The sequence below is a fragment of the Mya arenaria genome, chromosome 12 (assembly GCF_026914265.1).
Source record: "Mya arenaria isolate MELC-2E11 chromosome 12, ASM2691426v1".
NCBI classification, from domain to species: Eukaryota; Metazoa; Mollusca; class Bivalvia; order Myida; family Myidae; genus Mya; species Mya arenaria.
Genome location: NC_069133.1, coordinates 44,954,969 through 45,057,967, shown reverse-complemented (window position 1 = coordinate 45,057,967; position 102,999 = coordinate 44,954,969). Strand labels below are relative to the sequence as shown.

Below are 102,999 nucleotides of genomic sequence, written 5' to 3'. Positions count from 1 at the left end.
GAGTTAATTTATTATGAGAACACAACGAAAAACAGTTGCTTTGATAAAGCAATAATTGTTTTTAACATTTCAACGGTTAAGAAAAACATAATGCAAAACTAACTGTATTAAAGGGGCTATACACCGTATGATGAAATAGCGAAAAAAAAAGAGAAAATTGTTGAAAACTGACATAAACTTGGTAACTATGTGTACAATGCATTGAAACTAACTAACTGAAGTACCACATGGTTTACAAATAATTTATTTTTCGCAGTTTTTTTTCGATTTTTTCCTTTAAAAAAGATTACTGGGTATGTCTACCTAGTAAAATTCATTCTTATGCGTAATTGGCTAGTCGGTGTTATCACGTGATATTACCAAGTTAGGTATATAGCTGAAATATTCCAATGTTTGCGGTAAGCCTTCGTAGCACAGTGGATACAACACTGGACTGCGATTTTGGCGACACCGGTTCGAACCCGGTCTCCGATTCGATTTTGGTAATTTTTTTTTACAATTATGATATCAAAGAGTGAAACATTTTATTAAATAATTGTCCTGAGATTCGTTACAGAAAAAAACTTTTTTGGTGCCAATCTGGTGTATAGTCCCTTTAAAGCAGAAACACAGCATAGCATGTGATAAAAGAATGTCCTAAATAGCACCTGAATAAGATGTTAAGGCGTAACAAAAATAGTTTTATTTTCGGTTTCCCGGACGACTCTAACTTTTTTCACTCATTTGTCTCTATTTGTTATGTATTCGTTTTTAGCTCGACTATTCGAAGAATAAGGAAAGCAATACTACTAACCCTTGCGTTGGCGTCAGCGTCGGACCTTGGTTTAGGTTTTGCATGTAAGCACCTTTAAGTCATTATCTCAGTAAATACATCATTTGTTGCATTGAAACTTTGGATATGTATTCCCAACTATCTTACATACTAAAGTAATGAAGTTAGATAACACTTTTTTGAATTTAATGCAAATAATAGGCCTTTATTATTCGACTTAGAAATTCTAAACTGTGTATATCTCAAATGACTGAAAATGTCAGTAACCATTTACATCATTGTATTATAAATCATTTTTCTTTGTGGAATTTATTGCATTTTAAAGATTCTTTCCGCTAGCGAGTTGTTAAGTTTCCTCCAAAAATCGCATTTTTACCAATACCGTAAACAAATTTTCTGTAAATGAATAGAAAGTCAAACGAAATCTTTACATGAGCAACTCCAATACAATATAGAGTTTTGCATTGGAAAGTTCGTTCTTTTGGGTAGGAACCAGTACTAAGATGCATTATTCATGGGAGGTAAAAAACACGTGCTCCTGGTGGGGATCGATCCCACGACCCCTAGTGCGAGAGGTAGTCATCAATACCAAATGTGTGAAGTGTTTAGAAATTGATTTTACTATACAAAGTGTGATTATATGAGTAAAATATGACAAGCATTATATATAGACTCATAATGCAGAGACCAAAATTATTATCTTAAGTGCGTGGTAGATTCATTCTTTGTATCTGTATTGTTACGTTATCTTGGGCTGATAAGTTGAACAGCCCAGCATTTTCCATAAACGGCATCATCAATGTAAAACAAGTATTTACAGAAGATATTTTAATCTTAAATTCGGAGTGGTGATTAAATGTTTTAAGCACTTGAATTTCAGATTATCTTCGGTCGGAAAAAAACTGATTCATCATTTGTTGCTTTGTTTATTTCGTAGCCTCTTTAGTTCGTTTTAAGTCAGAAAATGAAATAATATTATAATTAACACCTGAAAATGCCGACCATTTTATATGTACTTATAATGCATATTTTCCATTAGTTATTAAGAATTTTCAATTCTTGCATTGACGTGTTATACCGTCCGACTGACAGTATTTCGTTTCTTCTTTCAATTCAATGACTTAGATCCCATTGCGTCAATATAATCCTTCTGAACATGACAAATGGTTGTTTGGTAATATACCACTAGACGTTTTCCTCATTATATAATCTTTATAAATGCTCATTTATTTGCTATTTTATTATTTCCAAATTATATTTTCGGTTTTCAAGGCCAAATACATACCAGCCAGATAACGTATTGCATTTTCGAAAATCTTGTGAAAACAGCGGCCTTTACGGTTACGAGCAACAAATGTTACAATGAGCATAGTTTGATTATATAATGATTATTGCAAATAAGATATTTCTATATTTCAAATATGTCTTAAATACCCAGTTTTCTAATGTCACCATCAACATCGAATAACTTTTATTTTATCATAATGTCAAAACTTTCGTCTTTTGAGCTTTAACCTTGACAGGTTTTATTATTCAAATCTAAAAGTATTCAAAAAAAGTTAATAATAAGTAGTAACATATGAAACGAAATACTTGAAGACATTAATTTTATCAAAATTATTTCCTTCTGTACAACTTTAGGGTCCGAATTCGGTAATCATCTTTTGTCTAACTTAAGTTAAAGAGAAGAATCTGAGTGTTTTCATTTGTCTTTAAAAATAAAAGGCTAACGGACTAAGCTTTAACTTAAGCAATTACTCAGAAACCTATCAAGATATATATATTAAAATGAAATTTGATACGGATGTACAAGGGCCATAACTTTGACTTTACAAATTGAAGAGTTCGACCGAGGAGAACAACAACAGACGACCGATGGCGCTTTTTCTTTTAACAATAGCATTCGTTAAGGTAAGAGAATATTGAGGAGTAAACATTTTAAATAATAATAAGAAATTGAACTGACAGGCAAAGCATGCATACTTATTCAATTTGGTACATTGAAGGAATACATAGCATTTATTATCTACAAAAAATGCATTCGAAACTGCATGTTTGGACGTCTTTTACTAAGGCCATTTTTCTATGAAATAAAACTGAAAATATTGTACCTGCTTTCATTTTCAGAAGTCTTCCAGGGCGATAGCTGTATGTTGCTTTTCTATTGCATTTTTTATTAAAACTAACAATAGATTCAGAAAAAAAAACACAATAGAAACAGTGAAATTAAGGTAAGCATCCATACTTTATTTTAATATAAATGTATGCCTATTTCTAAATAAATGTACAGTGGTATTAATTTATTAAAGTATTTTCATCAACAAACTGACTTAAAGTGACACTCCTATTTAGCATCAGTATATACACATTTATAACAAACATAAATTTTAAGGGGTTAAACCTTTACCTACTTACTAAATTATGCATTTATGGAAAATATTAATTACTGATAACAACATTGGAAACGTGTATTTTATAGCTGAATACACATATATATTAAATGACTGGTGATCGAATGCTTTACAATGATCAACTAGCGTCTCATGAGGTAGAAATAACGTGTTTTCTGCACTTTTCTTTTAAATAATACATAGTATCCTTCATAAGAACCATTGTTTTGGATATGTATTCATCTTTTCCGGTAAATTATAATACTTGTATTTATTGTGGTATAACTTATTTGTGAGTAAGAGGCATCTTCAAATAACGTTAAATGAACCATTACTATTGAATATATTCAAATATATTGTAAATAATAACAACGTAAATTTATCACTCTTCTTGCGAATAACTAACTTTGTTTAGAGTTGAATTGTTTTAGAGAAAAGCTGACTAAAAGATGCGCACGAACTCAGAATTGACGAAAATAACAAAATGTATTTTTTGTTGTTGAACATTTTCTATATTGTTTGATAGGAGTTATATTGTTATACGATTGCATGCGAGTAAAACCAATGAGTCCCTTCTTAATGTCGTTTTGAGTCAGTATAAAATGTCAGTAGTATTAAGTTGTATTGTGAAGAGATAGCAATGAGTTCTAGTGGGATATAGAAAATCTTGATTCTTTTAGAGGTCATGAAACATGCAAAGAATTATTTTTAGCAAAATCACATTTAAATGTTTAAAACAGAATGTAAAACTTTGTGTAATAGGGTTAGAAAAACTACATTGATCAACAGTTCTAGCTAGGCCTTACCAGGAGGCGTTGTATTACTCTCGAGAAAAAGAACAGACAGAGAAATTGATCAACGTTAAGATATATCAAAGAAAAGGAATAACCAAAGTGAATAAAAATGAAATTATAAAATTAAAAAAAGTGCATAAAAAGGTTAAAAATTATATCCGGAATTAGTTGAAGGGTGTTATTATCGCTGTCCATTAATAAGTGGCCGGAGGCGTTGTGGTCGTCGGCGTGCATGTCAACATTTGGCCAGGGTGAGTGTAAGTGTTATCTCGTTGTTTTATATGTGATATACATATATCACATATGTGATATAGTGTCCGCTTTTCATCCAGAAAGTTTGGATTCGGTTCCCACCAGATGTACTTTGACGAAATGGACATCAGAACTGATGCAAAGATTAGAATCTTGACTTAAATCAACTTTGGAGTAATTCACACCGTGGCAACGTAAGAAAAACGGACGAACAATTATTTGCTTTTAACGTTAGTTGTATTTATTATTTTATTGTTATTCGAACCTAGCTATATTGACATATTGTCATCAAACCAAATTGATGTATTCAAATTAGTCCATTAACGGACACAACGTTAACTGCTTTCTAAAATTAAATGTGTCCCTCAATGCTTAGAAGTGATAGTGGCGCATAATTCAAATTGCTTTTGTAATTGGGAGTTCATTAAATTGGAGTTTAATTTATAAAGAAATAAAAAACAGATAATGAAAAATGATGCCATAACACTAATTATGTTACAAATATATGAAATGCACACCACAAAGAACGTTTTTACATACCGAGTATTTGTTTCCAAAGATCTTACACAGGCCTACAATTGATTGCATTTCTTATACTTAATGGCAATTTGCAGGAGAATTGCACACGTAGCGAAACAACCAACGAACACAGCTTAGAGATGGACTCTGATTGGGTATGTGTATTTTCTGTTTTGAACCATTTGCCTGTTTATTACAAAAGATATATATATAATAAAAAGGTTTATTTCTAGTCAACGAACATTGACAAAATAGTGGTAATACTATCCGTAACGTCGTTAGGGCAATACAAACAAAGAGCAACAAGGAGAGAGATTCACCCGGTTTTAAATCAGGTGAAGTATCCAATTATTTATAAAAAGACAACATTTATATATGCATATATATGTATATATATATAATAAGTATATTATTATAAAATTATATTAACGATTTCGACGTGTCATAAAGCTTATGCAAGTCGGCAAGATCCACATTTTCTAGTATGCATGTACACCAAACAACTTGTGCTTGCTATTTATAGCATTTTGAATCAAGAAACAAAGTATAGAAGTACCATTATAGATACTACTACTATTGCTTAAATCATGCTAACTATTATTTAGAACATTTTATATTCACTTCACTTAGATTTTATAGTTCTTAAACATGGTGGAACTAGATTAGCTACAAGTTGGACAATACTTTGTAATGTGCTGGTTTTAGATGGTGAACTTCTTCTGAATAGGTGCAATCCCTTTTTCGTCGATTCACCATTAAAATTCCATTATCACAGTTAAGGAATTTGACGAAAGGGAAATAAACTGTTTTAACTATTTGCAATACCAAAAATACCACCGCAAATAATATAATAAATAGGAACAACTATGTTTGTTTTTAACAGATATTATCGACAGTTACATCTCGACTGCAGTCAGTTATAAGGTGCCTCAACACTGAACCTGACATACAGCGTCAGCTGATGGAAATTGAATCGAAATGCGGGGCATTTATACTTGATTTTCAAGCAGTATTGAGAAACGAAGGGGAAACCCTTTTCAGCGAAAAAGAGACACTCATGGCAACAACATCTATTAAAACACTTTCAACTGAGAAACCGCTTAAATCTCTACATAAAATCGGTATAGCAACTGAAAAATTGAAAAGTCAGATACGTGCGGTAAGAACAAAGGTTGGAAGCACTTTAGAAGAGTGTCACTCAAGAATAAAAGCAAAGGAGAAAGAGCTTTTATTGAACAGAAACGAGATCGATAAAAATAAGAGTGTGATCAGTAAGTTCGAAGAGGAAAAAATGGTAGGTGTGATTATTATTCGACTAAGCATAGATGGTCTTCCGTTGTCGGGTCTCGTTTTTGACGTTTATTTTTCTTTTTCTTTCAACAATATATATTTTACAACTTCATGGAAAGATACTTTAGGCTTTTTAGTGGACAGATATTTTTTTTAAAGTAGAGACAGAATTTAGATGCGTCAAAACTACTGTTTCGTGGTAGACTTTCGTTTTTAATACTTGGTTCTAGTTTCCATTGTTTCGATTTTTAAGAAATTAGAAAAAGACGCAGATTTAGACGCTAGACAAAAGGAACAAAAGGCTGCAAGACCGCGAAATGAAGCTGAAGACAGGAAACAAGCAGGAGCTTGTGATCCCATAATTGGGGAATTGACTGCCGCTGCGCTTATGCCTTTCACAGGTAAGTTGAATAAGTGGGAGGGTAGGAAGAAGGTGTATTTATAGTGTACATTCTCCTAAGGCTGGTATAATATAAACCAAATGTGAAACAACAGAAATAAATTGAGTTGGGACATATTTGAAATTATAATAGTTCCAGCTGTATGTTCATATATGTGTGATTGTAACGTTTACTCTTTCAAAACTATATTACATAATTAAAAGACAAGTTGTCACTTCTGCGAAAAATAGTGAAAAAAATCCATCAGTAATCATACACCAATAATATTTTGTCTTTAACAACGATTGTCATTACATCATATCAATCACTCTTTTATGCATGATGTATGGTCTTATCTTGTGAAGGAAACACTTGTCTTGCATGTTTGCATGGCGACTACTTAACCTGACTGACCTGCGTAATTTTCATCTTACAGCTGTTGGCAGTTTGTTAGCTCTTGTCGCTGGAAGCGTGACCATGGCTGTTTTACTTACGAGCGCGGCTGAATTGGAAAGGGACGCCGGAAATAAAAAGGAGCTTGCTAGACAAAAGAAAAACGAGTCACAGACTATCTCGCAAACAATTCGAGTTCGTGAAATAGAGTGCAAAACTAAAGAACAAGAAGTGAGGGCCATTGAAAGCGACATAAGTATGATGTTTATTAATAAACGGAATGTGGAAAGTTTTCTGTTTTACGTCTCCTTTATATTATGTGTTCGAACTATTGCACGGACATTTTGCGAAGTTAACTTAAAAACTAAAAATAGTGTATAGTTAAATTCTAAAAATGACAAAAAAAGTAAAAAAGAATGGATCAAAGACGTAATATTAAAAATACACAAACATGACAAAGGACTTGCTCAGTGGCCATGCTTGAAGTAATTCCAATCGAAGAATCATATCAAATCTGATACCGCATGGCTCTGTCGTTTCTTTTTGGCACATACAATGTTGTGTTTCAGGTCGTCTGATAAATGAACAAAACAGTCTGTCTGATGTATCGAACCTTCTCTTCAAAGTTGTGGACTCTATTATGCGACTTCAGTTTGTGTTCAAGGTATATGTAACTGGTATAACAGCGGTTGCAAAATAATACTTGGACATGTACGTGAACATATGTGCAACTTTTGGTGTCATTCAGGTATAAGTTCAACTGTTCAAGTTTAAAAGGACGAGCAGAGTGATTTTTGCGTGTATCGGTGATAGTATGTATATACAAGGTTGAAGAAATATTTGCGAACGGCTTTAAAACAAAACTTCAATTTTTACATGTACGTGAACCTTCACTTAAATCTACACATACACGTGTGTTTCGCGATCTCGATGTTGTTGTTTTTTCTTGACATGTTTCGTTTGTTGAACTGTAAAAAAATGTTTAATAAAACTAAATCAGTCTGATTAGATATTGAAAACCAAGAATATTATTTTTTTCTGATGGCAAAGTATCGGGCATACTTAATTTCAAAATCTTAAATATGAATGATACATACGCATTTTTTACAATCTCAAATATATTAAATACCATACAATCCTGTTTTTCGTTTGAATTGTATGCATCAGTTAAAAGTACTAGAAAATAGATTTTACTAAGCATGTTAAAATGAGTATCTTAACATGATAAAGCCATTATCGGTGTTATTTTCACCTCTCGGGTGCGCCCTTATGGTGTTAGAACTAATTTATCTCTTAATTGGCTATTTCTGAAGTTTTGAAAAAAAAACGAGTTTGTTTTGCATCCCTTATAATTTGTATTTATAGGACATTTGGTATTTACCATTTATTCGCTCTTTTTATAATGTTTTCGAAGAATATGGAGGCGACATTTCGGGATACATATCAAAAGACAAAAGTGTTAAAGGCTTTTGAGAAAAAATACACTTTGGGGCCAGAGATGTTGGAGATGGCAAATTCTCTTCTGGACAAGACAAAGGTTGGTTGGTACATAACTAAATTCTCTGTCTGGTTGGTACGTTCGTTTGTGTGTTGGTTTAACGATTCGACATAACCAGATTACCTAATATATGCATGTTGTTGGACTGGCTTTCTGGAAATATAGCGATAACAGGAAGTGCAGTGCACAAGAACCATACTCCTGTTTTCATATAAGTCCCAATCATCTTCCCTTAACCTGATATTTTCCGATAACGGGTTTTTGTCCGGACCATATCTTGGTGATTAAATGGTGTTATTATGTAAGAATATATATATTTGTTTTATATAACAGTCCATTGCTAAGGACAATGATGAAATAGAAACTGAGGTCACAACTGGCCCAAGATTCTTAAAATAGCAAGCGCTGCAAGCATTTTATTTTAGTGTGATTAGTTTAAGTTCGTTTGCTAAAAAAATCTCAGAACTCATCAAAACACTTTGATTTGATTATTTAATGACAAATTGCAAGAAAACGTCCTAAGTATAAGAAACGCATGTACGCTATCCAAATATCAACACATTGTATACCAATATCGTTGTAATTGTATTCGTTTACAACATTTTAGAAACGATGGAATGAGATGGAAAACGAGCTTGTGCAACAAGAATTGGTCGTGAAAGCCGGCTCCAGTCTTACTTTTGTTACAAAAAACAAGGGCAGAACCTGCTTAAATTTCTAGTTCCTGTACTTATCAGTGCGTTTACTTTGGGCTATTTACCTCGTGTAGAAGTCCTCCGTTATACTATATGCAGTTAATGGTGTTTTTTTCCAGAAAACTGTTCAGTGTCCGAAAATAAACACTGTCTGTAAGTAGGACTATCTTTTAGGGTGGATTTCGCAGAACGCCTTGCTATTTTACCATTTCTATTCCATTGTTCAGCCTATAATCATCAATGTTAACATACAAATTGTTATTATCTATTATTATTATTATTATTATTGTTATTGTTACGAGTGTTTCTTTTGCCGTTTCTCTAGGCATTGACAGCTATGTTAATAGTTTAGAAAAATCATAAAGTGTTGCCAGTGCTGCTTTCAAACAATAAGATTTATAAAAGCTCAAATATTACTTAAACTGGTTTAGATTAGATCAATTCATTTTTTTTAACATTTTTCGAGTTTGTTTTCTTAGTATATTTATAAAATTTAGACAAAATCTTCTTTAACTTTTGCTTTTATCTGTAAGATTAGTTATATGATATATTTCTGGCATATTTACATTCGTTATTAAACAACGCCAGCTTATTTGTATTTGTAACATAGTTTTAGCACATGCACAATTGTAAATAATAACAATTAAGACTATTAATGTTGTTTATGCCAAAGTATGTATTTTATATATTAAAACATAGCTCCGTTGTTTTGGTGTAATAAGGAGTTGAGCAATTCTATAATAGAAGGGTTTTATCAGATTTTGGCTCGAAAAGCATTTGTTTCTTTTTGGAGTAAATTGACGACAATATCAATGTAAATTGTTTTGTGTCAAATCCTCAAGACTACCTATCTAACAGTATATTTTTGTTCACTGCTGGTGTGTTGTGTTTTTTATTTAATTAAAGTTGTCAAAATGTGTGCTTCAAATTTATTTCCTGGTTACAAAAATAAAAATACATTACTTAAAACTCAAATAGTCAAAATACATTGTTGATTGGGTAGCCAAGATTTTTTTTACAGACGACATATACATTTGTATTAAGAGCTTTATAAAATGTGATAAAATCTACTTTCGTAAAATTGCACAATCTTCAGATCTATACTAATGAGAAAAATATGAGGGTTCAAGAACCATAACTTTGGATGCTTTGTTGTTATTGTACTTTGTTCGTTTTAATGATTTAAATTTGCATGGAGAATAATTCAAATGACTTTGAAGTACTGATCCCAAACTACGTACTCATATTGAAGTATTCTACACAGGAACCATATCGCTTGCTGAAGTAGTTTTTAAAACACGTAATCACACGTCCAATGTAAAGATAAATGCGTCGCTTGTTAATTCATGTTTTAACATTGATTATGATTTTTATATAAACTGCTCGACTTTTCAACTCTTTAAAAGATAAATGAAATATAAAGTAGTACGAAGAAATAAATTTATAAAATATCAAGCTTATAACACAAGGGGAACAAAAGACATATTTTTCATATGAGCACATGCAAACGGATAAAAATCATGCTTTCTAATGACAGTGTTTTCTAGACAACTAAGACATTTTATAGCACTCTCAGTGAGTTTTTTTCTCTTTTGAACTTGATGAACTCATTAACAAAGAGGTTTTCAATTGTGTGAAGCTCGGCTACGTGAATCTGGTTTATCATCTGGAACGCAAAAAGGAAATATATTGATGCGACCCACATCTGGACATAAGAAATATAAAATAATGTAATTTTACTTACCTCGCAAATGTTTATGATAACGGTATCTTGTTCATGCTTATGGTGCCTTTGTACAACTTCATACATTCGGCTACATTAAGTTAGCAGCCTTATGCATAATGGTGCGCACAATTTATGTAGAGAATGATAGATTCATTCATTTGTAATGTCACAAGATATTAATCTGTATATGATATGCCGCGAATTTGCATTGCATAATCAAAGGTTATGTCATTTATTCCATGTACTCATGGTAAATTAATTCAGATAATAATGGACATTACTTTAATGTAAGGCTGTACACGTGTAAACGGTCGCGAACGTTTACAAAATGGCAGACCTTTTAACCGAAAAGGGTCACGTGATTAAAACCATGCGAAAATAATCCCAGTATTTTCCGGGTCAAGTGTAGTTAGCGATGTCAGATTCTTCAGGCAAACGGTCTGAAGTGTGGCATCATTTCTCTAAATTTGAGAAAAGATGGTCGAACAATGGTTATGTGCAACTTCTGCGGAAGGGAATTGTCTTCGGGGGGGGGGGGGGGGGGGGTATAGGGACAGTGACGAATCATTTGAAGCACGTCCACTAATCTCTTAATCAATAAACCGTGTTTTTTTTTAAATACAAACAATCACTTATACAGTGGTTGGAACGTACGTCACGCGCACTTGCTGAAATGATTCAACGCGGTTTATGAAAACGTAAACAAACCCGATATTTTTCATTTTTTACACTATTTCCCGACACATTTCCATAACAGGCAATAGCGCAACGAACAACTTTATATTCATTGTATGCATTGGGACTTTCTGGCAGTATGGACACTTTAGTTTATTTGAGACACATTTCCAAAATAAATAAAGAAGTTGTAGTTTTATTTCACTTGATAAACTATTTTTCGAGCCGTATCCTTTTCTATAACCTAACGACTACCCCAGTGGCGTAACAATATTTTAAACTGTTTCTGTGTAACTGAAACAAATACATAGCTCTTTCGGTGTATCAGCGGTAGGACGCTGAGTTAGCTGGGCCACAAATCGAATACCAGACAGCCACTTGTTTCATTATATGTTTGCACTACAGGCTTTATTCGTGAATTTTCCCCAATCGAAAAGGCTCCGGCCCCATTCTCAAAATGGTGATAAAAAATGCTGCGTTACCTAATATTGTCCCAGATTGATTACTTTAATTTATTATAACAATCCTTGTAAAAAGATTTAACTAAGAAATAAATTTAAAAATTGTTAGATAAAATGTGAAACAACATGTATCGGATGATTGCATTGAGGCTTTTGAAGTTAAGAAAAATAATGAAGCATTCTCGAGGTTTAAATACATAGCGCGATGGTAAAATCTGATCTTGTGGAGAAAGCAACGACATATCTTGAAGAAATATATTAAGTGGATATACATGTAAATCATAGGATCAATGCGAGAAAGCTTACGGGTGTCAAAAAGGCGTTCAAGATGGCCGCCAATTTTTACCAAATCCACTGTTTATTCTAAATTGTGCGTATTTGGGTACTCCGCCAAGAAAATATCAACATTTTCTAATCCGAAATGGTGCATTTTGGGCGTATTATGTTACATTTCAAAGTAGTTCCTGTTAATATAGTTTAGTATGCTTGTACATAGCACAGCACTCTAAGATAAAGCTCCTACTTCATGCTCTGCAATTTGTATATATATATATATATATATATATATATATATATATATATATATATATATATATATATATATATATATATATATATAAAGCGTCATGGTTTATTGAATATTGGTGTAAGAATCAGGTCGGAATAACTGCATTTCTATATTATTGCAAACAAAAAAATGTAAATGAAAACATTCCTCGACGGAGGTTGTTTCGAAATAACTTGAAGTAACAAGTCACCTAATCTTAACAAAATAGCGGAAGTTGTCATTTGTCAGCGCGTAAATGGTAATGTGTATTGTATAGGGGATGTGGAATCTTTATGCGCAAATATACTTTAGAATGTCAACGATCAGTTTCAGGTAGATGGGAAGAGGCGTTTGTGGGGCCTACAATTCGATCTTACTTTTGTCGTAATATGAACACATATCGAGTGATACTATAAATGTATTAAAATATATATAAATGGACATATGTATATGCAAAATTCGTAACAAAGTTGTTATTTATATCATAAAGCTTTAGTTGAATTGTTGAACAGTATTTGGTACTCTAGTTCTGTAACGTTTGAACTTTGTATAATACTTATGCACCAGTCAATTGTGGTCCGGGGGTATACCAGGGAAAGCCGGGGAAATGGGCCGTGTTTTTACCTTCCAGGTGGCCCCGCAGTGCCGGGTGAATGCGGTGGTTTTGTCTTCGCGCCAAACATAGCGGGGAAAGGGCCTTACCTAGAGTCCCTTGGGTGCAGGGGCATTTGGCGGGGGTTTCACGAGCAGTTCGTCCCCGCAGTGCGGGAATTTTGCCCGGGCTTGGCTGGACCAAAAATCAAAGTCCCCGCTATTCTCCGGACCTGGGTGGGCCGTGGTTACAATTGATTGCATTACCGAGACAATGGCGGAATTTGAAATTGCTTTATACAATATGTAAATGATAGAGTTCTATTTTGCGGCAGAAGTAAGACCACTTTATTATCAGTAGATATTCAAAATTAGACTCTAACTTATTTAGTTTTTGTTTGTTTGTGCATTCGTCAAAATCGAAGCTTGAATTCCTTAATTATAGCAAAAAATATATGTTACCTTTTACTATTGGCAGTAGTTTTACAAAACAGACAGACAGACATGTACATTGTCAACAACATATGTTTATAATTATCAATGTCAACGTGTACGCATAGTAACAAATATTGTAGTACAAACGAGTATATATATACAACAACAAAAAACAACACAAAAGATAATACGTTACAATAAATTGGTTAATTGATTGTTATAATATATCTAAATCAGAGGATGAACAATTGTTACCATACTAAGTTCTAACATTTATTAAAGAGGATTACAAGTAGGCCTTGTTTGAATAATAGATTGACTGAAAAAACTATTTTTTGGTGCATACGTCAGAATTGATATAGTGTACGTATAAATATTGACCATTAAAATTGAAAAAAATCCTCGATTATCAAAAAATTGAAAACACCAATGGCAATGTTGTGTAATGTTTAAATATTTACCGAGACAACGGCGGGATTTGAAATTTCCTTAAACACTATGTTATGTAAACAAAAAAGCTTAATATGCCTTTCTGAAAATGCTCTTATTTCTAGCAGTAGGTAACATTTGACTACATAACATCTTGTATAAAGTGACATTTGTTGTACTAATTATAAAAGACGTATGACTGACATTAAAATACCTAGAAGTGAAGTTTCCCTGTATTGTTTTGTTGTTATCGTTAGGCCTCATAATACATTTTGTTTGTTACCACTTTCCCGACCCTATCATACCCAACTTTTGAGACCATTTAGTCAAACATTGATATCTTGCACTGACTTACGATATGTTGATTTTGCACTAACTTACCGTCCTTCATCTGCTGCGGTACGTTGTGGCACTGTGTATTGCGGATTAGGGGTCATAAAACACGATCACGAAGTCTGCAGTCAGTTATATGTTTCGCATTTTTTGCTGATTAAAGGATCTCCTGTGGAAAAATAATCGTGATACTATATTGTTTTCTACAAGTCATTAACATTCAACACGATATTGATCATTCGATATTTTATTTACACGCTTTATATATAAAAGTAACGATTTATTTTTCAAAAACATTTTTGGCCTAGTGCACATCGACTTGGTCGACATCACTGTTATAAACCCTGCAGTCTCGACGTCTCATCCTAGTGGGGCGCGCCAAGTACAAGACAACCAATTACAACACACATCATCACAAGCAATAAAACCAGCACCAGTGTAACAAGTATCTTGGCGAGGTTAGCGTGTATCCACCGTTTTACTGTTTTCCTCTTTTTAGAAGAGGGTGTGACCAAGGCATTGTCCACCGAATCACGATAGAAACCTTGGGTGACCACTATATCCACGTGGTTGCTGTCTTTCGGTTTGAACTGAGCCGTTGAATATTTCCGTCCATCAATCCGTGTCATAGTCAATTCATTGTTTTCGGAGAGGAAACTGTTAACTGCGCGTTGATTGGTCAGTTTCTCCGTCACTTCTTCTTCCTCGATGGTAAGGAAGCTCATGGCTGAATATTACAGCAGCTGACACTGATGGAGAAAATTGCTTTAATATACACTTCACAAGTAATAAAAGTCGTGTCTGTTTAGGATTCTGTTCCAGCAATCTTCCGTGATAAGTGGTACATTTTGCCATGAAGTATATTACAAACCTGCAAAATATTCATAAAATAAAGACACATGTACAATGTTAGATGGTGCGCCCGTGTCAATAACATTGATGTAACCTTTATGAATACGAATTTTGAAATGAAAGAAGCTGGTTACGAACATTCCGAGTTAACAGTTATTGTATTTACATTCTTTTCAGTTTGTGCATATACTTAAATCTACAGAAAGATAACACGAATGATACACCTTCGTGAGAAATACCATGTTGTTGCTCTATTATCTTTAACGTGTGCAAATAAATGATATATAACAGTATATTTTAACACTCCATCATAATAAGTACTCATGTGCGTATGTGCGGGACCTACAGACACAATACTACCAATAACAAGATCAATAGCTTTCATGTATATTGTTATGCAATGAATTACGATCCGAACATATCCGAAGATGTTGCGTTCATCGATTGGTGAAGGCAATTGCCGAAAGGCAGTTCATTTAAGGAATGGAAGTTGAGGTGTAAATATTACGCTTTAATCATTAACGTTTGCAAATAAATGATATATAGCAGTGTATCTAACAATTCAATCACAATAAAACGATATATTCAATATTCATGTATGAATATTGAGTCAAAATCTCGATTACATCTGTGATCAATATGAAATTTATCAGTAATTATCCAAGATAAGATATAAAACACTTGTTAACAAGATATATTTTATATATTTCACCGAAATCCACATCAATTAATCCATGTATCGCCTCATTGTAAAAAAACGGGCTTCGACGCTCATTAACATTGCACACGGCAGATGAATTTATTTATGTGTCCCGGTAAAATACATTTTATGTTCACCCTTTTGGTTCAATATAAAAAAACTCCGCTCATACCGCCCAATTTACATAACGGTTAATATGTATTTATCACTGAGTAACCCCCTACCAACTTACGTACCAAATTCTACACCATATATACTAGTCGAATCCTTCGTAAGTTGAAAAAAGTGTCTGCGTTCGTCGTACCGCTATCTAAGTGGGACGGTTATTTACCGATGCCACTCGCACGGTGTATCACCGTACACCAGATATAGTAGCCTGATTGAGACGTAAACAATGTTATTTTTACGGGGATGGTAAGGGTTTGACCTGGGTTTTTTTTGTTATCAATAACCTAGGTTTGATACAATGAAGTATCAAATTAACAAGTAACAGAGGACATGACAATGCTGTCTGCTGTTGACAGCTAATCACGGGACATAACCAGTTGAATCACTAAATGACATTGCTGCCATTCTGTTACTAACCAACCATGGAGCATCAATCCAGCACCAAAAAAGGACAAGGCAATGCTCGTCTACTGTTACAAGCCAACCAAGGGGCATAAATATTGCTATGCTAGAGGACATTGCATCACTGGTCTACTGCTACCAGCCAACCAAGGCGCATCAATCCAGCACCACAAAAGGATATGGAATTGCTCGTCTATTACTATCCAACCATGGCGCTGCAATCCAGCACCACAAAAAGACATTACATTGCTGGTCTACTGTTACCAGCCAGCCAAGGCGCATCAATCAAGCACCACAATAGGACATGATATTGCTCGTCATCTATTACCAGCCAACCAAGGCGCATCAATCCGGCACCACGATAGGACATGGCATTGCTGGTATACTGTTACCAGCCAATCAAGGGGCATTACTCTAGCACCGAAAGAGAATATGCCAATGCTCGTCTGCTAACAGCCAACGAAAGGGAATTAACCAAGCACAATATGATCTGAACAAGCTTTTAGCCTCCGATCAAATTATTTTGTTTGTATTGATGTTGTCAACTGTACTTCTTCCTGTCATGAAATACTTACGTTGAACAAGACAGCATTGCTTGTCTACAATAATTGGCTAATCAAGGGGCATAAATCTATCATCACAATAGGACATGATATTGCTCATCTACTTTGCGGGGGGGCATAACTGAAGAATACAAGAAGATATGCCAACGCTCGCCTTCTGTTACCAGCCTATCAAGGGACAAAAAACTTGTTTGTTCAGTTACAATTTAATCAAGGGATATAACTCCTAGTATTGCTTAAGGAAATGGCATTTTTGGTTTACTGTTACCTTTCAATCAAGGGGTATAACTCCAGCACTGCTTAAGGACATGGGATTGCTAGTTTACTGTTACCATTTAATCAAGGGGTATAACTCTAGAACTTCTTACGGACATGACATTGCTGGTCTACTGTTACCATTCAATCAAGGGGTATAACTCTAGTACTGCTTACGGACATGACATTGCTGGTTTACTGTTAGCATTCAATCAAGGGTATAACTCTAGTACTGCTTACGGACATGACATTGCTGGTTTACTGTAATCAAGGGTATAACTCTAGTACTGCTTACGGACATGACATTGCTGGTTTACTGTTAGCATTCAATCAAGGGGTATAACTCTAGAACTGCTTACGGACATGACATTGCTGGTTTACTGTTGCCATTCAATCAAGGGGTATAACTCTAGTACTGCTTACGGACATGACATTGCTGGTTTACTGTTAGCATTCAATCAAGGGTATAACTCTAGTACTGCTTACGGACATGACATTGCTGGTTTACTGTAACCATTCTATCAAGGGGTATAACTCTAGTACTGCTTACGGACATGGCATTGCTGGTTTACTGTTACCATTCAATCAAGGGGTATAACTCTAGAACTGCTTACTGAAATGGCATTCTTGTTCACTGTTACCATTCAATCAATGGGTATAACTCTAGTACTGCTTACGGACATGGCATTGCTGGTTTACTGTTACCATTCAATGAAGGGGTATAACTCTAGAACTGCTTACTGACATGGCATTCTTGTTCACTGTTACCATTCAATCAATGGGTATAACTCTAGTACTGCTTACGGACATGGGATTGCTTGTTGACAGTTTCCAGCCGGTCAAGGGGCAAAACTTAAAACCACAAGAGGACATGCCAATGCTTGTCTACAGTTACACATAAAGGAGTAATGCCGTGTCCTTTCACCAGCCAATCAAGGGTCATAACTCTAGTACTGCTAAAGGAAATGACATTATTGATATACTTTATCAGCAAATCAAGGGGAACAAGCTCATTCCTTGAATTGATATCCCCCGCCTGATTAGGCAAAGTTCATGGATGGGAAATGAAAAGTAGGTGGAATATTCTAGATTAACATGTAATATGGCTGCAGAGAAATGGACCATTATATACGTTGGATATAAGTTTGAGTTTGTTTGCAATTATTTGAAAAAAAAGTTTTGTATATATGGTAACATTTGTAGTAGTTTCTATGAATTTGAATAATTGCAAAGTGAAAGTTCAGACATGATCTAAAGTGATTACAAATAGTGGAAAATGACATTTTAAGGTACTAGTATGCAAATTGGCACTTGGTAACATGAATAATAAGTTTGATGCAGATATATTAAAGATTTTTAGTTAAGGCAAAGGTTTGTTTTTTCATGACTTTTTATTTACCAACTGTAGAGCATAACAAACAGTTATAAAAGCAAGTGTTATGGACGCTGTTATACATAAAAGACAAAATCTTTACTATAAAGAGAATGGTGAGTTAATAAAATTGTTTCATTTTATGTGTACATGTGTTGTGTTTTTTCTCTAACAACAGATAAGCTATTAAAACAATGGTTTTGTTGGGTTTTTATGATAACTGTTGTTTCAGATATCGAGTGTGTAATTATGTGAATTTTGAGTTCCTGGTAACCCCAAATTATTTCATTATAGTTTCAAAGTGTTTAACATGTAGAGAATATCGTGTAAATATATATCATTCCTTGTCTGATTTTGGTTTAAATAAAGAACAAAAAATACAAACTCATTATACCATTGATAGTTGGGGAAATGGGTGGTGTTTTTACCTTCCAGGTGACCCAACAGTGCCAGGTGAATGTGGTGGTATTTGTCTTTATGTAAAAAAAAAGTGGGGAATGGACCTTACCTTTGGTCCCTGGGGTGCAAGGGCTTTTGGCGGGGATTTCACCCGCATTTCGTCTCGAGGGGATTTTACCCAGGCTTGGCTGGACCAAAAGTCAAAGTCCTCGCCATTCCCCAGACCTGGAGGGGGGGGGGGGGGGGGGGGGGGTTTACAACTGACTGGTGCATTATCAGTTACCTTTCAAATGATACCAAAATTATATCGGGTTACCAAGCATCAAAATTTAGCATTATCTCAAAGGGCTCAATACTTGACAAGCTTATTTGAACAGACACCAGAACTTAGTTTTTTTCAATCTTTCATTTTCTAATTCAAACTCCTTATGTAATTCTTCCAACAAGCTTGGGGATAAAATATCCCGAGGAGTTTCGCCAGTTTTTCTCATGCCTGAGTTAGTTTGCTTTGAAGTACGATTCAACCATTCTATTTGATTAAGTTTTGCTCTTTTAAATGCTTTCACAAAGTCAGTGTCGTTTTCTTTAATACAAGCTCTTTTTGACTTAGACTGCTCCATTTTCATGAGCAGCTCACTTACTTTTCCACGTTTGCTTTTGAAATTTTCATCATATGCTGAACTGTATTTAATAGCAATAGAGTTCTGGGTTACTGAGTCCCCTGATATAACACCAGCAGTGTTTTTAACTACTATGTTGTCAGGAACATTAGCATTAGGCTGTAACTCGGAATCTGACCAAAAATTGATGACTTTACGTGTGGATGATGATGTTTTTGATTTTGCAAACTGCGAAGTAAATTCATTGACATAAGCAATTGGATTAATGGGCGCAGCATGGGACTCCATCTCTTCAGCAGTTGGATTCAAACTCTCAGAATATGAGCTAGTCTGAACTGCTTCTAAATTCTTTGAATTGCTAACTGCAGGGGGCTTTGATGCAGAGGATATAATAATAATTTCTTCATCTTCAGTAGATGGTTGCCTCCAAGTTAAATCTTTGAAATCACTTAGAATCTGAGGTGTGCTATTGGCATTAGTCTCTGATTTGTTGATTTCAGGTTGTTCAGCAGTCTGTGTCACAGTTATTTGGTCCACCTGGCCCCCAGACCTCACATCCTTATGTGCCACAGTCCTGATGTCCACCTCGCCCCCAGACCTCACAGCCATCTGTGCCACAGTACTTTGGTCTACCCTCTCATCAGATTCAAACAGTTTATCCATAACATCTTCAGGTGGCCACATCGTTGGGGCATCATTGTTCTTTATGAAAGGGTTTTCAGTCAGGCTGTCTTCCGGAATAATGTTGTCTTCAGGTGGCCGCTTCTTTGGGGCAGCCTGGTACTTTCTGAGAGGATTTTCAGCCAGGATGTTTTCTGGCAAGATATTGCCCAAAAGCTGTTTGTCTTTGTTACTGTTCAAGACGTGAAGATAGGATTGGATCATGGTGTCAACCTCCACACGCAGATCCTGCACCAGCTCAATGTCATCAAACATGGCAAACCGGTAACTAAAAGTTGTAAAACAAATATAACCTTATAGGTATAAAATTGTAGAACAAAAGGCATTTAGGTATGAGAACTTTTTTGCATTTTAGAATCAGCAATAAAATCTATACTCTCTTCTAAATCAAAGCAAGATTTTAAAATGATATCAACTGAAGTATTTCACTGGGCACTGTAATTAAAGTGTCTTAAACTGGTCAATTTGAGAGATATCGGAGAATATCAAAGAATGGAAGCATTCCAATCAAAAGAAACATTTTTATATCAGCCTGTGACAGTTTTTACATATAATGAACAACATTAACAGTACGCCCATAACTACATCAGCAATTCATTTACATTGAAGAATGCAATATGTACAATGACAGATATGCTAGTTTGAAAGTGTAACTTGAAAATTTGATATTAACTGTATGCCTGCTAGTCCAAACCTGAGCCATATAGGTGTATGTATATGATGTTAAAGATGCTGTCATGCAAGACACAGCTTCAAATCCAGATTGACATTTTCTTTAATTTCTATTTAAAAAGGTCACCATTGTCCTACTGACCACAGGCTAGAAAGTTTATGGTTCCTAAACCCAAGGGTTTTCAGTTTTTATTTATCAGCAGCCGTCTGAATTGACAGACGGTCTGATTACTTTAAGCCGCCCTTTTGAGGCATACAAATTCTTAATATATTTGCCTTTAATTATATTGCCAGTCAAACTTTTTGTTTCAAATTCATTTCATTACAATCAAGAATAAGACACTTAAAATTTTTATTCTATGATAAGTTTGGTGATAAGCCCCAACATATACATGTTATAACTTGATATACCCATTTTACTACATGTTCATTAATATCTGCTGCGAGGTCCATACCTGAGCCATAGGTAGATGTCTATGACGTTGAAGATGGCCTGTAGATGCTGAAGCTCGGCTATGGTGCGAGGTGGCTTTAAGGGAATCCCCAGGTTCTTGGACAGCCAGGAAAAGTTCAGACTATGGCCCTCACTTAACAGCTTTGCCATCTGGGATCAAACATATCATTTTTTCAATATGAAATATTATGGTTACAGTTCATCTTGTCAACCTGAGGGACAAATGAGTTGTCTGGTTAGAGAATTGGTTAGTGCACTTGCCCTTCACAAAACATACGCCTGGTTTGATTTACAGCCTGCGTGCATGTCAGTTTATTAAATGGTCAACAAGCTGGACAATCAGTTTTTCTCCAGGTACCTGGTTTTCCAAATAAGACAAGACCACACTCTCGAGCAACTTCGTACCAACGAGAGTGACTTAGTATAAGATATTATAACTTGCTTCACAACATGTTATTTGAGCTGTAATGCACAAAAATGGTTCATGGTCTTTAAGTCATACTTTATAATCTGCATACAAGATTTTGCTTAATATTGCTCCCTTTGCATGAATTTGTTAAATTTGTAATACATGAAAATATAACCATTAACATTAATAACATAAGCAGCATTAACATTAATACTTGAAGCCCATCCTTATTGGTTTTTTCTTTTTAGGCCTCGAAGACCCCTTTTTATTTTCTCACCTTTTGAAACATTATCCTGGGAAAACCCAATTTGACCTTGAGGGGAGCAACACAGAAGGTGAACTTTGACCTCATAGACATCGGAATATCCTGTATTACCTCAGCAAGAGCCTTCATTTCCATTTGGTGACACATGAAGTAACTCTCATTCATTGTTGCCACATGCACAAAGATGTCCTGAAAAATCCAGCAATTAATTTTTCTTCAAGATAAGGCCTAAAAAAATAAATTGTGTGGTTCGGGTCACCCGACCCTACCTGGAAAATATCGCCAACCCTACTGTTGTTTTTTTGGTGCGATCTGGTGGAAATAAATTTTAGTTGAGTTGCTGTATAACCTAGTGCGAACAAACAGGCTTTGTGATAGCAAAGTTAAGTACCCTTTATAGCATTGCTCGCAACTTCAATCAGGGTTAAATATAAATATATAAAGATTTGATATCAACCCTTTAAATGTGATAAAACCCCAAGTCTCTTTATGAATTAAATTAAAGTGACACTCTTATTCAAAATCAATCATAAACATGTATAACAAACATCAATTTTGACTGATAAACCTTTAACTACTCACTTAATAATACATTTATGGAAAATATTAATGACTGATAATAAGAATGTAACCGTGTTTATAATAGCAGAAAGAGCAAAAAATATTAAATGACTGGTGAATGCTAAAAGATTTACTGTGGTCGACTATAGTCTCATAAGGTTAATGTAACCGTGTTTTATGCTCATTTCTTTCAAATTGAACTCAGTATCCTTCATACGAACCATTGTTTTAGACATTTTTTTATCCTTTTTGGAATATTAAAACAATATAATTACATGTGGTAAATCTTATTTGGGAAAAAGAATGCATCTTTAAGGATGATCTCATTTTTCTTGCATTTATGCTGTATGAACGCAGTTAGGACACGCGAGCTCATTCCACGAAGCGCACAACCTTGACTTAATTTTAATTTTCAAAGTATATATATATATAGCATACAAAAAAGAAATATATTACTAAATATAGGAGGCAATTATATCTCACCAGTAGTTTGGATAGACTTGCATGTGGCAGGAGGAAGGAGAATGATTCTATCATATCCACTGTCGGGGTGAGACCTGCTTTCTATAGAGAAAATAGTGATCTTACAATAACATTGATCAGTTAAAAGATTTTCAGCATATATATTTATTGCAGGGCAATTTCAAATAATAATTTATATAGTATTGCATATTCAAATTAACTAATGTTATAAATGTATCCACTCTGGCTCTAACTCATCCGTTTAAGGGGAAATTTGACAGGGAAATTTTTAACAATTATAAAGTATTGCTTAAAGCTGCACTCACACAGATTGAATGTTTTGACAATTTTTTTGTATTTTTTCTTGGAACAAGCCAGATTTTTCAAAACTTCATTGAAACCAGTGACATTAGACTGCTGACAAAAAATCAGATCTTAGGTTTTCATATTTATGTTCAAAAATTGATGTTTTATGCATTTTTCTTAAAGCGTTAGTAACATTTTTAGCCATAACACATTTATATTCGAACAAAAATATGAAAATCTGCGATCTGATCTCTTGTCAGCAGTCTTATATCACTTGTTGTTATATATTGGCTCATTCCAAGGCAAAAAATAAAAAAAAAGTTGTGAAAATGGTAAATCTGTGAGAGTGCAGCTTTAAGAAATTGAATTCAGTACAAAAATTACTTAAGATGCTTTATTATTACTGACAACAAAGATGCTGATACAAAATATATAAAATATGAAAAAGATGCAACGTAACTATGTCACAAAACAAAATTTCAAGAGTCTTACCGTTACTTTTGGCTTTTCCTGACCCACAATCTTTTTTAGTATACCGAGATCTTTCTGGAAGTATGTTGTAACCTCGCCGTCCTCAAATCTTGTCCGAAAGCGTCCTGCCCTGCCTGCAATCTGAAGGGCCTGTGATGTCGTCAATGGCATAGTCGTCTTTAGACCGTCATGTCGCACGCCAATCTTCGTCACAGAGTAGAATATCATCCGCTTTATAGAGCTGTGGACAAAACAAGAGAGCAATGTTGGCCCTTATTGCACACCTAAGTATCATAGTTCTTTAAAACAAACATTTTATTATGTTCAATAAATATTGGGTAAAAACCTTGGTTTCTAGAATGTTAAAAAGGATTATAATTAATATATTTGACCTCATAACCTAGTTTTTGAAAGCACATGAACAATTATCAAACTTCCAAAACTGTCTAAGAAGAAAAAATACTCTGTCATAGTTTGAATTTGGGCGCCAGTCCTGCCCTCTATTTTATCAAGGTTTTTTCTTTGATTTGAACTAGTGACCTAAACCGTTTGACCACACAATGACCCAGTTTAAAAAGAGTGAACAAGATTTCATTAAGACAAGAATTCTGACCAAGTTTCAACAATCTTAGGCCAAAATTGTGACTTCTAGAGTGATAACAGGGTTCTTTCAGTTAAAACATTATATATTTTACAATGATTGTAAAGAAAGTTATGCTAACTTATACTAGTCACTCTCATTGGCACGATGTTGTGCGAGAGTGTGGTCTAAAGTTGGGGGAAACCGGAGTACCCGGAGAAATTCCACATGTCCATCTTGGTGACCACTAACCAAACTCACATGCACCAAGGCCGGGATTGGCCGAGTCACCTTGGTGAGAAGCCAGTGCGCTTATTGCTGCGCTAACCGGACAACCAAGGGTTCTTCTTTGATTTGCCTTAGTGACCTACCGTATTTTTTGACTGCACATGACCCAATTTCAAAATTGACTTAGATTAAATGCAGACCAACATCCTGCCCATAAACTAGACTTGATGTATTAAAACAGCTAGGAAGTGTTTTCAAGTGAAATATTAACGTTACTTACAGATTAAGGCCCATTCCAACTGCATCTGTGGCAAGTAGAATGTTATAGTCATTGTCTGTGTCGTTAAACAGGGCAGCTTGCTTGATCTTGGTACCTGTGGGAAAGGGAGGGGTCAACATGAGTGTTGTGAATCAGACAACATTTTACTATCAATCATTGGAGATCAACAAGAGCGCTGCCAATGCACATCTACCCTTGTTTAGTCATTCAAAGGAAAAAAGTTTGTAAAACATGATGTATATTAAAATGACTTAAATTGTTATGTTAATTAATCATCATTGTATAGAATAATTATATTCAAAACATCAATTATTTAGTTCAGAATGTGATGCAGATGTTTTATGATTTACTAATTGCATTTTGTTTTGTTTCTTTCTTCATAGAAGGCCACATTGTAAATATGATGTTGTTATGGTTAAACCTGTAATTATGTCATGATGTGTACATACCTTGTCTAAATAAAAATATTATTATTACCGGGTATACAGCCTGTGTTATGGGCATTGCTATACATATGTGTATATTGTCTCTGGCAAAATGTGTACCATTGAAGGTTTATTTAAATAAAGTTTTTTTTATTTATGACCAAGGTTTTAGTTTTGCACAAAGCTGCCTACCCCAACGCTACCAAATGAATAACCATTACACAAATGCTACAATGTGATTTCATATATTCATCTTTCTAATGCATATTCTGAGTTGCCTGTTATGTAATTTTCATTCATCTAGCCTACAAATATCAAGCACTGCACGTGAAACTACAATATGTTTCGTTCCATGAACGGGCGTATAAAAAAGGCAATAAACACTGAGTAGTTACTACTGAATTGTTTTAATTTGCCCCAGATCAAATTGAGAAATTATAACATTTCATCAAGAACTTGAGTACAGGAGTACTCAATGTCATCCCTGGTTCTGGTCACTAAATGAATGAATAGCTTTTGTTTATATTTAAAAATATATGTCTATAACAAATATCAGTTAAAGGTTTGCAAAATAAATATAGATTTGACTTAGCCAACCACTTACCTGGAGGGAGATTGCCGTAGATGACTGCAGCCTTGATTTTACGCTCTCGTAGTTTATTCAGCAGGTTAAAAATGTCCAATGTGCGGAAACACACAATACAGTCACCATCTCGGAGATTGTCCAGGCTCACTGCATACAAGGAAGCAAATTAAGGCTCACTATGTGACCTTTTTAAATTTACATATAAATATATTATATGTAAATGAAGCAGATAATAGCTGTTGTTGTAAATGCTATAATATGAGAAAAAATAAACGTCACTTTTTTACATTCAAATATTTGTTCAAGCAATATGAAATGCATTATTTACCAACTACAGTTTTCAAAATTAGACATTTTGATGAAAAAGCCTCAATAAATAAATATTAAAGATTGGCAACAAAATCTTTTTAACAAACCCTTACATATAAAATATGCACAAGCCCTGTCGGCAATTTACCAGTGCTGGGCTTGTGCTAATTTTGACCAATGATATTAAAGCATCAGCTGCAATGCTTAACGGTACATACTTCATGCTGACTTTACAACTTGATGATTGCTATATAGACTGTTCTGTTCAGCATTGTTTAGATTTCCTTCAAATGGTATAACAGATTATGAATATTATCAATCCTACAAATATGATGGACTTTACCTAAAGCTTCATCCAGATACTCCAACTTTGTCAATCGCTCATATCTTCTAACCTGTAATATGATAATTTTACAGGACTTTTTTCAAGACATTCTATGGCTCAGATTCATGTACTCAGACCGTTCCCTCCAGGTATTTTTTAATCATGCCAATTCCCCAATTATTACATTTAATTCCTGGAATTTTCATTCCTGATTCAAGGGTAAAAGTGATAGTTTTTACAGGTCCCACTAAAAAAAGGATTTTTCTTTCGTTTTGGGGGAGGAGGAGCCTTGACCCCTAAACATTAAGCAAATGCAGCAAAGAAGTGCCATTTATGAAAATGTCAATAGGTTTGTTGAATAGAATGTTTCAAAACAAGAACGTTATGTGAATCAGGTTATAGACTGCATTTTTCCCCATTTTGCCCAAACGATACTATTTTCCCCTATGACAAGGGCCCCACAACCATTCCATTGAAAGAACAACCCCAAGAGTTGGTTGTCCAGACAGGCAACCATGGTTGCAAAGTTAGTTTCCATCCCTGTACATGACATAACACATGTTCATGTAATTCGTACCTCAAAAGAGTCTCTGCCAGTCATGTATGTGAGTTTCTCTACCAGGTCAATGGCGGTCTCTTCCCCACACACATGGATTTCCCGTGCAGCGATCCCAAGCAGGGCCCGAGTCCATGAGCTCCCTCGTTGTTGGTCACCGATCAGCTGTATCTCATCTATCACAGCAACATCATCTGAAGGAAAATTTAACACAGGGGTTGATTTAGATATTTAGTGCATGTACATGTACATGTATTAAGTACAGGTCATTTTGATTTCTCTTCCAGTACCATTATCTAGTGATGTTCTGATAATCGATTATAATCGAAAATTGATTGGTTGGGCCCAAAGTCAGTGACAGTCAATTGTATTTGGTCATAATTGACAATTCAACAGGTGAAATGCTTTTCTTCTTTCCTCTTGTTATTTGCATTCGGTTAGTTTCCACTATATTTCTCCTTTGAGTTCATTCATTAATTTGAAAGTGTTTACCGTAGTTGTTATTGTTAACAGTATGGTTGAAAGCAACAACAACAGTAAATAAATTCAAACATACACATAACATAAGCATAGTTAAGGATAACCAGTTATTGAACAAGAATAAAACTACATTTAAGGTATTGTCAAATACCAATTATACTATCAATAATTTGTTACTTGATTGGAAATGATTATCGATAGTCAAAGTGGAATGGCTTCCCAACACAACCATTGTCTTTCCAGAAGCAAAATAAGTGTGTCCAGGGGTGAACACCATTGCTCGTCTGTTGTTTTATTCCATCAAACAAGGTGCTTAACTGGACAATGATTATATGAGTTATGGGCCTTGATTTAGATGTGTGTCTCTGGCTAGATGTATATCAAGTTTTATTTGAATATCTTGAATGTTTTTAATCATGGCTAAGGATCAAGTTTCTGAACGCTGCTACCACCAATGACACCAACGCTATAAAAAAAACTTGATATTCTTCTTTGACCAATAGACACAGGTGAATAAAGACTGAACCTCTCTTTTTGAACTGGAGACAAAAATTGTCAGTGCTATAAAGATAATTCAGAGAACGTTGCAATTAAATAAAAAAATCAGGGCTTTTTCTGTCCATTTTGGGAAAGAGAACCAAATTGGGAAAGTATGTTTGGTTAAATTTGGTAAAAGAGTTTTTGAGACATTAATAATTAAATGGTGATATTGGATAAAAAAATCATCAACAAAATCATTAGTGTATTTCACCATGAATGTTACCAAAAAGTGCTGATAAATGCAGTTAAATTTGTAAATGAACATTGTTCTTAATGAATTATTTCACACTCCTTGCCTGCAATAAGGGGCACAGGTTTAGGTGAGAAGCCAGGCTTTTTTTACAGCAATTTAATCTCATTTGGGCTTTTTTTCTTGAAATTTAGAAAAATTATACATTTTTGGCATTGGAAGAGGGTCAGACATACAGAAAAAGGGCTGAATGAAAAGAATTATGATGGTTTAAATTAATTATTATGTATTCTATTATGTCTTGTTTTTGAGTAGAAATGTATTATGTTTTGTATTATAGTTTCTAGATATATTATTATTATTCTGCTTAATGCCTTACACTCTATGTCAGTTTTCAACATCTCCACCGTACAGGAGATGTGGTTGGCAGGCGTCTCATCCTCTTGGGCAAACTTCCTTGTCTCCCCGGTAACCAGGTCACATGGTACTCCCTGGCAATAAAAGAATGTGCTTAATTTAACACAATTTTTTTTACCTGATTTTTATCTTAATTTATACGTCCAATCATTTTCAACACGTGACCATACAAGATATATATATCTGTATCAGGACGCACATGCCTACAAAAAGGCTTCTTTTTTCCATATGATATGATAGACAGGTCCCATGTTGAATTAGAGTGACATAAATTTTCTTTAATAACCATGATCAATTCTTATTTTTCACAACGGATAAGTCACTTATGGATTCAAAAGAACATATACAGACCTGATTGTTAGCCTTGTCGTACACCTCCATGGCAAGAAGCCTGAGCGGCCCACAGTACACGCCCGTCTCTGCCTCCATGAATGCCTTCAGGGCATGGTACGTCTTCCCACTGTTGGTCGGGCCAGCATGGTATATGATCTTCCTCTCCATACTGCGGGCCATCGGAAACCTAATGGTACAAATAGTAGAAAGTAAAATTTTCAATAGTGAGATTCTAGTTTGATTTTACCTGAGTAAATGAAGTAATAATAAAATGTCAATATCTTCATTATTTTTCGAGTAGAGATAAAGAAATGTGTTAATACAACCATTCTAATTTGAGTAGAGATACATTACGAATAGTTTACCAGTTGGTAGGGTCAGTAAGGTCGCTGATCAAGGCCAGTTCGTCTATACACTCGATGTGCGGGAACATTTGGCGTGCGTGATCCAGGAAGAAAGGCAGCAAGTCTGTCACATGACCTGCCACGATATTCATGCTTGTACAACATTGAAAAGTATCCTTTTTTTTTCTTTCTTTTTTTTTGGGGGGGGGGGGGGGGGGGTCTATGCATTACCTGTCATATAAATCTGAACAGTTAAAACAAGTAAACAAATAATAGCCTAATATACTACCATGCAATAAATAGGGTTCGGATTATAAGTATCTTCCATGGCCGAGAGTGTAAGATAGGTTCATTCTGACTTGAGCGTAGAGTGTTTTGCGGAAACGAGGTTTACCGAGTTTCCACAAAACACCCTGCGCAAGAGTCAGGATGAACCTATCTTACACGAGCGGCTATGTTAGATGCTTTTTCTCCCACCTCAGTTAAACAAAATTAAGTAAAAATGTATTTATTTGCTGGAACTCTTTTGTGCTTAGTGAAAATAATTGCGTATGGATATGCGATAATTCGTGGTTGTCATGGATATTTGCGCAGTGATTCAGAGTATGAATATTGTCTGATCGGTATTTAAATAGTTCTAAGAAGAGTGAAGCATTATTTCTTGAAAGGTGCGTGAAAACTGTTTTCTGGTGACATTTGAAGGGAGAAATAATTGACTAGCATTTTAAATATTGCCACAAGGCAAGGTTTCCATCGACAAGGCTTCAAACAGACGCTACAGACGACAGTCTTTAACAAGGGAGGTAATTACAATGTGGTGACCATTAAAAGAAGTTCCATACAGGCATTTTATCTCCGCCCGTGGGCAAAATAAGAATTTCTTAATGGATCTATTTATCTGAGGTGGGAGAAAAATATTTCAATATACATGTTACTTATTGCATGGCTACCTTGACAATATGGAATAAAACACTCGTTACATCCAACTGTCATTACTGAAATTCCTTACTCAAGCTTAAAGCTTGCTCAAAAGATTGAAATAAATTCAATTATTCGGATAGTTGGTACTGTAACAAGTCAGGGTAGTTGAATGCTTGTCAAACCACAAATTGAAAATGAGTTAAAGGCTAAATTTTAATTGTTTTATAATGGCAGCATGTAGTCGAGGTAAGATTTATTTTATGTCAAGGTCCTCTTTAAACTCCTGTGTTAGAAGCAAAAGCCTAGGACTGCATTTACACGTAACTGTCTTAGTTGATAAGAAGCATTTCTATAGGCCTAGGCAACAAAGAAACAACTGAAATCTGCGAATCCACAGAAAAGTCTAACCTTAACTTATTACACACATTTCAGACCTGAGTTGTTTTCAATGTCTTTAAGCACAACATGAAGAGCGGGAGGCAGAGGGTTGGACTTGAGGCAGTATTGCACAAATCCCTGCATACTCTGCTCCAGAACATGGCCTGCAAACATATTTAAAGATTTTCTAGAAAGAGTCTTTGTGACAGAAATAATCATGATAAGGAATCAAAAATTAGACCTTTTAATGAACAAGCTCAAATACTTACCCTAGTAAATGGCATCAAAAATGTCAACAAGCCCTGTCATGTAAAATTCAGAACTTAAGGCTTCAGTGCAGGCTTGTAATAATTATGACGACAGAATAATAACTCAAGCCTTTCATAATGAAGTTCTTTCATCTTTATGAACACAGACACATCTGTTAGATTTCATTTATCTGCAACATGTTCCGGTAATTAATACCAGATCTTTACAATTCTAGTTGATTTAAAACCATACTTAAGCCATTACAGGGAATAATATCGAATACCATACTTATTAAGGGTCTTTATGGTTTGAACGATACATTGTACAGGTAGAAATAATAAGTTACCACTGATCTTATGACTCTCTGCTTGGCTCACAACAGCTTTGTTGTTTCTGAACTCGACCAGGATTTTGACAATATTTCCTGGAAAGAAATTGAGATAACAGCACTATACTCCATATACTGATTGGTATATACTAATCAGTAATTGTGTTTCAACATGTATACTACTGTTATAGTCGGTTCAAAAGCGCTTGTCACTTATGTTATATTGTTAATTCTGACTTACCGACTTAAAATAAAATTTATCTTATCTTATCTTAATTTATTTAAGCTTGATTGTGACGTAAACTGATAGCTTTTAGAATCATTCTTAAATTCTTAAGTTTTGTTTCCCGCACGGAAATCAGTACTGTGTCCTTTATGAGAGCCATGAGAATATACACCTGGTGGGGATTGAACACATGACCTCTTGGATGAGATACGGACACCTATACCACTAGACCAATCTTACCAATATTTACTAATTAGATCACTTATTGATGATATGGCCTAAAGACCTTTTTCAAAATTCTACCAAAGATGTTGTTTTACATTTTTAGACTTTATATGGCAAATGTAATATATAAAATGATGTTACAAGGATGTTATACAGGAAATATGTCATATTAGTAAAAGACCAAAAGATTTATGTATGTGAAGATTAAAGTCAATACCTCAAAGATTTTTGGAGTTATGCTCAAGACAAAAACTAGAAATAAAAATAATTCTAAAAATACCATGACTACTGTACACTTCACTTGACAAAAACTTAGTATAAAAAAGTAGTAAATGGGATGTAATTCAGTAAATGGCAGTAGGTATTGGAGCTCTAAGGCACTGTACTTTCTCTCATAGCTATCACTCTATTGTTCTATATTCAAAGATTTATTTCAATCCCTTTAACACTTTTTGAGTTATGGGTCCTTATCAAGCACCTTTATAAATGCATTTTTTAACTGTTAAAGAGAAAGGGAGGGATAATTCAGCAATGACTTAAGGTAGCATTATGGTTCTACAACACTTTTTATTGTGAATATTACCCTGTTTCAAGTTTCATGGAAATCCCATCGGTAGTTTTTCGTTATTCTATGGATAAGTTTGTAAAGGACGAACAATGTGGCCACTTTATGCTCTGCCTTAGGGGAGCATAACAGTGAAAATGGAAATAGTTCTTTTCATGACTTGTATTAACATACAGTTAAACCTGGTTAGACGGTCACCTACTTTAACGGGTCACCTGCCTTATCGGGCCACTCCAAATTCCCCCCATACGTTTTTTACTACATAAAGTACATGCATTAAGCCGCCAACTGTCTAAGTTGACGGAAAAGAACGACAGCCTCGGATATTTCCGTCATCCAATGAAAATGCCTATAATATCACACACGATTACCATGCGTGTTTACAAACAATAAACTAAATAGTGAAACACACTGTGACTATCACTTTAACTGCAATGCAGATATTACCTATTTTTTGTTTTAGACCATCAAATCTGACTGCCATATGATTCATTCAAAGCTCAGAGAATCTCATTAATACACCAATTACCCTTTGACAAGTTGCCAGCAAGTTCTTTTCCCAGATCATTTTCCTTGGTGTCTATGTTTGGTACCACTTCTGCCGGCTGAAACAGCTCCACGACTGTCGGTGGAGTCACGATGGCCGGAGTGCTCTTCTGGCCTTTAACCTGGCGGGAATGCTTGCTCACTTGTTTGGTCTTTGCTCGGCTTGCAATATGTCGACTGTGACAGAACAAGCACAAGCTGGAGTCCACAGCTCCTGTGAGAGCCGGCCTATAGTTGTGTGGTCTTTGTAAAGTTAGAAATTTTCTCAAAAACATCTTTCTTTGATATCATACTGGTATCATGTCAAGGTAAATGTTCTTGAAGGTAACACTGATGAATAAAGACAATTCTGCTAAAGAGTTATAAATGGAAGGGTGCTTCACCCTGCCCATTTTGGTAGCGCCCATATTCTCTCATTACCGTAATATATCATGCATAGGACGCACTTTTTCCCCCCAGATTATCGTCTAAAAATTGCCTGCGTCTTTTCTATGCTATTAGAATCAGTTTTTCACAAGTCCATTTCAGACCGAAAATGTCAGACCCGGGACGAACGCGATAATGGTAAGTACCGATAATGTGTCCACCGAAGAAAACAACTGACGTAGGTAAAATCACGTAAGTTAACACACGCAGAAATATATTGAATGTTACCTTTAAAATGATTTATTGAGAAATAAATTGAAAACAAAAATGAGTGTTTACTTTTTTTATAAAAGGGACACTACTCACAAAAGCTCTATGTTAGTCAGCGCTTTAACTGGATTGAGTTATAACGGCAACGGAAAATCGGGATATGAGGTAAATATCAATTAAACGTTGTTCATGAATTTAACTTTTCGATATTTTACAAAACGTTTTGTTGTATGTTACTGTTTTAAAATAATAATAAAGGAATGTGCATACCGCAAAGTAGCATTATTGTCACTATCAAATCTTTTCAAATGTGCGAAGGTGTGAAAAACACCTCTGTCTGTCATTAAAAAACATCAATAGAACGAACTATTGCGATGGCAATACCGTATGGTTGTTTGTCTGCACTTTACCACGTGTTTTAATACTTATCTGAGGGTGTTGACATTTTGAGAACATTCACGCATACTATAAGACTTATATCATTGTTGTTTACGATACACCGTCAGAAGACGACAAAGGTGGATTGAAGAAAAGGGTCAACAGGTTGACAGACTAAAACTGCATTATAACCTGTGCTACTGTTACTTTTCTTGCGTATCTAATGTATAAATTTACTTGAAATAAACAACGAAGTACATATCAGTTTGCTATGAAATTTAATATCACATGGTTTGTATTGACCTTTGCCATTTTCACAATCCCAAAAAATAAATCGTCAAAACAAATATAGCGGATACTGGACTTACTGAAATACGCTAAATTACCGAAATATGATGACAATTATTGAAATACACAACACAGTTATCGAAATATGCCTTATAAACAACTTTTTTTTTATTGTTATTACTTTAATATATATGTTATAAATACTTAACAAACCTAAAATTTTCGGCTCTGATTTTGACATTTTTTCCACTGCGTCCTATCTTATGTATTAAAGGTTTTTACCTGTTTTTCACCCAATTTTTAGCCTGTCTCCTATCTATTCTAGCGTCCTAGTATAATACGGTAGTATCAATTTGTGTACCCTTCTGCCTTTATAGAAATATAACAAAAACATATGTGGCTGTTGAAACTTAATAAAACTTCAAATCAACACAATTCCTATCATTTCCTGGAAAATTCACAATATTCAATTTCTTATCACTGGTTTCCATGCATTTTTCGCAAAAATTGGCTTGTTCCAAGATTAAAAATTGAAAAGGTGTGAAAACGTTCAATCTGTGAGAGAGCAGCTTTAATGTGGTGAACAATAAGACATGCTTTTTGTGTTTAAGGTCATGGTGCATTATATATAAGCAAACTTGAAAAATTCATTTTTTTCCATTGAATTTTCAAAAAGCAAACTATTCTGATGGACTCTTAATACATGTACAACATTGTAGGTTGAATTGTCATTGTGCATTTCATTACAAAGTTACAACACTTAAGAAAACTATAGGTCAATGCTATCTGGGAGTTGGATTGTAATTGTCCCGGATGCTATTGAATGATTCATCTGTTCATAACCTATTGATGTTCTTCCATTAATGCATATGCCCTTGTCATTTTAGAATGACTACCCTTACAACCCCTTAAGAGTGAACACGCTGAATTGTTATAATGAAAAATATCACACAGTATTTATTAGTAGAAGTTGAAACCTGAAACATATTGCTGACAAACAAAATGGACCGAAATCACTGTCAACAACTAATTAAGGATACATTCAGCTATGATGGAATATATATATTCATTTTCTCACGTTTTTCTTCTTAAAACGCTTGGTAATGATAGACGCTTGATTCGAAACCAAAAGTATAAAAGGTTATAGTTAACTAATTATAGGCACATTCGCAGTTACTCCCCTTGACGAGAAAAAAGAAATCCTGCGTCGAGTTTACCCTCAAATTATTCGGCCTTAGGACGTACGGGTCAAATGTATTTGCATATATTTTGTGTCTGTTATACATGTATGATATATTTTTATGTCCGATTTTTACCTGTTTTCTGCACACGATATCATCGCTCTTTTGTCGCAAATCGGAGTACTGAAATGCATATAATATCATAGGCATTGCAATTTTTCTAGAGGAGTTCATCATATGCGGAGTTCCCGAAAGGGTGTAGATATTCTTATTAATTAAAACGAAAGATACTTTGGACAACAGTAAATGGGAATGTCATGAACTCTTACGTTTGTGGGAGGAAAATCCAATTCTCAATTACCATGTAAAGTTGATAAAATGTCTTAATTACCTATGGTCAGATTTTTTTTACCAGAACATGCCGTTATTCCAAACTTATCCAGCGTGGATTACACCAAACCCCCTTGTAACAATTAAAAACGATGGAGGTAGTATTTATGCCCCCACAAAGTGGCGGCATATATGGTTGCCCTTGTCCGTACGTACGTCTGTCTGTACGTACGTACGTCCCGAAGATTGTTTCCGATCTAATTCTTGAAAACCGTTTGTCCAATCCTCACCAAACTTTAAACACATGTTTGTGACCATAATATCTTGATCAAGTTCCTTAGCCATGGAAATCGCTTTTGTCATTTAGGAGTTACGGCCCTTTATTTGCAAAAAAAGACTTGAAAAATACGTCCCGAAGATTGTTTCCGATCTAATTCTTGAAAACTGTTTGTCCAATCCTCACCAAACTTTAAACACATGTTTGTGACCATAATATCTTGATCAAGTTCGATAGTCATGGAAATCGCTTTAGTCATTTAGGAGTTACGGCCCTTTTTTGCCAAAAATACTTCAAAAATCATTATGGCTTATTTTCTGTGACAAAAAACCGAAGTGGGGGCATCCGTGTCCTATGGACACATTTCTAGTTTAATAAGCAACAAAAAGAATTAAAGAATTATCATTTAAAATGGTGACATTTTTGGCGACATACTACATTCAAAACTCGTAAAGTTTAGTCGAGCTTAGCCTACTCGGAATGCGATGCAAATATATACCATTTGTAATGTATATTAAATTTGATGATAAAAAAACTACTATCAACCTGTTATTTTTTTCTTTCCCACATGGCTGTCCGATTAGTGTAGTGGTTAGCGCACTCGATTCTCACCATTGCGTTCCGGACGGGATTTATTACCGGCCTGGTCGCATATGAGTTTAAGTGGTTAATGGTCAACAAGCCGGATCCGTGAGTTTTCCTCCGGGCACTCCGGTTTTTCCCCACGTCACACGACCACACTCGCATCTTCATGCCAACGAGACGGTGACCGTCAAAGCATGTATGTAGATAATTAACTTTATTCATAATCGTTGTTAAATAAAGTCTCAACTAATTTGTCATCATCATCATCATCATCATCATCATCATCATCATCATCATCATCATCATCATTATCATCACAACCACCACCACCACCACCACCACCACCACCATCACCATCACCATCATCATCATCATCATCATCATCACAACCACCACCACCACCACCACCACCATCAACATCATCATCATCATCATCATCATCATCATCATCATCATCATCATCATCATCATCATCATCATCTCATCACCATCATCATCGCATCATCATCATCATCATCATCATCATCATCATCATCATCATCATCATCATCATCATCATCATCATCATCATCATCATCGCCGTCGTCGTCGTAGTCGTCGCCGTCATCGTCAACCGCCTCCTATCGTCATCGTCATCATCTTCATCTTCTTCATCAGCAGCATCAGCATCGTCGTCGTCGTCCAGTCCGTGATATCGTAAAAATAATTAAGTGTTGCTTAAAAAAGCTTCAGGCTTATTTTGCAATCGTTTGATCCTAACAACGTATTGTCTCATTATAAGTCTTTCATAAATGTTCTCACATTTTGAATCGCCTGATTAAGGTTTCTTCTACATTTCAATAACGCAAATATTGACTTGGATATGTGATATTGAAACTATCACAATATTCCAAAGAAGTTAATCTTAAGTTTAATAAAGTTAATCACAATCAATACAATCCTACCATAATGTGTATCAATATCTAATTACCATACCCAACGACAACAAATATAAAGGGGAAATCCTTGTATAACGATACGTACGAACCGATTAAAGCTTAACAGTGCAAAATATCAAAATCGTTACACATTAAAGGTTATGAATAAAATTATACACAAAAAAATACTGTTTAATAAATATGTCGATGTTTTTTTTTCCAAAACGTATAAATCTAAAAAAAAAAAGCATTAGCATTCGTAAATAAATCCATAAGAACAACAACTTAAATCACATATCATACTACTTAAAGCCAATCTGACTATAGTGCAGGCTTTATGCTTTGCTTGGCGAAAGCATTAAGTTGCTAGCGTATATTGAAGATTTGTTTTTAATCAGATTGTAGAAATACAAAAAGCTAACTATAGTGGGCCTTTAACTTGAATGTTTAAACTCAATACAGTATTGTTAAGAAGGAGCTGTAGGCTTACTGTTCTGTTATTTAATATTATCAAGGATTTAAGCTGTAAGTATGTATTTTGTTTTTGATTCAATGACCATGATAAATTAGAATTATACTTCATTAAATAAAAGAAATTAATATAATTTATGAATGTGTTTTGAGTGACGGTTAAAATAAAGATTGTTTTGGTCAGCTTTTAACATGCATTATACATAAACAGTTCGTTTAACGTGCCGTTTTTGTTCGTATTAGCATAGACAATCGGATTGTTTTACTTTCGTCGGTGTAGGATTTTTTCTACCAATATATATTAGGAAGACACATTCAAATAAATAGTAATAAATAGGTTCACTTAAATATCATTTAACGACGTCTGATATTAAGTCATTGTCGTAAAGTTCAGCGTACATGACGTCATTGAACGTTGTCACTAAGGATTTACGTCACTCTTTGGCAGGCTTGGCGCAGACGATGCTGTAAAGGATGAGTCGAAAGGTATTACCTACAATTTAAATACGTGTTTTTGTTTTAATTTAAATATACAAGTGTTGTTTTTTTTCTGTTAAACTATGATTATGATTATGATTCTCTCCATAATGTGTACGAGTATATATGATATATTAGAACATAATGATGTTATGCATTTATAAGACTCGAGGAATGGTACTTTTAGTGCTTAAAGATGCACTCTTACTCCCAAATAAGATTTACCACAATTAAAATATTGTTTAAATATTCCAAAAAGGATGAATAAATGTCGAAAACAATGGTTCTTATGAAGGATACCGAGTTTAATTTGAAAGAAATGAGCATAAAACATGGTATTTCTACCTTATAACACTATATAGTAAACCACAGTAATTTTTTAGCATTCATCATTTAATATTTTTGCGCTTTCTGCTATTACATACACGGTTACAATCTTCTTAACAGTAATGAATATTTTTCATAAATGCATTATTTAGTAAGTAGTTAAAGGTTTATCATTCAAAATTGATGATTGTTATACATGTATATATATATATGTATTGATTTTGAATAAAAGTTGTAACGTGTTTCTAATGATTTTTCAGGGACGAAAGGGAAAACCAAGCAAGGTAGGTGATCATTTCTCTATAGAGATCAACACTAAGCATCGATATGAGTTATGTATCATCATTATTGGAGGCGATGGCCGGGTGCTAGACGGACTATGAATCAGAGGGTCCCGTGTTCGAATCCAGATTGAGAGTCCAGTGTTTGAACCCTGCTCTAGGGTCACGTGTTTGAAACCCATTCGAGGGTTCCATGTTCGAACCCTGCACATGGATCTGGTGTTCGACTTGTGCCCAAATCATTATTTTTGAGTTTTACTCAAGTACATTTTGTGTTGTATAAATATTTCTTTTTTAGAGTATTGAGCAATGATGTTAATTATTAGAATGCATAAGATAATTATTAAAAATTACAGTGTAGCATTATTAAACTAATTTTAATAATGTTACACTGTAATATGTAAAATGAGTTACGAATGAGATTGAGATTTGATCTGAGTATTTTCCTGATATTGGGGCCAAAGAATGAAACTGTGCTAAAACATGACGGGACACTGATTGACATTCATTTCCTGGCAAGCTAAAAATAAGGAAGTTACATGGATCAAAGGGATCATGAATTAATTAATGGTCATATTGGTTTCAGTATATGCCATGTGGACTAGGGCCTAATGCATGGTACCCTTGCAAATGGTAAACAATCATAGTTTTACATACAATATGGCTTATAAATGACAACTAAAAATGCATTAAACCATTGAGATAACATGCCGGTTGATCGAGTCCAAAATCACCCGAAAAGTATAATAAATTGTGTGTGTACAAACATAATTACAGTCAAGGATGATTTGGGTCTTAATCAGATAGCATGTTTTGTGATCGGGAATGCATTATCGTGAAGATGGATGTGGCAGGGTATATAATGTGATTTAAGGCTTCTTCCAAGAGTACCATTTAGACCCATAATCGCTTATCTTTGGGGCTAATAAAACCCCAGACTATCCTCAAACCACTGAATGCACGGTTATTTAAATACAAATACATATATACGTTTGTATTAAATAAACCGTCAAAAATGTTTATACATATAAATGTAATACAAACGTATTCGACCTTAAGTTCAATAAAAACATGTACAATTATTAATTAGATTTAGAATTAACTTTCCAACCAAAGGGGTTAATGTACTATCAAGTTCACTTTCCGTTACTTTTATTTATTACCGTTTCCTTTTGAGTTACGTCCCTTGGACAGGTGCTCTCTAGAAATGGAAAGTAAATAAAACATAGCAACACGTAAATAAATGGCTGCAAAAAGTCAAAATCGAGTGTCTGCTAAAGGCAGCAAAAGTGGCGGTTCTGGTTCATCACTGTCCGCAAAGTCCGATTCTAAAGGCAACAGAAAGAAAGTAACATTAGAGGTACATGTTTATCATCAAAGAAATCTTCGCACTATTTATAAATGTTCAAACACAAACTCGTTGACATTTGTCGACACAATTAACAACATTTTACTGTCTGTACATTGACAAAATTATAACATCTTTTACTGAAGTATTACCCAGTCCGTTATGAAGGTTTTAAGAACTTTAGCACTTTGAAAAGGCTAAATCTTACAATTTTGAATCAAGTTTTTAGTTCCTTAATTTAGCCTAATGCTACAATGTATCGATAGTGCATTAATGTGTTAGCCTATTAAGTTGGCAGATTTAAATGCCCTATGTCACATATATGGTCATCGGGAAAATAGGGTATAGTGATCCAATCCAGCATGATAGATATCAATATTTCAAGATTTTAAAATCACTATCATTCATCTTCAAAACCTAAAGATTGGAAGAAGTCAATGGTCTGAGATTATATAACCATCAGACCCATAGCAGACTGTATGCAAGTACACAGTTGCTAATGAAATTTTGGCAGGTCAAAGTTATTGTCATACCAAAAACCCAGAATTTGAAATTAAAACCGAAGGGGGTTAATATACCACAAGGCCTCGATATGCGCAGTGGTTGAAATTAGCATAAGCCCGCAAGCCCTGCACTGGTAAAATGTCTATCAGGCTTGCTCAAATTCTGAATTTTATAAAGCAGGGCTTGTTAAAAAAATTGATGCCAAGCAATAGTATAAGTAATCGGACTGGTTCATCCAAAAGTCTTATTTTGATGACTGTATACGTAATTGGACCTAGCTACGCGACTGACCATGCATTAATGCATTTTCATGTGATAATTCTTTTATTTGATGTCAATCATAATCTGCGTCAAAGTGCCACCTCTCAGAAAGTATTATCTGGCCATGTCTATTTTCCTTGGGCGGCATCCTCATATGTTATTGAACCAGTACATATGATTCATTAATGTAGATTGCTATACAGGTTGATATTCTTCTGGAAGAAGGCTATCCTCAGCCTCTTTACTAGTGAACCTTAATTAAAACTCATCCATCTTGTCCTGAGACAGCCAGTTTTATTTGCTCCAATTGCTATTCACTTAAGATCTTGGTATTGACTTGAATATTTTTTGCTGGCAACTTCTAGAGCCAGAGTATTCAATTATTTCAATTAATCAACTTCAACCAGTTTCTCTGTAGCTTAGCTGATAATTTAACCTTAACAGTAAGTCTGAATCAAATGGAAAGTTCACATGCTTGTTATAAGTATGCTGTGTTTTTTTCAGGATGAGGAAGAGGAGAAAGAATCCCTTGCCTTTAAAGTTCTCACTGCTGAACAGACCAATGAGTTGTTAGGGTTCAATGTCCTTCAAATTCAAGAGTAAGTAATGCAAATGTACAGATAAAAAATATAAATATGCTTCATTAAGAGTTTATACTAGTCTTCAAAAGTTAATACAAACTTGGTCAGTTATTTATGCGATAAATTACTTAGAATCTATTCATCAATGCCACCATGAAGTATAATAGTAAGTATGTCTTTTTTCCTTTTTTCCTTTAGTCTTTTTACAAAATGGTTGATATAAAACTTAATAAGTAAGTCATAAAAATATATATTTTAGGTATAATCAAAATTATGATGATTGTAAGGTACACAATTATAATTTCAGTAAATTAAAAGAAATATTTAATCTGGGTAACTACACTATAAACCTGACGGATGCTGCAGTGCTGGACTATTACACAGCGGCGGTATATTGGGGGATCCAGCAGAAATTCACAGCCCAACAACTCTCTGGGTTTTTTACAGTCATGCACAAACTGTTGGATAATGTTAGAGGTATGACTGGTGAAGACTACTTGTTGAGAAAAGTAGAAAAAAATGATAATGTAATATTGACTGCAGCCTGCAGTTAAGAGTTTTGTTTTTGCATACAAATCATTGAAATTCTTGTAACATTGAATTTTCATTCATTACCATTTCTTCTAGCATAAGAATGCACAGAAAAGTCAGTCTTTAACATCTACTTTTGAAATATGGCAAATCCAGTTGTAATGTATAACTGTAAAGAAAGGTAATATGTTACCTAGCTTAACTTAATTACAGATTACATATTACACTTGTTGTTTCAAAGATTGAAATAGTATGAATATATGCTATTGCCTACAGTAGTTTGACCTTCTCATAAATTGCATAATTTAATGATCAAGCATAATTTGCATTTCTATTACATTATTTCTATGTAAAAATATGCCTATTTCAGAGAAGCATTTAAGTTTAGTGGATAACACTATGGAGTTTAACAAGTTGTTTGCTGGGATTGGAGTGGAGGAGGTGAAATCTGCCGGCCTGGATTTCTTCAACTTGGAACATGTGCGAGCCATATCAGAGTATGTCTACTCCAGGTATGTACATCTGTACCTTATTCCAGGTGAAGACAGTTTGGTTTTTATGTACGAAGTACTTTCATTTCAACTTAAATTAATGAATGGGGAAAAAATATTTAAAATGCTGGGTTCGGGTAACATAACAAGAGGTTCCTTTTCTCCTAGTAAGTTGAATAAAGAACGATAGCATTTCTCTGCCTTTGTCTTTGACCATATTGAGTGAAGTCCTTCATTGTAAACAGTGGTCGAAATTAGCACAAGCCCGCAAGCCCTGCACTGGTAAAATGTCTCCCAGGCTTGCTCAAATTCTGAATATTATATAGCAGGGCTTGTTTGAAAATATTTAATAATAAGAATTTGGGCATGTTCATTCAAAAGTCTAATTTCGATGCCTGTTATAAAGACAGATTAGACCTGGAGCATAACTCTTACAATGTGGTATCACAAATTCACTTGATATTTCTTCCATTGTTTCTTGCAGCCTGTTCCAGCAGTACCGGTTGTACTTGTACATGTTCACACACTCACAGGCAGAGGAAATCATTGGTACAGATGTAAGTACATACAGCAGTCATCAAAATTAAGACGCTCTAGACCAAGGCCAAATACAATATGTTCATATCAATGTATAAGATGTTATATCCAATTTTTTTTTTTGCTACTAAAGATAATTCATATTTTATACAACCTGGAGGTCGTATTCAATAAGCAACTTAGATTGAACTTAAATTTAAGATTAGAAACATAGTATTTTGATTGGCATGTATATTTAGCTGACCAATAGGCTGAGAGGACTAACTGAGCCATGTTTAAGGATAAGGATAAGATCAATATTGAATACTGACCCTGGACCCCTTTTCAATAAGATATTTTAGATGTAAACCTTACACTGCTTAAAGCTGAGTGCTTTGGTTCAACTTTATAGGTAGAATCTATGCTACAAATGTTCTAACTATGTTTTTCTTGAAAGGCAGCTTAAGCCAAAATCGGAGTTACGCTTAGAAAGTTACAATCTTAAGGCTTACTATCTTTATTGGAACGGGACCTCAGGCTTTAGTTGGGCTTGCAGACTTATTTGTGCCCATTTGTAGTACTGACACAAAGAATAGTATAAATATTATGTTCTTTATGATACATCCATCTAGGTGCACTTAACATTATACCCTTGTTTCCACTGTGACAAAACATAATTATCTGATTATTTATAAAAGGCAATATAATCATGCAGTTATATGTTTCTTATCATGACATCATATTATAGATCATACAGAGTTTTAATGTGAGTCATAATGTTTGTGGATTCCATGGACACATATTTCACCAAGTTGCTTCTGCGTTCATTATTGTAATGAGTATTACTGTTGTTTGCTAATTAGATGAAAAAACCCCACAATATTAGTTTTAAGTCAAATGATCAAATTTCACAAAATTACGTCAATAATCACTGACTCGTATAATCCATGTGATATATATGATAATTTATTTGATATTATAAATGAATTCGCAATCATGAAATAATTTTGTATATTAAATATTTTTGATATATACCGGTAACTCGTGTAATAACTATCCCAAAAGTAAATAAATAACGTTAAATATGGCTGCGCTATATAGCGACGTTTTATGTATTTAGCGCTGTAAATTTGCACATGAGTATTCATGATATAAATGGAATCTGACGTTCGTGGTCCTTTGATACAAAACTTGCATTTTGTCTAGTCAGGGATGTGATTGACCTGGCAGCTGAAGGGCTGAAACCATTTCGGCCATGGGTTCTTGTGGCACTTTTGGAGTCAAAAGCACACTGCCATAGAAGAAAAACTGGCTTTTTAGAAGCTCTTTTGAGGGTTCTTTTGACTTGAAATTTAAAGCACACAGCAATATCAACTCTTACAACCAAAAGCACTCTAGTAACTTTTTTAATCAGCTAAAAAAAAAAAAAAAAAAAAAAAATATATATATATATTTTTATTTATTTTTTTTGGTGGGGGGGGAGGGGCCCTGGGGCATTAGATCCGCGGATTTCCGCGAATCCGCGGACAAATCACATGCAATGTTCCCTTATTTGCTTATTAGATCGTCTACATGTTCATGTACTACATTCCCCTTTTCTTTCACCTTGAAAGTTGGAGGTGGAGGTAGCTAAGGCTGCTGACTTGCCGTTCCCCCCTCCTCTGGACGAGGGTGTTGAGGAAATGATATACACCGAGTTCATCGCCACACCGCCACCCACACCAACGCCTGAGGTAGTATACATGAGCTTTGAATTTAAACTTTAAGGATTGCAAAACAATACAACAACGTTATATTAATCACTCTTGATTGCACAACGATATATTCTACACCAGACAGCACTTTTAAGCCCTCACGTTTTTGCAGATACATACTAAAAATATATTTTACATCATATCTCATTCAAATATCTTGTGTGCACAATAAATTTATGATTCAATTTTTATAGGCAAAATTGCTCTTTTCTATATTTACCAAAATAGGAAGCACAATGAACAGGCATTTCATCCATGGTAATTTTCATTATATAAATGTTTTGAATAATATCACAAATTTGTCATTTTATTTTTTTTAAGCAAAGATATTGCCAATTATATCAGACATTTACATTTTTTATCCTGTATTTGATATCATCCGAGCTAAAATGAAATACAGCATGATAATTGCACTGTTGAATTTAGAAAAATATCAGCCAAGATGAAAATTAATGTCTTTGCTCATTTTTTTATTCAGGCTCTGTTTAAATGAAGTATCATAATGCCTATAATGAATACTAAGACATGGCATCTTGTGTAGCGTGTTGTTTTCTTATGTGGGTGAAACCTGGCCCCAATTATTCAGTCCCTTACAACAAGATTATGCTTAGCACATTATTTTGGTTAAGTATATTATGTGGTATATTATCATTCAGAGTTATTTTTAAAAGCATCACTATTAACTATTTTTTATGTTGACAAATTTACTTTAAGCAGCTCATTTTGGTAAATAAATTATGATGCTTAAGCCTGTTAGCCTTAAGACTTTTTGAGAATATGGGACCACATAATGTCAAGGAAATGCACTTGTCTGGCTTAATGGATCGCAATCAAACTTACATGTGCCAAGGCCAGGAATTAAACCTGGGACGCTTGACCTTGGGAATCACTGAGCTTGAACACAGCTGGGCCGATGGGACTGGCGGTCTCAAGGATGCAATACAACATGTGTTCTAAATCTAATATCCTAAATTTGTTAGAGGATTGGCCTGTGGAACTATAGTTTTAATTCTTTTTTTTCAAAATATGAAAGCCATTGTACCGTACATTGTATTAAATGTAAATTTCATGAGAAAATTCACTATAACACCATTTTGAACTTTGTATTAAATGTAAATTTCATGAGAAAATTCACTATTTCACCATTTTGAACTTTGTATTAAATGTAAATTTCATGAGAAAATTCACTATTTCACCATTTTGAACTTTGTATTAAATGTAAATTTCATGAGAAAATTCACTATTTCACCATTTTCAGCTTGTTTCATTGTTTGTATATGAAAATTATAGACAATTGTTTACCTTCACATCTAAAATTGGATACGTCATGAGATGGCTTCTTCCAAAAGTATGTTCAACCATGCTAGCATGAGCCTAATAAGTCCTTAAATGATTGTTAGAGATGGTATTTTATCCCCTGCATGTTTGTCATCTGGATTCATTTCCATTCCTATGACTACAGAAGCCCAGCAATGAAATTAAAACAAAGGAAAAGGATCAGCCTAGAGCCCTATCCTCTAAACAGAGACCTAGATCCAGGGCCGGTACCTCTAAATCCCCTCCATCAAGGGGTGGCTCGGCTAGATTTAGGGCCAGTACCCTTAAATCCCCACAATCAAGGGGTGGCTCACCTAGGGTAAGGGGCAGCTCCCCCAAATCCCCAAAAAGGAGGAGCACATCCCGGGGCTCTGGATCTAGGTCCCCTATTTCCCCAGCAAAGGGCTCTGTAAAGGTATCTACATGTATAGAAAGCTAAGTGTCAATTCTATATGTTTCATTTTCGACTTTCCTCAGGTAAATTGGGACTTTATTTCATTTACTTGCTTCCTTCTAAATGATTAAACTTAGCCTGATGTTTCACTTGTTACTTTTGGTGTCAGAATGCTTTAAACTACCAGTTTAGTTTAGTTCTTTTCCCATCTCAGTCTTCATTAATGTCACCTCGTGCTGGAGCAGTAAAATTACTTTTTTCCTTACCTTCAATAGCTATGGTAACAGATTTCCATACTTTAATAGACACACAACTGACCTGTCAAATACACTGGTTGTGTATTAACCGAATTGTCTTTTCTTATAATTGGTATTATTTTGGTACTTGAACTGCTCTGCTTTAACATCTTAAAGATGTTCTACTACTTCTAGTAGTTAGAAACAGAACGATACATTGAACAAAAAATAATCTCATATTCAAGAAACATAATATATCACTTGGTCATAGACTTGAATTACATGTAAAAAATTTACCAAAATCGATGAAACTTTATTCATATGTACAATATTTGTAAGATGTATGCCACTGCAGTTGTAGGGGGGCTTTGAATTCATTAAGAAATATGACTTGTCATAGTTTTTAACTTAGGTAAAAAAATAATTGCTTAAGTACTTGAGATGCGTTAACCCATATAACCATATTATTTATATTTGGTCTTGACCTTTACTGACCCATATTTGAGCTTGATCTTTTCTTCCTACATTTGACCTTGACCCTTTTTGACCTATTTTGACCTTGACCATTGCTCAACACATTTGACCTTGACCCTTGCCGGTCTATATTTGGTATTGACTGTTGCTGACCTACATTTGACCTTGATCCTTGTTAACTTTCATTTGGTCTCAAACCTTGCTAACCAATTTTTTACCTTGACTTTTCAGCCTCCAGAGGAGGAGCCTGACCCAACCCATGAGCTGGAGGATCAGGTCTCAACATCTGACCTGTTTGCACAGTTGACTTCACAGGATGTCCGCGAGGTCATAGAGAGTGTTACCATGGAGATGCTGGGCAACCTTCAGGTACATTAAGTTAATAAGGTTTTTACCCTACCAGGGGTATATTAAACAATAATCAAAAATAAATTTTGAGCAAGATTTGTTTTGAGTCTCAATGTCAGACTAAAGATGTAAGTGAATATGGACAAAGAGCAAGCAGAGAGCATTAATTTGCATTATTTAAAGTTCTTTCAATAAAATGCTCTTCAAAAAGCTAAATCTTCAAAGGAAATAATGAGTTCTGAAAATGTTAACATTTTTATTATTTAAGTTCAAAAATTGATGTTTTATGCATTTTTCTTAAATGAATAATGAAATATGCATATCTGCGATCTGATCTTTTGTCAGCAGTCTTTTATCACTGGTTTACACATATTTATGCAAAAATTTGCTCATTCTAAGGCAAAAAATAAAAAAGTTGTAAAAACGGTATATCTGTGAGAGAGTAGCTTTAACATCAATGCTTTTCTTATCACTATTTTACTGCAAAATCAAGATTTACAGTTTTGAGTCCTGAGTCTCAAACACAGACTCAAAGCGTTAGAAAATACAGACCCAGGCCTACCAATATTCATCAGTCTATCTCATACTTTAGAGTCTATATCAAATGACAGCTAGTTAACTTATCTCTCAGTAACATGGAGACTCTCACTCTAGTATAACTTAAGAGGAGAACATTTAAAATGTTCATGTTCATTGGTTCTATTTTCAGAGCGAGATTGGACTGAAACTACAGGACAAAGAAAGTCAAATCATCCAGCGAATAAACAAAATACACAAAGTGGCAGAATAAACTGAAACATTTACCACAATCATGAACAAATTTTATTGTAAATACATACATGTGATAACGTCCCGGACGTCCGGGATTGTCCCGGAAATCGTATCTCTGTCACGGAGTCACGGAGAGTGCATGTTTGTCCCGGAAAGTCATAAAAAAAAATAATCTCGGAATCGGAATCGATTATCTTAATTTTACCATTGTAAGTCAGCTATTTTGCCTGTCCGGGACACTGGTCGTAAAACACAGGACATGTTGACACTAATCCGTTGATTGGTACGTGTGTCATCGAGGTCATCGTCAATCACCCGATAATTGATCTATCGGCCTATTGTTGTGCTTAACGAGTGGGGGAGGGTTCTTGTATACTAATTCATTGTTTTCATATGGATTTGTTTGGTCTTATGAATGATAGCTTTTAATTGATGAATTGATATTTTTCACACATTTTACCAACAAACGAGCATGAAGGTAAGTTCAAAGAAAGTGACAAAATGAGTAAAAAAAACAAAATTAAAACACGGAAAACAAGGAATTTTAGTGTTTTGACCGTTTCCGAACTATCGTGTGTATTTTTACGCCGAAAGAAAACTGACGATATGGGGTTTACAGATGGTTATATAGAGTGCTTTAATCACGTGACCATGGTAAGTCACGTGATCGCTTTATACAGCTGATTGTTGACACGTCTCTATCAAAATTATATGCATCTCCAAACGGAAAAAAGCTCATCGACTGAAAAATCTTCTTTATCGTCTGGAAAATATTGTGTGTCATTAATTGCAAACGTTTTAAATGTGATGAAAAAATAAATATTTCGTAACGCATGTTCTCAAAAGCGCGGGAAAACAGGTGCCCGTATAGTTGTTTATTTCCTGTTTTGATGAAACCGAAAGTAGACTGCATATCCTCCTGGTTAGCACTTCATTTAAAGCCTGGGAAAATATCTGGTGGTTTTATTTTTTCAAGAAAATGCAGAAAAAAAAACAACCATGTCAGGTAAAAAATACGTCTTGACAGTCAAAATAGGTACATTTTCCCGACGTTAAAAACGACTAAAATAGCCCCAGATATGCTATGGAATGCACCACAGACGTTCCCCATTTAAAAAAAATTCCGGGGGGGGCATGCCCCCGAACCCCCCTAGTGTGCGTTGACATTACGACGAGTGTCCCGGAATCGACCCAAGAAATTATCACATGTATGGTAAATAACTGTAAAAAATAGATATAGTATCATGAGTGTTAAAAATGAAACAGAATATAAATGATGAAAAGTATCAGTGCTTTTTTATTTTGATAAAAAATGATTACATAAGCTTGATCTTTGTCGTGTTAGCAATGCTTTAATAATGGGATAGGAGTCGTATAATAGAAAAAAATAAGCCATATATATGTATAAAACTTGGATAACACGTTGACAGGTTATCTTTCAGTTCATTTGCAAATTTAAAAATTTTGATTGGTTTATAGTTATTATTGGATGAATATTGACCAATCAATAAACTTTTTGGCTTACTATGATCAAACCAGAATGAACCAGTTTTATACTTGGCTACAGATGCATTTACGTAGCAGTAATAATGTGTGTTGTTAATGACCATATATCATTAATTATGATGGCTTGATAACCATTAAAAATAACATTTTGTACTTTTAAGTTGTGCTTCTGTTTGTAAATAATCTATGAGAAATTATACAAATAAATATTGATTTATTCCCATGATTTTGATGCATGCATGTTTTTACATCCAAAAAATCTCACAGATGGAATTTGTTTAAAAGATTCATACAATGTTTACATTTTACAATATTAATAAACTTGACAAAATCTAGTTTTCCTTGAAAAGCTTTTCAAATAACAAGTTTGTGCAGACTTCATTCAAGTCCTTGTTGAATACACATTATGTTTAAGCAAATTTCATTCATTCATCAAATGAATGAATAGATGCCAGTTCAACAGCTACCTAGAATAAGAATGGCAGGAATAATTTGTTCAACATTCCTGACCAAGTCACTATTAGTTAGCTAGTCTTGTCTTATGTTTCAGCATCTGAATATGATATAGTGGAACACCACATGGTATGGAAAATATATCTAAAATCATAAGTTATCATCGTAAATAACCAGACAAGCTGTTTGATTTTGCAATCAAATATCAACCCCCTCAATCATAAACAATCCATTTTCGACAAAACTTCATGGTTTTATCCCTAAACATCACTTTTATTGCACACACCAACTATACAAACCACACTATGGAAGTTGATAATCATATCACAGATTACTTTATACACCAACACTTCTTGCCCATCACGAGTCTAACAGCATCACTATACTCTCCATTTTATCCATAAGCCTCTTCTCCATGGCTGAGAACCTGTCATCAATATACTGTTTAAGCCGGCTTTCACTTTCCCCAATCAAGATGGCAACTGTGTCCTCTATGTCCTTCTTGGTTTGGCCCGATGCATCTGGCTGTGATGCTGGGGGAGTACCACTGTCTTGACTGCTGGAAAACACACAAGACATGTTTTTATCGTACAAGAAAACGGATGCAAACACACATCCAGTCTTCTCGGCTGGTCATCACAACAATCATTTTAGCCAGAGTAATGGGCCTAGTTACATGTTTGTGTGTTGCTATGGGCAACATGTGTACCATGTTTCATGTGAATATCAAACTTTTTTTTATCACAAATTTTGCACATAAATCTTCATTAAAGGGAAAATACACATCTATCAATGATAATTTGCAAAATCATAATTTGACACTTACTTTGCACATTTTACTCTGCCAGAGCTGTTATTGTGTAAGTATGGCTTGTTTTTAAAGAAATGATTGTAAAAGTGCATACTTTTTACTAAAGAAAATCACTTCAAAATAACTTGAAGTTTGAAAGAGTCAGTTTACCCGTTATGTAAACTTAGTTTACATCGATTGTGAAACAAATTAGTCACTCTCTTGTTATGCGTGTGTGGTCTTGTGTGGTAATGAAAACTTAAATGATGGCATTGTAAAGGCAGAGACTACCCTTTATTCAATAACAATTACTTGTTGAGTATATCGAGTAACCATTACTACTGTGTAAATGTGTACCTTAGTGAGTCTGCATCCACTTTATTTTCTTCCTGAGCATCCTTCACCCTCAACTCGCTGACCTTGCCACAGATGTTCTGCAGCATAGCAAACATCCCATCCTGACCTTCGACCCTTGGCTCACCTTGACCTTCACCCTCCCTGACCTTCATAAGCATGGCCTCCAGTGGGGATGGCTTGTGGTTCTGAGATTCTAAATCTTGTGAAGTGTTTATGGCAGCTGTTGATGCTGAGGAATTCTGCGACAGGTTATGGGACCTCGCTGTTGCCATGGCAAGGAGGTTGGATAAAATAGAAGAATTATCTCCTGCCATCATACCAAGGGCTGATGACATCTGACCCATACCGGACATCTGTGTCTAGAAAACAGTAAAAGTAAGCAACATAAATAGAGCTTTTTATCACTGAAATCTTCATAAAGTACCTAAATCTAGGCTCTGTTCCAAAGATCAGAAGTATAGACTGTCAAAAGGAAAGAAAATTATTTAATTTAAAAAGTGATGAAAAGACACTTTGATAACAAATTTATTTGTTAAATTCCATGCAATTCTGTATTTCATATTCAAAGCATCAGTCAGCTTAGTTTTTGAACCCAAAAACTTTTCAAACTATGTGTTTTAAAATGGAACTCAGAAGAGCCTGGCTGACCTGCTGGAATTGCTCCACAGACTCCATTAACTGTGTAGCCTGGCTGGGCAGACTGTCTCCCATCTCATGCAGGTAACCCCGCACCCTAGCCATATCAACCTGACCCTCAGGTCGAGACTGGCCACCAGACATATCCTCCTGCAACAACTTTACATCCAGTCGAAAGCATCTCACCTCTGACCGTGGCTGGGTCCCCATAAACTAAAATTCAGAAAATTACTAATATTTAGTAAACACTTTTTTATCCATTTAGAAACTATAACTTCAACCACAGATTATAAATGAGACAAATATCTTCAACAAAATTTGCATAAAGAACTTGTTTGAATAATAAACATCCATTACAATATATCTTTCCCCATCAATATAACAACGTATCTCTACATCTAAAAGTAGTCTTATTCTTACACATAGTCAGGTTACAACTTGGGTTATTTACCCTACAATTACCAGTAAACAACAACAACCTAGTCAATAAAAATCAAGCTAACCTTAATGTTTAAATCATTCACAGGTTGATCAAACTTGACAGACACAAGGTAAGCAGCTGCTGTTTCCCCAGAAGAATTCCCTTCATCTGTTTGCTCGAGTTTTCTCCCCTTGCAACTCTTCAAGTAGCCATCAACACTTGAATAACATTCCACCAGGTGTACCTCGCTGATAATCTCCACACCAATGATGCTAAAGTTGTAACTAGGTCTGAGAGCACATGTGAGCTCCAGGTGGGCGTGTCTACTGGGCTCCTGGGTGAAGGTCAAAGACTGTGACCTTGACAAGAGATGTCCTTCATCTACAGTGGGGTCAGGGTCACCACCCCTGGAAAAAGTAACGTGTTAAAGTTTAAAGTCTGATATGCCCTTTCCACTGGAAAAATAAGTGTGATTTAATAGTCACAAATTTGGGAAATATTAGATCATGCAAAAAAGTAACAATTATATTTCACCCAATTAACAGACAATTTTAGTCCCTTTAATATCTGGATCATATTAGCATATATTTTACAGAATCAGTATACATACATCATAATTATATCTAGGTATTACAACTTGTAGTGTTTTTAAAGCTGGATAAGAAAAAACATCCTGATGTTAAGGTGAAAGCTTATTCATGTCTGCAGCACAAACACATATATATATATCAATCATGCATTTATATGTTTTCCAGTTCACATGTAAATTCAATGATTATTTGTTGGCTGTTTTTTGGATCGATGCAAACAAGTCAACATTTTTTTTTCGGGTTGAGGGCACACTGGGGTGCGCGAGGATAAAAAATATTAGGGCAACAAAATAAATTACTATATTAAAAATATGATAAAAAACAAACAGTTGTTTAAGCTCAAATTATTAAAACTTAGACCAAATTTTTTCTCTAAAATATTGATTGGTGAATGACGAAAGAGCAGAATCATGATGATAACTGAAATTTTAATGTTCATTGACAATTGAAACAGCAATAACTGTGAAGAAAGTATTAGCTGCGGCAACAGCACATAAAAGAACAGAAGAGCTTTAGGAGCACATTATTATGATTTTGAAAGGACAAATCAAAACCAGTCTAATCTATAACTTATCTTGAATTTTTAAAGTCAATTGAGTAAAAGGCAACTGTGCAAGTAGGCTCTTCACACTTCAGAATCTTTTATTACAAAAAAAACTCTTCAAATTCCAATATTCATTTAATCACCAAATAGATAATTCAATTGCTTGAATATTACAAAACAACAAAGAGTTTTCAAAAGTTTGAATTTTAAGATGATTTCAGTTGATTTTGGCGCACACAACTTTATCTTAAAACTTAACTCAGTCTCACTATCAAAACAATATCTAGCCAGATTTCCTTAGAAAGCTTCCCAATGAAATAAGATAAGGGCTATTAAGCAGCAGCTGCTTGTATTTATCATCATCTTGAACCTTGTGGCTTATCATGCTGATGGCTGAGTCAAAATGAAAATAAGTTTTGTTGTATCACAAAATTTAACTATAATATTCTTCCTAAAATTTTAAATAAATATTTGTTATTTATTCTTGCAGTTTTAACAACATATTTTATCTTGCACAGTAAATGAATTTTTGGCTAAAAAATGGCTAGATTTAAATCCATTTATTTTTTTATTTTCTAGTGTTTTTACCGAACTGAGTTGTTCTGCTGGTAGAAAAAATGATGGTTACATAATGCCAAAAAACAGGTTTGGTTAGAATAACATCCTATTCAAAAACAGGTAGGGTAGATAGGGCTTTTAACCCAAAAACTAAAAAAAAACTGTAGGATCAGCACCTATTTTTAGGCTGGGTCAGTAAACCTGAACCCAAAGTTTGTTTTAAGGCCTTACCAGTGGTCAAAATTAGCACAAGATCACAAGCCCTGCAGGTCTAATTTTGATGACTGCCTTACAAATCATGATGGATTAGTTCATGTAAAAGGTGTCATGAACATTAAAGAGTTATGTGTCATGTTTTAGTTCCAAGGGATAAAATAATTTTGTTCATAATTGAATTAATTCCTTACATGCAAATTTAGCCCTTTTTTGTACAGATTTTTTTTGGCAAATATATACATTTCTTTAACGACAGCTAAGATACTCTCCAACACCACCAATTTTGAGTTTGATTGAGCCTGGACATAGTTGCAACCTCTGGCACATGGGAGTCTGTGGTGAATTTAGGGGCGTGTCTGTCAAGTTTCACCTCACATTTTGGTCTGACCGGTCAAGGAAAAATTTACTGGTCAGGACCTTCGGTCTTCAGGATCTGTTGACTAGACTTACTATATATTATAATATAATTCCTCAATTTGGTACTAGTTGCAATTTCCCGATGATCATTTACAAACCTAAGTACATTTGGATTTTGTTGTTATTAATAATGGAATTGGGGGGAGGGAATCTTTAGGAATGAGACATAACCACACGCACTGCCACTACAGTAACACTAGTTCATCTAAATGGACGTCCTTGACAATTTTTGTACTTGGCAGACTCAAGGCAAGGATACGTAACAACTGGAAACTCTACTCCTAGATAACAACTATAAAACTGATCCAAAAATATCTCTGAATCATGGTCTGAACTCTCAATCTCATTATAATGAGACGATGATCCTCGATTAACTCAATGCAACTATCACATATGTACCATTCATCCGTATGTCTGCAAGTCGTGTATGTAGAAATAAAGCTTGGATCATGGTCGCATGTCCATGTAGAAATAAAACTACAGAAATTTGAAGCACTCCACATTTTCTATTTTCTTTCTCACGCCCAAGCGTCTGTTTGTTACCGATGTGAAATGTAATCGATTAAAATTACGTTTTAGTATTAACATTTTTTAATTTCCCTTTTCACATGTTATGAAAACACTTTATTTTGCAAATTATATATCTAAAATAAGTCAAATTCTTGGTTATGGTAATTATTCTGTAAATATATATTCAAATTATAATCTGGTTAAACAAGCAATTCTGCCTTTCTCAAGCGCCTAGAAATCTCAGATCGTTTTAGGTTGGTAGGCCGGTTTTGTCTTTATTTGGCCCATTTTAATGAGTTCAACATGTTTACAGTGAAGCCATTTTACGAACCGCAAAGAAAAGTTGAACTGCCAGATGTAATGTACAAAGTTAAGAACTTTCACGAGGAAACATCCAGCAACGTAAGTAATTTGATAAGATGTGTCAGAATGGTGCAAGTCAAAACGTCCTTAATGAGACCGGTTGTAACAAACTCTGTGATAATCACATAAACCTGATAGATGTTTATGACTGAGCGGATAGCACATCAGTCTGTCAATCTGGATTAGAGGGTTCATCTTCAATTTAAAACTATATAAATAATTTATATAAATTTATACAACCATTAAAATTTGTATGAAAAGAATATGTACATCAATACCTGATAATACATCTTTTTTGTCCCCAGTCTACAGACCTTTCCAGTACAGACCCTGTTATATAAATACAACCAGAAATAATTTGTATGAAAAGAATAATGTATCAATACCTGATAATAGATATATCATTTGTATCCCCAGTCTGCAGACATTTCCAGTATGGACCCTGTGTTGGCTTTGGAGATGAGACAGGAGAAAATCCTGACGCGGCTGGGAGAACTCCGCCAGACCCTGGACCAGCTTAAGTCACGTTATGCCGTCACTGACACCACACCCCCACCCAGCAAGCCTGGAAAGGCCACCAAAGTTGCTGCTGCTGTTAAATCAACGTCTGCTGTGGCTATTAAAAGTCCAATTGTAAGACATTTTCTAAAAATGGGAATGTTTCCTACATGCTTAATCAACTCAAAAATTGATGGAACAGTATACTTGTTACTGGCTAACTGGTACATGTAGGTATGTGGAAATAAAGTAGTTGAATATAATTATAATTAATGAACTGGTTCAACTTTGGAAGTTACGATAACATGTGCATGTAACTTGAAGCATGTCATGTAACTGAGATGTGCATGGAAATTAACACTGTTCATTATACACAGGGCAAAGGCATCCATGATATAGTGATCTACGCTGACCCAGCCAGGCCTCCACTGGCGTTGTTTGTACTGTTTGAGATGTTGAAGCAGAAGTACACAGTCCTGGCGACATCTTACACCCACTCCTCCTTGACTGGTATTGACCTGCGCTTCTCTGATGTCATACGCAGCGGTTCTCAAGTCACTCGTGGTAACCACCAGCTCGCCCTCTCAGTTGTATGGAAGAAAGGTACACATTGACCATATCTTTAACTTTTTCGTGAAATGGTCATCTTTTCATGAATACCTTTTCATACTGGGTGAATTGTTGCCAATATTTGTAATTTAATTATCATCCCCAAATAAATTTTATGCAAGTGTGTTTGCTCAAGGTCATTAAAATATGAAATTAAAAAATGAACTTTTCCATACCTTGATGTGAACTGTTTTGAATTCTGGGGATATAATCAATTGATTATGTTACTCAATTTCATGTGAAACGCATATTTCACTCTAATTTTTCTTTGAAAAAAATAGAAATAATAATACTGGAGAAAAACAACAATGCTAGTACAATTGTACTTGCTTCCTATTCAAGTTTTTTAAATTTACTTATGTAATTTTTTGCTGTTTTGAAAATGTAGCCTTGGTAAGTATTTGAATTGTTATTTAACATTTCAGTGGAGAATGGTCCTGAACTTATGGTATCTCCGGCAAAGCAGTCTGTGATTACAGGGGAGGTTAATATTGCCCGCTATCTCAACAGGCTCATCTCCCCTGACTTTGACACTTCTGATATCACCATGGCAACCATGGCTGACGAATGGCTTGACAACACTGATCTTCAACTGATGAATGGCAACTCGAAACAAAGGAACGCCTTTGTGAAAAATTTAAACAATACTTTAAAGTAGTCACAATGGGTGATAGGGAACACGTTCTCAGTAGTGGATGCTGTTGTATGGTCAGCTCTAATCAATACTGACCTGGCTGTGACGGCTCCTGAGAACGTCCAGAAATGGGGACAGAGGCTCGCCTCTCTACCGGCGTTCAAACCTGTGAATTCTCTAGTATGAACTATTGTTAGTGCTTCTAATATTTTGAATTTAAAAAAAAAATGAACTAGAAGTTTGCAATTAAATAAACATACCACATAAATTATGTGGTATTGAGTGGCTGATATTCCTTTTTATCAAGATAATTATACCAGACCGAATGTTTAAATGGACATACAATTTATAAACTACACAATGGTTTATTTGTTCAGCATCCTGAGTCACATTTTCCTGGTTTTTCATACGGACCCTTTTTTCTTCAACATGTGCGTCATCAGGATGCCGAAGGTGGGCATATTAAAATCGCACCTTTCGTGTGTCCGGCTCAATAACTCGTGTCCGGGCTGTAACTTTCTCTTGTATGGACAGATTTTAAAATAACTTGCCACATGTGTTCGACATACCAAGACTACTTGTCATGTGCAAGACCTGTCTCCCTACCTCTAAGGTCAAGGTCACACTTAGTGTTTATTCACAATGGAATGCTGCATATAAGTACATAGAGTATAGGTTGTCATGTCCAGGCTGTAACTTTCCCTTGTATGGACATATTTTAAAATAACTTGCCACATGTGTTCGACATACCAAGACGACGTGTCGCGTGCAAGACCCGTGTCCCTACCTCAAAGGTCATGATCACACTTAGGTGTTTATTCACAATGGAATGCTGCATATAAGGACATAGAGTATAGGTTGTCGTGTCCGGGGCTGTAACATTTCCCTTGTATGTACAGATTTTAAAATAACTTGCCACATGTGTTTGACAAACCAAGACGACGTGTCGCGTGCAAGACCCATGTCCCTACCTCTAAGGTGAAAGATACACTTAGTGTTTATTCATATTATGGAATGCTGAATATAAGGACATAAGAGTGTAGGTTGTCAAGTATGGGTGGTGTTTTTTTATGTTCAGAGGCAATTTAAAATAACTTGCCATATGTATTTGACACGTAAAGGCAATGTTACATTTGCAAGACCAACTCTGTATTGTTGTTATGCATACAGGCATGCAAGATCCACATGCATACATTAAAGGTCAGTGTTTGATCTTTAACTTTTCATGTACTGACCTTGTTCATAGGTCGGTGGCATTCGTCACATACTGTGACAGCTCTTGTTTTTCAAATAATTTACATATAATAATATACAACATGTATGTGCAAGACTATGCCTGGGACTTGTATGTCCAATAGTCATGAAATATAGATCATCAACCCATTTAAGCTGATTTGAGACCTCAAATTTGAGCAGATCTGTGTGAAAACTCAGTTTTTGATCATTCATGTATAGTTCATGAAATTTCTAGCAAACAAGTTTCATCCCCAATCTTCAAACATTGTCGGAATCTCTGGCTTTCCAAAGTCTAACATTAGCAGTAGTCCTATTCAGGCAAAAACTCAAGAGGCACAATCTCTTTTGACCTGTGTACTATATTTACGGAAAAAGACATAAACTGTAACTGGTTGGATTTATAGGACTGTTCTTATTTACTCTATGACTTATAGCAAAATGGAGAAAACAGTATTAATGGTTGTGAAAACCAGAATTGACTTATTCGTGCTATAATCATACATCCTGCTGCAAACTAGCATTTGTAAAAATGAAGAAAAAAACGGTCTGCATGAACCATTTGTTTTAGATAAATTATGTCTCCCCCTCTCTGGGGGAGACATATTGTTTTTGCCCTGTCCGGTAGTCCGTCAGTCCGTCCGTACGTCACACTTCGTTTCCGATCGATAACTGGAAAACCGCATGACCTAGGATCACCAAACTTGGTAGGGAGGTTGGTCGTGAGGTGTAGAGGATCCCTATTGTTTTTGGGGTCACTAGGTCAAAGGTCAAGGTCGCGGCGACCCCCAATATAAAAAACATTTCTGCTCAAAATCTTGAGAACGGTTTGACCTAGGTTCACCAAACTTGGTAGGGAGGTTGGTCGTGAGTTGTAGAGGATCCCTATTGTTTTTGGGGTCACTAGGTCAAAGGTCAAGGTCGCGGCGACCCCCAATATAAAAAACATTTCTGCTCAAAATCTTGAGAACGGTTTGACCTAGGTTCACCAAACTTGGTAGGGAGGTTGGTCATGAGGTGTAGAAGATCCCTATTGTTTTTGGGGTCACTAGGTCAAAGGTCAAGGTCGCGGCGACCCCCAATGTAAAAAACATTTCCGCTCAATATCTTGAGAATGGTTTGACCTAGGTTCACCAAACTTGGTAGGGAGGTTGATCATGAGGTTTAGAAAACTCCTATATTTTGGGGGTTCACAAGGTCAAAGGTCAACGTCGCTGTGACCTCTAATGTAAAAAAATATTTCCGTGCAATATCAGGAGAATGCTTTGATCTAGGTTCACCAAACTTTGAAGTGAGGTTGGTCATGATGTCTAGTTGATTTTGCGATCAGTTGGTCAAAGGTCAAGGTCACTGACCTTGAGGTGAAGAACCGGTTTCTGCTCAATAACTCAAGAACGTTTACACCCAGGAACTTCATACTTGGTATGCCAGTTAGTCATGACTAGTTGATGGCCCCTATTGATTTTGGGATCAGAAGGTCAAAGATGAAGGTCACAATACTGTGAGGTAAAAATGGTTTCCGCTCAATAACTAAAGAATGCTTCCACCCAGGAACTTAATACCTGGTATGCCAGTTGATCATGACTAGTAGATGACCCGTATTGATTTTCAGGTCAGTAGGTCAAAGGTGAAGGTGACCTTGAGGTAAAATAACAGTTTCCGCTGATTTACTAAACACAACTTCGGCCCAGGAACTTCATACTTGGTTTGCTAGTTGGTCTTGATTATAAGATGACCACTATTGATTTTGAGGTCAGTAGGTCAAGGTCAATTTCTTTGTCACCAGTACGTACGTCACACTTCTTTGGCTCAATAACTTATGAAAGCTTGGACCCAGGAACTTCATACTTGGACCCAGGAACTTCATACTTTGTATGCAGGTTGGTCATGACCAGTAGATGACCCCTATGTTTGTTCGTCTCCAGTCCAAAAGTACAAATTTCATGTCCATCATTGATTATTTCTCACCTACGACCACACAATGGGGGAGACATGCGCTTTTTCAAAAAAGCAATCTCTAGTTGATATTTGATTACATTAAAATTACAGCCTATTGATGGTTATAATGCTCTTGCTGTTATAATGTAGCATCTTGTATGTTTTGCTACGTATGCAAAGGCCGTCTGTCCACATACTTTATTATGAAATGCTTTCAACAAAAGCACCTGTGCCAGGCATGGCACTAGTACTTATCGGAATGTCACAATTGCAGATATTAGAAAATGTGTGTTTTATGTTTTATTGGATTACAGGAACATCAGATTAGCAATGATTCGTCTGCTGAAGTAAACCAGGAGATAACATACGCAACCGCAATCCATTCAGTAGACGACATAGCACCAGAAGACATAGTTGAAATCCCGACCCCACTTCTTCCCCCAAGTATAGCGCCCATGTCTGCCCCCCTACCAGATACTCTCATAGTTTTTGATCTTGAGACAACTGGATTAGGTACCACAATGATATATCACCTTAACATTTTGTGTAATTTTCAAAAAACAACAACAATAACATTAACATGTTGTAAAGCCAACATTTTATATAAAGGCCTTATAACTTGGTCATTATTATTCCCGTTTAATAACTCTATTTCCAGCACACAACAGTGACATAATTCAGCTGTCAGCTAAGCATTTGGATACTGGTGATACCTTTTCTACATACATCAGACCCGCCGGTGGCTATATTCCGCCAAAAATTACATCCATCACCGAAATCACTATTCGTGGAGAGCAAATGTTTTATAACATGACACCGGTTGAATCTACAGACACGTTAACTGGCCTGTCGTCGTTTTCCGAGTGGTTGAAGAAATTTAACAACCCTGTCCTGATTGCACACAATGCAGCTTTTGACACAAGAATAATACTAAATAGCTTCCTGCATTGTAGTGTAAGCCATTCGCACATTCATGGTTTTGCGGATAGTTTAAAGTTATGCAAAGAAGTCTTTCCAGGACATTCAAGCTACAAATTATCTGCTATCATCAAGGATATATTGAAACAAGACTTCAATGCTCACAACGCCAACGATGATGTTGCTGCCCTTGCAGACCTGCTACAAACAGTCGACGATCTACCGAAGAAGCTTCAGATTACGCTCTTACAAGAAGCTCATAATAAACTTAACAAACTTAAGAATGAAATCGAGTTCCTGCCGACATATGATAGGTATGTTAATGAAAAGGTACTAGCAAAAACCACAGCAAAAGAATTGGCCGGTACTGGACTGGACGGGAGGCTGCTACAAGAAACGTACCGCTGTTCTGGGCGCGATGGGCTCTCAGAACTACTTAGAAATAGATTAGTAAAATCGGCAAAACCAATCACAAATTTATCATCCTATTTTGAATCAATATATAATTCAGCCTGTTCAACTGCTTCACATGTGCAGAATGTATGAAGTGTTTTGAAATGAAGATGTGATTTTTATGGCCTTAAATTACAACTGTTTCACGTTAAGTTTTTCTTCAAATGACACTACCATTTACGATCGCAATACATGATGCAGTTTTGTTTAATATTTTTTTCCAATAAGCAATGAAACACAAATGGGTGTTTTATCTATGATTATTTTTATTCTTATTAAAATGATTGTGAGGGTTAAATGACGCAATTTTAGCCCGAATATCCATGGATTGAATTTGTCCAGGCTGTATCCTGACATGAAGGTTAATCATGACGAGTGGCGTGTCGCGCACAAGACCCAGGTCTGCACCTAAAATGTCAAGATCAAGGTTAGAGGTTTGAGGTTGAAATTATCCTTGTCCGAGCTGTATGTTGACCATGCATTTTAGGGTGTATATTTATAACCTTTTAACCTTTTCTGGTTAGATGGACAATGCATTGTGACATATATTACGATAATCAGTTTTAACACACGCACACACGCATTGTGATATGTACATAGAAGTGTTTGTGCATTACTGTCTGGGGAAATTCATATTTTTTTATACGTAAATATCAGTGTTTGGAATAATCATACAAATAGTAACCGATTTCCTGGTACATTATGCAGACATGTGCAAGCAAGCAAGCAAGAAATAATATGCGAGCGAAGCGATCAAGTAACGAAAGTTCGTGCATATTACGACATATCAGAACATGCCCAACAAGGCTTCTATAAATTCAGCTACACAAAAGGCAGCTGATATCTTTATTCTAAAAAGTTTTTTTTTAAACTGTTTTTACGCTGTCAACTTCTGTATCATTTTAATAAATTATTAAAAAATAAATATTAATTTGAGTAAAATTTACTATTCCAATATCATAAGATTTCCCTTTTATAATTAATGTATACGTGAAGGGCGGCCTTTAATGTTTCCTCTGCTGGCCCAAAACCACACTAAAACTAAAGTCAAATCCCAATCTCAGACTCTACTCATTTTACCACATAACATAATTTTTTTATATATTTTTAAACCATTTAAAAGTATTATCTCTCAAGAGAATATGTTGTTTAAATAGTTTGGTAAAAATTACAAAGAAAAAATATTATACAGCAAAAAAAAATGTTGTTGAATACAACTCATGGTTCTTTAACGGTTGCTTAAGTGTTTTTTTTACTCTTAGTATTTGTTATTTTTATAAAAAAATAAATCCAAGGTATTTATCAACACATTCTATCAGAGAATATGTTTATAAAAACTGTAAAAAAACCATATAATTTCTTGATGACTTGAAATGTTTTCACAAAGTTATTTTTCATTTTTATTGTGTTAATGATTATCATCATTTCATTATATTCATATCCAATCTCATCATTTCATCATTTTAATTTGCTTCATGTTTTTCTCATGTTTTTAGGATTTCATGTTGTTTCAAATTTTTAGATTTATGTTTAACAGTATTACATGTCTAATCTTATTGTTTGATTATAAGTATCTTCCATGGCCGAGAGTGTTAGATAGGTTCATTCCGACCCGAGCGTTGCGGAAACGAGGTTTACCGAGTTTCCGCAAATCACCCTGCGCGAGGGTCGGGATGAACCTATCTTACACGAGCGGCTATGGTAGATGCTTTTTCTCCCACCTCAGTTAAACAAAATTAAGTAAAAATGTGTTGTTGTTTTCCTGGAACTCTTTTGTACTTAGTGAAAACAATTGCGCATGGATATTTGATAATTCGTGGTTGTTATGGATATTCGTGCAGTGATTCCGATTATTTTAATAGTTAAATAGTTCTAATGAGAATGAAGCATTATTTCTCGAAAGGTGGGTGAAAACTGTTTTATGGTAACATTTGAAGCGAGAAATTATTAATAATCGTTATAAATATTGCCTTAAGACATGGTTATCATGATGCTACAGACGACATTCTTCAATTGACCTTACGACAGGATTTGTTTGACAGGTCCTATCAGCCAATCAGAATGCAGGGCTGATAAGCCGTGTTGCTATCCGCCATTTTGTCCGTCAAACTGACCAGAGTCCGTCATATACATGCTCTGGCAATTCCTCGCCTTTTTAAGTATTATGGTAAAAAGGTGTTGTCATGGACTTGTAATTGGATACAAGGTAGCCAGGCCGACTAAAGATGGCTTCCAATTCGTTCCGTATTCGAAACCAGCGAGTTATTTAGAAAAATACAAGTGCTGTATCAGACTCTGTGGAAGACCTCATCTACAGCTGAACTTGGAAATTTTGAAAGATCGTTCAACGGCGAAACATCTATACGTCTGTACAAAAGTATTTTTTTGAACAAAACTACTTATTTCAATCCGCTCAAAATTTATTTAATACTGAAATTGTCCGTGCATGACCTAAATAAGTGTTACTATTTTTAAACTATAAACATCGTGCATTTATGCTTTGGCTTGTGTTGTCAAATCGGTATTAATGGCCATTTAATATCAGGTTCAACATGGACACGATTGATTTCATTCAAGATAGAGGTATTTTTGTTGATACCGTTATGTAGTTTTTATAAACTGCTTTGCTTTCAAAGTAAATCAGGAAATATCGTACAACTAAATTTTTGTCCGAACCATCGCATGCTTCCGAATCTCATCTACTCGTATGGTTCCTATGTAAACAATGGCTTTTGTAGCTGTCATTCCGACACATTTCATAGATTTCTTATTTTCATATCAGCACTTTGTCGACGGGAAATCCAATCAAGAAAACCCTGACCCCCAAGCAGCTACTGTATTTGACCAGCTCACACCAGCTAGGCCTCCTCCAAAACTCAGATAAATATTTGAGCCACCAAAAAAAACAAAACGAGAACAGATCGGTCTGAATCGTTAAGGTATTATTTTCTGTATAAAACAATTTATTTCATTGCACATTTAAATCAATTATTATGTTCATTAGAACTTGATTCCGCCAAACATGTGCTGTAAAGACTTAGACTTATTATGAATAAAGAACAAGTTAAACATGTACATATTTTCATTGTTATTCTTATATTTTGGGCCATTTACGTAAATCTACAATATTTAATGATAGTTCATCCAATGTTCAGAGTCCGGATCACATGCACACTCGATTAACAGTATTCTTAAAGTTGCACTCTCACAGAATTCTAGTTTGACACTTTTTGTCTCAGAATCGGCTTATTTTGACATTCTTTAAATTAAGAACTTCTCCGAGCCAAAATCTGATAAATGCAATCAAATCCTGTGTAAGTTGTCAAAGTGATCAATCTGTGAAAGTGCAGCTTTAACAGTGAAAAATAACTTCTGCTAATGCTATATATTTTAAAATATATTTGCCATTGCAATAAAGAGATATTCACCTACAATATCATACATAAACACCAAAGAAATATCAAAGTTTAAGTAATGTTTGCAAAACAACAATGTATTTAATAAATCTGATATTAAATATGCAACAACTGGTGTTATAATCCAGACCTGAAGCTAACATCATAGAGGTACATCCTTCCAAGAATCCATCAAAACAACATGCTGAACAACTTCAAGAACTCTCTTCAAAAGACCACACTTTCCTGAAATAAATAAAAGATGCCAATATTAAAATAAATCAGTTACATGTATTGTTAAATATTTTAATACTAGCTGTAAATGCTACTGCCTTTGATGTTACTGCCTTTGATGTTTGCTTCCATGTATATCATAATGAAATATTGACAAGATAATAGCTAATGTTTTGTGGTTGTTGTTTTTCTCTGGACAAATAGTCCATTACTTTTGTAAAGCAAAGTAAAACTAAATGTTATAAAAAGCTTTAAAATAGGTCCTACCGATTATTTGTAAAACTTGTCATCACTGGTTTTCTCTTGCGGTTGACATTGCCTGGACTGGCAAATATCGTGTGTGTGTGGGGGGGGGGGGGTTCCGGTCTTATGCTAGGTCTCCTGTTGCGGTAGGCTTGTTGAAGACAATAATAAGGGGACTTCCTTATCTCCATCAATCAGAATACTTTAATGGTGTCAACGGTAAAAAGGAGGAGACCCTCCACCAGCCTTAACCGGTAAATGGGGGGAGGGTAGTGTGTGTGGGTTAGAACCAGCTGCCCGGTCAGCTTAGTTGGTTAGAGCGCCGGGATAGTGTTCTGGTGGTTGTGAGTTCGAGCCCCACACCGGGGGCAATTTTCCTCCCAGGTCTTCTTTTACAGCCAGAGTGTGTGAACATGTTCCACAATTTCTGTAAGAACAAAAATCAAAGCATGTGAATGTTTGAGCAATGCAAAAGTTACAGATTGGTATCACCCTCGATTGTCACTTGTCAACTATTACATTATTATTCATAAGGGGGAGTGTTCAATCGCTTAGAACTGAAACTTTTTATGCATAACTCCAATAAACCATTTCTGCTCATACTATAGAATACAAGGTAATACTGTATAGCTGGCATGTAACTGTTATTTAATGTCACTTCCGGGTTCCCAATTCGGGCCATTTATATATTGACCATGGTTAGGTAGAATGAAAAACCAGTCTAAGGCGAACTAGTATGGACGAAGGGAAAAACAAACACGTTGATTGAATGAAAAAAGGGCATTTATTCAAAATGCCATAAAAGTGTTCTAAACTATTATATATATATACATGTAGTTTTTCCAAAAGATCATATCTGGGTGGATAAAACCGCCCCATAAGTGTTAAGAACCAATATATATACAAATGTAGGTTTTACATAAAGGAAATAAAAGTTAAACATAGAAATCATGAAAAGGAAAAAATGTAAATAAAATGAAATAAGAATATTCTATAATCAAACCGCATAGGAGGAGGAGGGGAGGAGGAGGTAATCAACAAGAGGCACATCAGTGCCTGCGCTCCACTGGCCAAAAGGTTCAAGCAAAGACCACCTAACGAACATTTTCGTCAAGTTTCATAGAAATACAATCATCAATTTTTGAGGAGAAGTTATTTAAAAAAAATTTTTACTTTAATAACTCTGGCTGCCATGTTGTGCAGTGGACCGAAATGATTTGGGCAATTTGAGTAAAGGAGCACCAAACAAACATTTCTGTCAAGTTTTATCGAAAAAAGGTCATCGGTTTCGACGACAAGTCGTATAAAGTTTTTTTTTATTTTTTAGCTCTGGCAGCCATGGTGTGCAGTGGACTGGAACCATTTAACAAATTTTGGTTAATGACCACCCAAGGAACATTTCTGTCAAGTTTCATCAAAATCTGATCATCGGTTAACATTTAATCTGAATAGATTATGAAGCAAATATCTAACCTGAACAAGAACTGACGAGATAGAATCGACTTGGTGTTTCACTTACACTTTTCGGCCATTTAAGTTACTAAAAATAGCTGTTTCATAAACTTTCAGAATGTCACTTAAACGAAAATTAATGTTCAGTCTATATATACTTTCCTATGTATAAATGTAAGGTTTTTAAATTGATCTTTTTGTGAGAACTTTATGCTTATATGTTTACTCATAAATTATTATCGTTTAAAAATTATTTAAAGATGCTATACGTGAAAAATTAAGACATTATTTTTTTTTTCTATTAAAGGGAGGTAATTCAGTAGTAAAATGTAATCAAAGCTATGAAAGCATGGCATTTCTTTTCTAACCATGTTGATATTATTACAGTCTATTCAAGCAAGATGCCTTTTGTTTTTACATAGTACCCATAGGTTCTGAAAAACAAGGAGCACTATTCCCAACAGAAGGATGTCACTCCCTATCACTGCATGAGCATCATAATAAAGAAATGTTTACTCAAACTGCAAGCTGCTCAATTGAAATAGGTATTTACCTCAAGCATACAGTTTTATAATGTGGCAAAATAGTCGGACTACTAGATTGTCATTCGGACTAGTAAAATATGCCATTATGCTAGTCCAACTGGCTAGTAGGTTAAAATGTTTTTCGTGAAGACTGCGGACGAGAAGTCCTTAAAGGTTTTTCTATTTTTAACTCTCGCAGCCATGTTGTGCAGCGGACCGGAACCATTTGGGCAATTTTGGTTAAAGGGCATCCCGATGAACATTTATGTAAAGTTTCATCAAAATCTGATAATCGGTTTCTGAGAAGATGTAGTTTAACGTTTTTTTCTATTCTTAGCTCTGGTGCCCATGTTGTGCAGCAGACCAGAACTGTTTGGGCTATTTTGGTTAAGGACTACCCAAGTAACATTTCTGTCAAGTTTCATTGCAATACGATCATCGGTTTCTGAGGAGAAGTCGTTTAAAGGTTTTTCTATTTTTACCTCTGGGGGCCATCTTGTGCAGTGGACCGAAACCATTGAAGCAAATTTGATAAAGGACCATCCAAGGAACATTTCTGTTAAGTTTCATCAAAATCTGCCTATCCGTTTCAGAGGAGATGTCGTTTAAAGATTTTGCTATTTTTAGCTGTGGCGGCCATATTGTGCAATGGACCAGAACCATTTGAGCAATTTTAATAAAGGACCACCCAAGGAACATTACTGTCAAGTTTCATCAAAATCTGCCGAACCGTTTCAGAGGAGATGTCGTTTAAAGATTTTGCTATTTTTAGCTCTGGTGGCCATATTGTGCAATGGACCGGAACCATTTGAGCAATTTTGGTAAAGGACCACCAAAGGAACATTCCTGTGAAGTTTTGTCAAAATCCGCTTATCAGTTTCAGAGGAGATGTCGTTTAAAGTAAAAGTTTACGCACGCACGCACGCACGCACGCACTCACGACGGACAATCTGTGACGACATAAGCTCCATGGCCTTCGGCCAGTGGAGCTAAAAATTTAATAAGTTTGGCGAGGCAATCGCCCACGCCAAAAATATCTGAGAATGGCCAAGAAACAATGTCATTGGCTTAGGCGTGTCACGTGATAAAATCTAGTCAAATGATTGGTTAAAGATAATAAACAATGCTAAGAAAATACCCTAACGGTTAAAAAGGTGACATACAACTAATAGGTTATTGTTCAAGTTTATAAATGATTTTATGTTTTTCCATAAAATTTCATTTATATATTGACCATGGTTAGGTAGATAGAGAATACTAGGTTAGTGCCGTGGATGGAGGAAGTTTATCTGGCAAGGCGGAGGAATTTATCGGGTGAGCCGAAGGCGAACCCGATAAAATCCGCAGCCGAGCCAGATAAACTTTCTCCATCCACGGCACTAACCTAGTATTCTATTTATCCTGTTACTTTGTTTAATTAAACACTATAAAACCTTAAAATTAATAAGAATCTTTAAAAGTAAGGGGGACAACTGTTTTTCCCTGTTGACGTCATCACACTCGGTATCCATGTTTAAATCGCCCCCAAAATAGTTCGTAAAACTGTTCAACTTTTTTAGTACGTTTATATTCAAAGTCATTGCATTTTAATACGTCAATATCAATTCAAAACATAAAAATACTTTTAAACGTGCATAAGCATGGATCAGTCTCTGAACATTATCTGATGATGTAACAATTATTCCGCAAGTCAGAGTACAGTACACAGGTCAAAATTCAAGATCACGAGTGTTTACAAACAATCGCAACATATTAAATGGATTTAAATGATGTTGATAGTGTTGAATGATCATAACTGCACCGGCAAAGAGATCATTCATTTCTGTTGTAAGTGAGATTTTGTCATTCACCACAGAAATGGAATAAACTATCGACGAGTATCGTTGAATGCTGTTTCACAGTTTCCAGCATTTGCGGTGGGGTAAGATTTTCACATCTCATGAAGATTTCAGGTCGATTGTTTTGCCAGTGTCATTATTTTGCATAATGATGGGACTTTATGGGCGAGTGATTGCTGAGGTCGGCTGTTAGTGGTCCATTGATAAGATACTGAAACGGCAGTTCTGCTTTTCTTCTGACATTGCAGAATATATAAAAGAAGTTCGTTTTCGCGGTCACATGACCACCTGACTGTAGATAAACATCACGTGGTCTACTATCCTAATAAACTAAAGTTTACACGGCACCTTGTTATTGGACCGATTTGTATGCAGGTGACAGGATAAAACGAAAAACCAGTCTAAGGCGAACTAGTATGGACGAAGGGAAAAACAAACACGTTGATTGAATGAAAAAAGGGCATTTATTCAAAATGCCATAAAAGTGTTCTAAACTATTATATATATACATGTAGTTTTTCCAAAAGATCATATATTTACTCATATTGTGCGATGATTTAATCTTTGTTTCAACAATACTGTAAGAAGGACCGGTGTTATTAAAAGTTAAACTTACCCTTGTTTGCATTTACAGTATCCGTCACACACACGCTTTTCCTTTGTATCGATGTCAATGTTGACAACATGGTAGTTCTGGCTTCCATAACTTTAATGTTGATATTTATTTTTTTGATGTTTACAACGCATTAAAGTTATGGCGTAACCCCCATAGTAAAGTCAACCAGAATCAATTGAGTGTGATGATGCAATGCAATCACATGACCATGATGACGTCGATGGATTCTATTTATAGCATCGGATTCACATTGTTCATTTAGTTGAATCCAATTGCAGTAAGGCTGTAAATACCTTTTGATAAGTAAAAACAATTTATTTATTCCAAATTTGTTATTAGTTATTTATTAATTATTCGAAATAGAAAAAATAACAGCAAAATAAACACTAGGTCACATGGGTATTTTCTGAAAATCTTGGTGACACGTGATTAAATTTGAACACAACTATGACCTAGATAAGGAATGCTTGTAATAGGATTTATTAAAAAGCTAAATCAACTATCTTTAAAGTGTTTTTTTGGTTTTGAAAATGAGTTTGTGAACTACATTTTACTTCATTAACCTAAGGATACAGCTATTTTGTCTGTACAATGCATACAAGTGAAATAACAGCGTGACATAAAAATGTCACGAATTCTGGTAGGGTTTGGATACGGCGTTCTCTTCAGCGAACACATCCAAAAAGGTAATATATAACGTGTTCGCTGAAGTTCTTTAGCTAACAACATGGCGGCTATCCGATTTTCTCTGACTTGGATAGATTTCACCCCGTCAATGTTAGATATCGTCATTTTCTAAAGATATATCGAGCCTACCGATGTAGCAGCCAGTTACAAATTCCTTTGACTTCTATTTTTTTCGCATTGTAATGTCACATTTATGATAATTTGTCAGGAATATTGGAAAGCGAAACGACGCGAGACGCCATTACTTCCTCGTTTGTTTGACGGACATAGACAGAGTTCGCTCCCTTGATATCAGGGGGCGTGGCTTAGAAGCCGCTGTCGTAAGGTCAATTAGGGAGGTAATTACAATGTGGCGACCATTAAAAATGAGTTCCATACGGGCATTTTATCTTCGCCCGTGGGCAAGATAAGAATTTCTAGCATGGTTAAAATTCTGGATCTACTTATCTGAAGTGGGAGAAAAGTACTGTCTGGGTTTAACCAATATTTCAATACTCTTTATCTCAAAGCAAATTGATTTTACAACTGAAAGGTCTGACTGACCATCCGGCCTTGATACAATTATGTATGTACATATATTTCATTACTGGTCCAGACAATCATTGTATAAAACTGTTAAACATTTAGTGACAAGTTACTACCTTCTTTATATGCAACAACGTCTGGCTTTTCGAGTAAATATACTTGGTTTAAATACAAGCCATCAGACATGAAATATCAGCTGATTGGCTCTCTTTGAACCAGCTAGGTAAGAACTTTTCTTATATTATTCTTAAGTGACTTTGTCATGTTTTCTTACATGTTGAAATATATAAGTTCTGTTCTTTTATTTAAGTACAAGTTTTATTTTAACATTTAAAGATAAATTATGTTTTGATTATTGACTGTTAATATAAGTATAACAACTTATGTTCATTTATTATTACAATTAATCTTAGTTATGTACTGTAGTTTCATTATCATTTTAATACATTACTGGCATGTTACTCTGGCTAATGAACATATTTACATTTTAACCAATTCCCTTTTTGTTAAGTACCTCTCAACTTAAATGCTAAGCGAGTTTTATCATAAAAGATACTATTCTATAAGTACAGATTATCAGTGTTCATTTACCAGAAACTGCCAATTCATTCATTATTGTTTTCATGTATATTCACTAATAATGTAAAATAAATAGACTTAAAATATCAACTGATTGGCTCTCTTTGAACCAGGCACCCTCCAAACCAAAGCACAAGTGGTCTTAAACGAATTACTTCAATAAACAGCCAGGACTTGAGACGTATATATTGACATCAAATATATAGTCAATCATAACAACCAAAAACAGTCCAAACGGCTGAAAAATGTTAAAAGGTAAATTTAGTTGAGATTGGGATTTATTTTAAGACTATTTGTGATATTGGTGCCTGGGGCCCCTTTTAATGGGGTCATTAAATCAACGAGCGTACGACATAATTTTAGTTATATGTTTTTTGAGTGACATCTAATTGAAAATTTTACTTTCAAAAATAATGTAAACTTTGCCTAAACTGAACAATAAAAGCTCTTAGTTTTGTAATAAATAAAATAACTACTCATGAACTCAGAAAAAATAATTCGAAAAAACGATCGTACGATTCGTCTGTTGATAAGTTGGTCCATTTAGTCGTTAGTTAAAATAACTTAAATATGTACAAACAGTTATTTTTTTAACTGACCTTGTTTTATTTGGCCCCCAAAACACAAAGTACTCCAGTCAATTCTTAATTTGAATCTCGACTCAATTTACCATATAACATCAACAAGTATTTAAAATTGTGTATGTTTTTATTAAAAGCATATTTTTGCATAGAATGTGTTGATAAGAACGTTTTGTCAATATCTCATAGAACACATTCTCATTCATCAGAGATATTTGATAATGATAAATCTAACGCATAGTACCATCACTCTGGTGTACGAGAATGATAGAAAACTAACTCTGGATCAAAATTGTATTTGCTCAAGAACAATGAGTTGTATACTCAAGTACTTTTCTTGCTGTACAATAATTTTTCTTTCGAATATTGACCAAAGTTTTTAATCGACCTATTCTATATAAGGGAATGGACTTTAAAAACGAGTGAAAACATATGTGGTTTTCAATTTGATTTGATGTTATGTTTTAAAATGAGTTAAGATTGAGATTAAGATTTGACTTAAGTATGACCGTGATATTGTGTTTACAATTTCAATACTATTTCAGGATCAGCTGTTACTAATTCATACAAATGTAACAAAACTTTGACCTTTAGATAATTTCACTTTACGGCTAAATCGTGATTGGTAATAACAAGCCCCTGGGTGGAGGCGCGACTACCGCCGTTCGACTCAATGTCAACCTCATTCGGAACTTTATCGAAAACAATCTCGGATGTATCTGGACGGTTTACATACTCAAAATGTGGTACGTTTAAGCCCACTGCAAGTAGATCGCGTAGTAATTTTATTTAGCAGTTAAACTTAATGACTTAACTCTTGGGAATCTCAATTATGTTTACAATAATACACTTCAATGACAATTAATTTAAACTTAGATCAATAAATACAACTCTAAAACACTACATTTAATTAATGATATAATTAAAAAAATTACGAACTACTTCAACTGATGTGCGGCATACATCCGAGGTTGTCTTCGATAAAAATGGCAGAGGAGTTCCGAATGTGTCAACCACACAGAAATGCTCTAATAGAAAATCTAGGTATTGTTCGTATTTCTATCGAACGCGAATATGTTAAAAGGCTTATTTTAGTAGCTTTTAAGGCTGCTTTGGTCCAGAAAATGTAAGAACGGAAATTGGATAACATTCAATAGCTTCATTGCATTTCTAGTAGTGAAAAATATTTGCTTGGATTAACGTTTGGTTCAACAGCTTGTTTTATTTCAGAAGAACCTGTTGTAAGGGCGTATACTGGCACTTCTTCTGTGGCGACGTGGCAGCTTTATAGTTTTTCATTAAATGTCACTTAACACATTTCTGTATAATTGTTAGTATTTGATGTGGGTATGATTTTTTATGGTGAGTTATTGTCCGCCGTACATCGTCATCTTGTTCTTCCTAAACCACTTCGACAATTATCGATCAAAATCTACTGAAATGGTCCTTGAATTTAAAACTAATTGTCTTATCATATCAGATTAAACACATTTGTTATATGCACCAAACAGTGCCATTCACTACCTTAATCAATGTGACATAGCCATAGGTAAAAGTTACATGTGCATACCCTAGGATCTATGTCATCGTGTAGCCAAGACATGACCATAGGTGATAGAATGTAAATATCGTAGGATTTTAGGCTGAATAGGTGGAATAAGGGCACGAAATAAGCTCCAAATGACTATTTATCGCATGGAATGGTATAACTATGGTGCGGAAACCTCAGAATGAGCAAGGAGACGACTTATGTCATCGTGTAGCCGAGGACTAGGCCTAGTTAATAGTATATTCGAATAACCTAGGATTTAAGGCAGGCTTTGTGGTAAAGGAACATGGAATAGGCATCCAATATCTATTTGCCGCATAGTCATTAAGTAGTTATGGCGCGGAAACGTTAAAACGAGCAGGGGTTCCATATCGACATATGTTACCATGTAGCCGAGACCAAGTCCTAGGTGATAGTACATATGAAAAACCTAAGATTCTTCGCAGGCTATGCGAGATAGGGACATGGAAAAGGCTCCCAATGCCTATTTGTTTCATATTCATTACATGTTATGGTGCAGAAACCTTAAAACGAGCAAGGGGACCATAGCGACTAATGTCAGCCTGTTGCTTAGACCTAGTCCTATGTGATAGTACATATGAATCTAAGTACATATGAATCTATGGTTTTAGGCAGGCTATGCGAGATAGGGACATGGAAAAGTCTCCCAATGCTTATTGACCTATATTCATTACATGTTATGGTGCAGAAACCTTAAAACGAGAAACGGGACCATAGCGACCTATGCCACATTATAGACGAGACCTCATCGTAGGTGATAGAACAAAGCGACCTATGTCATCGTTTAGCCGAAACCTAGTTCTAGGTGATAGAACATATGAATTACCTAGGATTTTAGGCAGGCTATGTGGGATCGATACATGGAAAATGCTCCCAATGTCTATTTGACTCATATTCATTACATGCTATGGTGCAGAAACCTTAAAACGAGGAACGGGACCATAGCGACCTATGTCACCTTATAGACGAGACCTCGTCGTAGGTGATAGAACATGAGTTACCTATAATTTTAAGCAGGCTATGCGTGAAAGGTTCCTTTTCTCGTTGTAAGGTCTCTGCATCATAACATGTAATGAATATCGGTTATTAGATATTGGGAGCCATTTCCATGTCCCTATCTTGCATAGCATGCCTAATATCCTAGGTTATTCATATGTACTGTCACCTAAGACTAGGTCGCGACTACATTGTGACATAGGTCGATATGGTCCTCTTGCTCGTTTAATTTTTTTCGCGCCATAACCAGTTAATGACTATGCCGCAAATAGGAATAAGGAGCCTTTTCCATGTCCCTTTCACGCATAGCCTGCTTAAAATCATAGGAATCACATGGAATCCCAAAGTATGTTGCTAAAATCATAAGGGTACCCCAATAAGATTTGCTATTGCAGTCAGGGGCGGTCCACGATTTGATATTTCCTAGGAATCACAACTTAGTCTTGATCTGTCTTCCCCTTGAAGCATAGAATATGCTGCATAAATGAATAAGGGGGTTTGAGGGTTCTTACACTATAATACTTTTGTCTAAATTCAGTCTTGAACTGTGCACTTTGGTGTAATATTTGCTTATTTATATGGACATGAAACGTTCATTATAACCCGTCACATTGGGCATGTAACGTCTTCCATGTTAGCCTAAAATATGTTATCCCCTAAACAAATGCGCGGCTAAAAGGATTCTAAAACTGGGCATTTTGTAATGCATACACATGACAGAGGCTTTGAACTATCCCGAAATACGGTGAAGAAGTTAACCGTTACATTATGTCGTATCCCGGATAGCATGCTGATTTGTGATAAATACATTTTTATATACTTGATGTATGCTTATTTATGGCAGGCTTTGATAAATTACCGCTTCAAATGGCCACATGTAGGAAAGTATACTAACACATTCATAAGTTTACAAAATGTTACCATATTTTTAAATATCATTTATTCAAGAAATATATTGTATATATATATATGTAACATGAGTTTATAGACCTAAACATAAAGGTAATGCTACTTATCTTTAACTAAAGGTAAACATATTGGATACTTAACAACACTGCTTAGCGAAAAACCCTCTTTTCCCCTGTAATTAATCACTGTTTACTTTCCTGTACCTCTTATACCATCCCAAATGTTACCCCTGTGTACCCTTCGTTAATACGGATGTTCAGTAGCAGTCAATCGTTTGGTCATCATTCGATTGTTTATTGTAAGATGCGAATCGGGGATCCCAAATTTTTATCCATAAGGCATTGAAGGTAAATTTCGGCAATATCTGTCTCTAAAAATATAAAGCTATTGTTTTTGTTGAACAGGTACTATGTTCCGACTGTTTCTTATTTAGGGCCAATTTTAATTCAAAACAGTGCTAGACACACCCACAATTTCAAATCTGAAGCTAAGCTTTAAACCTGATGTCTGCAAGCCGGTGTTAATCAATCTCCATCACAATGTTCTCCATTAACAAGCAGAATAGATCACTGCATATGCCTGGAATGCAGTTATATACTTTTTAAGAGCGTTTTCTTCCCTCTCGTTTTGGTAGTAATGACCAAACTTTTCAAAACTTTTGTTAAAATACAATAAAATCAATAATTTACAAATAATTTACATTTTATTTACCAAAATAACGTTTTTTCTATGGTTGCGGGATTTGCATGTTGTGTGCTCAAACACCTTAGCGATGTATAAAGGAATGTTCATGTGCTCGTTCAATATGCCCAGACCAGATCAATGGCCTGTGTGAGGTTGAAGTGATTCCAAAAGCCTACCACTCTGGCAATAATCATGGTAATTGAACATACACTCGTAAATGCATCGAACATGAGCCATCACAACATTTTGAGGCATAAGGTAATGCTCACGTGCTAAATATGCTCAAGCCAGACTTTTCCGAATACAATGGTCTATGTGAGGTTGAAGTGATTTCAAATGCTGATCACTCTAGCATAGTGGCAATAGCCATGGTTGTGTCAAGCGAACGTGTCAATGCCTATAACATTAGCCATGAGAGCGTATTGAGCGAGTCATGCTCAACATTACACTTTTCGTTATTGTCCCCTTAGTCGATTTTTCATGTTTTATGTTCGACTACTCAAGAAAAAAGCTCCTCAGATCTCTATAGTTCATATTATAGGCCATGTACCCAGTTTATCCCTACACTTTCTGTTATGGTCTCCTTAGTCGAATAATCGGGTCAGTCCGTCCCCAAAATGGGTTTTGCAGCAGCAAAGTTCGATTTTCGAGCTCTATGTTCGGCTACTCAGTTCAACAGCTCCAGCGATATAAAAAGATCATACAGTAAGCATCGTGGCCTATTTCATCCCTACACTTATCGTTATGTCCCCTAGGTCCAATTTTCGGGTCAGTTCGTCCCTATCCCGCATAGCCTGCCTAAAATCTTAGGGTATTCACCTAGGGACAGTTCTCGGCTACACAGTGACATAGGTCCCAATGGTCCCCTTGCTCATTCTTGCAAGAACGAGTCTTACATGTTTCCTCGAGATTAATGCTCTAATTGTATTGATTTTGATGGTGATACGGTGCTAGCATGTATGTTAGGGGTCAATAGGGCTTATATTGCCCATATACGCATAACGTTGGGCTAAGGACGGGGCCAGACTAAAATCCTCGTAGTATTGACAGTTTCCCCGAATGTATCACACCGCCAGGGAACCCTTTGATACAGTGCCATTGGTCCCCTTGCTCGTTTTTAAGGCATCCGCACCATAACAGTGTCTGAATATGGGCCCAATTGGCATAAGGAATCGAGTTCATGTCCATATCCCGCATAGCCTGCCTAAAATCCTAGGGTATTCACATGTGCCATCACCTAGGGCCAGGTCTCGGCTACACAGTGACATAGGTCCCTATGGTCCCCTTGCTCGTTTCTGCGAGAACGAGTCTGACATGTATGGTATGGGTCAATAGGGCTTTTATTGCCCATATACGCATAATGTTGGCTAAGGACGGGGCCAGAATAAAATTATCGTAGTATTAACAGTTTCCCCGAATGTATCACACCGCCAGGTAACCCTTGGATACAGTGCCATTGGTCCCCTTGCTCGTTCTTAAGGCATCCGCACCATAACAGTGTCTGAATATGGGCCAAATTGGCATAAGGAATCGAGTTCATGTCCCTATCCCGCATAGCCTGCCTTAAATCCTAGGGTATTCACATGTGCCATCACCTAGGGCCAGGTCTCGGCTACACATTGACATAGGTCCACATGGCCCCCTTGTTCTTTTCTGCGAGATCGAGTCTTATATGTTTCCTCGAAATTAATGCTCTTATTGTATTGATTTTGATGGTGATACGGTGCTAGCACTGCATCACCGCGGTGATATGGTGATACGGTGCTACGGTGTTAACTTCACGTACATTCTCCAACTCATTGTTTTATTACAAAACATTGGAAAATAACTACTTCGGATTCCATCGACTGTACGATAACCCCTGCATAGTTTCTGGTATTGTAGTTTATTTCCATAACTAATGTCTGTCGCTTTCAGGACCGATGCATTTAGTATAACTTTATGAACATGTTTAACACTGTCTTGGCAAAACTCATGGACTAATGACCTGTGAATTGTTCACCTATTTAAACGGAAAAAATTCTAGTGTTTTATCAGTATCAGTTATAGTTTTGCGGATTTTGTTTCTTTTACAGAAACTCGTTACGAAATCCCACTTTCCAGAAACTTGACACGATGTGAATGTGCATATGGGAACTCTCGAAAGTGCGGCACATAAGATGACAATATTTTCTTGGATGCATAGCATTAAGTCGGCGCGATAAAAATGGAAAAAAAACATGGAACTAAAGCAACAAAAAATAATTTGGTTGTTTTTTCATTGATAACATGTTTAGTAATAGTAAACGTGTATTCGAAAGATATATCCGGGGAAAAGTTTGTATTAACATTTAATATTTTCAACAAACAAATTTTAGGGCTATTATAATTTAAGACTTCGTTTTCAATAAGTAATATATTCTTTTCAACACATCATACTTCACATATTATCGTACAGCGTGGAAAAAGCGTTATCCTGCAATTTTATGAACAAGCCTTTAAGTTAAAGCGACAATTTGGACATTATCATTATTGCAGGTCATGCTACTATTAATAGAGACCGGAAAACGCATGCGTTACGCATTAAAAAACCGTCGTTCACGAAGATTGTTTGTTTGTTTTGGTACAAGTCTGGCACATGCAACAGTGTTGATATATAAGGTTCAAGTATGCATGCTGACTCGATATATCTTGTCTTCCTACTCAGGGGGATATGAAACAGAGCATATGCCTGCAAAGCATGGTATTGCATGTACAAATACGTGTATTTATATGAATATATATATATATATATATATATATATATATATATATATATATATATATATATATATATATATATATATATATATATATTTATAGAGAGAGAGGAGACAATGAGATAAAAATAGGTTTCCGATAGACAATGTCAAGAATAATACTCATGTTTCAGAACAATACTGTTTCCATATTTCTGGCATAAAGCTAACTAGGAGTGCACCGATAATGTAGTTATTAATCAGCTTGACAGGATTTTGTTTTAAAATGAATTACATGAATTACATTACACTGATTTATGTCGTGCTATTATTGAGTATTCATGTTATGGCAGCACAAACGTCCCATTTTCATATCTCTGCATAATTCGATCTAAAGGAGTAGAATTCACAAATACGAGTTACATGAGCACATGCCGTCCACTTATTTAAGAATGTTGGCGGACGAACACTACTTGATTTAAAAAAAAAAACTAGCATTCGCTTGCATCTGTACGTCACAAATTGGTAAACATGCATGAAGATGACATGTTCTCACATTGGGAATATCTTCCATGCCAACATACTGAGGCGAAGCATACGTCTTGGTTAGAAAGAATGCTAAATAGTAAACATTCATTGGCGCCGCACTGAAGTGCGCGCCTATTATGGAATGGGAATTTATTTTAGTTAGTGGTAGGAGCGGTTTTTAAGTTGATTGACAGTTGGGTTTTACTGTTATTTTATTATGATTAAAAATGCAAATGGGTGGCGATTGCATGGGTGTTAAAAATGCTATTTATGTTTGAATAGATTGTCTTCAATTTATCTTCAAAACATTATATCAGAAGAACGACAAATAAGTGTAATAACTGTTCCCGATTCGTTTACGTTTTCTGATTAGTTACCTGTAATATCATGTGCCGGAAATGTAAACATTCGGAGGAGTTCCGAATGAAATGTAAAATGTGTGGACCGGTAATTATGTGAATGGAAAGAATGATATTTTATGTTGTTTTGTTATGTTTACTGCATTGATAACCATGAGGTAAGCTGTTTTCTTTAATATAATCGATATTGGAATTAAATGTTCACCTAACTTTTATTTGTTAATGTGTTTAAGGTGACATTAGTAAAATTTTACTACGATTGCCCCGAGTTGTTTTATTTTTATAACACTACACATATCCGGATGTTGCTATTTTTAGAACCAGAAGGTATTTCCCCGCTACTCATAGGTCAATAATGGAATTTCTACATCGCGTTTAATAGTTGGAAACTAGGTGATGTTTTTTGATGAATATACGTTTAAAATAAGTAAACACTAAAAGTGCACACTGGCAGTTGATTACGATACATCTAACAATTTGAGTCATTACAGTAAAACATGGATTATAAGTGAATTATACGTAAGAGAGATATCCTGTCGAAAAAACGAATGTCAACAATCAGTTTGGAACTGGGATATTCGTATCAAAGGGCTATTCATGTAAGTATCCTTGAGTAGTTGTGTACGTTTATGTGTTCAAAAATGTTTGTTTTTTAATTTATCTTTGGAATTCTTAAATCATTTTTATTTGTTAATGTTAAGACAGCGTGTTAATATTTTTACATCTACTATAAATATACATGTTACATACTTTACATCTACTTACTTATATAATGCACCAGTCAATTAAAACCACGCCCCCCCCCAGGTCCGAGGAACAGCTGTGACTTTGACTTTCTTCAGCCAACCCCGGGTAAAATCCTCGTCCTGCGGGAGAACTGTTGGTCAAATCCCCGCCATATATTTTGCTCAAAGACAAAACCACCGCATTCACCTGGCACTGCGAGGCCACCTGAAAGGTAAAAACACAGCCCATTTCCCCGGCTATCCCGGCATATCCCCAGACCTGGGGGGCCGTGGTTACAATTGACTGGTGCATTATGTACATGTTACATATTTTTAAATGTACTTATGTACATCATTTATGTATATGATATGAGTATGTAATCTTTTATTTGATTGTTTTATCTTAGAAAAATATTAGACTTAAAAATACCCATTATTTGTTTACAAACTGCATATTTTCAAAATAAACCTGTATTAAAAGATGTACATGGTTTCGGGCTGGAAGCCACAACAGCTTGGACACAAGCGACATTCATTTGCTTGGTGTAGGTCTCGTTGAACGCCATACTGTTGTGAATCATTATCAACCAATGCACAACAACTACACATTTGTGCCTACCAACCCTTACTCTTGGCTAAAACGGATATTAGTGCAGAATGTATAATTAATACATGTGCATTTGTATTTTACGGTTGTAGTTTCTGTTGGTTGATAATCAGAAGTCTAATTTCTTTCAGGCAGGAAAAGGACTGAATATTACTATTATATGAAGAATTCCAGCCTGCATTAAATACTTTGTTGGATCATTGAGACAGATTTGACATCCATGTCTATCCACAAGCAGTCACATCTGATAGAGATGATGTGAGTATTTCATATAAAACATATTTGAGTGGTGGTGTTTGTTGTTTTATAAACTCACTGTTTCAATAATCCAGTGGTGGTGGTGATGGTGGTGGTGATGATGAATTTTATTGATAAATTTAGTAATTTTCTTTATATTATATACATGTATGTATCAGCTTATTGTTGTTGTTTTTAAATAATGTTGAGAAATATTAAACTGTTTTATTTTATTTTGTATATGTATGGCAGTATTATTATCTATACAAATTAGTTAGAAAGTACTTTTTTTCTTTTACAGCACTAAACATTCTAGATGGGTAAAGAACCTGAAGGGGCATGAAAACCAAATCAGCATTGACTCAGCATTGAGTAATTTCATCTGTGCACACACTACAAGTACAAACGCATGGGAACAAACCAAACTTCAAATGTTGAAGAGTGAAGAATTATTGTGAAAAATTCTAAATGTTAGAATACCATTGACTAAATAAAACAAATAGACATCGATTACCAACAGAGACTGTTTACATGTTATAATATTAAAAAGACATTAGTTGAGAACTTTCACTCTGACATTTTTGGAGGGGCATTACCGCCTACTTAGTGTTCTTGTTTCTTTACATATTTTAATTTAAAAGTACATTCATTGTTTTTAAATCTGAATTCTGAGTTAGTATCACAAGTAAAATTCATTTATTTGAATGATTACATTTTATGAATAAGTCCAATTAAGCTTTTTACAAGAAAAAGGTTGATTTTTAAGCATTTTATTAGTTATAAAATGAGTACATGACATTATGTATATTTCTTCAAAACTGAACGGTAAACTATCATAAATTGTCTTTTAAATTGTTCATTAGACATCATAGAAAATATTTAAAATGATTTCAGCAGGTTGTCTTGTTATTAACTATTTTTTATGAATTTATAAAACTGCTATATATTTTCAAACATCGAAATACTGCTCTGTTCCGAAGACTCACAAGATCAATCAAAATGATTTTTTTCCATGTGTATCAATAATATGTTCGGTTGAACTTAATTTTTCTGTTAACTGAAGTTTATTTTACCAGAAACTGTTGTGTTTATTTCATAATCTCTGATAATGTGAAAAAAAATCAAATATAGACAAAATATTTTTAATTCAGTAAAAAATCTTCAAAATTTGGATAAAAGTCCCATAGTGTACCATGATAATAACTATGTTGTCGGTAAAAGCTTTATAAAAGTGTGTATTACTTATACCTTAATTCAGTTTAAATAATTATGGCCTTTAAGGATTTGTGTTTTCATATAGATTTCCTGTTATATTGAGCTTTGTCAATTTTTGTTGTTGTTTTGTATTATGTACAATTACTTTCTATTTCCTAACTTTTGTCTCATTTGTCAAATTGAATTGTTACATATTTAAGTGAAAAAAACACACACTATTTTTAAAGATGCACTCTTACTCCCAAATAAGACTTATGATAATTATATATTATTGTTTTCATTTTTCAAAATGGGTTGATAGATGTCAACAACAATGTTTCTAATGAAGGATCTTGAGTTCAATTTGCTAATTAATAAGAATGAACATAAAACATGGTATTTCTGCCTTGTGATACTATAGTAGACCACAGTAAATCTTTTAGCAATCACCAATCATTTAATATTTGTCATGCTTTCTGCTATTATAAACAGGGTGACAAGCTTGTTATCAGTAAACGATATTTCAGTAAATGCATTATTTAGTAAGTAGTTATTGTTTTTCATTCAATTTGATGTGTGTTATAAATACAATTATATGTATTGATTTCAAATAAGAGTTTCACTTTAAAGATGCTCATTTAAAGATAATGAACAGACACACAAAAACTAGACACATTTGATACTAATTATATGATTGATTATTGTTTTATATATAGGTGACCTCTGATTTGTTTTGGAGATATTCATAAATGGGTGTTATTCTTTATTGTCTTCAGTTTCTTATACATTTAAGGATTTTTATAATTGCTTTTCTGGTATATATTACAATGTAATTTAATGCAAATGAAAACACACTTTAAACTAGACACATTTGATACTAATGATATAAATGATTATTGTTTACATGTACTGATTACTGTATCTGATTTGTTATGAAGATATTCATAAAGGGGTGTTCTTCATGTTATTATACATTTTGGACTTGATTTAGTATTGCTTTTCTGGTATATATTCATTTAATGCACAAAGAAATTGTTTTAAGTGTTCAGTATCACTTTCACACATTGTTTACTTTTTTTTTGCATATTTGGCCTATTTATGCTTATATGTGCATTGTTGTATTTCAAAACCTTTGTAAAAGAAACAGTATTATTTCTTTCATACATAGTCTGATACATATTCAGTTTGAATGCGTTATTTTTATCATATTTGAAAAAATTGCCATTGTCCAATAAGACACATGCTGTTTTTGTGTTAATATCAACTAAAAACATCCATTTTCAACTCTTCTTTACTATGTAAATGAAGAAGTTAACATAATAACTCCATTGACTAGATTTTTATGCAATTTTACATTACATTTTAGTATTATTAAACAGCTAAAAACAAGGCATGTTATGTTATAAATGCATTTCATCTAGTAAACAATGTTCACTTTTTATATAACAGTTCAATAATTATGTTCTATTTATGTTTGCAACTTTCAGACGAAATGATAATGTTTATTAAAGTACTACAAAATTGTTAAATTGTTATTTCATATCACTTATTCTTCCCTACAAGTTGTCATTCCAGCATGGTGACGTTGCCCCCTCCCCCTATATGATTAGAACTGCAGTGTACATGAACAATAACTCTATTTCAGCGTATTGCAAGAGTTATTCCCTTTGTATCTTTTCCTGTCCGGAGCATAACTAAAAACTACTTTTTTGGAATTTCATTAAACATCATTCAATGGTATTTAGCACAACGAGAGGAAGTGCAGTGCACAATGACTATAGCTGTTTTTAAGCTAATTACATAATTATTGCCCTTTGCCGCTTTTTCTTGACCAGAGCATTACTTTAAAACTACTTATGGTATTGAAATAAAACTTGGTATATGGGTATGTGGCAATGACAAAAAGTATAGTGCACAAGCACCCTAATTCTGTCGTGTTCATTAATGTACCCCACCCCTAATGAAATGTTCAACTTGAAAATCTTCAATTTCAATGCTTTTGCCTATGTTGTCATGCAGAATACTACAAATATTTTGAGAATTTCATAGATGCGGTTCAATGCACCATAATATGCTTGTTGGCCTTGACATTCCTTGTTTTTCAACATATAACAAGTAAATAAACTATTAAACGGCGCCCTTTGATGCTTTGCATCAATGGTCTTTCTTGTTGACTATCTGAATTGTTTACCATAGCCAGTGTACCTGATACGCGAAGCCATTTATCATATAGGTACTGATTGAAATAACCTATACATCTTAGTTTGTTTATTACTTTAAGGCGCACTGCTATTTTCCAATGTTATGCTATTAAACTAACGTAGTAATTGATCAGTTTGACAAAATTGTTGCAATGTACATTTGATGGCCGCATATCAGTTAACTTAAGATAATTATATGATCTACATTTACGCGAAATTCGTTAAAGGGCCGCATAGTTAAGGGGACCCCTGATACACACAGTTAAAGTTATATTATCCTAGTTTCATTTGTTTAGAATTATTTCTCTAGATCCAAATAAATGTCACACAAAAACCATATGCGGTTCACATAGTGACATACTTTAAGAATGTTAACGAACGAACAAGGACACATTCATTTCACTTAAACTGTGAGTTGCAATATATGTTTTCTTAATGTTAGCATTCGCTTAAATCTGTATTGCATAAATGGGTGAACATGCATGTGGGCGTAATGTTCATAGTTTGAATATCTGCAATGCTTACATACCGAATCCAAGCATAAGTGCCGACAGTGGTGGTATGGAAAGAATGTAAAGCATAAAACATTAAATGACCATCTGAAAAATCGACGAAAGACAGCGTATCTGTTATTCAAAACCATATAACATGTAAGAATTTATTAGAACACGTTATACGTGTATTTTTCAAAACATTTTCAGGTAATCGCATGTATGATCTAAGATAGCCCTAAAAGAGCTTGGATATGACCAAGTTTTATATGAAGTAAATAATTTGCGTTATTTTATGCATTGTAAGTCTTTGGTGCATATATTTTACATCCCGTAGATAAACGAAAATACTGTCAACGAAATGGCAGAGTCCTCACTTCATATTTCTGAGTCGATACTTATGCGTTTTCTTTGCCGATGGCGTGTTGTTTTTTACACACATGCATATAACGGGTCTTGTTTGTGTGGACGTCTGTTTTACTTGGTAAGGCTAAGAAAAACTACGAAAACTGTAAAAAGAATAAGAAATTGTTTTTTACAAGAAAATGGTGATGCTGAGCGGACTCGAACTTACACCGAACGATTCGTGGATACAATTTACTTGTCCAGCCGGCTTAACCACTTAGCTATCTGTACACACCCTGCGTGATGTGACACAGCACAAATAAGCATTCTCGAAAAGCTGTTCTATTGTGTATATACAAAGGATTTGGACGATTTCAAATGCAAGGGGAAGAAGCATTTATTACGTCATAAAATTTACGGAACTCGGCCTATTTCTCGAATATATTGGAGGTTTCACTGACACAAATTGCAGCAAGTGTTAGTTGCTGCTACATCTTCATTTTACCAAAAGCTTTTTCTCAACAAGTGCATTTTCATTTTGTAAACAAGAAAAACGTGGTGTTTGAGCCCTATTTGTAAATGGTTCGGTCATGTTACTATTAATAGAGACCGGAAAACGCATGCGATACGCATTAAAAAAACCGTCGCTCACGAAGATTGTTTGTTTGTTTTGGTACAAGTCTGGCACATGCAACAGTGTTGATATATAAGGTTCAAGTATGCATGCTGACTCCATATATCTTGTCTTCCTACTCAGGGAGATATGAAACATAGCATATGCCTGCCAAGCATGGTATTGCATGTACAAATACGTGTATTTATACGAATATATATTTATAGAGAGAGAGGAGACAATGAGATAAAAATAGGTTTCCGATAGACAATGTCAAGAATAATACTCATGTTTCAGAACAATACTGTTTCCATATTTCTGGCATAAAGCTAACTAGGAGTGCACCGATAATGTAGTTATTAATCAGCTTGACAGGATTTTGTTTTAAAATGAATTACATGAATTACATTACACTGATTTATGTCGTGCTATTATTGAGTATTCATGTTATGGCAGCACAAACGTCCCATTTTCATATCTCTGCATAATTCGATCTAAAGGAGTAGAATTCACAAATACGAGTTACATGAGCACATGCCGTCCACTTATTAAACAATGTAAGCGGACGAACACTACTTAATTTAAAAAAAACAACAACTAGCATTCGCTTGCATCTGTACGTCACAAATTGGTAAACATGCATGAAGATGACATGTTCACATTGGGAATATCTTCCATGCCAACATACTGAGGCGAAGCATACGTCTTGGTTAGAAAGAATGCTAAATAGTAAACATTCATTGACTATCTGAATTGTTTACCATAGCCAGTGTACCTGATACGCGAAGCCATTTATCATATAGGTACTGATTGAAATAACCTATACATCTTAGTTTGTTTATTACTTTAAGGCGCACTGCTATTTTCCAATGTTATGCTATTAACTAACGTAGTAATTAATCAGTTTGACAAAATTGTTGCAATATACATTTGATGGCCGCATATCAGTTAACTTAAGATAATTATATGATCTACATTTACGTGAAATTCGTTAAAGGGCCGCATAGTTAAGGGGACCCCTGATACACACAGTTAAAGTTATATTATCCTAGTTTCATTTGTTTAGAATTATTTCTCTAGATCCAAATAAATGTCACACAAAAACCATATGCGGTTCACATAGTGACATACTTTAAGAATGTTAACGGACGAACAAGGACACATTCATTTCACTTAAACTGTGAGTTGCAATATATGTTTTCTTAATGTTAGCATTCGCTTAAATCTGTATTGCATAAATGGGTGAACATGCATGTGGGCGTAATGTTCATAGTTTGAATATCTGCAATGCTTACATACCGAATCCAAGCATAAGTGCCGAAAGTGGTGGTATGGAAAGAATGTAAAGCATAAAACATTAAATGACCATCTGAAAAATCGACGAAAGACAGCGTATCTGTTATTCAAAACCATATAACATGTAAGAATTTATTAGAACACGTTATACGTGTATTTTTCAAAACATTTTCAGGTAATCGCATGTATGATCTAAGATAGCCCTAAAAGAGCTTGGATATGACCAAGTTTTATATGAAGTAAATAATTTGCGTTATTTTATGCATTGTAAGTCTTTGGTGCATATATTTTACATCCCGTAGATAAACGAAAATACTGTCAACGAAATGGCAGAGGCCTCACTTCATATTTCTGAGTCATACTTATGCGTTTTCTTTGCCGATGGCGCATGTTTTTTTACACACATGCATATAACGGGTCTTGTTTGTGTGGACGTCTGTTTACTTGGTAAGGCTAAGAAAAACTACGAAAACTGTAAAACGAATAAGACTTTTTTTACAAGAAAATGGTGATGCTGAGCGGACTCGAACTTACACCGAACGATTCGTGGATACAATTTACTTGTCCAGCCGGCTTAACCACTTAGCTATCTGTACACACCCTGCGTGATGTGACACAGCACAAATAAGCATTCTCGAAAAGCTGTTCTATTGTGTATATACAAAGGATTTGGACGATTTCAAATGCAAGGGGAAGAAGCATTTATTACGTCATAAAAGTTACGGAACTCGGCCTATTTCTCGAATATATTGGAGGTTTCACTGACACAAATTGCAGCAAGTGTTAGTTGCTGATACATCTTCATTTTACCAAAAGCTTTTTCTCAACAAGTGCATTTTCATTTTGTAAACAAGAAAAACGTGGTGTTTTGAGCCCTATTTTTAAATGGTTCGGTCATGTTACTATTAATAGAGACCGGAAAACGCATGCGATACGCATTAAACAACCGTCGCTCACGAATATTGTTTGTTTGTTTTGGTACAAGTCTGGTACATGCAACAGTGTTGATATATAAGGTTCAAGTATGCATGCTGACTCCATATATCTTGTCTTCCTACTCAGGGGGATATGAAACAGAGCATATGCCTGCAAAGCATGGTATTGCATGTACAAATACGTGTATTTATACGAATATATATATATTTAAAGAGAGAGAGGAGACAATGAGATAAAAATAGGTTTCCGATAGACAATGTCAAGAATAATACTCATGTTTCAGAACAATACTGTTTCCATATTTCTGGCATAAAGCTAACTAGGAGTGCACCGATAATGTAGTTATTAATCAGCTTGACAGGATTTTGTTTTAAAATGAATTACATGAATTACATTACACTGATTTATGTCGTGCTATTATTGAGTATTCATGTTATGGCAGCACAAACGTCCCATTTTCATATCTCTGCATAATTCGATCTAAAGGAGTAGAATTCACAAATACGAGTTACATGAGCACATGCCGTCCACTTATTTAAGAATGATAGCGGACGAACACTACTTGTTTTTTAAAAAACTAGTATTCGCTTGCATCTGTACGTCACAAATTGGTAAACATGCATGAAGATGACATGTTCTCACATTGGGAATATCTTCCATGCCAACATACTGAGGCGAAGCATACGTCTTGGTTAGAAAGAATGCTAAATAGTAAACATTCATTGACTATCTGAATTGTTTCCATAGCCAGTGTACCTGATACGCGAAGCCATTTATCATATAGGTACTGATTGAAATAACCTATACATCTTAGTTTGTTTATTACTTTAAGGCGCACTGCTATTTTCCAATGTTTTGCTATTAAACTAACGTAGTAATTAATCAGTTTGACAAAATTGTTGCAATATACATTTGATGGCCGCATATCAGTTAACTTAAGATAATTATATGATCTACATTTACGTGAAATTCGTTAAAGGGCCACATAGTTAAGGGGACCCCTGATACACACAGTTAAAGTTATATTTTCCTAGTTTCATTTTGTTTAGAATTATTTCTCTAGATCTAAATAAATGTCACACAAAAACCATATGCTGTTCACATAGTGACATACTTTAAGAATGTTAACGAACGAACAAGGACACATTCATTTCACTTAAACTGTGAGTTGCAATAAATGTTTTCTTAATGTTAGCATTCGCTTACATCTGTATTGCATAAATGGCTGAAAATGCATGTGGGCGTAATGTTCATAGTTTGAATATCTGCAATGCTTACATACCGAATCCAAGCATAAGTGCCGACAGTGGTGGTATGGAAAGAATGTTAAGCATAAAAATTAAATGACCATCTGAAAAATCGACGAAAGACAGCGTATCTGTTATTCAAAACCATATAAGATGTAAGAATTTATTAGAACACGTTATACGTGTATTTTTCAAAACATTTTCAGGTAATCGCATGTATGATCTAGGATAGCCCTAAAAGAGCTTGGACATGACCAAGTTTTATATGAAGTAAATAATTTACGTTATTTTATGCATTGTAAGTCTTTGGTGCATATATTTTACATCCCGTAGATAAACGAAAATACTGTCAACGAAATGGCAGAGTCCTCACTTCATTTTTCTGAGTCGATACTTATGCGTTTTCTTTGCCGATGGCGTGTTGTTTTTTACACACATGCATATAACGGGTCTTGTTTGTGTGGACGTCTGTTTTACTTGGTAAGGCTAAGAAAAACGACGAAAACTGTAAAAAGAATGAGACTTTTTTTACAAGAAAATGGTGATGCTGAGCGGACTCGAACTTACACCGAAAGATTCGTGGATACAATTTTCTTGTCCAGCCGGCTTAACCACTTAGCTATCTGTACACACCCTGCGTGATGTGACACAGCACAAATAAGCATTCTCGAAAAGCTGTTCTATTGTGTATATACAAAGGATTTGGACGATTTCAAATGCAAGGGGAAGAAGCATTTATTACGTCATAAAATTTACGGAACTCGGCCTATTTCTCGAATATATTGGAGGTTTCACTGACACAAATTGCAGCAATTGTTAGTTGCTGCTACATCTTCATTTTACCAAAAGCTTTTTCTCAACAAGTGCATTTTCATTTTGTAAACAAGAAAAACGTGGTGTTTTGAGCCCTATTTTTTAAATGGTTCGGTCATGTTACTATTAATAGAGACCGGAAAACGCATGCGATACGCATTAAAAAACCGTCGCTCACGAAGATTGTTTGTTTGTTTTGGTACAAGTCTGGCACATACAACAGTGTTGATATATAAGGTTCAAGTATGCATGCTGACTCCATATATCTTGTCTTCCTACTCAGGGAGATATGAAACATAGCATATGCCTGCAAGCATGGTATTGCATGTACAAATACGTGTATTTATACGAATATATATATATTTAAAGAGAGAGAGTAGACAATGAGATAAAAATAGGTTTCCGATAGACAATGTCAAGAATAATACTCATGTTTCAGAACAATACTGTTTCCATATTTCTGGCATAAGCTAACTAGGAGTGCACCGATAATGTAGTTATTAATCAGCTTGACAGGATTTTGTTTTAAAATGAATTACATGAATTACATTACACTGATTTATGTCGTGCTATTATTGAGTATTCATGTTATGGCAGCACAAACGTCCCATTTTCATATCTCTGCATAATTCGATCTAAAGGAGTAGAATTCACAAATACGAGTTACATGAGCACATGCCGTCCACTTATTTAAGAATGTTAGCGGACGAACACTACTTGATTTAAAAAAAAACACTAGCATTCGCTTGCATCTGTACGTCACAAATTGGTAAACATACATGAAGATGACATGTTCACATTGGGAATATCTTCCATGCCAACATACTGAGGCGAAGCATACGTCTTGGTTAGAAAGAATGCTAAATAGTAAACATTCATTGACTATCTGAATTGTTTACCATAGCCAGTGTACCTGATACGCGAAGCCATTTATCATATAGGTACTGATTGAAATAACCTATACATCTTAGTTTGTTTATTACTTTAAGGCGCACTGCTATTTTCCAATGTTATGCTATTAAACTAACGTAGTAATTAATCAGTTTGACAAAATTGTTGCAATATACATTTGATGGCCGCATATCAGTTAACTTAAGATAATTATATGATCTACATTTACGTGAAATTCGTTAAAGGGCCGCATAGTTAAGGGGACCCCTGATACACACAGTTAAAGTTATATTATCCTAGTTTCATTTGTTTAGAATTTTTCTCTAGATCCAAATAAATGTCACACAAAAAACCATATGCGGTTCACATAGTGACATACTTTAAGAATGTTAACGAACGAACAAGGACACATTCATTTCACTTAAACTGTGAGTTGCAATATATGTTTTCTTAATGTTAGCATTCGCTTAAATCTGTATTGCATAAATGGGTGAGCATGCATGTGGGCGTAATGTTCATAGTTTGAATATCTGCAATGCTTACATACCGAATCCAAGCATAAGTGCCGACAGTGGTGGTATGGAAAGAATGTTAAGCATAAAACATTAAATGACCATCTGAAAAATCGACGAAAGACAGCGTATCTGTTATTCAAAACCATATAACATGTAAGAATTTATTAGAACACGTTATACGTGTATTTTTCAAAACATTTTCAGGTAATGGCATATGATCTAGATAGCCCTAAAAGAGCTTGGATGACCAAGTTTTATATGAAGTAAATAATTTGCGTTATTTTATGCATTGTAAGTCTTTGGTGCATATATTTTACATCCGTAGATAAACGAAAATACTGTCAACGAAATGGCAGAGTCCTCACTTCATATTTCTGAGTCGATACTTATGCGTTTTCTTTGCCGATGGCGTGTTGTTTTTTACACACATGCATATAACGGGTCTTGTTTGTGTGGACGTCTGTTTTACTTGGTAAGGCTAAGAAAAACTACGAAAACTGTAAAAAGAATAAGACTTTTTTTACAAGAAAATGGTGATGCTGAGCGGACTCGAACTTACACCGAACGATTCGTGGATAAAATTTATTTGTCCAGCCGGCTTAACCACTTAGATATCTGTACACACCCTGCGTGATGTGACACAGCACAAATAAGCATTCTCGCAAAGCTGTTCTATTGTGTATATACAAAGGATTTGGACGATTTCAAATGCAAGGGGAAGAAGCATTTATTACGTCATAAAATTTACGGAACTCGGCCTATTTCTCGAATATATTGGAGGTTTCACTGACACAAATTGCAGCAAGTGTTAGTTGCTGCTACATCTTCATTTTACCAAAAGCTTTTTCTCAACAAGTGCATTTTCATTTTGTAAACAAGAAAAACGTGGTGTTTTGAGCCCTATTTTTAAATGGTTCGGTCATGTTACTATTAATAGAGACCGGAAAACGCATGCGATACGCATTAAAAACCGTCGCTCACGAATTGTTTGTTTGTTTTGGTACAAGTCTGGTACATGCAACAGTGTTGATATATAAGGTTCAAGTATGCATGCTGACTCCATATATCTTGTCTTCCTACTCAGGGGGATATGAAACAGAGCATATGCCTGCAAGCATGGTATTGCATGTACAAATACGTGTATTTATACGAATATATATATATATTTATAGAGAGAGAGGAGACAATGAGATAAAAATAGGTTTCCGATAGACAATGTCAAGAATAATACTCATGTTTCAGAACAATACTGTTTCCATATTTCTGGCATAAAGCTAACTAGGAGTGCACCGATAATGTAGTTATTAATCAGCTTGACAGGATTTTGTTTTAAAATGAATTACATGAATTACATTACACTGATTTATGTCGTGCTATTATTGAGTATTCATGTTATGGCAGCACAACGTCCCATTTTCATATCTCTGCATAATTCGATCTAAAGGAAGTAGAATTCACAAATACGAGTTACATGAGCACATGCCGTCCACTTATTTAAGAATGTAGCGGACGAACACTACTTGATTTTTAAAAAAAAAAACTAGCATTCGCTTGCATCTGTACGTCACAAATTGGTAAACATGCATGAAGATGACATGTTCTCACAGGGAATATCTTCCATGCCAACATTGAGGCGAAGCATACGTCTTGGTTAGAAAGAATGCTAAATAGTAAACATTCATTGACTATCTGAATTGTTTACCATAGCCAGTGTACCTGATACGCGAAGCCATTTATTCATATAGGTACTGATTGAAATAACCTATACATCTTAGTTTGTTTATTACTTTAAGGCGCACTGCTATTTTCCAATGTTTTGCTATTAAACTAACGTAGTAATTAATCAGTTTGACAAATTGTTGCAATATACATTTGATGGCCGCATATCAGTTAACTTAAGATAATTATATGATCTACATTTACGTGAAATTCGTTTAAAGGGCCGCATAGTTAAGGGGACCCCTGATACACACAGTTAAAGTTATATTTCCTAGTTTCATTTGTTTAGAATTATTTCTCTAGATCTAAATAAATGTCACACAAAAACCATATGCGGTTCACATAGTGACATACTTTAAGAATGTTAACGAACGAACAAGGACACATTCATTTCACTTAAACTGTGAGTTGCAATAAATGTTTTCTTAATGTTAGCATTCGCTTAATCTGTATTGCATAAATGGTGAATGCATGTGGGCGTAATGTTCATAGTTTGAATATCTGCAATGCTTACATACCGAATCCAAGCATAAGTGCCGACAGTGGTGGTATGGAAAGATGTAAGCATAAAACATTAAATGACCATCTGAAAAATCGACGAAAGACAGCGTATCTGTTATTCAAAACCATATAAGATGTAAGAATTTATTAGAACACGTTATACGTGTATTTTTCAAAACATTTTCAGGTAATCGCATGTATGATCTAGATAGCCCTAAAAGAGCTTGACATGACCAAGTTTTTATATGAAGTAAATAATTTGCGTTATTTTATGCATTGTAAGTCTTTGGTGCATATATTTTTACATCCCGTAGATAAACGAAAATACTGTCAACGAAATGGCAGAGTCCTCACTTCATATTTCTGAGTCGATACTTATGCGTTTTCTTTGCCGATGGCGTGTTGTTTTTTACACACATGCATAAACGGGTCTTGTTTGTGTGGGACGTCTGTTTTTACTTGGTAAGGCTAAGAAAAACGACGAAAACTGTAAAAAGAATAAGACTTTTTTACAAGAAAATGGTGATGCTGAGCGGACTCGAACTTACACCGAACGATTCGTGGATACAATTTACTTGTCCAGCCGGCTTAACCACTTAGCTATTGTACACACCCTGCGTGATGTGACACAGCACAAATAAGCATTCTCGAAAAGCTGTTCTATTGGTATATACAAAGGATTTGGACGATTTCAAATGCAAGGGGAAGAAGCATTTATTACGTCATAAAATTTACGGAACTCGGCCTATTTCTCGAATATATTGGAGGTTTCACTGACACAAATTGCAGCAAGTGTTAGTTGCTGATACATCTTCATTTTACCAAAAGCTTTTTCTCAACAAGTGCATTTTCATTTTGTAAACAAGAAAAACGTGGTGTTTTGAGCCCTATTTTTAAATGGTTCGGTCATGTTACTATTAATAGAGACCGGAAAACGCATGCGATACGCATTAAAAAACCGTCGCTCACGAAGATTGTTTGTTTTTTGGTACAAGTCTGGCACATGCAACAGTGTTGATATATAAGGTTCAAGTATGCATGCTGACTCCATATATCTTGTCTTCCTACTCAGGGGGATATGAAACAGAGCATATGCCTGCAAAGCATGGTATTGCATGTACAAATACGTGTATTTATATGAATATATATATATATTTAAAGAGAGAGAGAGGGAGACAATGAGATAAAAATAGGTTTCCGATAGACAATGCAAGAATAATACTCATCTTTCAGAACAATACTGTTTCCATATTTCTGGCATAAAGCTAACTAGGAGTGCACCGATAATGTAGTTATTAATCAGCTTGACAGGATTTTGTTTTAAAATGAATTACATGAATTACATTACACTGATTTATGTCGTGCTATTATTGAGTATTCATGTTATGGCAGCACAAACGTCCCATTTTCAATTCTCTGCATAATTCGATCTAAAGGAGTAGAATTCACAAATACATTACATGAGCACATGCCGTCCCTTATTTAAACATGTAAGGGACGAACACTACTTAATTTAAAAAAAAAAAAACTAGCATTCGCTTGCATCTGTACGTCACAAATTGGTAAACAGCATGAAGATGACATGTTCACATTGGGAATATCTTTCATGCCAACATACTTGAGGCGAAGTATACGTCTTGGTTAGAAAGAATGCTAAATAGTAAACATTCATTGACTATCTGAAGTGTTTACCATAGCCAGTGTACCTGATACGCGAAGCCATTTATCATATAGGTACTGATTGAAATAACCTATACATCTTAGTTTGTTTATTACTTTAAGGCGCACTGCTATTTTCCAATGTTATGCTATTAAACTAACGTAGTAATTAATCAGTTTGACAAAATTGTTGCAATATACATTTGATGGCCGCATATCAGTTAACTTAAGATAATTATATGATCTACATTTACGTGAAATTCGTTAAAGGGCCACATAGTTAAGGGGACCCCTGATACTCACAGTTAAAGTTATATTATCCTAGTTTCATTTGTTTAGAATTATTTCTCTAGATCCAAATAAATGTCACACAAAAACCATATGCGGTTCACATAGTGACATACTTTAAGAATGTTAACGAACGAACAAGGACACATTCATTTCACTTAAACTGTGAGTGCAATATATGTTTTCTTAATGTTAGCATTCGCTTAAATCTGTATTGCATAAATGGGTGAGCATGCATGTGGGCGTAATGTTCATAGTTTGAATATCTGCAATGCTTACATACCGAATCCAAGCATAAGTGCCGACAGTGGTGGTATGGAAAGAATGTTAAAGCATAAAACATTAAATGACCATCTGAAAAATCGACGAAAGACATCGTATCTGTTATTCAAAACCATAACATGTAGAATTTATTAGAACACGTTATACGTGTATTTTTTCAAACATTTTCAGGTAATCGCATTTATGATCTAAGGATACCCTAAAAGACTTGGACATGACCAAGTTTTATATGAAGTAAATAATTTGCGTTATTTTATGCATTGTAAATCTTTGGTGCATATATTTTACATCCAGTAGATAAACGAAAATACTGTCAACGAAATGGCAGAGTCCTCACTTCATATTTCTGAGTCGATACTTATGCGTTTTCTTTGCCGATGCGTGTTGTTTTTTTACACACATGCATATAACGGGTCTTGTTTGTGTGGACGTCCTGTTTTACTTGGTAAGGCTAGAAAAAAACGACGAAAACTGTAAAAAGAAAGACTTTTTTACAAAAAATGGTGATGCTGAGCGGACTCGAACTTACACCGAAAGATTCGTGGATACAATTTACTTGTCCAGCCGGCTTAACCACTTAGCTATCTACACACCTACGTGATGTGACACAGCACAAATAAGCATTCTCGAACAGCTGTTCTATTGTGTATATACAAAGGATTTGGACGATTTCAAATGCAAGGGGAAGAAGCATTTATTACGTCATAAAATTTACGGAACTCGGCCTATTTCTCGAATATATTGGAGGTTTCACTGACACAAATTGCAGCAAGTGTTAGTTGCTGCTACATCTTCATTTTACCAAAAGCTTTTTCTCACAAGTGCATTTTCATTTTGTAAACAAGAAAAACGTGGTGTTTTGAGCCCTATTTTTAAATGGTTCGGTCATGTTACTATAATAGAGACCGGAAAACGCATGCGATACGCATTAAAAAAACCGTCGCTCACGAAGATTGTTGTTTGTTTGGTACAAGTCTGGCACATGCAACAGTGTTGATATATAAGGTTCAAGTATGCATGCTGACTCCCATATATCTTGTCTTCCTACTCAGGGGGATATGAAACAGAGCATATGCCTGCAAAGCATGGTATTGCATGTACAAATACGTGTATTTATATGAATATATATATATTTAAAGAGAGAGAGAGGAGACAATGAGATAAAAAATAGGTTTCCGATAGACAATCTCAAGAATAATACTCATGTTTCAGAACAATACTGTTTCCATATTTCTGGCATAAAGCTAACTAGGAGTGCACCGATAATGTAGGTTATTAATCAGCTTGACAGGATTTTGTTTTAAAATGAATTACATGAATTACATTACACTGATTTATGTCGTGCTATATTGAGTATTCATGTTATGGCAGCACAAACGTCCCATTTTCATATCTCTGCATAATTCGATCTAAAGGAGTAGAATTCACAAATACGAGTTACATGAGCACATGCCGTCCACTTATTTAAGAATGTTAGCGGACGAACACTACTTGATTTTTAAATAAACTAGCATTCGCTTGCATCTGTACGTCACAAATTGGTAAACATGCATGAAGATGACATGTTCTCACATTGGGAATATCTTCCATGCCAACATACTGAGGCGAAGCATACGTCTTGGTTAGAAAGAATGCTAAATGTAAACATTCATTGACTATCTGAATTGTTTACCATAGCCAGTGTACCTGATACGCGAAGCCATTTATCTATAGGTACTGATTGAAATAACCTATACATCTTAGTTTGTTTATTACTTTAAAGCACTGCTATTTTCCAATGTTTTCTATTAAACTAACGTAGTAATTAATCAGTTTGACAAAAATTGTTGCAATATACATTTGATGGCCGCATATCAGTTAACTTAAGATAATTATATGATCTACATTTACGGTGAAATTCGTTAAAGGCCGCATAGTTAAGGGGACCCCTGATACCACAGTTAAAGTTATATTATCCTAGTTTCATTTGTTTAGAATTATTTCTCTAGATCCAAATAAATGTCACACAAAAAACCATATGCGGTTCACATAGTGACATACTTTAAGAATGTTAACGAACGAACAAGGACACATTCATTTCACTTAAACTGTGAGTTGCAATATATGTTTTCTTAATGTTAGCATTCGCTTAAATCTGTATTGCATAAATGGGTGAGCATGCATGTGGGCGTAATGTTCATAGTTTGAATATCTGCAATGCTTACATACCGAATCCAAGCATAAGTGCCGACAGTGGTGGTATGGAAAGAATGTAAAGCATAAAACTTAAATGACCATCTGAAAAATCGACGAAAGACAGCGTATCTGTTATCAAAACCATATAACATGTAAGAATTTATTAGAACACGTTATACGTGTATTTTTCAAAACATTTTCAGGTAATCGCATGTATGATCTAAGATAGCCCTAAAAGAGCTTGGATATGACCAAGTTTTATATGAAGTAAATAATTTGCGTTATTTTATGCATTGTAAGTCTTTGGTGCATATATTTTACATCCCGTAGATAACGAAAATACTGTCAACGAATGGCAGAGTCCTCACTTCATATTTCTGAGTCGATACTTATGCGTTTTCTTTGCCGATGGCGTGTTGTTTTTTACACACATGCATATAACGGGTCTTGTTTGTGTGGACGTCTGTTTTACTTGGTAAGGCTAAGAAAAAGTACGAAAACTGTAAAAAGAATAAGACTTTTTTACAAGAAAATGGTGATGCTGAGCGGACTCGAACTTACACCGAAAGATTCGTGGATACAATTTACTTGTCCAGCCGGCTTAACCACTTAGCTATCTGTACACACCCTGCGTGATGTGACACAGCACAAATAAGCATTCTCGAAAGCTGTTCTATTGTGTATATAACAAAGGATTTTGGACGATTCAAATGCAAGGGGAAGAAGCATTTATTACGTCATAAAATTTACGGAACTCCTATTTTTCGAATATATTGGAGGTTTCACTGACACAAATTGCAGCGTGTTAGTTGCTGAACATCTTCATTTTACCAAAGCTTTTTCTCAAAAAGTGCATTTTCATTTTGTAAACAAGAAAAACACGTGGTGTTTTGAGCCCTATTTTTAAATGGTTCGGTCATGTTACTATTAATAGAGACCGAAAACGCATGCGATACGCATTAAAAACCGTCGCTCACGAAGATTGTTTGTTTTTTTGGTACAAGTCTGGCACATGCAACAGTGTTGATATATAAGGTTCAAGTATGCATGCTGACTCCATATATCTTGTCTTCCTACTCAGGGATATGAAACGTAGCATATGCCTGCCTAAAGCATGGTATTGCATGTACAAATACGTGTATTTATACGAATATATATATATATTTAAAGAGAGAGAGAGAGCACATGAGATAAAAATAGGTTTCCGATAGACAATGTCAAGAATAATACTCATGTTTCAGAACAATACTGTTTCCATATTTCTGGCATAAAGCTAACTAGGAGTGCACCGATAATGTAGTTATTAATCACTTGACAGGATTTTGTTTTTAAAAGAATTACATGAATTACATTACACTGATTTATGTCGTGCTATATTGAGTATTCATGTTATGGCAGCACAAACGTCCATTTTCATATCTCTGCATAATTCGATCTAAAGTAGAATTCACAAATACGAGTTACATAAGCACATGCCGTTCACTTATCTAATAATGTTGGCGGACGAACACTACTTGATTTTTAAAAACTAGCATTCGCTTGCATCTGTACGTCACAAATTGGTAAACATGCATGAAGATGACATGTTCTCACATTGGGAATATCTTCCATGCCAACATACTGAGGCGAAGCATACGTCTTGGTTAGAAAGAATGCTAATATAGTAAACATTCATTGACTATCTGAATTGTTTACCATAGCCAGTGTACCTGATACGCGAAGCCATTTATCATATAGGTACTGATTGAAATAACCTATACATCTAGTTTGTTTATTACTTTAAGGCGCACTGCTATTTTCCAATGTTATGCTATTAAACTAACGTAGTAATTAATCAGTTTGACAAAATTGTTGCATATACATTTGATGGCCGCATATCAGTTAACTTAGATAATTATATGATCTACATTACGTGAAATTCGTTAAAGGGCCGCATAGTTAAGGGGACCCCTGATCACACACGTTAAAGTTATATTATCCTAGTTTCATTTGTTTAGAATTATTTCTCTAGATCCAAATAAATGTCACACAAAAACCATATGCGGTTCACATAGTGACATAACTTTAAGAATGTTAACGAACGAACAAGGACACATTCATTTCACTTAACTGTGAGTTGCAATATATGTTTTTCTTAATGTTAGCATTCGCTTAAAATCTGTATTGCATAAATGGGTGAGCATGCATGTGGGCGTAATGTTCTAGTTTGAATATCTGCAATGCTTACATACCGAATCCAAGCATAAGTGCCGACAGTGTGTGGTATGGAAAGAATGTAAAGCATAAAAACATTAAATGACCACTGAAAAATCGACGAAAGACAGCGTATCTGTTATTCAAAACCATATAACATGTAAGAATTTATTAGAACACGTTATACGTGTTTTTTTCAAAACATTTTCAGGTAATCGCATGTATGATCTAAGATAGCCCTAAAAGAGCTTGGATATGACCAAGTTTTATATGAAGTAAATAATTTGCGTTATTTTATGCATTGTAAGTCTTTGGTGCATATATTTTTACATCCCGTATAAACGAAAATACTGTCAACGAAATGGCAGAGTCCTCACTTCATATTTCTGAGTCGATACTTATGCGTTTTCTTTGCCGATGGCGCATGTTTTTTTACACACATGCATATAACGGGTCTTGTTTGTGTGGACGTCTGTTTTACTTGGTAAGGCTAAGAAAAACTACGAAAACTGTAAAAAGAATAAGACTTTTTTTACAAGAAAATGGTGATGCTGAGCGGACTCGAACTTACACCGAACGATTCGTGGATACAATTTACTTGTCCAGCCGGCTTAACCACTTAGCTATCTGTACACACCCTGCGTGATGTGACACAGCACAAATAAGCATTCTCGAAAAGCTGTTCTATTGTGTATATACAAAGGATTTGGACGATTTCAAATGCAAGCATTTATTACGTCATAAAATTTACGAAACTTGGCCTATTTCTCGAATATATTGGAGGTTTCACTGACACAAATTGCAGCAAGTGTTAGTTGCTGCTACATCTTCATTTTACCAAAAGCTTTTTCTCAACAAGTGCATTTTCATTTTGTAAACAAGAAAAACCTGGTGTTTTGAGCCCTATTTTTAAATGGTTCGGTCATGTTACTATTAATAGAGACCGGAAAACGCATGCGATACGCATTAAAAAACCGTCGCTCACGAAGATTGTTTGTTTGTTTTGGTACAAGTGTGGCACATGCAACAGTGTTGATATATAAGGTTCAAGTATGCATGCTGACTCGATATATCTTGTCTTCCTACTCAGGGGGATATGAAACAGAGCATATGCCTGCAAAGCATGGTATTGCATGTACAAATACGTGTATTTATATGAATATATATATATTTAAAGAGAGAGAGAGGAGACAATGAGATAAAAAATAGGTTTCCGATAGACAATGTCAAGAATAATACTCATGTTTCAGAACAATACTGTTTCCATATTTCTGGCATAAAGCTAACAAGGAGTGCAACGATAATGTAGTTATTAATCAGCTTGACAGGATTTTGTTTTAAAATGAATTACATGAATGATATTGCACTGATTTATGTCGTGCTATTATTGAGTATTCATGTTATGGCAGCACAAACGTCCCATTTTCATATCTCTGCATAATTCGATCTAAAGGAGTAGAATTCACAAATACGAGCACATGCCGTCCACTTAT

The 102,999-nt window shown here is 35.0% G+C and overlaps 6 protein-coding genes and 2 long non-coding RNA genes across 16 annotated transcripts; 5 read left to right on the top strand and 3 right to left on the bottom strand.

The window, feature by feature from the left end:
- The first annotated feature begins 3,169 nt into the window (after positions 1-3,169).
- LOC128210949 (uncharacterized) lies at positions 3,170-9,474 on the top strand. Of its 3 annotated transcripts, none has more exons than XM_052915290.1 (8): positions 3,170-4,402; positions 4,823-4,882; positions 5,611-6,021; positions 6,271-6,418; positions 6,834-7,046; positions 7,360-7,454; positions 8,205-8,327; positions 8,896-9,474. In XM_052915290.1, exons 2-8 carry the CDS (start codon positions 4,868-4,870, stop codon positions 9,007-9,009), a joined length of 1,119 nt encoding a protein of 372 aa, XP_052771250.1. In that variant the 5' UTR covers positions 3,170-4,402; positions 4,823-4,867; the 3' UTR covers positions 9,010-9,474. The 3 variants fall into 3 exon arrangements, 2 of the variants coding, with proteins under 2 accessions (XP_052771250.1, XP_052771249.1); XM_052915289.1 differs by having other exon boundaries at positions 3,170-4,438; XR_008257175.1 differs by lacking the exon at positions 8,896-9,474 and having other exon boundaries at positions 3,170-4,438; positions 7,360-7,668; positions 8,205-8,302.
- Positions 9,475-18,501: 9,027 nt separating this feature from the next.
- Positions 18,502-35,237, bottom strand: LOC128210284 (ATP-dependent RNA helicase SUV3 homolog, mitochondrial-like). 3 transcript variants are annotated; one of them, XM_052914521.1, is made up of 16 exons: positions 35,166-35,237; positions 32,807-33,115; positions 31,280-31,357; positions 30,741-30,848; positions 29,407-29,521; positions 29,060-29,228; positions 28,671-28,782; positions 27,103-27,275; positions 26,544-26,595; positions 25,910-26,038; positions 24,881-24,974; positions 23,814-24,033; positions 23,037-23,117; positions 22,005-22,181; positions 21,320-21,468; positions 18,502-20,460 (listed from the first exon to the last, which is right to left on the bottom strand). In XM_052914521.1, the coding sequence occupies exons 2-16, from the start codon at positions 33,096-33,098 to the stop codon at positions 19,257-19,259; spliced, it is 3,153 nt and encodes a 1,050-aa protein (XP_052770481.1). In that variant the 5' UTR covers positions 33,099-33,115; positions 35,166-35,237; the 3' UTR covers positions 18,502-19,256. The 3 variants fall into 3 exon arrangements, with proteins under 3 accessions (XP_052770481.1, XP_052770480.1, XP_052770482.1); XM_052914520.1 differs by lacking the exon at positions 35,166-35,237 and adding an exon at positions 34,408-34,503 and having other exon boundaries at positions 32,807-33,153; XM_052914522.1 differs by lacking the exons at positions 31,280-31,357; positions 32,807-33,115; positions 35,166-35,237 and having other exon boundaries at positions 30,715-30,832.
- A 2,611-nt stretch (positions 35,238-37,848) lies between these two features.
- LOC128212151 (ciliary-associated calcium-binding coiled-coil protein 1-like) lies at positions 37,849-50,224 on the top strand. Of its 4 annotated transcripts, none has more exons than XM_052917449.1 (10): positions 37,849-37,940; positions 38,335-38,372; positions 38,951-38,974; positions 41,589-41,683; positions 41,973-42,142; positions 42,567-42,708; positions 43,172-43,244; positions 44,817-44,936; positions 47,610-47,747; positions 48,436-50,224. In XM_052917449.1, exons 2-10 carry the CDS (start codon positions 38,361-38,363, stop codon positions 48,514-48,516), a joined length of 855 nt encoding a protein of 284 aa, XP_052773409.1. In that variant the 5' UTR covers positions 37,849-37,940; positions 38,335-38,360; the 3' UTR covers positions 48,517-50,224. The 4 variants fall into 4 exon arrangements, with proteins under 4 accessions (XP_052773409.1, XP_052773410.1, XP_052773408.1 ...); XM_052917450.1 differs by having other exon boundaries at positions 37,926-37,944; XM_052917448.1 differs by lacking the exons at positions 37,849-37,940; positions 38,335-38,372; positions 38,951-38,974 and adding an exon at positions 40,165-40,331 and having other exon boundaries at positions 48,436-48,560; positions 49,718-50,224.
- LOC128212150 (uncharacterized) lies at positions 50,179-55,533 on the bottom strand. Of its 2 annotated transcripts, none has more exons than XM_052917444.1 (5): positions 55,385-55,533; positions 52,743-53,067; positions 52,252-52,452; positions 51,604-51,962; positions 50,179-51,015 (listed from the first exon to the last, which is right to left on the bottom strand). In XM_052917444.1, exons 1-5 carry the CDS (start codon positions 55,486-55,488, stop codon positions 50,817-50,819), a joined length of 1,188 nt encoding a protein of 395 aa, XP_052773404.1. In that variant the 5' UTR covers positions 55,489-55,533; the 3' UTR covers positions 50,179-50,816. The 2 variants fall into 2 exon arrangements, with proteins under 2 accessions (XP_052773404.1, XP_052773405.1); XM_052917445.1 differs by having other exon boundaries at positions 50,282-51,012.
- A 186-nt stretch (positions 55,534-55,719) lies between these two features.
- On the top strand, positions 55,720-57,891 carry LOC128211642 (aminoacyl tRNA synthase complex-interacting multifunctional protein 2-like). The gene is made up of 4 exons (XM_052916637.1): positions 55,720-55,897; positions 56,276-56,491; positions 56,734-56,959; positions 57,391-57,891. Exons 1-4 carry the CDS (start codon positions 55,799-55,801, stop codon positions 57,621-57,623), a joined length of 774 nt encoding a protein of 257 aa, XP_052772597.1. The 5' UTR covers positions 55,720-55,798; the 3' UTR covers positions 57,624-57,891.
- Positions 57,641-63,736, top strand: LOC128211641 (DNA polymerase III PolC-type-like). Its single transcript, XM_052916636.1, has 2 exons — positions 57,641-57,779; positions 61,429-63,736. Exons 1-2 carry the CDS (start codon positions 57,728-57,730, stop codon positions 62,232-62,234), a joined length of 858 nt encoding a protein of 285 aa, XP_052772596.1. The 5' UTR covers positions 57,641-57,727; the 3' UTR covers positions 62,235-63,736.
- Positions 63,737-63,738: 2 nt separating this feature from the next.
- LOC128211644 (uncharacterized) lies at positions 63,739-65,944 on the top strand. Its single transcript, XR_008257332.1, has 2 exons — positions 63,739-65,080; positions 65,686-65,944. It is a non-coding gene; the product is annotated as an uncharacterized LOC128211644 (long non-coding RNA).
- Positions 64,956-71,380, bottom strand: LOC128211643 (uncharacterized). Its single transcript, XR_008257331.1, has 3 exons — positions 70,444-71,380; positions 66,038-66,440; positions 64,956-65,782 (listed from the first exon to the last, which is right to left on the bottom strand). It is a non-coding gene; the product is annotated as an uncharacterized LOC128211643 (long non-coding RNA).
- Between the last annotated feature and the right edge of the window lie 31,619 nt (positions 71,381-102,999).

What these genes read in the sequence shown, in the direction of transcription:
- LOC128210949 (XM_052915290.1), top strand. An exon ending in AGTTCGAAGAGGAAAAAATG is followed by an intron (nt 6,022 to 6,270) that starts GTAGGTGTGATT and finishes TCGATTTTTAAG; the next exon opens with AAATTAGAAAAAGACGCAGA. An exon ending in CTCTTCTGGACAAGACAAAG is followed by an intron (nt 8,328 to 8,895) that starts GTTGGTTGGTAC and finishes ACAACATTTTAG; the next exon opens with AAACGATGGAATGAGATGGA.
- LOC128210284 (XM_052914521.1), bottom strand. Translation starts at nt 33,098, where the DNA reads ATGTTTTTGAGAAAATTTCTAACTTTACAAAGACCACACAACTATAGG. An exon ending in GTTGAAAACTGACATAGAGT is followed by an intron (nt 27,276 to 28,670) that starts GTAAGGCATTAA and finishes ATTTTCCTTCAG; the next exon opens with ATGATGTTGCTGTGATAGAT. An exon ending in GTATCTGGATGAAGCTTTAG is followed by an intron (nt 26,039 to 26,543) that starts GTAAAGTCCATC and finishes CCTTGTATGCAG; the next exon opens with TGAGCCTGGACAATCTCCGA.
- LOC128212151 (XM_052917448.1), top strand. Translation starts at nt 40,215, where the DNA reads ATGGCTGCAAAAAGTCAAAATCGAGTGTCTGCTAAAGGCAGCAAAAGT. An exon ending in ACTGTTGGATAATGTTAGAG is followed by an intron (nt 42,143 to 42,566) that starts GTATGACTGGTG and finishes TGCCTATTTCAG; the next exon opens with AGAAGCATTTAAGTTTAGTG. An exon ending in AGGAAATCATTGGTACAGAT is followed by an intron (nt 43,245 to 44,816) that starts GTAAGTACATAC and finishes TCACCTTGAAAG; the next exon opens with TTGGAGGTGGAGGTAGCTAA.
- LOC128212150 (XM_052917444.1), bottom strand. Translation starts at nt 55,488, where the DNA reads ATGTGGAGTGCTTCAAATTTCTGTAGTTTTATTTCTACATGGACATGC. An exon ending in TGCAGACATACGGATGAATG is followed by an intron (nt 53,068 to 55,384) that starts GTACATATGTGA and finishes TACTTTTTCCAG; the next exon opens with GGGTGGTGACCCTGACCCCA. An exon ending in TGAATGATTTAAACATTAAG is followed by an intron (nt 52,453 to 52,742) that starts GTTAGCTTGATT and finishes TCTGAATTTTAG; the next exon opens with TTTATGGGGACCCAGCCACG.
- LOC128211642 (XM_052916637.1), top strand. Translation starts at nt 55,799, where the DNA reads ATGTTTACAGTGAAGCCATTTTACGAACCGCAAAGAAAAGTTGAACTG. An exon ending in TGGCTATTAAAAGTCCAATT is followed by an intron (nt 56,492 to 56,733) that starts GTAAGACATTTT and finishes CATTATACACAG; the next exon opens with GGCAAAGGCATCCATGATAT. An exon ending in CTCAGTTGTATGGAAGAAAG is followed by an intron (nt 56,960 to 57,390) that starts GTACACATTGAC and finishes TTAACATTTCAG; the next exon opens with TGGAGAATGGTCCTGAACTT.
- LOC128211641 (XM_052916636.1), top strand. Translation starts at nt 57,728, where the DNA reads ATGGGGACAGAGGCTCGCCTCTCTACCGGCGTTCAAACCTGTGAATTC. An exon ending in TCAAACCTGTGAATTCTCTA is followed by an intron (nt 57,780 to 61,428) that starts GTATGAACTATT and finishes CTCTATTTCCAG; the next exon opens with CACACAACAGTGACATAATT.